The 121,896-nt window shown below is 35.1% G+C and overlaps 8 protein-coding genes and 2 long non-coding RNA genes across 14 annotated transcripts; 4 read left to right on the forward strand and 6 right to left on the reverse strand.

Moving 5' to 3' along the window:
• Positions 1 to 6,206: 6,206 nt before the first annotated feature.
• On the forward strand, positions 6,207 to 11,293 carry LOC132274835 (uncharacterized). Of its 2 annotated transcripts, XR_009470526.1 has the most exons (4): positions 6,207 to 6,542; positions 6,624 to 6,674; positions 7,201 to 7,336; positions 10,642 to 11,293. It is a non-coding gene; the product is annotated as an uncharacterized LOC132274835 (long non-coding RNA). The 2 variants fall into 2 exon arrangements; XR_009470525.1 differs by lacking the exon at positions 7,201 to 7,336 and having other exon boundaries at positions 10,642 to 11,289.
• A 1,544-nt stretch (positions 11,294 to 12,837) lies between these two features.
• On the forward strand, positions 12,838 to 15,449 carry LOC132274836 (putative F-box/LRR-repeat protein 23). The gene is made up of 4 exons (XM_059776178.1): positions 12,838 to 13,417; positions 13,523 to 13,573; positions 14,122 to 14,438; positions 14,760 to 15,449. The coding sequence occupies exons 3-4, from the start codon at positions 14,122 to 14,124 to the stop codon at positions 15,238 to 15,240; spliced, it is 798 nt and encodes a 265-aa protein (XP_059632161.1). The 5' UTR covers positions 12,838 to 13,417; positions 13,523 to 13,573; the 3' UTR covers positions 15,241 to 15,449.
• A 2,887-nt stretch (positions 15,450 to 18,336) lies between these two features.
• On the reverse strand, positions 18,337 to 20,069 carry LOC132274837 (uncharacterized). Its single transcript, XR_009470527.1, has 2 exons — positions 19,542 to 20,069; positions 18,337 to 18,582 (listed from the first exon to the last, which is right to left on the reverse strand). It is a non-coding gene; the product is annotated as an uncharacterized LOC132274837 (long non-coding RNA).
• Positions 20,070 to 41,440: 21,371 nt separating this feature from the next.
• LOC132273046 (major strawberry allergen Fra a 1.08-like) lies at positions 41,441 to 52,725 on the reverse strand. Its single transcript, XM_059774079.1, has 4 exons — positions 52,641 to 52,725; positions 43,972 to 44,070; positions 43,364 to 43,610; positions 41,441 to 41,660 (listed from the first exon to the last, which is right to left on the reverse strand). The coding sequence occupies exons 1-4, from the start codon at positions 52,723 to 52,725 to the stop codon at positions 41,441 to 41,443; spliced, it is 651 nt and encodes a 216-aa protein (XP_059630062.1).
• A 9,516-nt stretch (positions 52,726 to 62,241) lies between these two features.
• LOC132274838 (ER lumen protein-retaining receptor) lies at positions 62,242 to 78,991 on the reverse strand. Its single transcript, XM_059776179.1, has 6 exons — positions 78,624 to 78,991; positions 76,791 to 77,056; positions 76,489 to 76,604; positions 62,938 to 63,011; positions 62,767 to 62,830; positions 62,242 to 62,682 (listed from the first exon to the last, which is right to left on the reverse strand). The coding sequence occupies exons 1-6, from the start codon at positions 78,712 to 78,714 to the stop codon at positions 62,646 to 62,648; spliced, it is 648 nt and encodes a 215-aa protein (XP_059632162.1). The 5' UTR covers positions 78,715 to 78,991; the 3' UTR covers positions 62,242 to 62,645.
• Positions 78,992 to 80,049: 1,058 nt separating this feature from the next.
• On the reverse strand, positions 80,050 to 83,785 carry LOC132274841 (PLASMODESMATA CALLOSE-BINDING PROTEIN 3-like). The gene is made up of 3 exons (XM_059776182.1): positions 82,785 to 83,785; positions 82,582 to 82,615; positions 80,050 to 80,382 (listed from the first exon to the last, which is right to left on the reverse strand). The coding sequence occupies exons 1-3, from the start codon at positions 83,095 to 83,097 to the stop codon at positions 80,148 to 80,150; spliced, it is 582 nt and encodes a 193-aa protein (XP_059632165.1). The 5' UTR covers positions 83,098 to 83,785; the 3' UTR covers positions 80,050 to 80,147.
• A 63-nt stretch (positions 83,786 to 83,848) lies between these two features.
• LOC132274839 (ubiquitin carboxyl-terminal hydrolase 2) lies at positions 83,849 to 91,801 on the reverse strand. 4 transcript variants are annotated; one of them, XR_009470529.1, is made up of 4 exons: positions 91,416 to 91,798; positions 87,961 to 91,001; positions 84,638 to 85,391; positions 83,849 to 84,557 (listed from the first exon to the last, which is right to left on the reverse strand). XR_009470529.1 is itself a non-coding variant. In XM_059776180.1 (3 exons), exons 2-3 carry the CDS (start codon positions 90,993 to 90,995, stop codon positions 85,154 to 85,156), a joined length of 3,273 nt encoding a protein of 1,090 aa, XP_059632163.1. In that variant the 5' UTR covers positions 90,996 to 91,001; positions 91,416 to 91,798; the 3' UTR covers positions 83,849 to 85,153. The 4 variants fall into 4 exon arrangements, 2 of the variants coding, with proteins under 2 accessions (XP_059632163.1, XP_059632164.1); XR_009470528.1 differs by having other exon boundaries at positions 83,849 to 84,569; XM_059776180.1 differs by having other exon boundaries at positions 83,849 to 85,391.
• Positions 91,802 to 94,243: 2,442 nt separating this feature from the next.
• LOC132274842 (uncharacterized) lies at positions 94,244 to 95,214 on the forward strand. The gene is made up of 3 exons (XM_059776183.1): positions 94,244 to 94,390; positions 94,675 to 94,778; positions 94,917 to 95,214. The coding sequence occupies exons 1-3, from the start codon at positions 94,385 to 94,387 to the stop codon at positions 95,002 to 95,004; spliced, it is 198 nt and encodes a 65-aa protein (XP_059632166.1). The 5' UTR covers positions 94,244 to 94,384; the 3' UTR covers positions 95,005 to 95,214.
• Positions 95,215 to 110,044: 14,830 nt separating this feature from the next.
• On the forward strand, positions 110,045 to 111,683 carry LOC132274843 (ethylene-responsive transcription factor ERF062-like). The gene has a single exon (XM_059776184.1). The coding sequence runs from the start codon at positions 110,192 to 110,194 to the stop codon at positions 111,488 to 111,490; it is 1,299 nt and encodes a 432-aa protein (XP_059632167.1). The 5' UTR covers positions 110,045 to 110,191; the 3' UTR covers positions 111,491 to 111,683.
• A 3,094-nt stretch (positions 111,684 to 114,777) lies between these two features.
• On the reverse strand, positions 114,778 to 120,137 carry LOC132273047 (high mobility group B protein 15). Its single transcript, XM_059774081.1, has 7 exons — positions 119,463 to 120,137; positions 118,154 to 118,232; positions 116,945 to 117,107; positions 116,743 to 116,862; positions 116,269 to 116,293; positions 115,387 to 115,825; positions 114,778 to 115,272 (listed from the first exon to the last, which is right to left on the reverse strand). The coding sequence occupies exons 1-7, from the start codon at positions 119,690 to 119,692 to the stop codon at positions 114,778 to 114,780; spliced, it is 1,551 nt and encodes a 516-aa protein (XP_059630064.1). The 5' UTR covers positions 119,693 to 120,137.
• Positions 120,138 to 121,896: the final 1,759 nt, after the last annotated feature.

Here is a 121,896-nt window from a genome sequence, read left to right on the forward strand (position 1 = left end):
AAGTGGCATTCTAGCCGAGCGCCAGGCACTTAAGCAAGATAAGTGGCAGCTGGCACTATAAGCCGAACGCCAGACGCTTGCTAAAAACTTAAAGCCAAGTGGCAAGTGGCATTCTAGCCGAGCGCCAGGCACTTAAGCAAGATAAGTGGCAGCTGGCACTATAAGCCGAACGCCAGACACTTGCTAAAAACTTAAAGCCAAGTGGCAAGTGGCATTCTAGCCGAGCGCCAGGCACTTGCCATAAACAAACACACGGCAAAGCTAATATAAAAGAAAAAGAGAAAAGATATGTATGTATTGAAAATAAGTTGAATAGAGCACAACACATAGGGAAAAAGTGTTCTGTCGTTTCATTAATATTGAGCATTGAGTTTACAAAAGAGAGATGTCCATCATTACAAAAAGATATGGAATGGAAGAATCCAAAGGAGCCCTAGCTAGACGCCTCAGTACCAACAGCATCCTGGTCGTGCCGACTCGCCTCCTCGGCCCCATCAGCCGTCTCACCTTCACGAGGTGGGGAATCAAGGTGAATGACTGAATCGTTCGGCTGGGGCTCAGCGTCAGCAGTGGCTATGGAAGGAACCACGGTTGACGATTGAGGAGCGGTCAGTGGCAGAGCGGTAGGAGGAGCTGTGATGATCCTTGAGGAAGCAATGTCCTGGCACTCATCGAATATGCCCTCCGCTTCGGTGGGTTCTGGGTCGACATAGACCCCCAGAGGTTCGATCCCCAGATCCTTGTCTACCTCATCCGGAGTGGAGCTGGTCTGTCCCTCATCCGGAACCCGGTCGGCGAAACCTTCCCGGAATCCTTGAGCATACCTAAGAGCACCGACCCTTGAGAACCGAGCGTGAAGAGCCAGCATCCCACCACCCACTCTGCTGATCGCATCGATCAGAGCGGTACGCTCGTCCAGAGCTCTTTTCTCGAAAGCCATCCGAGCAGACTGTTCGTCAGCCAGAAGGCGCTGGAGTTCTGCCTTTTCTTCTCTAATTGATTCACGCTCAGTCTGCCAGACGCTCTTTTCAAGCTGGAGGGCGTCCTTCTCATCCTGAAGGGAATCATTCTCCTTCTTCAGGACATCTCTCTCTTATTCGGTTTTGTCAAGCCGAGCCAGTACCTCAGTATTCTTCATGGCGAGGAGGTCGTTTTCTTTATTAGCCACCTCCAGGCTGTCAGAAAACTTACGGGCCCTGGCGTTCCCCATCTCCACCTGCTTCTGCATGGCCATCATTCTGAACAATGTCTGCATAGGTGCACATTAAAAACGGTTAAGCCAATAATCAGGTCGGGCGAAGGCAAGACCAAATAATATGAGAGAATTCATGAGTTGGAAAATAAAAGTCACCTCCATAGCAGATTGGGGAAAGCGGCTGAACACATCCTTCTGGGAAAGGCCCTTTGCCGCCTCAAGGTCATTCGGAGTCCACATGCTCCTGTAATAGGCCATAGCGGTCTGGCCATCCTTCAGCATGGTCTCGTTCGGTTTCACGAACGTCCCATCCGTTCGGGTGTACCGAGGGGCCCATGGCGGTAAGGTGGGGATAGAAGGGGGGCCTGAAGCAGAAGCGGAGCCACCAGCTGCAGCAGGCCCAGAGGGAGCAGGAGCTCTGATCGCTCGGTGCAAAAGAGCACCCGGCCCGGAGACCCGGGTCCTTCTAATGAGAGGCTCCTCCTCAGGATCGACTTCACTGTCAGGATGAGGCCTTTTGCCTCGTTCTTTGTCCCGACCGCCCCCCGCAGCAGCAGGAGCTATGGTAGCTTGGGGGGACGCGCTCTGGTTGGCAGCAGGGGCGCTGGCAACAGGGTTAATAGCCACTGTGCTCGGGACAGTGTCAGAGATGGTGGCTGAGGAAGAAGCTGACGCTGGAGAGGAGGTCGCCCCAGCAGCAGGAGTGGCTGGGGGAGTATTTTTCTTCCTGCCAAAAGAAGGAATCTGAAGTCTGCTCATGTTGTAGCCGAGTGATGAGAGCGCTAAGAGGTTGTCTGAAGTGAGGAGATCTGAGCAGGAAGGAATATCGTTCAGAACGTATTTCTTTAAGTAGTTACTCCTATCCCTGCAAACACTATAGCTCAAGTCATCACAAGGTATTCCTAAGGAACGGCATAAGAAAGTGCAAAAACGAGGAACGCATGTTTCGCAGGGGCAGTCATGTTTATGAGATTTGAATTTCTTATAGGAGGAGACAGAACAGACACCAAAGGCGCTCGGGATTGGGTAATCCTCTGCAGCCGGCGAAGACCAAGCCCCACTAATGCCCACGACACTATCCCTCCAACCCTTCTCAGATTTTATTGTGTCCGTGCATATGGACATCTTCTCGAACGGGTAGAGGTGGTAGAAGGGTTCGTTAGTACGGATCTTACTGACCTTATAGCACAGAAGGAGGTCTATGAGGTCAAGGTCCAGATTTCTGTCACGCATCAACAAGAGCATAACAGATATGATTCTAAAGAAGTTGGGGTTGACCTGCAGAGGGGATATCCCCAATCTATTGAAGACATAACTAAAGAAAGGGTGCAGAGGGAACCTAACAACATTCAATTGAAGGTTCGTGAATAAGACTTCGCCGGGCAGGAGGCCGGCGCCGGTCATAATGTTAACGTCCTGGGGTCAAACCCTAACTTCGATGTTGTCAGGAAGTTTAAGTCTCATACGAAGAACATCCAGATCTACAACCATGGTGGAAGTGCTTGAAGAATCTAAAAGGGGGTAAATGGAAGCCTGCCGAAAGTAAAAAAGAACGAAACTAACCTCGGAGGACTGCAAGATCGCTGGAAGAATGACTCTTGAAGGATTTCACCAGAAAAAGCTTAGCACTGTTCTAGAAAGAGAGAGATTTGACTGATGATGGAGACGGTAAAAGGACGTGAAGTGGAATTCTAGAGCATTATAAAGGCGAGGGGGCCCGAGGGCCGAAGCGTCGGGAAGGCGAGAAATTCCTCGAGCCCCGGAACATTGATTCTAGATCTGACCTTCCGTTCCCCCACGTGGTTATCTCGAGCCATCAACATCATGATTAGACGCCATCAATAATTACCCCTTATTAAATAAGGGGCAATTATGGGGGCAGTTGAGGAGGCCCCGGATGACATGGGCCGGATCCGACTTGCAAACACTACATTCAGTCCGTACAGCTGGGTCGGCCCATATAAAGACACTGCCATATGGGCCGAACGCGAGTAAGCCCATCAAAGGTGACCAGGACTTATGGAGGAATAGGCCCAGATCCAGCAATCAGTAAATATCTTGTAAATATCTTGTAAATATCTATAAATAGGATAAGGAATGGAAAGGTGGGGGATCTTTTTGGGGTTGAGGTGTAAGAATTCTAGAGAGAGAAAGAGGGGAAGGAATTTCTTGCATCTTCAAGTACAGACTTGAATTTTCATGATGCTCCTTAATGTAGAAGCTTTGCGAGTCCATGCTTTAATGTTTGAAATATCATGTCCAACACGTTTGCCACTCTTTTTTTTTTTCCTTTTTTTTGTGGGGGGTGGGGTGTTCTTGCATGCCCATAAAAGCATGAAACATTATATTCCATATTGAGTAATGCTCTCTTGAGGTTTATCTCGTGATCGGGATCATGTAAAAATATTAAAGTAACATTTGAAAGAGGACTGTATGAGGATTATATAGTCTTTTGTACCAAAATTTATTTACACACACTTTCTTTTGATCAAATTACGCTCTTAACTTTGACTGTACTGTGTCTAATTGTTTAAAAGAAAATCACACTATGATCAAATTAAACCCTCAACTTTGATCGTCTCGCATAATTTTAATTTATGATAGTTTGAACTAATTTTTTATAATGAGTTCGTGACAATATAATTTGTTATTTTAAAAAATAAAAAATAAAAACTCTTAAGTTGACATCATAGAAGCATTATTCTTATCTATACTGGTTTGCTTGTGGATAAACCAATGTGGTAGAGGAATTTGAATATGCTCAATTGTGATAATTTCCAAAAGTGATAAGATTCCAGGTTACTAAATTATCTAGAAACCAACAAATCATCTAAGTCACTAAAAGAAATTAAATTTTTTTTCCCATATCAGATATCCTTCACGTGGAGTAAAACCTTTTAAGATGATATGTAATTATTACATTATCTCTTAAAAAATTACAAAGCTATCCTTGCAAATTTAACTATAAATATAATCAAGTTTGAAATTTTTTAAAATTTTAATGATCTTTTATGGAACGATGTGAAATATGTTTAAATTTGCTAAGTAAACAAGTATTTTAGAACAATCCAAAAAGAAAAGATGGACAATTATTGGACGGAGGGAGCATTAAAAAGCAATGCTACTACAAAATTGGTAAATACTTTTAGGCGGATTCTATATAATTTCATTTCATGAAACTATTATAGTTACTTTGATTTTGAACTAATAAGTTGGCTAATTTTTTATTTTAAAAATAATTTATAATTGAAAATAATCAATTTCATTGAGTCACACAAGCTAAGTCATATAAAGCGAGAATGTTTGTCTATTTACCCAAAAGCTTAGGTAGTGCTGCATCTTCCATTCGGATCCGATGTGTGACAAATCTCCCCTTGTGACATTCATCCTCACCCGAATTCACAATGCCCTCGTTGCAGTCGAGCCACTCTGCCTACCTGGGTCGTACATTGGGACACCTTTCGGATTGGGCGTTTGCCGTGACACTGAATCAAGAATTGGGTCTGACTCTGTAATGGGTGAACGCTTTTTCATTTACCAAAAAACTTAAACTATTGAATAGTATTACATACCCATTTATTTATACATCAATCAATCTCGCATGATGTGAGACAAATCTTATAACATTAGGCAAGTGCACAACATTTCTATTCCTTCTAAAATAAAAGATGGAGTCTCAATTCTCAACTAGCATTATGAGAGTTATTTTGTTTCTTTTTATATTCTTACCAACTTCAGGGGAAATGGAGGAGATTGAAGAAATAAGACCATGTAAGTTTCGCATAAACTCCCATATATTAGTCGCATTATTTAGTGGGCCTAAACTTTTGACTTTAATTAGATTGAGCAATGGATGATGAGACGAACCACAATACCAGATGGCGAGAGTCTCTCACCGAATTAATTTTTTTAAATTTTCTTTTCTTGAAATGTATTTATATTTGGTAACAGTACATAAATTCCTCTCCGAATTAATTTTTAATTTTTTTTCTGAAATGTATTTAAATTTGGTAACACAAATTCCTTCCAACGTGATGTGACCTTTGCTATAATATAAAATTTTAATGTATACAATCATGCTCAAATTACGTGTGTGTATTTTGTCATGTGAGAGTCCCCTAAACTTATTACTTCTTGGCCTGGTGAATGTAACTACCAGATGCCACGGCCTTTCAACACTGGACCTTAAAAGTGAAATAGGAAATGACCAAAAAGAACAATTAAAAGTAAAAATCCTGAGAGTCGGTTTGGTGCAATGAAAAAGGGTGGAAAGGGAAGAGAATGTGATGAAGGGGGATTAAAAATTTGTGTTTGGCAAAAATTGTTGGAAGGAAATGGAAGGGTTTGGAAGGTTATGTCAAAGCTTCAACAGTGTTTTTCTTATCCTCCAAAAAATGTGAGGAAATGAAAAGAAAGTGAAGGCAATGGCTAATGAAGGAGTTGTGATGAGTACACAAGTTTGCAAAACAATATATATACAAGTTAGCAGTTGCAGAAAGACAGCGGGCCAGTGATTGAAGCTTACGAACGGCGAACCCGAACTGGAACAACGGCCATGGAAACTGAAAGATATGGGTTTTGATTTTCTGAACAATCTGAAATGACATACGGATACGAGTTTTGAACTTTGATTCTTGGAAACAAATAAATAAACTGAAATATATGGGTTTTGAACTTCTTATTCTTGTAGTGTAGAGAGAGATAGGGGGCAAGTTTAGAGTTGAGAAAGAGAATAGAGATGGAGGCGGGATTCGGGAGGCTGAAATGATTTGTCCTAATTTTTTTTTTCTTTTCTTGTGAGTATAAGAGATCATATATATATATTTAAATATTATATATATATATTTAAATATAAAAGAGTATAATAATCAATTTACTAAAATAATTTCTTTTTTTTTTTTTTTTTAAACATAATTATTATTCTTAAATTTCTTTTCCTTTCGTTAATTAACCAAACATGTTATAATTATCCTTCACTTTTCCTCCCCTCCCCTCCCCTCCTCCTAATTAATGTTATCCTTCCCTTCAAACTCACCGTATGAACCATAGCCTTAACTTCTCCACCCGAAGATCACACAAGCAAAACCTTCTCTCCTCTCTATACGCGCAAACATATATCCATCTTAAAAAGCAATCTTCTAAATCACACAGCTAATCCCATGGCGAAGCAAAGCAATGGTAACAAGAAGAAGAAGAACGTTCCAAACGCCATGTTCGTGAAATCCAAAGCCCAAAAAGAAACCCTTTCGAAACCATTTGGTTCCCAAGAAAATCCTATTTTCTGGGCAAAAAGCGCAAGGGCGAAGAAAAGTGTATCGGCCAATATAGCTCTCTCGCATTCCAAAAGGTGAAAAATCTCCCCATTTTTGTTTTCCAATTTGATATATATATATGGAATTTGACCTGCTTTTATTGACATGAATTACAGAGGAAGAGGACGCTATTGAACGAGAATGAACAAAGGGGGAAATCATATCGGGTATGTTAATACAAAAATTGATTTTTTGTGAAAATTAATTTCTATTATATTCTATTTGGTTGATAATTAGGTATTGGAAATTAAGATGAGAAGATGAGAGTTCAGCTCTATGAACAATGGAACCAATTTGAGTAAATTGAGTAACAAATATAAGTAATAATAAATGGGTTATAAGGGTAGGTTGAATTTTGATACAATTGAACTCTCACTGTAGTTTAGGGTTAAGTCCTTCTTCACTGTTGTTTCAGCTCCGGCGATATTTGTGCATGATTCAATCAGTTCTAAAAGTAATTTGAATGAGGATTTTGCACAATTTTTTTTTTTTTTTAAATAAGGCTATGTTGACCTATTATACTTTTTAATGATGTGTACCATGAATTTTTTTTATAATAAGAGTATCATTTTCCATCATGTAGTCAATGCAAAATATCTTCCATCTTTTAGATTGGAGGAGAGATTGTCTGTGTTTTTGTTGTTATTATAATGCATACAGTTCAAAGTTAATCTTTGTTTCCAATTTAAACAGATGGAAGAGTGAAAATGGGAAGATTTAAACTTGGATTGCTTGTTGAATGTGTTTGAGAGATTGGGACTTGGATCTCTTGTATTGGACATTCCCTTTGTGTGCAAGTCATGGTACAAAGCAAATCTCAATCCACAATGTAGGTCGCCACATTGGATTGCTTGTTGAATGTGTTTTATACAATTGTCAGAAAAAAAAAAGAAAAAAATAGTTTTTTTTTATTTTTTTATTAAAATGGTTTTAGGCAGATTTTTTTAATTTTTATTTTATAGACAGAGAAGTGTCTTTTTTTTTTTTTTACAGGAAACTTATTTGTTATTACAAAGATGTTTCCATTTACATTAAAACTATTTCAAGTAGGAAGCAAGATTGTGTTGTGTACCGGCTAACCTAGCTATACAATTACTTTCTCATTAAGGATTTGTAACAGGCAAAAATAAATAGCCTAGAAAACATAACAAATTTTGTAAATTTAAAAATCAAAATTGATGGGCCTTAAAAGTCCCATTAAATTTTGTACCTTAAAAGTCCCATTAAATTTTGTAACCGACCAACTGTTAGGATTTTTAATTTTGAACCAATGTATTTCTCTAACATAAATAACACCCTTCAATTACTTTCTCATTAAAGATTCGTAACAGTTAAAATTAAATTAATTAATTAATTAATAGATTAGAAAACATAGCAAATTTTGTAAATTTAAAAATCAAAATTGATGGGCCTTAAAAGTCTTATTAAATTTTGTAACGAACCAACTGTTACAATATTTATAATTGGATCAAAGAAGTTTTAAAATCTTCTCTAACAGAAAAAACTTATGTCGTATTTAGAACACTCGCCCCCCCTTTTAGTTCAAACCGAATTTCATTCAAAGTGCTGATTTTGTAACAGAATAAATTTTACAAATTTTAAAAACAAAATCGATGGCCCTTTAAAGACCCATTAAATCTTGTAACTGACCAACGGTTACGATTTTTAAACCTTAGGTCAAAAAAGTTCTAAAAACTTCTCTAACACACCTAACTTATATATATTGCATTTGAAACACTCAGCTCTTTCGATTTGGAGTGGTAGAAAATCTAGTTCAAACTCTGAAATAAATTTCATTAAAAGTACTTATGTGTGTTCCCAAATACCCTTGATAATAGAAACTTGCCTTCACCAAAACTGATCAGCTTCATGGTTCTAACTCGTCCATTCCCTCGGATGATCTCAACACTCTGAATAGCTTGTGGCAAGATCGCGGTGATTAAATTGTAGGCATCACCAACAAAAGCCTTGAACATCCTGGCCGGAGGGATTGAGGAGGTAATCTCCATGTGACGTATTATCACATCCATGATAGATATATCTGTCTTGAGAGATTGGAAAAGTGCAAGGTAAGAGAATTAGTTTGTGAGGAAAATGTGCAAACTCAAAGTGGTATTTATAGAGTTAGCCTAAGATATGAGAAATAGAAGATAACAAATGTAATTCAATACGCACTTCATCTAGCGGATATGTATTCTTAACAACACCTCACACAATTATAGACCATATTAAGCCCTTAGTCACATAATTCGTCCAAAGAGGTCCCGCTCTCAAGCTCTAATCGCGAATTCACACAAAATCCGCGAATTCAATTTTTGCAATTCGCAAATTTGTTTTCCTAATTCGCAATTTTCACATGAATTCACTTTATACAACTAAATTTGTTAAGAGTCTCAGTGATATGGAACATCTATATTACCATATATGCATTTATTACTTACACTATTACTCAATATATACATTAATTACTTAAACTCCACGTGTGCTCCAGCTATATGGGATTCCTATACTACCATATATATATATTAATTATACATGTTTGAAAATATACCACTAAAAATAAATCACCCATCTATTAGCGAGAAAAGTTAGCTTATTTATTGCATATATCATTAATCATAAATGATCTCTTGCTCACCGGTGAGCAATAAATTCATCCGTGTGCATGATGATTGTTGGATCTGATTGCTATCTTATTTTGGTAACTACCTTTTTAACATTTAATGGTTACCGTGTATGGTACGGATGAATTTCTTACTCACCGGTGAAATGTCATGACCTAATATAATTTTATTTAAACCTAATATACAGACGCTCCTGTTTTCAAAAATTTTAGACTTTGACATTTTTCGCACTCGCTCCCACTCTGTGTGACTTGGATCCAGCCTGTTGCATGTTTGGAATCAAATTGTGATTATCTTGACTCCAATATTTTTATATTGCCATTTATGTTGTGGCCTATTTAGCAGCTATGTCAATTAACCTTTACTGTAGATTGAGAAGCAGATAGATAAAAAGATAATGAAGCACCCTGCTAAACATTTACCATGTGCTCCCATAGAAATCTGCATATCTGTCTGAATCAAGTTTGTCATGATACTTAATTGTGATTAGGTATACTTGCTAATCTAGAAACCTCTCAATCTATAATGAAGGTTAATTGGCATAGTTGTTAAATATGACACTACATAAATCGCAAGATAAAATATGGCAATGATTTGATTACAAAAGTGCAAAACGGTAGATATGGTGTGTAATTGTGTGAGATGCTGGTGAAATACACATCAAACACATTTGCTCTCTATAAATATCACTTTCTCACATTTTCCTCACAAGCAATTCTCCTTCTTCCTTGCACCTTTGCAATCTCTTAAACATATATCTATCATGAGTGTGATCAGGTGTCACACAAAGATTACCTCCTTAATGCCACCGTCCTGCAGGATATTCAAGGCATCTGTTGGTGATGCCGACAACCTCATCTCCACGATCTTGCCTAAAGGAACAAGCTCAATTGTCAACGAAGTTTGGCAACACCATGCCAGATTGGGGTCATGTTAAAGGTCAGAGGTACCCTTGAATATGTGGGGGTTGGAATGCTGTGAAGCAAAGAGAACTGCTGTTGATTGGGTAGGTTGAGTGAGTGTTCCACGTTGCAAAAACGATAATGTAGGTGTACATATGCATGTTGCTTAAACATTCGGGAAAAAAAAAAAAGAAAAAAGAAGAAGAAGCAATCATCTAATCTTTTCGTCTTAGGAACATATCTATCACTACTTGGGCCATGGCCTGACAAGTGAGGGCTCCTATGTATCTATAACAATCGTGTACATTTATGTGCAATATTAATTATTCAATTGCTTAAAATCTGGTAGAGTGATCAAAATTGGAGGATTGCACTAGTGTCCTCATCTACGTCCATAGATAGGTTTCGAAACTCAATTGCAAGAGTAACTTTAAGTAATTTTGTATTGCTTTTAATTTGTCATGATTCTGTGTGTAATTAAGTGCTTTACATCCCTGTTGATATATAGATTGTGCGAGTTTTCACTTTAGTATGTATGAGTTCTGTTTTTGTTATTATTATGATGCATATTGTTTAAAGTTTATTGTCCTTGTTTTCTATGTATGTAGATGGAAGAGCGAAAATGGGAAGAGTTGAACTTGGGTTGCTTGTTGAATGTGTTTGAGAGAGCGGGAGTTGATGCTCTGGTATATTAATCGCACATTCCCTTTGTCTGCAGTCATGGAGATTCTAGTGATGATTTTGCAAGGCTGCAAAAAAACTTCGGTGTTTTGATGTTAAGCATTGTGTAGGTTTCGAAGATGGTGATGAAATATTGAAGCTGCCTTTCATATTCGATTATTCCACCATGAGGGTTCAAGAGCATTTCTATGGTGGTACCTTTACTAAATTAAGATTAGCTGGTATTATGAAGTGAGAATTGCTATGTAGTGATATCCTACCATTTGAAACGGTGATGATGAAATATTTGTGTCATTGAATTTTATCTAATACATGGTATATTGTAAACATACCCTCTGTTTTAGCTCGATCTTAACCGCCTGGTTTTGTAATATGATTTAGTAACAGGTCTTTTATTTATTTTTTTCTTTCTTTTTCATATCATCTTGCTCCACCGAGGCCATAACTTTAGAAAAAACGGAATGAAAATATAAGATTTACGGAGCCGATCACAAATAATTGAGAAAAAAACTGTGGTGGTTGTTGAATGTTGTATATTTTTGTATCATCTTACTGCATATCTTCCATTTTTCAAGATAATCCATTATATGACAATGTTGGTATCAAAATAATTGTGGTATCCTTATACATTGAATAGTCAGGACTCACACTCGCAGACTTGGATTTGAAAGCAACCAACTTACCTCTAACCAACCGTGCAAATTGCAAAAGGTTGTTCGTACTTGCATAAATAAAAGTGGTACATGAAAATACTAATATTATGTTTGTTAGCACCGAATCGGTATATTAGATTTAGGATTGGAAGAATTTTTGTACCAAGTTTTCTCTAATTTTATATCCAAAGACACCAATTTGGTACTTCCAAACATAACATAAGGGTAGTTTGCGCAAACAATAGTGTTTTCTCCGATTTCACTGCCTAACCAAGTGGCTCATCTGGATGCCTTTAGGACCGGGCGCTTGGCGTGGCACCGGATCAATGATTGACTCTGATACCAACTATAACGGGTGGGTATTAATCTATTTACTCAAAAACTTAAATTGTTGAATAGTGCTGCATACCCACCCATTTATTCCCCAATCACTCACATGTGACAAAACTCCTCTCGTAACATTAGGCAAGTGCACAACATTTCTATTCCTTTAAAAACAAAAGGTGGAGTCTCAATTGTCAACTTCTCAAATGCATTATAAGAGTTATTTTGTTTCTTTTTATATTCTTATCAACTCTAAACGTTTGGTGTGCATAAATGGAATAAAATACAACTTGGAAGAGAATTAGAATAAGAATGGAATGAGTATTACCATTCTAATGTTTGGTGTGACACGGTGAATCGTTATGAAATCGAATAATTATTACCATTCTATTGTTCGGTTGACTATCATTAAATCTATAATGAAATGATTTTATTCAAAAATAGCTTTTCATTACTTTTTAAAAAAAATCTATTTAATTAATATTATGTCAATACAATTTTATTCAAAAACGAGTTGAATACTTAACCTGAGAAATTGATGTAAAGGCTAATATATATATATATATATATATATATATATATATATATATATATAATATGGTCGAAGGTCCTGCAACTTTTTGTCAATGGGAGCTCTAGGTATATTCAGAAAAGAGTAGGTATATTCAGAAAAGAGGGAAGGCGAAAGACCTTTACCACGTCTAATAAAGAAGCTCGAAAAACATGAAAAATGGAATGTGAAAGATTTTTGGTCTATACGAAATATTTTTGCCTTACTGGAATGTGATGAAGGGCTTATTGAGAATATTATAAAAATATTTAATCTTTCGATTTAGGAATGGAATGAATTTTCATTCCCTGAAATAGATTTTCATTCCATTAACAACAGTCATTCAATTCCATTCTTGCACACCAAACAAATGAATGATTAGAACGAGTATTTCATTCTATTTCATTCTTGCACATTAAACATGGGAAATGGAGGATATTGAAGAAATAAGACCATCCAAGCTCCACGTAAACTCCCTTATATTAGTCGCATTATTTAGTGGGCCTAAACTTTTAAGTTTTGACTTCAATTAGATTGAGCAATGGAGTATGAGACGAACCAGAATACCAGATGGCGAGAGTCTCACCGAATTAATATTTTAAACTTTTCTTTTCTTGAAATGTATTTATATTTGGTAACGGTACACAAATTCCTCTCCGAATTCATTTTTAATATTTTTTTTTTCTGCAATGTATTTATATTTGTGACATAAATTCCTTCCAACGTGATGCGACCTTTCAAGTTTATAATATTAATTTTGAATATATACAATCATGCGCAAATTACTGTGTGTCCTTCTTCTTCTTTTTTCTTTTGTTTATGTTCTTTTTTCTTTAGACCTAGTGAATGTAAATAAAGGTGACTTCTGTTAGGAACAAGTATCTCGCTACTTGGGCCACGGCCTTTCAACACTGGGCCTTAGGGCTCCTATGTAGCAAAACATATATTTTATCTTAAAAAGCAATCTTCTAAATCACAGCTAATCCCATGGCGAAGCAAAGCAATTGTAACAAGAAGAAGAAGAACGCTCCAAACGCCATGTTCGTGAAATCCAAAGCCCCAAAAAGAAACCTTTTCGAAACCATTTGGTTCCGACGAAAATCCTAGTTTCTGGGCAAGAAGCGCAAGGGCGAAGAAAAGCGTATCGGCCCAACTCGCTCTCTCGCGTTCCAAAAGGTGAAAATTCTCCCCTTTTTTGTTTTCCAATTTGATATATATATATATGTGTGTGTGTGTGTATGTATATGGAAGTTGACATGCTTTTATTGACATGAATTACAGAGGAAGAGGACGCTATTGAACGAGAATGAACAAAAGGGGAAATCATATCGGGTAAGTTATACAAAAATTGATTTTTTGTGAAAATTAAGTTCAATTATATTCTATTTAGTTGATGATTAGGTATTGGAAATTAAAATGAACCATAACTCTCTCGAGGTTGAAGAAGAAGAAGATGAGAGTTCAGCTCTCTGAACAATGGAACCAAAATGAGTAAATTGAGTAACAAATAGAAGAAATAAAAAATGGGTTATAAGGCTATGTTGAATTTTGATATTATTGAACTCTCACTGGAGTTTAGGGTTAAGTCCTTCTTCACCGTTGTTTCAGCTCCCGCGTAATTTGTGCATGATTCAATCACTTCTTAAAGTGATTTGAATGGGGCTTTTGCACAATTTTTTTAAAATTAAGGTTATGTTGACCTATTATACTTTTTAATGATGTGTACCATGAATTTTTTTTATAATAAGAGTGTCATTTTCCATCATATGGTCAATGCAAAATATCTTCCATCTTTTAGATTGGAGGAGAGATTGTCTGTGTTTTTGTTGTTATTATAATGCATACGGTTCAAAGTTAATGTTTGTTTCCCATTTAAATAGATGGAAGAGCGAAAATGGGAAGATTTAAACTTGGATTGCTTGTTGAATGTGTTTGAGAGATTGGGACTTGGATCTCTTGTATTGGACGTTCCCTTTGTGTGCAAGTCATGGTACAAAGCAACTCTCAATCCACAATGTTGGCGCCATATTGAGCTTCCTACAGATCGACTAAACGAGCCTGGTGTCCTAGGAATCATTAAGTTTGCCATCAAGCATAATGCTAGATATGTTGTTTCACTAAAGACGCCCCACAACTACAATCCTGCTAGAAAGTCCTGCAATTCTACTAAAGATCTCTTAGTGTATATTGCAAATGAGTAAGTTATCTTAACTACATCAAGATAATTCTTTTTCTCCTTCCATCTTTTAACCATTTTTGACAATTGTTTTGTCTTATTAGATGAAGTGCCAAGTGAAAAATATGTTGAATGAAACATTAAGTACATGTGATTCTGATGTTAGGAAATTTACTTTGTGATAGATCTAAACTTTGACATTTTTTCAATCAAAATGAGCACTCCTTGTCTTTTTGGAATCTGTCATATGTTAGCTTGTGACGTAATATAGCCTTAAAAAAGAATGTCATTCTTACATAGAAAAAGTCGGAATTTTTTTTCACATTGAATTTTTGTTCCCAGGTGTCCTTTCTTGAAAGGTTTCATGATGTCTCCTTGTCTCTCTCCTGATCAAATGTGCATCGTTCCCAGCCTTATAAGCAAATGGACAAATTTGGAATGGTTAACCCTACAATACAGCTCTTATATGCAAGAAATTCTTACACAAGTCAGCCTTCATTGCAAGAACTTTGTTGGGTTAGCTATTACAGAAGCCTACTTTTGTGATAAGGAAGCATCAGATATCGCCACATTACTGCCAAACATTAAGTATTTGTGTCTGAGTTATGCATACCTTCATGAAGACGATCTAGAGATTATTTTGCGAGGCTGCAAAGAACTTCTTTATCTTGATGTTCGGTATTGCGTAGGTTTTGAGGAGGAGGAGGATGAAATATTGAAGCTTGCCTCTCATATTCCTACATTCATGTGTGAGGGTTCAAGAGAAGCCATAGGTGGATGGTGGTCCCGGAAAAGGGAAATTTATCGTCCTATAGATGGATGAAAATTATGCAGGGACTTTTACCGTATTAAACTTTATCCTATAAATGTTTCAGCTCGCAAGTGATTGATCTTGTAATATATTTTGGTAACAAATCTTTTATTTTCTTTAGTTTGTCTTATCTTCTTGCTCGTTGTATATCATCCATTTTTAGACAATCTATTATATAACAATGGTTGTATTGTAGTACATTGAAAAGTTGTTGTCACAAACTCACATAGACTTGAATTTGAATCTAGGATATAGTTTAGTATGGTAAAACTTTATATGTGCGTGTGTATGATGCAATATTAATTATTCAATTGCTTAAAATTTGGTAGGAGTGATCAAAATTGGAGGATTACAAGAGTGGCCTCATCTGCGTCCATATACAGGTTTCGAAACTCAATTGCCTTTTGTATTGCTTTTAATCCGTCTTGATTCTGTGTGTAATTTAATTGATGAACTGTGTGTAAGATCCCTGTTGATATATAGATTGAGAGAGTTTTCGCTTTCGTTGGCGATTGACCCAATTTTTTGTTTTGAATTTTTTCCATGTTTTTTTTTTAGTGGCTGTGTTCTGCATTTAAGTGGTACTTAATATATTAAGTGATATTTAGTGTGTTATCAAACACTTAATTCATTCAGAATTAAATGTTAATTTTGGTTATCAAATTACACCTAAATTCTTATCTTTTTCGATCAATTATATTATTATTGTTGTTGTTAGATGGGAGGTTGGGTGACTTTGTTTATTTTACTTTTTTAACAATTCAAGTTTAATTCATATAATATTTATGGACTGATATTGTGAATTTTCTTTCTTCATCTCAAGGTAACTGCTCTGCTCTGATAATTAAATTCTAGCATTGTTATAAAAAGATGAATATTTAGGGAACTTTAATTACTGTCCTAGGTACTGGATTCATTGTAGCGATATTTTGAATTTCTACTTTTTAATCTGTTTTAAAAAATTACTTTTGAGTTTGTTCCCACTTTATCTATATTCCACGTAATGTACATGATCAAAAAATCACATTCTTGGATGGATTTGTTGTTTGTTACTGAATTTTAATGACCAGTTATGATATAAATCAGCTTGATTCATTATTAAGTTATTATTATATTGTTCAAATTAACTTTGACACAGATCTAATATTTGACATTTTTTCAATTAAGACCCACACTTCTTATCTTTTCAAAGTCCATCATATGTTAGATGGATGATTTTTCAATCAATTGATGTTATAGAACGGGAGAATCTAGTTATGATTTTGCAAGGCTGCAAAGAACTTCGATGTTAAGCATTGTGTCGGTTTCGAAGGTGACGATGAAATATTGAAGTTTACCTCTCTCATATTCGACTATTCCACCATGAGGGTTCAAGAGCATCTGTACGGTGGTACTTTCACTGACTACTAAATTAAGATTAGTTGGTATTGGGAAGTGAGAATTGCTATGTAGTGATATCTACCAAGTTTTAAGTAGTATTTTTGTAATTGTGTCTATATATATACATATATATATATATATCATTTATTTTAAGCTATGGAGTACTTGATTTTTATTTTTTAAATACTTTATGTACTTTTTAATCACGGGCAATGCCTGTGGTAATTTTATTATAATAGAAATGACAAGAAGCAGTGAAATCATTTTACAGCATCTTCACTTTGTAGGCATGAGGATTTGCCAAGAGTTATGCCTCAACAGCCCTGAACATTCCCAATGCCTTCTCTTTGCCACAGTTGATTTGATCCTATGTGATCCTGACATTACCTTTGGTGCGGTATTTACTACTGTTCTTGCATATGGATCCTACAGGGCATATGATTCTTTTCGCAACACCATTTTGTTATGGTGTGCTTGGCGCAGAAGTTTGGGATAGAACCTTACTCAACATGATAAGATCGATGATCAATTATTCAAGTCTACTAGTATTCTTTTGGGAACACGCTCTTAAGATGATTTATATTCTGAACTTAACTCCATCTAAAAGCAGTTCCAAAGACTTCCAAGGAATTGTATACCAGGTGTAAACCTAGTTTACAAAATTTATGTAAGTGAGAATGTCCTGCACTTGTGTGGAAGGGAAAGCTTGAGAAGATGGGACCAAGATTAGATGTTTATTTATTTGTAGGCTACCCAAATGGTACAAGGGATTATTCATTTTATAATCCTAAGGAAAAAAAAGTGTTCATTAGCATCAATGCTACTTTTCTCAAGAAGAATTATATAATGAATTACCATTCTCGAAGCATGGTTGTTTTAGAGAAGATAATAGATACACCAATCAATCCAAGAGTGGATATGACAGTTATGGATGATGAGACATCATAAACTACAAGTCCAGAATCTCTTATTCTATCGGAACCTTAACGTAGTATGAGGGTTATCAGGCCATTTGATAAGTTAATGCTTTTGGAAAAGTCTAACAAAGTGATTCCAGAAGAATAAGATCCTTCTATACTTTTAAAAAGGTTACCAATGATTGTGACTCGGAACATTCGTTTTAATCGTGGTCAAATCATTTAAACCAAAACTAAGGTTTCTCTACTATACCGTGACTGCCGATTACAATGACACTAATTACAATGACAAACTTATGTGTAACCAGTGTAATACCAAAACAATACATAACTCATTAATCAAATCCAGAGACACTACTGGTCAAGAAATAGTCTCCTATTAAACTCAAAAGATAAGTTTTACCATTTGATATATATATATATATATATATATAAACGTGAATCTGGTAATCAATAGATTACCTGTACAGCCGCCGGATAAAATCAATTTTTTTTTAGATATACTACCAAAATTCTAAAATTGGTAATCAATAGATTACCCTTTTTGTCGTGTGACACCCATCACATAGGTGTGCACAGATCAAAATCGGCTGCTACTGTGCATTAGTTGATACCACTGATACAATCATTACTTATATATATATTGCAACGACCCTAGCTGATGCCAAGAATTTTACAAAAAATTCGGCGTAACCTCCCCTAAAAATAAGCCTACCATACCCTGTTTAAATTCATTTTTGACCTATCATGGCTCAATTTCGGAATTCACGGCAACAGTATATGATCATACACAATCAAATAACACCGATAATTACTTTAACTAAAATTATCCTTCCCATTCATCAACAAGGTTTACATGTTAACAAATTCACATCCAAAATATCATCAAATACCTTAATTACATTACATGACAAAGTTTTTGCAAAATATACATATACACCTTCACACTTTTAGTGCTTTGCAAAAATAATGGGAGATATACAAAAGACACAAAAGTGAGCTTCTAGTATCGCTCAAGCTTGAGGTGGGTTGTCGTTCACCGGTTCTTTTCCAAGACCTGAAAAAAATGTATAAATAGTAGGGTGAGCTATATGCTCAGTAGGTGACACTTAAGACACAAATCTTGTGTCCTTGTGAATTCAAGCAAAGCATAGGCCAATAGGAGATAGGGATCATACAACGTAGGGGATCAAATACAACATACAAGTCAATTCCAAGTATAAACAATGCAATGCAATGAAATGAAATGCAATGCATGTCAATGACACTTCCCATTTTCATTCTCAAAATCATCACTTTCAAACGTTAATACAGCCCGCCCTTTGGTAACCCCGCCGCGACACGAAAGGAGGATTGGCTAGTGTCCCTGACCCTTGGTAACCCCGCGGCGTCATTATGGGGCCCAACTAGCTCAACCACGCTAGGGCGACTCCCTAGTCCCCTCTAGGCTATATTAACCTCCGGCCCGTTGGTAACCCCGCAACGACCGGGTTTCGCATAAAACCATTTTATCAAAAACACTTCCCTGAAATTCCCCATATTTATTTCAAGAACAATTTCTCCCATTTCATGCAAACCCAATGGTATGTGCATCTATATATGTTCCATACATTCAATGTCATGGCATTTAAAATTTTCCATCATAAAATTAAACATTCAACATGTTCAACATCTCCCAAGTAATTATTAACACATTAAGATACAACAAAATACATTTAAGCATGTGCATATATATATATATATATGAGCTCAACATCATGAATTGGGAAATTTGGCGCAATTTAAATAAGCATACTCTCATACATCAATTTCAGCATGCTAGCACATAGTAAATATAGTAAATCAACAACTAAATATAAATTGCACATGAACCAACCATATTCAAGATCGTGAAAACCCTCTAGACATCATTAATACCATCATAGATATAATTAACTCTAAATTAAGCATATTTAATACAACATGGAGGTAAAATTCACAATAGAACAAGACTAGAGTGGATTAAGATGCCCCTACCTCAAAATAGGCAAAACCCTATAAATGGGTTTAAATTTTCGAGTTCCAAAGAAGGCTCAAAACTGGAAATTGCTTGCATCAACGCGTAGAGCTCGTCACACTCGTCATTTTGCCTCAAACGGCACCTAAATCCGGTAAGTAATGAAGATGGAATCAAGGATTGAAGTTGAAAAAGAAAAAAGAAAAGAAAAAAAGCAGAAGCAGCGAGAGAGAGAGATATGAGCTGCCGAGAGAGAAAACAAATTGGAATTAAATGGGTCTGCAATGACCCTTATAACTCAAGTGGGCCCCACTGTTGGAAAGTCAAAAACTTTACATTCTCCCCAACTTTAAAAAAGATTTCGTCCCCGAAATCAAGACATACCTGGAGAAGAAAACAACGCTGGGTACTTGGACCGAACCTCCTGTTCGAGCTCCCAAGTAGCCTCCTCGACTCCGTGGTGTCTCCAAAGGACTTTCACCATTGGTATCGTCTTGTTCCTCAACACCTTCTGTTGTGTGTCAAGAATCTGAACTGGTCCTTCCTCGTAGGAAATATCCTCATCAATGTCCACATTTACCTAACTCAAAATGTGAGATGGATCCGGCTCGTACTTCTGTAACATCGATACATGGAAAACATTGTGGACCCTATCCAACTGTGGTGGCAAAGCAAGCCTGTAGGCAACCTCTCCTACTCAGTCCAAAATCTCAAACGGTCCATTAAATCGTGGCGACAACTTGCCACTTTTCCCGAATCTCATCAATCCCTTCCGTGGAGAAACCCGTAGAAAAACATGGTCTCCCACCTCAAAGGATAACGGTCGTCTCCGCTTATCCGCATAGCTCTTCTGTCGGCTCTGAGCTGTAAGTAACCTCTGTCTTATCAACTTAATCTTCTCAGTAGTCTCGAGTACAATGTCGGGTCTTAAGGCGACTGTCTCACCTACCTCAGTCCAACAAACAGGAGACCTACAAGGTCTACCATACAACGCCTCAAATGGAGCCATCTGGATGCTCGCCTGATAACTGTTGTTGTAGGCAAATTCAATAAGTGGAAGGTGATCCTCCCAACTACCTCCCAAATCAAGTACACATGCCCGAAACATATCCTCCAAAATCTGGATAGTATACTCCGACTGACCGTCCGTCTGTGGATGGAATGCCGTACTAAGATGCAACGCTGAACCAAACGTTACTTGAAATCCTTCCCAGAACTTCGAAGTGAACTTAGCATCCCTATCTGACACAATGGTTACAGGAACTCCATGCAACCTTATAATCTCCTTCACATAAAGAACACCAAGCTTCTCTGCATCATCTGTTGCCTTAATAGGCAAAAAGTGAGCCGTCTTGGTCAATCTGTCACTGATGACCTATACGGCCTCATTGCCCCTCCGTGACCTTGGAAAACCTGTCACAAAATCCATAGTAATATGCTCCCATTTGCATTGCGCTACAGGTAATGGTTGCAATAAACCAGCTGGCCTCTGATGCTCGGCCTTCACCTGCTGACAGGTAAGGCATCTAGCCACAAACTGTGCAACATCATTCTTCATCCCGCTTCACTAATACTGACGTCTCAAATTGTGATACATTTTAGTACCACCTGGATGAACTGCAAAGCGGGAAGTGTGAAACTCCCGTAGGACGTCCTCACGACAACATGTGGGAACCACCAACAAACCCCTGAACCGTAGACCCCCATCTGCATGCAAGGCCCAATCTTTCACTGTTTCACCACTAGAGATCAAAGCGTGGATGGCATCTAAGTCCGGGTCCTGTCTTTGTGACTCAATCACTCGTACAACAAGAGTAGGCTGAGCCACAAGACCAAATAAGAATGCCGACTCACTGCAACCATCATCATCACAACACTGTAATCCTATCTTTGCCAAATCTTCAAGCATCTTCCACTTCCGAATAGCTAAACTGGCCAAAGTTCCACAAGATTTTCGGCTTAAGGCATCAGCTACAACATTTGCCTTGCCCGGATGATACTGCAAATCAAAGTTGTAATCTTCCAAGTACTCAACCCATCGTCTCTGTCTGTTGTTCAAGTCCTTTTGGGAGAAAAGGTACTTGACACTTTTGTGATCTGAAAATACCTCGAATCTCTCACCATACAAGTAGTGTCTCCAACACTTCAAGGCAAACACAACTGCCGCTAACTCCAGATCATGAGTAGGGTAGTTAAGCTCGTGAGTCTTCAACTGTCGAGACCCATAAGCCACTACTCTACCATCCTGCATCAACACACATCCCAACCCATCACGTGAAGCATCACAATAGATCACATAACCCAAGCCACGCTCAGGTATCACCAACACTGGAGCTGTAGTCAATCTCGTCTTCAACTCCTGAAAAGATGAATCACAGGCCTCATTCCAGACAAACTTAACCCCTTTCCGGGTCAAACATGTCATAGGAGCTGCCAAACGGGAGAAATCCTTCACAAATCTCCGATAGTAACCTGCTAAACCAAGAAAACTGCGGATCTCAAACACATTCTTGGGTCGCTCCCAAGTCAAAACTGCTTCAACCTTTGATGGATCAATTGACCTTCTGAAACAACATGCCCCAAAAACTTCACCTCCTGTAGCCAAAACTCACATTTCTCGTATTTGGCATACAATCGGTGCTCCCGCAAAATTTGTAAAACAATACTCAAATGGACTTCGTGATCTTCCCGAGTCCGTGAGTACACAAGAATGTCATCCACGAAAACTACCACAAACTGGTCCAAGTAATCGTGAAAGACGCGGTTCATCAAGTCCATGAATGCCGCTGGCGTATTAGTCAAGCCAAAAGGCATAACAAGGAACTCATAGTGTCCATACCGTGTACGGAATGTTGTCTTCGGGATATCCTCATCCCTAACCCGCAACTGATAATAGCCAGACCTCAAGTCAATCTTCGAGAAACAACTGGCTCCCCTCAACTGATCAAATAAATCATCTATCCTTGGCAAAAGATACTTGTTCTTGATGGTGGCATGATTCAACTTCCGATAATCAATGCACAACCTCAACGAACCATCTTTCTTCTTAGCAAATAAGACCGGTGCGCCCCACGGTGACACACTCGGTCGGATGAAACCTTTCATCCTCAAATCACCAAGCTGCCTCTTCAATTTTTCCAATTCAACTAGTGTCATACGATACGGTGCCATAGAAATCGGCGCAGTACCATGCATCAAATCAATAGTGAACTCCACTTCTCGGTGTGGAGGCAACTCTGTCAAATCCTCTGGAAACACGTCCAGAAAATCACGAACAACCGCAAGATAATCCTCTTTCCCAACATCATCTTCTTCGGCTATAAGGCTAACCAAGAATTAATCACCACGACTCCGTCCACGAACTCCATAAAATGATGAAATGTGGGAATCACTCCGATCTCCCGCGAAAAAGAAACAGTCTCCCTCGGGAGTGCAAACCATAACTCTCCCTCTGAAACAGTCAATCGTAGAGTGGAAGAAAGCTAACCAATCCATCCCAAGAATGACATCAAAGCTAGTCATCTCTAGGAGGATAAGGTCAAACACAAAGGTCCGCTCGGCTATCACAATGGAGCAATCCCGCACAACTCGGCTCAATGACACTGAAATCCCAACTGGCGTATCAACACATAATGCCCGATCCCTGAAACTAACCTCTAACCCCGATGCAAGTGCAAATGATGATGAAATGAAAGAATGAGATGCACCAGAGTCAAACAAAACACGGGCCCAACAACCAAACACTGGAAATATACCTCGAAGAACTGACGGTCCAGAAGATGCATCGGTCTGTGCCAGTGCAAAAACACGTCCCTGTGGTACCTGTGCCTGAGGACTGCCAACCTGAACACCTGATTGTTGCACTGACATAGTAGGAGTATCCCTCCTAACTGATCGTGAACCCTGTGAAGACATAGCAGGCTGTGGTGGTGGTGGTCTGAAACCTGACTGAACTGTAGCCGATTGTGACGGCCTCTGCTGTGACCCTCTGCCACTAATGGTGCCTGCTCTCTAACTCAGACAATCACGAATCAAGTGACCCTGCTGGCCACACCCATAACAAGCCTTCGGAGCTGACGAAACTGAAGACGATCTCATCGGACAACTGGACTTGTAATGTCCGGGCTGCTGACACTGATAACAAACAACTGCACTCTTGTCAGACCCAGCTGGCATAGGAGTGGTAGGAGCAGATCTTGTAGACTGTTGCCCCTGAAACTGAGATGGACTGCCCCTGTTCCTTTTCCAAGAAGATCCCTCTGAGGATGGCCCTGCACCCCTCTTTTGCTTCAATTGCTCTCTTCTTGGATCCTTCTCTCTATTGTCAGCCTCCAGCATCAAAGCCCTTTCCACTGCTTCAGAGTAAACCTTAATAAACTGTGCCGTGATCAACGGCCTCATTCGATCATTAAGACCCGAGACACACTTCCGAGTCTTGTTAGCTTCATCTCTCACCACTTCTGGAGCAAAACGGGAGAGTGAGGTGAACTTGTTCTCATACTCCGCCACTGACATGTTCCTTTGAATAAGATTATGAAACTGGTCTTGTAACTCCCATCTTTTGGAAAGCGGAAAGTACTTTTCATAGAACAGTTCCTTGAACCTGTCCCAACTCATCTCTTCAATCTTGTACTGGTTAGTGATCGACTTCCACCAAACCTTGGCATCCATAGCAAACTTATACGTAGCTAGGATGATCTTTAGATGATCCTCTGTCACATCCATTGAAGTTAGTTGGGTTTCAACTTGATCCAAGTAGTCATCTGCTACCATTGGATCCGCACTGCCCTCAAACATAACCGGCATCAGCTGAGAAAACCCCTTAATGATCTTGAGACGCTTCTGAGCTGGAGTCTCCTCAACTCGAACTGTAGGTTGTGGTACCAACTGCGGCTGAGCAACAATAGTTGCTCTCACGGCATTTTGCAACAATCGATTCAACTCTAGTGCCACAGAACCTTCACCCACTTCTACGGGTACGGGTGTTTCAACATTCTCTCTTCTTGGGGGAATCAAGTCCCTAAGAAGCATGTTCTCATCAACTGGCTCCGCCGGATTGGAGCTAGAGCTCTCACCAACATCGCCCCTTGTTGGCCTAGGGCCAACTACTCTAGGTTCCTCAAGCCGTGACATCGTGCTATAAAACGAGAAAACGATTCAGAAACATGACACTAAGGTCCACTGTGGACGACTCAACAAGAATTAATACCGTACAACACTTAGCATGCAAGACTATGCAAGAAACCTTTTAACATAAACAAGTAAGCAAGTAAGCACATAGGCAGTTAAGCATGCTCATTTAAATAAGATACCACGTAGCAAGTAGTCAAGTAAGCAACACAAACAACATTCCATGCGACTCTATGTAGGCCTCTACCCGTCGTCCTAAAGGTTTTCGAACCTTGGCTCTGATACCAAATTTGCAACGACCCTAGCTGATGCCAAGAATTTTACAAAAAATTCGGCATAACCTCCCCTAAAAATAGGCCTACCATACCCTGTTTAAATTCATTTTTGACCTATCATGGCTCAATTTTCGAATTCACGGCAACAGTATATGATCATACACAATCAAATAACACCGATAATTACTTTAACTAAAATTATCCTTCCCATTCATCAACAAGGTTTACATGTTAACAAATTCACATCCAAAATATCATCAAATACCTTAATTACATTACATGACAAAGTTTTTACAAAATATACATATACACCTTCACACTTTTAGTGCTTTGCAAAAATAATGGGAGATATACAAAAAACACAAAAGTGAGCTTCTAGTATCGCTCAAACTTGAGGTGGGTTGTCGTTCACCGGTTCTTTTCCAAGACTTGAAAAAAATGTATAAATAGTAGGGTGAGCTATATGCTCAGTAGGTGACACTTAAGACACAAATCTTGTGTCCTTGTGAATTCAAGCAAAGCATAGGCCAATGGGAGATAGGGATCATACAACGTAGGGGATCAAATACAACATACAAGTCAATTCCAAGTATAAACAATGCAATGCAATGAAATGAAATGCAATGCATGTCAATGACACTCCCCATTTTCATTCTCAAAATCATCACTTTCAAACGTTAATACAGCCCGCCCTTTGGTAACCCCGCCGCGACACGAAAGGAGGATTGGCTAGTGTCCCTGACCCTTGGTAACCCCGCGGCGTCATTATGGGGCCCAACTAGCTCAACCACGTTAGGGCGACTCCCTAGTCCCCTCTAGGCTATATTAACCTCCGGCCGGTTGGTAACCCCGCAGCGACCGGGTTTCGCATAAAACCATTTTATCAAAAACACTTCCCTGAAATTTCCCATATTTATTTCAAGAACAATTTCTCCCATTTCATGCAAACCCAATGGTATGTGCATGTATATATGTTTCATACATTCAATGTCATGGCATTTAAAATTTTTCATCATAAAATTAAACATTCAACATGTTCAACATCTCCCAAGTAATTATTAACACATTAAGATACAACAAAATACATTTAAGCATGTGCATGTATATATATATATGAGCTCAACATCATGAATTGGGAAATTTGGCGCAATTTAAATAAGCATACTCTCATACATCAATTTCAGCATGCTAGCACATAGTAAACATAGTAAATCAACAACTAAATATAATTTGCACATGAACCAACCATATTCAAGATCGTGAAAACCCTCTAGACATCATTAATACCATCATAGATATAATTAACTCTAAATTAAGCATATTTAATACAACATGGAGGTAAAATTCACAATAGAACAAGACTAGAGTGGATTAAGATGCCCCTACCTCAAAATAGGCAAAACCCTATAAATGGGTTTAAATTTTCGAGTTCCAAAGAAGGCTCAAAACTGGAAATTGCTTGCATCAACGCGTAGAGCTCGTCACACTCGTCGTTTTGCCTCAAACGGCACCTAAATCCGGTAAGTAATGAAGATGGAATCAAGGATTGAAGTTGAAAAAGAAAAAAGAAAAGAAAAAAAGCAGAAGCAGCGAGAGAGAGAGATATGAGCTGCCGAGAGAGAAAACAAATTGGAATTAAATGGGTCTGCAATGACCCTTATAACTCAAGTGGGCCCCATTGTTGAAAAGTCAAAAACTTTACATATATATATATATATATATATCTATCAAATAAAAACAATCCATTCATGAAAAATATATATATATATCTATACATGCATGAATAGATAACAATTAAGTATTCAAATCATCACAATGATTTGATAAACAACACGTGGGTTGCTTTGATACCAATTGAAGGCACAACGGAAGCAAATAATAAAAATTTTGGATCGCAACCACGTGATTTTTCATCAAATCAAGAAGTATTATAAAGGGATCTTATACCTTTGGACGATTGAATAATCCTCGAATACGAGAACACTATCATTTGGCTTTGACCTTTGATGAACACTTTCTTCTTTGGCCTTGAATACCAATGAGTCTTCACCTCTATGACCCCAATGTAGGTTTGTGGACTTTCTGTATTTTGTATCGTGTATCAAATACTTTTGTATCGCAGCGTACATAATATATGACCTGAGAGAATCGGTTAAAACGTCTGGGGCTAGATATGAGGATCGAAGAGGCTTCCTTATCCTAGCTCCAATTGGATAGAGATAACTCAACTCTATCATTTCCAATTAATTATAATAAGTACCACAATAGTATTATAATTGCACTCTAGGATTTAGAAATTATGATAAGGCCCTGTTTATTAAATAATTATATATAAGCCCCTCCACTATCGAAAAAATTGAAATAAAAATCAAGTATCTTCTACTCTCTGATACATAAAGACAATCTTTAATAATAAACTCCTATCAATAGTAGCCGTTAATTCACACGTCATACCCATGTGATGGGCGTGTAGTAATAAATCAATAGGCAATGTATAGTTTATGTATAAGTAAACTTGAGTCAATATTATAATAAATAATAATGGGCTTCAAAGAGGCAATTGATGAATGCGTGATTCATCATGCTGGGTTTTAATATATATATGTGTGTGTGTGTGTGTGTGTGTGTGTGTGTGTGTATTAGTCCTTACTTGTCTAGTACAGTGGTACTTTGTTGAAGCACATACAAGTAAGGACTAATACACACACACATATATATATATAAAATAAATTTGAAGGTGTATGTGCTTCAACAAAGCAGCGCCCAGTGAGTATCACTGTACTAGACAAGTAAGGACTAATACACATATTTCTTCTTATTTTAAAAGCCATCTGTTAGGCGGGTATTTCCATCTTCAATAGGTAACGAGACTAAGGATGTGATACTAATTAATATAAAATTATTTTTTATAATAATCTTTATGTGATTAGTGAATATATGTATATCTATGACCTGCATTGCATATGGATTCTATTAGTGATCTATGCATGTGATGTGTAGAAGTTACTGTTGAAAAAAAAATTATGTATCATATACTATAGTATAATTTATTTAAATATTATTTGTAAATAATATAATAATCTATATATATATTTATATAGTTTAATATCAAGAAAATAAAACTATAAAAGAACCTGATAAAGTCGAGGCTAGAATTTAATTCTATAGCCTTAAGACAGATACGCCCCGCTACGGTGCTAACGGACTCTTCGGCGTCTATCTCCCAGGATACAACGACTTTTCTTCCTTTGGTAGTAGCACTTCAAACCAATGGAATAGGCGAACCGGCTCGGTGTAGTACTCTCTGTTGAACTCAGACTCGGAGACCAGGATTGAACCCTAACTCGGAGACCAAGATTGAATCGAAACTTGGAAACCAAGATTGAACCGAAACTTGGAAACCAAGGTTCGAACCCAATCCAAACCAGTTTAGGTTGAACCCAAACCAGTGGCTGAACCGAACAAAGAAGAATTAGAAGAAGAAATTCAGAAGAAGAGAAGAAGATTTCTGAACTTGGTGTGTTTTGAAATGAAGACAATGATGGGTATTTATAGGCTTGTTGGTGCCTATTCTGAATGGGTGCAACCATTGTTGACCAATCAGAATTAAAAAACTGTTGGTGGTTTTTTAATTTGTAAAGGGTGCAACTCTTGGTTCAAATTCTGATCCAGCCCAGCCCTTTAATTTCGTCCAGTCCAGCAAGCAAATAATCCAACTCGGCCATTAATTTAGCCCAGTAAACAGGCCCATTTTGATAAGTCCAGCATCAAAATAAAATTACAACCACACAGGCCCATTCCAACTTTGGGTAAAAAGTTAAACCCATTTCACAATCAAGCCCCGCCCCGCCCTAGCCCGGACCGGACCGGGTCGGGCGGGCGGCGCGCGCGTGTGGTAGTTGGTTTGGATCCAGGCTAGCCTAGGTCCTCCCCCTCTTAAAAACTTGGGTGCCCTTGGGCCCAAACCCAAATCCCATACTAGACATATATATTCCCAAGATTGCTTTGCTATTTTTTCGATGTGGGACAAGCATTTCCCACTTTATTCACACCCATTTAGGCTTTATAAATCACTTCTTTTGGAGCCAATTTCTCGTTCACCCGGAAACGGATTTGAGAAAATAAATATACCACGTTCATCTCCTCGCAGAGAGGAACGCGCTCATCAGTAGATTTACAAAAAATTCTTAGCGGAATCTTTTTAAAAATCCTTCCAAAGTTTGCGTTTTCTAATGCCGTTTCCAACAATCCCCCACATGAATGAAAATTTTCGCAGATTACAAAAGGAGAAGATACAGGCACTATAGAGAGTACTATTGGAAAGTTACTGCATCGGGATAGGTAACTTTTGGCCTTGAACCTTCCCTAGTGTATTACTATCGGATTTACTAGCTAACCAGTGAACATTATGTCTTGAACTGTTCAGCCGTTGATGTAAACCAAGACAATAGCAAACACACAATTCTTTCCCACACAAAGTCGGTTCTCACGGTTGTGTTCATATGGCCCTGAACAACGCCTGGTATTTCATGAGCGCTCCAGAAAACTTAGCCTTAGAAGTTCTCATAGAAGCGGCCCCACTTCACACTCATATAGGTGACTTCTTATTAAGAGTATCCTACCATACCCCACTTGAATTTTCAAGGTATAAGAGTCATTAAAAGCATAGCTTATCCTACTCATCGCTGTAGGTGACACTGTCTCATCATAGAAATGGGTAGAAGATTGAATCTTCCCAGTGCTTCTGGTGAGCCATTCAGTATTTCTGCTGTCCCTTTGAACCTAGATCTTGGGATCTCCAGTCAACTAGGTTGGGTTTCCATTAAGATGACTCGTTAGCTTTCGGCTTTAATCCCATTCCCCTCGATGAACTATATACTTGCTCTATTGTCAAACCTTTTGTAAACGGATCCGCTAAATTATCTTTTGACCTGATATAATCTATTGAGATTATCCCACTTGAGAGCAATTGTCTAACGGTATTATGTCGTCGACGTATATGTCGAGACTTACCGTTGTACATATTACTTTGTGCCCTTCCAATTGCTGATTGACTATCACAATGTATACATATCGCGGGCACCGGTTTAGGCCAATTTGGAATATCTTCTAAGAAATTACGAAGCCACTCAGCTTCTTCACCTGCTTAATCCAAAGCAATAAATTCAGATTCCATAGTGGATCTGGCAATACAAGTTTGTTTTGAAGATTTCCAAGATATGGCACCTCCTCCAATAGTAAAGACATAGCCACTTGTGGATTTAGAATCCTTAGTATCTGATATCCAATTAGCATCACTGTATCCTTCAAGTACTGCTGGATATCTAGAATAATGTAATCCATAACTTATAGTATATTTTAAATACCTTAGAACCCTAATTATTGCAGTCCAATGGTTCTTTCCTGGATTACTAGTATATCTACTCAATTTATTAACTGAGTATGCTATGTCTGGGCGTGTGCAATTCGTCAAATACATTAAACTTCCTATAATGCGAGAATACTCAAGTTGTGATATGCTAGGACCAGTATTTTTCGATAAATGAAGATTTACATCAACAGGAGTCTTTACAAGACTACTATCCCCTTTATTAAACTTTTCTAATATTTTCTCAATATAGTGAGATTGAGATAATACTAGACCATCTGATGTTCTAGAAATCTTAATTCCTAGTATGACATCAGCTATGCCTAAATCTTTCATATCAAAATTTTTGGTCAACATCTTTTTAGTAGTTTTGATTATAACATCATTACTACCCATTATTAGCATATCATCCACATATAGGCACACAATGACATATCCATTTTGAGTGTTTTTCACATACACACATTTATCACACTCATTAATTTTAAAACCATTTGACAACATCACTTTGTCAAATTTTTCATGCCATTATTTAGGTGCTTGTTTTAATCCATATAAGGATTTTACAAGTTTGCACACCTTCTTTTCTTTCCCTGGAACTATAAACCCTTCAGGTTGTTCCATATAGATTTCCTCCTCTAATTCACCATTTAAGAAGGCAGTTTTAACATCCATTTGATGTATTTCTAAGTTTTGCAGTGCTGCAATAGCTAGTAACAATCTAATGGATGTTATTCTTGTGACTGGTGAATATGTATCAAAATAATCCAGGCCTTCTTTTTGCCTATATCCCTTAGCAACAAGTCGGGCTTTATATTTTTCAATTGAACCATCAGGCTTCATCTTCCTCTTGAAAATCCACTTATACCCTAAAGGTTTAGTACCAGGAGGAAGATCCACCAGCTCCCAAGTATAATTTTGCATGATGGATTCAATTTCACTATTTATGGCTTCTTTCCATAAATTAGCTTCAGGAGAAGACATAGCTTCCTTGTAGCTTTGTGGCTCATTCTCCAATATATATGTCAGAAAGTCAGGACCGAATGACTTAGACGTTCTAGCTCTTTTGCTACATCTAGATTCTTCCTCATTTTCATCATTTATAGACTTTTGGTCTATATTCTCTTGTATATTGCTATTAGCAGTATCATAATTTCTTTTAAGAGGATTTTTGCATGGAAATATATCCTCAAAGAAATAAGCATTCCTTGACTCAATAATTGTATTGACATGGATATCAAGAATGTCTGATTTATGCACAAGAAAACGATATGCACTACTATTCTGTGCATAGCCTATGAAAATACCATCAAAGGTTTTTGGTCCTATCTTAACTTTCTTAGGAGTAGGAACCGCAACCTTAGCTAAACACCCCCACACTTTTAAGAATTTATAGGAAGGTTTTTGACCTTTCCATAATTCATAAGGTGTCACATTTGATTTCTTTTGAGGTACCTTGTTGAGAACATAATTAGCAGAGAGCAAAGCTTCCCCCCACAAATTCTGGGTTAAACCAGAACTTATCAACATAGCATTCATCATTTCTTTTAAGGTACGGTTTTTGCGTTCAGCAACACCGTTCTGTTGAGGTGAATAAGGAGCGGTAGTTTGGTGAATAATACCATGTTCTAAACAAATGTCAGCGAATGGTATTTCGTATTCACCACCTCTATCACTTCTAAACATCTTTATCTTTTTTCCAAGTTGATTCTCAACCTCATTCTTGTAATGTTTAAACATTTCCAAGGCTTCATCTTTACTTCTTAACAAGTATACATAACAATATCTTGTGCAGTCATCAATAAAAGTAACGAAATACTTTTTCCCACCTCTAGTTGGCATAGATTTAAAGTCACAGATATCACTGTGAATTAATGCTAGAGGTTCAGTACTTCGCTCTATGGAGTGAAATGAGGTTCTAGTTAATTTTGCTTCTACACATGTTTGGTATTTTTGATTTAAATCAATATTAAATTTAGGTATAGATTCCATGTTAATCAATCTACGAATAGTATCATAATTAACATGTCCTAACCTACCATGCCATACATCAGATGAGTCAATAATATAAGCAGAAGAAGCACTAGCTTTATTATTATCATTAATAGCTTTGGGTATAACAGTCATTACATTGAACTTAAATAGTCCATTACTTAGATACCCTTTGCCCACATACACCCCATTCTTAGTCAGCACAAACTTATCAGATACAAAGACCAGCTTGAACCCATTCTTGCTTAGTAGTGACCCAGAGACCAAGTTCTTCCTGATGTCTGGTACATGCAGCACATTATTAAGAGTGAGCTCTTTCCCTGAGGTCATTAGTAGCTTGATCTTTCCTTGTCCTTCAACCTTTGCAGTAGAAGAATTCCCCATGTAGAATTGTTCTTCATTATTTATAGTTTCATAGGTAGTGAACATCCTCTTTTCAGAGCAAACATGACGAGTAGCTCCTGTGTCCACCCACCATTCTCTGTTGTTGCTTACCAGGTTGATTTCAGAAACCACAGCTGAAAGATTTAACTCTGATACATCAGCTGTCAACTTATCTTCTTCAGCTATGTGCACCTCAGTGGTCTTCTTCTTGGGGTTATGATGTGTTTTGCGGCTACGACAATCTTTAGCTCGGTGTCCTAGCTTGCCGCATATGAAACACTTCCCAGTGAACTTCTTGTAGTTTCCTTGGCTAGGACCTTCTCCAGAGTGCTTCCTCTTCTTATTTTTCTGTCCTGCTTCCACTACATTTGCCTTTGACACTATTGAAGAATTTTCGGCTCTCTTTTCAGATGTACGGTTATCTTCTTCAATTCTCAGCCTGACAATTAAGTCTTTGAGTCCCATTTCCTTGCGCTTATGCTTCAAGTAATTTTTAAAATCTTTCCAAGTAGGTGGCAGCTTTTCAATGATTGAAGCTACTTGAAAGGATTCACTCAATGTCATCTTCTCAGCATGTATCTCATGTAGGATCAGCTGGAGCTCCTGCACTTGGCTCACGACTGTCTTGGAGTCTATCATTTTGAAGTCTAGAAATCGTCCAACCACGAATTTCTTCAATCCAGCATCCTCTGTTTTATACTTTTTGTCTAACGACTCCCAAAGCTCTTTAGCAGTATTTATTGGACTGTACACATTATATAAGGTGTTGTCTAATCCATTGAGGATGTAGTTCTTGCATAGGAAGTCTCCATACTTCCATGTATCAACAGCTCCAAGTTTGGTAATGTCTGTATCACCCTTATCTAACACTGGAGCAGTCTCAGTCAGATACTTGCTTAGATTCAGAGTTGTAAGGTAGAACATCATTTTCTGTTACCACCTTTTAAACTCTGTCCCGTTGAATTTTTCGGGCTTCTCCCCATGACTGACGGGAACATTAGGCACGGTAATACTCGTACTTGCCATTTGTCTGATAAATATTGATATACAGACCACGAGTCAAATTATAATTAATTATAACAAGAATAATAATTAAATAATTATTACTATAGTATAAAGATATCTGTCTTAAGATTGTTGAAAAAAAAATTATGTATCATATACTATAGTATAATTTATTTAAATATTATTTGTAAATAATATAATAATCTATATATATATTTATATAGTTTAATATCAAGAAAATAAAACTATAAAAGAACCTGATAAAGTCGAGGCTAGAATTTAATTCTATAGCCTTAAGACAGATACGCCTCGCTACGGTGCTAACGGACTCTTCGACGTCTATTTCCCAAGATACAACGACTTTTCTTCCTTTGGTAGTAGCACTTCAAACCAATGGAATAGGCGAACCGGCTCGGTGTAGTACTCTCTGTTGAACTCAGACTCAGAGACCAGGATTGAACCCTAACTCGGAGACCAAGATTGAATCGAAACTTGGAAACCAAGATTGAACCGAAACTTGGAAACCAAGGTTCGAACCCAATCCAAACCAGTTTAGGTTGAACCCAAACCAGTGGCTGAACCGAACAAAGAAGAATTAGAAGAAGAAATTCAGAAGAAGAGAAGAAGATTTCTGAACTTGGTGTGTTTTGAAATGAAGACAATGATGGGTATTTATAGGCTTGTTGGTGCCTATTCTGAATGGGTGCACCCATAATCCGAATGGGTGCAACCATTGTTGACCAATCAGAATTAAAAAACTGTTGGTGGTTTTTTAATTTGTAAAGGGTGCAACTCTTGGTTCAAATTCTGATCCAGCCCAGCCCTTTAATTTCGTCCAGTCCAGCAAGCAAATAATCCAACTCGGCCATTAATTTAGCCCAGTAAACAGGCCCATTTTGATAAGTCCAGCATCAAAATAAAATTACAACCACACAGGCCCATTCCAACTTTGGGTAAAAAGTTAAACCCATTTCATAATCAAGCCCCGCCCCGCCCTAGCCCCGACCGGACCGGGTCGGGTCGGGCGGGCGGCACGCGCGTGTGGTAGTTGGTTCGGATCCAGGTTAGCCTAGGTCCTCCCCCTCTTAAAAACTTGGGTGCCCTTGGGCCCAAACCCAAATCCCATACTAGACATATATATTCTCAAGATTGCTTTGCTATTTTTTCGATGTGGGACAAGCATTTCCCACTTTATTCACACCCATTTAGGCTTTATAAATCACTTACTTTGGAGCCAATTTCTCATTCACCCGGAAACGGATTTGAGAAAATAAATATACCACGTTCATCTCCTCGCAGAGAGGAACGCGCTCATCAGTAGATTTGCAAAAAATTCTTAGCGGAATCTTTTTAAAAATCCTTCCAAAGTTTGCGTTTTCTAATGCCGTTTCCAACAGTTACTCTTATGTTATCACTATTCAAATTGTCAAATGCACATGTTTATATGCACGGAATATTTAAGCTCACTTGTAAGTGCAGATTAATTAATTTAATCTCTCTCATGATTCGGTAAAATTTTAATTTATTATTTAATTATATGTGATGTAATTAATTAATAGAGGCGGCCTTTTAAAGGGCTAATCCAATAAAGGTTGGTTTTTCCCTAGCCGAAAAAGCTTATTTTATTTTATCTTGTTTAGAATTTTTGTAAGCTCTAAATCGGGTATAGGATAAAGCCTTGTACTATATTTTTAAAATTTAGGGTTGTAATTCTTAAAGAGTTCAAGAACAGACTGGGACAAGATAAGAGTCAAGACTTTCAATGGAGGACTTTGAAACACAAGATGATCATGAGATAACCGGCCAAACTATGTTGATTGGAAGAGAAATCTTCATATTGTGCTTACTGCACAGGAGTACAACTTTGTGTTCACTCGAGAGTGCCCTCCTATGCCTAGCCCTGATGATAGCCGAGAGTTAAAGGAAATGTACGAGAAGTGGCAAAAGGCTGATGAAATGGCCAAGTGCTATATTTTAGCTTCAATGTCAAATGTTTTATAACATCAGCATCAGTCTTTTGTCACTGCTCGTGACATTTTGTTGAACCTTAAGGAAATGTTTGGGAAACAAAGTAGAGCGGCACAACAAGTTGCAATGAAACAAATTATGAATGCTCGTATGCCCGAAGGAACTCCAGTTGGCGATCACCTTTTAAAAATGATTTCTTATTTAAATGAACTAGAGGTTCTTGGGGCAGACATAGATGGTGAGACCTAGGTTGATATCATTCTGCAATCATTGCCAGAGTCATTCAATCAGTTCAAACTCAATTATTCTATAAACAGCATGGCTTATTCTTTATCGGAACTGATGAATGCTCTGCAAGAGAAGGAATTTTTAAGGGTCAAGGGAGTGTTCACACAGTGAAAAAGGGTTCTTCTTTTCATGAAAAGCTGAAAGGCAAGAACCATAATAAGAAACAAGGTTCCGCTGTCCCCAAAAAGGTTGGTACTAGTGTTAGGATTGTCAAAGCTAAGGGCAAGGCTAAAATTAAAGGAAATTATTTCCATTGTGGTAAGGAAGGGCACTAAAAAAGGAATTATCGGGTGTATCTAGCAAAGAAGCATTCTGAAGGTATGCTTCAATCACTCATTATTAATACATGATATGTGGTTGGATCTACGGATATCTAGTTTGTAGATTCTGGAGCCACTAACCATGTTTGCAATTAATTGTAGGGTTCTAGGAAACCAGAAGACTGAATGAAGGGAAGATATCTATCTTCATCTTGCTTCACAAGCAAGGGTAGCAGCAGTATCAGTAGAAGTGGTTATTTTGAAATAAATGATAGGAGTTTATTATTAAAGATTCTCTTTATGTACCAGAGAGTAGAAGATACTTGATTTCTATTTCAGCTTTTTCAAAATCTGGGTTTTCAATATTTTTTATTTAGAAGTTTTAATAAATAAAAATAAAAGGTTTATTTATTATAGTACATTGATGGATGGTCTTTATTTAATTACTTCTACACCTCACTCCTTGTATGATACTGAAATAATTGATGTGTTTAATGTCTTACCATTAAAAGGAAAGATTCATTCAAATAACTCTATATATTTTTGGCATATGCAGTTAGGTCATATTAATCTAAATAGGATCCAAAGACTGTTTAAGTATGGGCTATTTGGTGGTTAAACCACTTACAATTTGTGAATCCTACTTAGAGGGTAAAATGACCAAAAAGCCTTTTAAGGCCAAGGGGCATAAAATTAAAAAAGGTAGTAGAGTTGGTGCGTACAGATGTATGTGTTCCTATAAATAGGATTATATCCCAAACTTCTGCACCAGGCACACCATAACAAAATGGAGTTGTGAAAATAATGAATAGAACCTTATTCGACATGGTATGAGTGATGATCAGTTATTTGAGTCTACTAATATTCTTTTGGGATCACGCTCTCAAGATGATTTATATTCTGAACTTGGAAAGCAGCAAGATTTTAGGAAGATTATATTTTATTTTATTTTCACTTCTGTAATTAGAATTTTCCCTTCCTGTTCCATTCTAAACTCTATAAACAGGGACATATGTAGAGGAGGTTAAATGTACATTGTTAGTGAGATAAAATATTAAAAGTTAGATAATTTTTGTCTTCAATTTATTTCTTATAATTTTTGTTATAAAGATTGTTTTTATTTCTTTATTTTGTTTTCTTATTATGATAGCTTAAACACCCCTTTCTCAAGGGAGTGATGAAGCCACCATCGCTGAAATATAATTAAATTTAGTTTAATTCGTTTATAAAATTTTCTTTTGAGAACATTACTCACTCTTTTATTCTGTATTCTTATTTTGATAAAAAAAAAATTAGAAAGATGATTCTTCGTGTTCGGCAATTAATGGTAATTCGGAGAATGCCTATTTCTATTTACCGAAGATATATCAGATTAAGTCAAATATGTACTCTAGCAATTGTTATTTCACGCTATTATTTTTCTTCATCTTTCCAAGTTGTAATTGGACTGGTGAAGTGATTTACTTACAATAGGAAAATTTACATAAAGAGAAATATACAAATTTATTTATAGTAAGCTGTGGTGATGGATTCTTTCCTTGAGATTTTTCTTATTATTTGATTAGAATTTATTTCATCTTATTTATTTATTTTATTTTTAATTCATTAGTAAAAATTATTAAATTGTTTAAAAGTTATTTTTCCTTAAATTTTGGTTTTAATTTTGATTCACGAGTTTAAATCTTGTATGGTTCGACCCTGCTTATTTTATACCATCTTTAATTTAATTTTTGCAGGTTTTTCTTATTTTTGCACGAAGTGTAGAAAAACAACGACAAAATTTGTAATTTTACATTCGTCAAATGGTACTTCATCTATAATTCCATGTATGTGTCTCCAAGCACTACTGATATTTTTAGGTCACTCTTGAATGTTTTAAAATTTTCAAAAACCTTATCCTTATTCTTTGTCAAATATACATAACAATACTTAAAATAACCATCAATAAAAATCACAAAGTATTTATTACCACCTCTAGGAAATATATTATAATCACACACATCACAATGTATAAGTTCTAGAATTTTTGTGTTTCTTTAGCTATTTTATGAGGTTTCGTGGGTTGTTTGATTTGTATGGCTTAGGTGCTGTTTGATAAAACTGAAAATTAAGCATTGAAAATTTCAAGTACTGAATTTTAAGCGCTGAAACTTTGAGCACTGAATGTATTAATTTGAAAACCTGTTTGATAACGTTTTAATTTTAAGCACTGAACCCATTAAGATTGTTTGTTATATACAAAAGCTGAAGTCTGAAAGTTATACATATTACATTTTTGCCCTTAATATCTGATACTCATAACAGTTTTATATTTATAATACAAAAATATTAATAAAACAACCACATTCACTCAATGAAATATATCAATTTAACAATGAATATTAATGTCAAATATATCATAAAAAAATATAAATTCAAACTTAAATAATTAACATTATTCAAGCAGTACTCATTAAAAATGTGAATGTCTCAAAAATGTTACATTAATCTAAACATATAAAATTTTAAACTCGAGAACTAAACAAGTCATTTGCAATTTGGTTACGCAAATTAACCATAAACACTTGATTGAATTGCCATTTTGTGGTGTGAATTTCAGAGGATGTCAAATTTTCAGCAATATTAGGTGGAGTCTCAAATTGCAAATCCTCAATCTCATACTATTAAAAAAGTTCATTCGTGACAATAGTTTTTCGAAGATAATTGTGAATAGCTGCACAAGCAATAAGAATATTCCTTTGCACTTCAAATGTATAAGGTGCCATCCTTTTCAAGATTGGAAAACGGGCCTTTAATACTCCAAATGTTCGTTCAATCACATTCCTTAGCTTGGCATGTGCATGGTTAAATAGCTCTTCTTTTGTTCTAGGACGACCACCATTTCAAAAGTCGGCTAACCAATATTGTACATTACGATAAGGTACCATAAAACTTCTTGAATAGAATTTTGTTATATAAATAATTATTTTCTATATATCGTGAATTAATATGAATCTGAATGGTAACCGTTTAAAATATAAATAATTACATAATATTTATGTAGGGTATAAAAATGGTGTTAACAATATTAAAGAAAGTACATGAAATTGAATAAAATTCTTAAAAATGGTATTAACAATATTAAAGAAAGTACGTGAAATTGAATAAAATTCTTATATAAATAATTATTTTCTATATATAGTGAATCAATATGAATGGTAATAGTTTTAAATATATTAAGTAGAATTATGTTTTTTATTTTTTTGGAATTTGTTCCATGTAATTCATTTTCATTACCAACAACAAGCAACTAAATATATATGAATCAATTTAAATATAACCAAAAGGCTATTTGTCATGTTTAAAATATTATAGGTAAAATATTTTTCACAAATTTGTTCTATCATGTAAAAGTAACAAAAACTAATAATAAAATACAACCAACGAAATATATATAGAAGAGTTTTTCAAATGGGAGAACTCACCTTACTTTCAGACGCAAAGAGAAATCACAGAGAGGAGTCTAAAGAAATTGTAAAGAGGCCCTAGAGAAATTGCAGACAGAAACCCTAAAAGAGATAATGCGATTATGAGGGTAGAGTAGTCATTAGAAATTTATTTTTTTAAACCCAATCACTTACTGTGTTATGCGATAAGCTATAAGCAATATTTCCAACGTTTAAAATTTTGGCTTCTTTTAAGCGGTAATTACCATATTAAGCGGTGGCCTAAAATTTTATCAAGGCCCTTAGATTTCAGGACTATATTAAGATCATCAATCTCTCATTTTATCCTAACTAACATTTCCAAATCTTTCATGCCTAACATCATAGGATACAACATTGAAAAACAGGAGGAGGAGAATTTTTATTCATACCAAAAATAACATTCAACTTAAAAAATCACTCATTAATATAACCTTTACCCACAAAAAATAAAATAAAATAAAATTATTATATGGGATTACAACTCTATTTTGACTTCATTACAACTTTGAACCCTTGTTTCAAAAGTGTTTTTATTCAACAACAGTTTAATATTTTCAGAACTGTTTTTTTTTTTTTTTCAAATACGATAAAGTTTTTTTTTAAGAAAAAAATTCAGAACAGTTAAAAAAAAAAAAAGTTTTAATAGTGGTGGAAAAATACTGTTTTACAACAAATTATTTTCTTTTAAAACAGAAACTGTTTTCAATTAACGAATATTAAAATCTGTTTTTCAAAAGCTGAAGTTTTTAACTAGGGGAAAAAAACCTCACGTTTTTTTACAGAATATATAGATATAGAAACGGGAAACTGGACTGTCAAAACAGATTTAATTAACTGTTTTATACAGTTGTCATCAGAAAAAAAAAAAAAAAAAAAAAAAAAAAAAAAAAAAAAAAAAACCAGTTTTATAGTGTTTTTTTATTAAAATGGTTTGAAGCAGATTTTTAAAATTTTTATTTTATTAATCGAAAGTGTCTTCTTCTTCTTCTTTTTTTTAAATTTTATAAAACAGGAAACTTTTTGTTATTACAAAGATGTTTCCATTTACGTTAAAACTATTTCAAGGTAGAAAGCAAGATTGTGTTGTCTCTTCTATTGGGCTAACCTAACCATACAATTACTTTCTCATTAAGGACTTGTAACACTAAAAAATAAATAAATAAATTGTCTAGAAAACATAACAAATTTTGTAAATTTAAAAATCAAAATTGATGAGCCTTAAAACCCCCATTAAATTTTGTAACCAACTAAGAAATTTTAAAAACTTCACTAACATTAATAACTTGTGTTGTATTTGAAAAACTTCGCCCCCTTGAATTACTTTTTCATTAAAGACTCGTAACAGTAAAAATTAAACAAATAATTAATATATTAGAAAACATAACAAATTTTGTAAATATAAAAATCAAAATTGATGGGCCTTAAAAGTCCCATTAAATTTTGTAACTTACCAACTGTTACAATTTTTATAAATGGATCAAAGAAGTTTTACAAATAACTTATGTTGTATTTAAAACACCGCCCGCTTTTAGTTCAAACCAAATTTCATTTTAAGTGCTGATTTTTGTAACACATTAAATTTTACAAATTTTAAAAACAAAATTGATGTTTTTTTAAAGACCCACTAAATCTTGTAACCGACCAACGGTTGCGATTTTTAAACCTTAGGTCAAAAAAGTTTTAAAAACTTCTCTAACACACATAACTTATATATATATATTGCATTTGTTCCTTCGATTTGGAGTGGCAGAAAATCTAGTTCAAACTTTGAATTAAATTTTATTAAAAGTGCTTATGTGTGTTCCTAAATATCCTTGATGATAGGAACTTGCCTTCACCAAAAGTGATCAACTTCACAGTTCCAACTCGTCCATTCCCTCGGATGATCTCAACATTCTGAATAGCTTGTGGCAAGATCTTGGGGATTAGGTTGTCGGCATCACCAACAAACGCCTTGAACATCCTGGCCGGCGGGATTGAGGAGGCAATCTCCATGTGGTAACTGATCACACCCATGATAGATATATATGTCTTGAGAGATTGGAGAAGTGCAAGGTAAGAGAATTAGCATGTGAGGAAAATGTGCAAACTTAAAGTAGTATTTATAGAGTTAGCCTAAGATATCAATAATAAAAAATAACAAATGTAATTCCATGCATACTTCATCTAGCATATATGTATTCTGAACAACATCTCACACAATTATACACCATATCAAGCCTGTTGCATGTTTGGAATCAAATTTTTGTGATTTTAATGAACGCAATTAAGCTGCATTGATATCTTGACTCCAATATTTTTATATTGCCATTTATGTTATGTCGTATTTAACAGTTATGTCAATTAATTACCTTTCACTTTTGATTTAGAGGCAGAGAGATAAAAAGATAATGAAGCACCGTGCTAAACATTTACCACGTGCTCCCCTAGAAATCTGCATATCTGTCTGAATCAAGTTTGTCATGATACTTAATTGTGATTAGGTATACTTGTTAAACTAGAAACCTCTCAATCTACAACAAAGGCTAATTCGCATAGTTGTTAAATACCACATTACATAAATATTGGAGTCATGATATCACTGCAGATTAATTGTGTTTATTAATATGGCAATGATTTGATTACAAATGTGCAACACGGTGTGTAGTTGTGTGAGATGCTGTTGAGATACACATCTTATGATGAAGTATGCATGGGTTTACATTTGTTATCTTCTATTACTGATATATGTATGACCTTGAGTTCTCACATTTTCCTCAAAAGCGAATTCTCCTTCTTCCATGCACCTTTTCAATCTCTTAAAACATATCTGTATCATGGGTGTGATCAGGTCTCACATGGAGATTACCTCCTTAATCTCACTGATCTGCAGGATGTTCAAGGCATAATGGTCCTTTGGTGATGCCGACAACCTCATCTCCACGATCTTGCCTCGAGGAACAAGTTCAATTGTCATACTTTAAGAAGTTGAAGCAACTTCCCAGGGAACAAGTTCAATTGTGAACTAAGTTTTGCATCACCATGCCTGATTGGGGTCATGTTAATGGTCAGAGGTACCCCTGAATATGTGGGGGTTGGAATGCTGTGAAGCAAAGAGAACTGCTAGTTGTTGATTGGGTAGGTTGAATGAGTGTTCCATGTTGCAAAATCGAGTGATAATGTAGGTGTACGTATGCATGTTTCCTTAAACATTAAAAAAATATATAACAATCATGTACGTCTTTTCATCTTTGGAACATATATATAGTGGCTTAACTGACTTGGGCTTATTCGGGTGGACTAATACTAATAATAATAATTATTATTATTATTATTATTATTATTTGGGACTGGGTTAAAATTACCCATAGTAAAAATATATATATATAGGTGGGTTGGAGTCCAGCCCAACCCTACCCTAGATACGCCATTGGCTTTGAGGGTGATGATGAAGTATTGAAGCTTGCCCCTCATATTCCAATATTCCACTACGAGGGTTCAAAAGCATCTGTATGGTGGTACCTTTACTGACTACTAAATTAAGATTAGTTGGTATTGTGAAGTGAGAATTGCTATGGAATGATATCTACCAAGTTTCAAGTAGTATTTTTGTAATTTTGTCTACATATATATTTTTATCATTTATTTTGTAAATACTTTATGTACTTTTTAATCAGTTGCGATGCATGTGGTAATTTTATTATAATAGAAATGATTTTCCTGAACATTCCCAACGCCTTCTCTTTGCCATAGTTGATTTGATCCTCTGTGATCCCGACATCACCTTTGGCGCGGTATTTAGTACTATTCTTGCATATGGATCCTCCATCAGGAGAAGCTTCGATCTTGATCTCGTAAGAGATTTTCTCGAGTACACCCATCAAAGCATCACCTTCCACTATGCTGCAACTGTAGAAAAATTTCTTCTTGTCCATCCCATCAACTTGGTGTTTCACACTACTGAATTGGCTGCCTGCTGCATATCAACAAAACATAGTAATTTCTTTTGGCACTTGCCTAAGAGATCATGATAAAGGGGATGTATTTTACATGTGTTCAATGTATCAACAAAACATAATCTTGATAATGTGTGAAATTGTTAAAATACATAAAAATTAAATTTAAATATACATGAACATTAAGGTTACGATTTTTAAACCTTAGGTCAAAAAAGTTTTAAAAACTTCTCCAACACACACAACTTATGCATATTGCATTTGAAACACTCAGCTCCTTCGATTCGGAGTGGTAGAAAATCTAGTTCAAACTTTGAACTAAATTTCATTAAAAGTGCTTATGTGTGTTCCCAAATATCCTTGATAATAGAAACTTACCTTCACCGAAAGCAATCAACTTCATAGTTCCCACTTGTCCATTTCCTTGGATGATCTCAACACTCTGAATAGCTTGTGGCAAGATCTTGGGGATTAGGTGTTGGGAAACGTGCAAGTTTTAAAAACTTTTTGAGGGATTTTGATTCATAGATCTTGATTCATCACATAGAGATAAGTTTTATGCAAAAATAAAAATAAAATATGATGTATTATTCAACTAAAAGATTGAATACTTACATCAAGGTTTGAGTAAACCTCAGATCTCTCCTCTAAAGTGAATGTTCTCACTTATTGTAGATCCCTTTTGCTAGACATCTTTTCCATGGATCTCCATCTTCTCGGTAATGGTCTTGCCTTTAGGAATCACTCATAAGCCTCCTTGAATGACCTTGGAAAACTAGGCTTGTGGGAGCCTCCATTAGATGAGAACATAAACCCTAATTTTCTAGAGAGAGAAAATTTATTCCTTATTCCTTCTCATAAAAATCACCCCCTAAAATATACATAGACCATGTATATTTATAGGCAACATAAAAATAAAGAAAAGGAAACAACAAATCCTTCTCCATCTCTAATTCATATGTCTCAAATCTAATATGATTCCAATATCAAGTTAGGCTATGAGTGAGAATCCATTGGGCCTATTATTTTATTGGCTACAATGAATTAATAATTGGCCCGGTCCATGGACCCAATTCAATTAATTCATAAATTAATTTCTACTCCACTAAAAGAAATTAATTGAACTCCAATTAAATAATAAATAACCTCTAAGTCAATATTGCACTTTGACCCCTCTATGCATAATTAGTTATCGGATAAATATAGCCATCAATCCGACTACTTAATTAATATATTTATTTTGGTACCTTTGATTATTTCTGACTCGATCACAATAAAACATTTGTTTGACAAAAATAATAATTTAAATAAATAAATATATAATAAATCATTTTGTCTAAAAACACACGAAGGCCTTCGAATTTACTTTGTGATCAACCATAATCAATACAAAATAAATACAAGTAGCAATGATGCAAATATTGAAAATATAACCCTCTAACTATTAATTACATAACTACCCAAAGTGTCGGTCTAAGGATCCCGAAGAATCCGCCGAACAAATCAAAGTAATTATTAATTAATAAAAGAGTCTATACTTTTCTCATGCTTAAGAGTCAAATGCCATGACGGTGATAGGGAGTAATTGCATACGACGGCTCTCGCAATATATCTCAACCTAACGCGGATCCAGTTCAAGTCTTAATTAATTATGAGTCCATCCATAATTACCGACTATGAACAATTTATAATTACTATTTATATATCATGCATTGATTGTCATCACATACATATATATAAATATTTCTTGTAATTAACTGGACACTATCAATTTCATAGTGAATTGAAACATAATACATTGAATTCACCAATTATATAAATCATAAATATTTCATATATGTCAGGAACATATGTCAATACAATCTAGATAGGAATTTGCTATGCCAGGGCATATAAATCCTAACAGCTCCCACTTGCCCTCATAGCCAATTCAAATTGCACCTAACTCCAATGTTATCCAGATGATGATCAAAATTATTGATCAATGACACCTTTGATAATGGATCAACAAAGTTGTGTTCCAATGCAATGTTTTAACTACAAGTGCATTTTCTTGCCGGACAATATCATGTCGAACATGATACTTCCTCTCAGTGTATCTTGTTCCTCTATGGAACCTTGGGTCATTGGTTTGGACTACTTCTGCACTATTGTCACAATATAGCTCGATAGGCAGGCTAGTATGCTCCACAACCTCTAAATCAGTGAGATCAAACCAATAGGCTTATATTGCCACCTTTAAGGTTGCAATATGTTCCACCTGCAGGTTTGAGTCAACAGTTGAAATCTGCTTGACAATCTACCAACTGATTTCCCTTCCATTAAGTGAACATACACTAAGTCATGAACCTTATAGTATCTACTTCTGATTGAAAATCAGAACTAGCATACCTGACTAGGACCATATCATCACATCCATAAATGAGTATGATATCATTGATTCTCCTTAGGTACTTAATGATATTTTTCACAATAGACCAGTTGTCAAGTCCAGTATTGGACTGATCTCTACTGACTATCCCTACCATGTAGCGGATGTCCTGTTTGGTATAGACCATGGCATATATGAGACTCTCATATGCCGAAACATATTGTTCCAGTCTCATTTGCTCAATCTCCTCTGCTAGTCTTGAAAAACTACTTACTAGAGAGAGCGATCCATATCAATAAAGCAAGAACTCATTCTTTGAGTTATGCATACCAAACCTGGTCAAAACTTTATCAATGTAGGATTATTAAGATAAGCCTATTTTCCTTTTAACCTGATCTTGCAAAAGCTTGATCCTAGGAATATAGCTTACATCTTGAAAATCCTTCATTTAAAAGTAATTGAACAACTACCTTATAATTGATGACAAAACTTCCACGTCATTATAAATGAGTAGGATGTCATCAATATATAGAATTAAGAAAAATAATGACATTCCCTTGTACACTCATGATTTATTCACTAAGAAATCTTCTGGTATCTTTTTGTAGATTAACTTGCCTTCCATAGGAATCACCCTACTAGAAAGTTCTACAAGATCCCAGAATTTATTAGAATACATAGATTCCAACTCTGATTTCATAGTAACTCACCAAAACGATCTGTATCCACATCGGTTCACGCTTCCGTGTAGCTTACTGGGTCCAACTCATGTTTAACAGGGATGTCCATAATGGTCTCACCTAAAAACATGATTCTGTCGAATTGGATGATAATCCTCCCACTACATCAATGTACCGATGCAAGAATCTGTGTAGTAGATGATGCTAACGCATCAATAGGGAATTCATATATTATTCTCAATCTCTATAATAAGTGTGTTCACATGTGGTACATCTGGTACTCATACCAAATTCTCTAACATTATGCTACTAGGTATGTGATTCATAATATGATTCTCCTATAGATAAACAGTGAGTGAAAACAATCAACTTTTATCTTTGAGATCATAAAATAATCCATCCTAGTGACATTTAGAGTAGCTATCAAATCTAGCATGCCTATGATCTGATTCCAACTTACTTGTCCATATCAAACGCACGTGTGCAAGACTACCCCATATGTGCATATGATTCAAACTAATATTTAGTCAAAAACACAGCTCAACGGTATCCTTGAGACAGACTAAGATGGAATGCAGTTCATAATGCGCATCGATGTCATTAACGCTAAACTCTTAAATGAAAGAGATAATGTGGCATTACTGATCATAGATCTAACCATGTTAAGTGGAATTCTGTTATTCCTATTTGACACCTAAATTAATTTAGCGTCAATTGCGGAAAACTGGTACACAACACCCTCATTGACCATATAGTCTTTGCACTATCCCAAGAAATACTCAAATACTCGATCAGATCGAAGTGTCTTGATAAGTTTACCTAATCTGAGCTCTACATCAGTCTTGACCCTCTCGGAATATACCAAAAGTATAAGACTTGTGTCGCAACAGGTAAATTTATCCAAAACGTGAGTAATCTTGATTGGATGTTCATAAGACTACACGTGTACGTGTGTACCGACTCCAATTGTTCTTTATGTCTATTTCATTTGGCTGATTAAGCCCTTAGAATTATCTATCCTTCAAAACAAGATTCACAAGTTTGGTTTAGGCTCCTCTGCCTCACTAGGTAATAAACCTTCTTTAACCAATCTTTAAATCTCATTTTGATTGATTACAACCTAAAAATAGACACCAAAAATACAATGAGTCAGGAATAACAAATTTTCTCTTAACATTCAATCTAGAAGATGCAACATTAGTTTCTACATCCTGCAAATCTTAAGAGCTTGTGATTATAGTATATTAACCATCTTTCAATACACCAGAAGCAATCACATATCTATTCAATTTTATAAAACCAGTTTTACAAAATAACGATCTAGTTTTTTATAAGCCAAAAGTGAAATAAGAATGAGATTGCGTTTCACTTCTGTGCATAAAGATAGTTCTCTAATACTAATATCCTCATACTCTCTAATTTCAGATGTAATACTCCCACTGACTTAGTTACAACCTTGGCATCAGGTCAAAAGATAAATATATACCCATATCATCAAGGCTTTTGGATTCCTGAAATCCTTACAATAAATTGCAAACATGTTTAGTGGCTCCAGAATCTATCCATCAGGAATCAATAGATACAACCACATAACATGGCTCAATGATTAAATATATATTTTCCTATGCCACGTCATTGCTTAGACAGTTTGTCCTTTAGTGTCTTAGTTAACGGCAAAAAGAAACAGTTTCATTCGCCCTCCACATACACTGCCTTATTCCCTTTAACCTTTTAGATACCTATGTTTTGTGCTAGCCTAGTCCTATTATCATCCTTCTTCTTTGCTTTGCCCATCCACTTGGGCCTAGAAGAAGATGGTATAGACTAGGTTAGATTGATAGGAACGCCCATACTCTTGATTATCCCTTCTTCTGTTACCAATTCTATAAGAATATCAGCGAGTGTGAACTCAAACTGATTCCTTATTTAGTTCACTCTAACAGAGTCGAATGAGTTTGGTAATAAGGCAATAATCATGTCAACTTGAAACTTACCACCCAAGTCAGCCTTATTGATCTCCAGCTAATTTTTAAATAATAAACAATCATTTTCCAAAATTTGATTTCAAACTGGAGTTTATCAGGCTATCTTGATGGTATTTAAATTTGACACAGTACTTAGGCATATGCTCTATCTAATCTCACCAAAATATCTCATTGACATTTAATATGATGCTTGAAGAAAATAAAATAATACAAATGTTAGCTTTGGAGTATATTCGAGCTAAACTCTAGAATATTGCACCAAGTCATATCATTTGCCTTATCTAATTTATTAAAAGCATTAATGTCAAATTTGGTATCTCAAAGTAAAAGAGATAGGTATAGGAGTAATAAACACATTTTGTACCCTTACGTTGTGAATAAAATATCTAAGTTCATTTTCCAGTCATTATAAATAAGGTCCAATATCATAGAATATGTAAGCAAGTAGATAAACTGGATTAGACATAATTAATCTGAATATAAATGCATTCATACAATATGCAAGGTGAATTATTAATTCTGTCATGCATATTTAAAATTAAAATGAGTTTGTTAACCACATAATATAATAAATCTCAATCGAACAAGAGATCATTATCATTATTGGTGAACAATCCCTTTTAATTAATGCGGGTCCCTCAACTCTGTAGCATAATAAATCAACCAATCAATATGTCAATAACTTATCCTGTTGGAGGAGTTCATTATTACTATTGTTGAGATTCATTTACTATTAGGTGAGCACTTCCATTAAAATAGTATGTGGGTCCCTTAACCACTGCATGAAAAATCGGATAAGCAATATACCAATAACTTATTCGGTTGACGAAGTTCATTATTGCTATTGGCGGGCAAATCCCATCATCTCCATATCTCTTAAGACAATGCCTTGTCTATCTATATGAAATGACTCCCGATTATGTTTAGCCTTTCTAAAATCACCTAGTGTATACCACTCCGTTGGGGAGCTAACACTATTGATTTTAGATTGAGTGTATAACATTATTAATGCTCTAATGAAAAATAAAACATTAAATATGTTGTCATTATAATCTAGACTCTTTAAATCATGCGTAAGGCCTTATTTTTAAAGATCTAATTACAATGAACATTTAATATTTTTATTTTCATGAGACAACCATTCTTGTAATATTAAGACTCTTCAAATCATGCGTGGGGCCTTATTTTTGAAGATCTAATTACAATGGTTTTAATAACGAAGGCCATGGGGCAATGTATAAAAAACCCCGCTCCCACTCAATTTTTAATCATTCATCATCAGGGTTTTCATTTTATTCATTTACATGATATAATGCATGCAAAACGTCTTGATTTTAATCCAATTAAATTTAGAAAATATTTGGACTTTAAACGATTCACTAATATTTAACTTGAGGCACACTTCAAAAATAATTTATAAAAATAATTTTTCGTTTCCCAATAAGTGCCCTCTAATTAATTAGTAATCAAATCCAATTAATTTTCATAATTTAACTAATATAAATCAAGCCATTTAAATAAATATCATGGATCCAATGCATGAACAATAATAATTAGCAATTAATTATTTCATGCATCACATACAACAATAAATGACAGATAAAGCAAATTAAATGGCCAATGGATTCAGCTTTTAACATTTAAAAACTATTCTTGCTGTACGGGCATCCTTCAACTGTCTGCAAACACCCATAGGAAGCTTGTACGCGTCAGGAGAAGCAAAACGCCGCTTGAAACGAGCCCGGAGGACCTCACATGCGCTGGCACGCGCCTAGGGCAAGTTGCACGTGCTCCCACGCGCTCCCACGCGCCGGCACGCGCCTGGGGCGCATGGAATGCACACTCATGCGCTCCCACGCGCCTGGGGCGCGTGGGACGCGCCTCCACGCGCCTTCACGCGCGTGGAGGTCAAGCTCCCTTGGCTGGCGCGTGCAATGCACGCGCCAGCATGTGCACTCTCCTGGCGCGTGTGGAACACGCGCCAGGCTCACCATCTTGATGCCACACCGGATTAGGGCCACCTCCGACGCCCCTTCTCGCCGCCGGCGAAGCTCCGGCCACCGGAAAAACGCCGAAAAAATTCCAAAAAATCCGGAAAAATGCCAGAAAATTAAATTAAGCCTCAAAAAATTCCAGAAAAATTCCAAAAAATTCGGAAAAAATTCCAGAAAATTACTGAAGCATAATTTAACCCTTTTGGACCTTCTTGAAGCTTCATAGCATCCTTTGACGAAGATTACATGGCTTTAAAAATATTTACAATTTGAAATACAATGAAAAAAAAATTAAATTACATCATTGAACTTTCAAACGGCTAAATCAAAACCTTAATTACATTAATCCAAAGATAAAATTACATGTAATATTCCTATAAGCTTCATCCATGGCCCAACCATACATCATCATTCATTCACAATTATTCATACATCATCATGTATCAATATATATCAACATATTAAATCATACATCAACATACATCAATAAAAATATATATGAATATAATTTTGGATCCATGAATGATGATTTTCATAAAATCATGATCTCTAGTAATGAATCAAACCATGCTCTGATACCACTGTTGGGAAACGTGCAAGTTTTAAAAACTTTTTGAGGGATTTTGATTCATAGATCTTGATTCATCACATAGAGACAAGTTTTATGCAAAAATAAAAATAAAATATGATGTATTATTCAACTAAAAGATTGAATACTTACATCAAGGTTTGAGTAAACCTCAGATCTCTCCTCTAAAGTGAATGTTCTCACTTATTGTAGATCCCTTTTGCTAGACATCTTTTCCATGGATCTCCATCTTCTTGGTAATGGTCTTGCCTTTAGGAATCACTCATAAGCCTCCTTGAATGACCTTGGAAAACTAGGCTTGTGGGAGCCTCCATTAGATGAGAACATAAACCCTAATTTTCTAGAGAGAGAAAATTTATTCCTTATTCCTTCTCATAAAAATCACCCCCTAAAATATACATAGACCATGTATATTTATAGGCAACATAAAAATAAAGAAAAGGAAACAACAAATCCTTCTCCATCTCTAATTCATATGTCTCAAATATAATATGATTCCAATATCAAGTTGGGCTATGAGTGAGAATCCATTGGGCCTATTATTTTATTGGCTACAATGAATTAATAATTGGCCCGGTCCATGGACCCAATTCAATTAATTCATAAATTAATTTCTACTCCACTAAAAGAAATTAATTGAACTCCAATTAAATAATAAATAACCTCTAAGTCAATATTGCACTTTGACCCCTCTATGCATAATTAGTTATCGGATAAATATAGCCATCAATCCGACTACTTAATTAATATATTTATTTTGGTACCTTTGATTATTTCTGGCTCGATCACAATAAAACATTTGTTTGACAAAAATAATAATTTAAATAAATAAATATATAATAAATCATTTTGTCTAAAAACACACGAAGGCCTTCGAATTTACTTTGTGATCAACCATAATCAATACAAAATAAATACAAGTAGCAATGATGCAAATATTGAAAATATAACCCTCTAACTATTAATTACATAACTACCCAAAGTGTCGGTCTAAGGATCCCGAAGAATCCGCCGAACAAATCAAAGTAATTATTAATTAATAAAAGAGTCTATACTTTTCTCATGCTTAAGAGTCAAATGCCATGACGGTGATAGGGAGTAATTGCATACGACGGCTCTCGCAATATATCTCAACCTAACGCGGATCCAGTTCAAGTCTTAATTAATTATGAGTCCATCCATAATTACCGACTATGAACAATTTATAATTACTATTTATATATCATGCATTGATTGTCATCACATACATATATATAAATATTTCTTGTAATTAACTGGACACTATCAATTTCATAGTGAATTGAAACATAATACATTGAATTCACCAATTATATAAATCATAAATATTTCAGATATGTCAGGAACATATGTCAATACAATCTAGATAGGAATTTGCTATGCCAGGGCATATAAATCCTAACATTAGGTTGTCGGCATCACCAACAAACGCCTTGAACATCCTGGCCGGAGGGATTGAGGAGGCAATCTCCATGTGGTAACTGATCACACCCATGATAGATATATATGTCTTGAAAGATTGGAGAAGTGCAAGGTAAGAGAATTAGCAAGTGAGGAAAATGTGCAAACTTAAAGTAGTATTTATAGAGTTAGCCTAAGATATCAATAATAAAAGATAATAAATGTAATTCCATGCATACTTCATCTTGCATATATGTATTCTGAACAACATCTCACACAATTATACACCATATCAAGCCTGTTGCATGTTTGGAATCAAATTTTTGTGATTTTAATGAACGCAATTAAGCTGCATTGATATCTTGACTCCAATATTTTTATATTGCCATTTATGTTATGTCGTATTTAACAGTTATGTCAATTAATTACCTTTCACTTTTGATTTAGAGGCAGAGAGATAAAAAGATAATGAAGCACCGTGCTAAACATTTACCACGTGCTCCCCTAGAAATCTGCATATCTGTCAGAATCAAGTTTGTCATGATACTTAATTGTGATTAGGTATACTTGTTAAACTAGAAGATAACAAATATAATTCAATGCATACTTCATCTAGGAGATATGTATTCTGAAATCAAGTGATTGCAGGGGGCTTATTGTCAAAATCTCATCAAGGATTGCTCACTGGACTTGCAGGTTCCTCTCTTTTGTAGGCAGGCTGCAGCTCATAAGGGTAGTGTTGTTCTCCACACAGATGTTTTGGAGCTCCAAGTTCATCCTCCCCATGAGTGTCATTTATGAGCTTGATACCATTCTGAGATCATTCCTTTGGTCTGGTCCTTCACTCAAAAAAACAGGCTTCAAAGTCACTTGGGAAACCTGCTGCCTTCCAAAAAGGGCAGGTGCTTGAGTCTTCCTAACCTCTTTCAATGGAATAGGGTTGCTATTATGAAGTACCTATGGCATATCATCAACTCCAAAGATATGTTATGGGTTCATTGGGTCAACATTCACCTTCTCAAAGGTAGAAGCATTTGGGAGGTGAAGATCCCAGGACAGTGTTCTTGGAATTGGAGGAAGCTACTTCAACTAAGGTCATCAATTAAGCCCTTTGTCAAGGTTGAAATTGGAGATGGAAGTTTGTCCAATTTTTGGTTTGACAGATGGTGTTATCTTGGTCCACTGCATTTGCTTATCTCCTCATAGCAGCTTAATCTCTCGGGTTATGATACTAAGACTAAACTATCTTCATTCCTTGTTGGTTCAAGCTGGTCATTCCCACCCACAATCACAGAATTACTGCCACAACTTTTGCCTTTCCCCAGCCTTCCTACCCCAATTCCACAAAAACAAGATAGATTCATTTGGACACCATCCCCAAATGGGAAATTTTCAATTGCAGCCACAATGAAACACCTTAACCAAAACCTACCCTCTCTTCCCTGGACTAACTTAGTTTGGTCTAAAACATTAATACCAAAGCATGCCTTCACCCTTTGGGTTGCAATACAACACAAGCTCCCAACCCTCAACAGGAGATGCACTGCCTACCTTAACACCACCACTTGCCTCCTTTGCAATAATGATCTTGAATCACATGACCACCTTTTTTTCAAGTGTGCCTTTGTCAGACCTTTGTGGACCTTTATACAAGCAAGATGTGGGTTCTACATCATGCCTTCTAACTGGACTGAGCTTGTCTCATGGGCTGCTTACCATTGGAGAGGAAACAGCCAGGATTGTAACACTGTATCCAAACTTGCCCTCTCATCGCTGGTTTATAATATATGGAATGAGCGCAACAGTAGGTTATTCAAGAAGAAGAGATTATCAGCCAATTCCCTCCTTCATATTACTCTAGAACCAGTACGCTTGAAGCTTTTCTCCTCACTTTTCAATGACTCAATTCATTCTAGGAGACTAATTGTGGAATGGGAGCTACCGTCTTCTATATTACGGCCTCCTCCAGAGCCACCGGGTTGATAACATTGTGGAATTTCTTCCATTATCATCTCTGTATGAATGTGGTGCTAGCAACAGCTTTTCCATCTTTTGCCTGGTTGGGTTGCTCCTTCCTGGGCCTATTGTTCTTTTGGGTTATGTTTATTTTGGTTAGCCTGGGCTAACTTTTGTAACCTCTCTCCTTTTAATATTATCTTATTTTTCAAAAAAAAAAAAGCATCTCACACAATTACACACCATATCAAGAGTGTTGCATATTTGGAATCAAATCATTGCGATTTTAATGAACGCAATTAATTAAGCTGCATTGATATCCTCCTATATATGGATGAAAATTATGCAGGAACTTTTACCACATTAAACTTTATCCTATTAATGTTTCAGCTCGCAAGTGCTTGATTTTGTAATATATTTTGGTAACAGATCTTTTATTTTCTTTAGTTTTTCTTATCTTCTTGCTCATTGTGTATCATCCATTTCTCAGACAATCTATTATATAACGTTGTATTTTAGTACATTGAAAAGTTGTTGTCACAAACTCAGAGACTTGAATTAGAAACTATAGGATAAAAATATGGTAAAACTTTATATGTGCATGTGTATGATGCAATATTAATTATTCAATTGCTTAAAATTTGGTAGGAGTGATCAAAATTGGAGGATTACACGAGTGTCCTCATCTGCGTCCATATACAGGTTTCGAAACTCAATTGCCTTCTGTATTGCTTTTAATCCGTCTTGATTCTGTGTGTAATTAATTGATGAACTGTGTGTAATTAATCCGTCTTGATTGAGAGAGTCTTCACTTTAGTTGGCGAATGACCCAATTTTTTGTTTTGAATTTTTTCCATGTTTGTTTTTATTTTAGTGGTTGTATTCTAGTTTTTGTGCCTGTCTTTGTATGTATAAATGCACGCACATTAGTATGCAATGGGTCAGACGAACAGATTTCCCTATTAATGATATTTGATAAAACTGAAAAATAAGTATTGAACATTTTAAGAGTTTTAAGTTGTAAGCGGTAATAGAAATTTTTTTTTTTAATAGTTTTTTTAAAATTTTAAGTGGTTTGACTAAGTTATGGCCTTAGAACTTTAAATAGCAGATCCCAAGTAGATGAGAATTGGCTTGATTGTTTTTACTTATTTTATTTTTTAAATTTTCCGTGGTACTTAACTTTTTAAGTGGTATTTAGTTTGTCATCAAACGCACTTACTTCCCTTTAGAATTAAATGCTAAATTTGGTTATCAAAATTACACCTAAATTCTTAATTTTAATTTTATTTTTTAAATACTTTATGTACTTTTTAATCATGGGCAATGCATTTGGTAATTTTATTATAATAGAAATGAGAGGAAGCTGTGAAATCAATTTTACAGTCAGTGACAGATCTAGAAAATTATGTCAGGGGAGCGTGTATGTGAGAGAGAGACATGGATTGTCGGATGGAAATAGGGTTGGTCGGTGATGGAAAGAACTGCCGAAGGCAGAAGGTCTGAAGGTCTGAAGCTACATTGTCTGATATATCAAATATGTTCGCGTACGAGACAGAGATGAGAGAACCAAAGTGTGAAAGAAATAAAATAACATTTTGGGAACTTATATAGTATGGGGCATTCCTGAAATTTCAGGGGGGCATGGTATAAAATTAAAAATAAAAAATAAAATTCTCCCCCCGGTCCCCTTATAGGTCCATGGTTGTTTACAGTATCTTCACTTTGTAGGCATGAGGATTTACCAAGAGGTATGCCTCAACAGCCCTGAACATTCCCAACCCTTCTCTTTGCCACAGTTGATTTGATCCTCTGTGATCCCGACATCACCTTTGGCGTGCTATTTACTACTGTTCTTGCATATGGATCCTCTATCAAGGGAAGCTTCGATCTTGATCTCGTAAGAGATTTTCTCGAGTACACCCATCAAAGCATCACCTTCCTGCTGCAACTATAGAAAAATTTCTCCTTCTCCATCCCATTAACTTGGTGCTTCACACTACTGAATTGGATGCCTGTTGCTTATCAACAAACAGGGACATCTCAATATAATTTGAGGCCTTAGGCTAAAAATATAAAATTGACTTTTTAATATCTAATATATATAGTCAATCTAATTAATATTTCTTGTCACATAATTGATCTTAGAGTTATACAACTTATACTTAATGAAAAATGAGAGAAAATATGTCAAAAAAATAAATAAAAAAATAAAAAACCAAAAAAAAAAAAAAAAAAAACAAAGAAAGTTAAATTAAGAATATGTAAAGTTTAACAAATTGTGGTAAAAAAAAAAAAAAAAAAAGTGAATGAGGAGCTAAGAGAGGAGATAAAAAAAGAGATAAGATAAAGATAAAAATCTTTTAGCTCACATTAAATTTCTATTCATTAGGTCTAACAATACAAATAAAATTTTTAGGAGATTATAATATAATGAAATAAAAAATAAAAATGGGGTCTTTCAATAGGGCAAAGTTTAATAATAAGAAGGAAATAACATTTTTACGATAGAAATAATATAAACAAATAAATTTTTTTGAAAGTTATAATTGAAGGAAATACAAATTTTGGGACATTTATATTGGTTGGAGTGATAATAGGAATGAAATAAAAAATTTGGAAGGATATAAGATGAAGAAATAAAAAATAAATAAATAAATAAGTGAGACCTTCCTATTAGTTGGGGCATAGGCGACTGTCTAAGGGTCCAGTCACTGCTGTCAACAAAACATAATTTCTTTTAGCACTAGCCTAAGAGATAATGATAAAGGGGATGTATTTTTCATGTGTTCTATTTATCAACAAAACATAATCTTGACGATGTGTGAAATTGTTAAAATACATAAAAATTAATTTTTCACATACATGAACATTGAGGTTTTTAAAAAAATGGGGGTGTGACACGGCCCCCCCTTGATAGACACAGTGGTCCACCCTTGATAAAGCTAAATTAAAATCTGTTTTTCAAAAGCTGAATTTTTTAACTAGGAAAAAAAAACCTGACATTTTTTACAGAATATATAGATATAGAATCGGGAAACTGGACTGTCAAAACAGATTTAATTAACTGTTTTATACAGTTGTCAGAAAAAAAAAAAAAAAAAAAAAAAAAAAAAAAAAAAAAAAAAAAACTGTTTTATAGTATTTTTTTATTATTAAAATGGTTTTAAGCAGATTTTTAAAAATTTTATTTTATTAATAGAAAGTGTCTTCTTCTTCTTCTTCTTCTTTTTTAAATTTTATAAAACAGGAAACTTTTTGTTATTACGAGGATGTTTCAATTTACGTTAAAACTATTCCAAGGTAGAAAGCAAGATTGTGTTGTGTGTCTCTTATTGGGCTAACCTAACCATACAATTACTTTCTCATTAACGACTTGTAACACTCAAAAATAAATAAATAAATAATTAAATATTTATGAGCCTTAAAAGTCCCATTAATTTTTGTAACCGACTAAGAAGTTTTAAAAACTTCACTAAAATAAATAACTTAAGTTGTATTTGAAACACCGCGCCCCCTTCAATTACTTTCCCATTAAACTCGTAACTGTAAAAAATAAATTAATTAATTAATATATTAGAAAACATGACAAATTTTTTAAATTTAAAAATCAAAATTGATGGGCCTTAAAAGTCCCATTAGATTTTGTAACCGACCAACTGTTACAATTTTTAAAATTGGATCAAATAAGTTTTAAAAACTTCTCTAAAAGGATATAACTTATGTTGTATTTAAAACCAAATTTAATTCGAGGTGCTGATTTTTAAAAACAAAATTAATGGCCCTTTAAAGTCCCATTAAATCTTGTAACCGACCAACGGTTACGATTTTTAAAACTTCTCTAACACACATAACCTATATATATTGCATTTGAAATACTCAGCTCCTTGGATTTGGAGTGGTAGAAAATCTAGTTCAAACTTTGAACTAAATTTATTAAAAATACGTGTGTTCCTAAATATACTTAATAATAGACTTGCCTTCACCAAAAGTGATCAACTTCACAGTGCATGTTTGGAACTGTGATGCAAGTTTCTTTTAAGCTTGCCTCTCATATTCAAATATTCCACCATGAGGGTTCAAGAGCATCTCTATGGTGGTACCTTTACTAAATTAAGGTTAGCTGGTATTACGAAGTGAGAATTGCTATGTAGTGATATCTACCATTCGAAATGGTGATGATGAAATATTTGTGTTATTGAATTTTATCTAATACAAAGTATATAGTAAACATACCCTCTGTTTTAGCTTGATCTTAACCTCCTGGTTTTGTAATATGATTTGGTAACAGGTCTTTTATTTGTTTTTTTCTTTTTCTTTCATATCATCTTGTTCCACTGAGGCCATAACTTTAGAAAAAGTGGAAAGGAAGTATAGGATTTATGTGGCCGACCACAAATAATTGGGAAAAAGCTGCGGTGGTTGTTGAATGTTGTATATTTTTATATCATCTTACTTGGTGCATATCTTCCATTTTTCAAGATAATCCATTATATGACAATGGTGATATCACCACTCGCAGACTTGGTTTTGAAAGCAAGCAATTTACCTCTAACCAATAGTGCAAATTGCAAAAGGCTGTTCGTATTTGCATAAATAAAAGTGGTACATGAAAATACTAATGTTATGTTTGTTAGCATCGAATCGGCATATTGGATTTAGGATTGGAAGAATTTTTGTACAAAGTTTGAACTAAATTTTCTCTAATTTTATATCCAAAGACGCCAATTCGGTACTACCAAACATAACATAAGGATAGTTTGCACAAATAATAGTGTTTTTCCATGTTCAAAATCCATATAAAATTATGAAAAATGATGACTTTGACTTAATAACTTTGTAAATTAACCTTCAAAAACTCTTATGTTTCTGTAATTATCCGCTTCTTTTACGTGTGTAACCACTGTTTGAGTAAACATTTCAGGTGAACTTTTCAACTGGCTTCTTTTCTTCCTGATGTAAAAACTTAGATACTTGATTTTTCATGGGTTAGAGATCCTTGTTCAAAATTTTTTTTTTTTTTTTTTTTTTTTTTTTTTTTTTTCAGCACATGAATAAAAAATACCTTAGGTTTAGAGATCCTCTTTTGTTCTAGTCAATGATAAAAATGAAAAACAGTGCCACAAATTCTGCACTGTTGAGCCTGATACCTTACATATAAAATGAAGGCCAATTAAGGCTCATAGGAACCAAGGGTTTAGTAATATCCTATTTATGTCTCAAAGCGACGGTGAAAGTTCGAATCTCCAGACGAGCAAAAGTGGGTGTGAAGGGTATGTGTAAGCCTCAAATGACAAAAAATTAATAATAATTAGACCCACATGGCCTCAATTTTTCATTTTTTTGCATTTTTGTAATATAAATTTTTTAATTTTTAAAATTGCCCCACCCATCAATTTTTTATTTATTAAATTGTGTCCCTGAACAAAATGTTCAGGTCGTTCCTTACTGTGAATGTCGCAACAAACAAAGATTGTCAAAGTGATCATAATTAAATTCCAAATTGGACATGATGAAAAAATACGAATACAGATATGTTGGTAAATGGTACTTTTTTTTGTTTAGAAGTTCGCCATTAAAAAATTGGTACTATTTTTTTGTTCTTATGCCTTTATATTTTAATTTTAATAATAAAAAGAATAGAAACAACAAGTGTTTGTAGAAATTGGTAAGAGTCTGAGGTGTTGCTGTATTCTAGAACATTGAACTTCTAGAAATTGCTGGATTAAAAAATAATAATAAGAATCCTAAAAATTCATAGACTAAAAACGATTCTATAGCTGACTAGTCGTAAAAACTAAATTTTAATTAAGAGATGCTTATATATAGATACGAGTCTCATTTAGAATTACAAATTACAAGTCAGGTGTGTACGAAGTATGAACCTAACCTTAGATGATAATAGTAAAATTGATATCCTATTTATCATGTAAGATAAGTGACTCATGAGTAGTTTATCCACCGAAGTGAAGTGATGAGTAATTTTTTACGGTGTGTTGTTATTTGCTTAAAAATTTGTGAGGTTAATAGTCATGCTTTTAGGCTGATGTTAATTTTCACACTTTTTTTCATATGCAAACCGTTATATATTTAATTCACCATCCATTTAGTTGATAAATGATAAGATTTCTTAATGTTAATTTGAAGGAATCATTTATTGTAAAATATTGTTGAGGGTTTTGAAACATTGGAGGAAACTAAAGACTGCTAACAATATTCATGTAGTACACTACACTCGATTAGAAAAACGATAATGAAAAATTCAGACATAACTTCCTATTGCCCCAATTTTATAATAATTTACAAGTTTGAGTTGCTTGTTCACTTAACTTCTTTCTGTGTGTATTTGTTTTCTTCCCATTAGCTTATATGGGAATCATTATACACTCTGCAAATACCTCTTCCCATTAGCTTATATGGGAATCATTATTCACTCTGCAAATACCACTTCATTTGGATATCTGTTTAGTTTCTATGATATAATATTTCATCATTGTATCATTTTAGCCTTTTTACACCATTTGGCCGGTGGACAGAACTTTCTTCTTTATCATCATACATATATATTGTTCAAAGTTGATAGTCTTTGTTTTTTATTAATGTAAATGGGAGAGCGAAAATGTGAAGAATTAAACTTGGATTGCTTGTTTAATGTAGTTGAGAGGGTGCTATTGTGGAAAATACATTGAATGAGACCTTACATGTGATTCTACTCAATTGTCGAGATTAATAAAGAGTGTGAGGAAATTAACTTTGAGACAGATCTAATCTTTGACATTCTTTCAATTTTTGACATTCTTTCAATCAAAGACAAGCACTACTTATCTTTTCGAAATCTATTTTATGACCTAACTTAAAAAAGAATTTCATTCTTACATAGAAAAACTTGGAATTTATTTGAAACTAAACTTTTGTTCCAAGGTATCCTTGCTTGAAATTTTTGACGCTGTCTCCCTGTCATGATCAAATGTCTGAAATTTTTAAAACTAGAATACAGCTCTAATTTGCCGGAAATCCTTACTCAGGTCAGCCTTCATTGCAAGAACTTTGCTGGGTTAAATATTACACGAGCCTGCAATTTGCGAAGTGGAGGAAGCATCAGCCATCATCACATTACTGCCAGACACTACGTATTTGCATCTGAGGGGTGCATTCCTTGAACGGGAGATTCTAGTGATGATTATGCACGGCTGCAAAGAACTTCGGTTTTTCGATGTTAAGCATTGCGTAGGTTTTGAGGCTGATGATGAAATTTTGAAGCTTGCCCCTCATATTCCAATATTCCACTATGAGGGTTCAGGAGCATCTGTATGGTGCTACCTTTACTGACTACTAAATTAGTATTCTGCAGCAGGGAGAGTCTTATTTTCATAACCAGCTTCACTGCAATGTCTATTGGAGTTCATTTTCCCATCGTTTTGTACATGGACACGAGCGTCTACACACACACACACACGTATTGTCGAGGTCTACACACACTGACACACATATTGTTGAGGTTGCACATGAACGCGAGTGTGCATATGTTATGCAATGTAGAAGCTCTGCCAAGTCCATGCAATTTAATGAGATGACAGTAAAATTCAACCAGTTTCAATCCCAATTGTCATGTCCCTGCAAGTAAGAAACATCACATTATGCATATCTCCAAGACTGCATTATCAATTTTCTTCCTTGCCAATACATTAACATGAAGAATTGTCCATACAAACAAATGAACTTCCAATACTGAACTCACACATAAAGAATATGCACTAAAATCCCTGTAGACTACGTGGTATATGGAACATCTTGCATGAGTCAGTCATAAATCGTAATGAATGCTCTTTTAACACTACATATGAACTGGTATTTGGGTTGTGAAGCCCCAATTACTAAAAATTAAATAACAAAAAACAAAAAAATAGAAAAAGTGAAGACTTGCTTAACGTGCCTACAACAGCACCCGAAAAGGGGAGAGAACAAGAGCCAAAATGCCAAGCACTATCAAACAAATGCATTGTCGTGTGTATGCTCTTCTGAGATTCTTGCCCTGCCAATAGCTTGTCAAATGCAAGCTCATGCTGGTAACTGGAGCTTTACGTTATTCTTCCAGCTGCAACCATTTCAACGGAGTGAGTCATGTTTTATGCAAATACCAACAAACGTATTCATTTAGTTTCCGAACATCAAAGCATACCTTTGGAAGTAATAGTAAAAGAAATCAGCATAAAGCAACGTCTGAACAAGCCCTGATATCCAAACTGCAATGGCAGGACCATGAGGTGTACCATTTAGATGCATGATACAAAACATGAAAGTGCATAGACACATAAAGCTCGTGCACAGAGAGAGAGAGAGAGAGACGTACTTATCCAATGCACAAAATGAGGCTCAGTGAAGTACCGATAAATCCAGTTCAAAATATACAATGCTCGGTATGCACTGCAGTAAGAGAGGAAACACACAGATTTCAAACCATATCTCAAATTCCAACATACAATCAACAATAACTAGAAAAAAGAACTGAACAAAAAAGCGAAAAAACAAAAAAAAAAACAGAGAGAGTGAGAAATAACTCCATTAATGTAGCAAATGGTGAGAGTAAATGGTTAACGAACACCCAGTACTAGATATATCTGTTATCCAAATAATCAAAATTATTTCAGCAAATAATATGAGAATATCTGGCCCATGAGAAGAAAGAATTTATCCAATTATTAGATTAAAGCAGGGGCGGACGTAGTGAGGACCAAGCGTAGGTCAGATTTTTGTATTTATTTCTTCTCTAGTTCTCTTCAACTGTCAAAGCACAACAGTGGGAACAAAAAATGGAACATTTCGGATTAGGTGAGTAATTACTACCTATAGTTTGTACTAAAATGGAGAAATAACATATATAATTTTTTTCTTGTTTTCTTTAACATACTTAGGGTCACTCACCCACTCTGCTCTCTCTAGCATAAATAATTTTTTTCTTGTTTTCCTTAACATACTTAGGGTCACTCACTCTATTTTCTTTAACATACTTAGGGTCATCAAGGGCTTCACTAGAAATAAGAAACTCCATAAGACCAAATGGATAGATTATATTCTTCTTCACCCTCAAGTCGTGTTATAGGCTACAACCTAGGAAGTACGGACACTCCAAAATGGGCGAAGAATCCGTGTCCGACACGTGTCGGACACGGACACGCCCCGACACGTGTCGGACACGCCAAAAAACGTGTCTGGAATTTTTTTATTTTTTTTAATTTTCGGACACGGCTCGGACACGGCTCAAACAGCTCGGACACGGCTCAAACAGCTCGGACACGACTCGGACACGGCTCGGACACACTTTTCTGGAATTTTTTTTTTTTTTTTTTAATTTTTAATGCTGATATGTTAATTTTTTTTTTTTTTTAATTTTTTTAATGCTGATATATTCTATTTTTTGTTTTGTACTACCCTAAAGATGCTGATATATATATATACTAACCTAAAGATGCCACAATTCGCCGTGTCCGTGTCCTAAAGATGCTGATATATATATATATACTAACATATCAGTGATATATATATATATATATATATATATATATATATATATATATTCCAACCTAAACATATCAGTGTTTTTTTTTTTAAATTATTAATGCTGATATATATATACTATTCGCCGTGTCCGTGTCGTGTCGTATCCGTGTCCCGTATCCGTGTCCATGCTTCTTAGGCTACAGCTGATGCTTGAGACCACAACTGGTTAATTAGTTTTGGCACTACTAGTCTACTACCCAGCATTCAACTTTCAAGGCAGTAGATTATACTTTATTGGATATATCGGATATATGATAGGGTTAATTTTTTTTTGTCCATTTTTTGTACGTCTATGTAAAATTGCTTAGATGTATTTTTAAATGCACTTGATGAATTGAACTGCTTTTAATTTATAAACAATCTTATCTCGCTTTTTAGATTTAAGACTTATGAAATCTATTGCGAAGAAAAAAAAATTATAACTTTTAATTTTTTAAAAATTTATATTCATACTATTAATTTTGGCCCCCCCAAACGGAACTTCCTGGGTCCACCCCTGAAGAAAAGCCAAGGAAGAAAGCGAGAAAACAGGGAAATAAAGAACAGAAAAAAAAAAAAAAAAAAAAAAAAAAAAAAGGAGATAAATTACACTGGGCATCCAAGAGCTCAACTAAGGAGTGGATACTCTTAAGAGGGCTCCAAAAGAGAGGTTCCTAATTTAAACTTTAGAAGTTCCCTACTCTGGAATATCCTTCTATCCTAGGCCTTTTAAATGCTACCTCCCAAACCAAGGTTCCAACCAAAAAGTAAATCAGAAAAGCAGTTTAGGCATTACCTAACAATTCCTACCTCCAATGCAAATGATCCACCTACCCCTCCGCAAGCAACATTTATTCAGCAAAAGAAGCCTAGGAGAGAGATTAAAAATTGTAAATCCATCTTGAGAGAGATTCAATCTTGTACTTCAACTACAATCTTTTCTACAAACTTGTAAGGGTTGGTGTGACCCAAAAGAAGCCTAGGAGAAAGGTGTTGTCCTAGCAAGAAAGGGAAGCAAAGGCTTGCTTCATGTGAAGGTTTGCTCTCCACCATTAAAGAGAAGCTCTAGTGGATTGAGAAGTCTCAAAAGGGATCTTGAGCCGAGAAGTAGGAACTTCCGAACCTCGCTAAATATTTCCGTGTCATTGTTTGCAAATTCGTATCCCTATCTCTCTTATATTTATGCTTTGAATTATTATCTATTTTAATTGACTATTGCATAATTGTTTATCTCTAGTGAAATTGTAAATTTTATTAATTGGCCATTGACTCTATTCACCCCCCCTCTAGAGTCAATTATTGTTCAACAATTAGTATTAGAGTCTAATCTCTAGTTAAAGATCTAATCATCTTAGAGAACGATCATGGCCAATTTTCATCAAGAAGGTCAATCTAACAATAGACCTCCTTGGTTTGATGGAAATTATTACAATTATTGGAAAATCAAAATGAGAGCATTTCTAAGAAGTTTAGACATCGATGCTTGGAAAGCCACCGAACAAGGTGATCACATTCCAACCAAAGTTGTTGATGGCCAAAGAGTTCCAAAAACCTGTGTTACCTGGACTCGTCAGAAAAGGCCAGAGTGTCCGTGTCGACACGACACGACACGGGCACGGACACGGGATATGTGTCCGACCCTCCATTTTTCAATCGGACACGGCTGATGACGAAAATACATAAAATGATGTGTACTTTGATGCTTGTGAAGGATTAGGAATTTTATTCGTGTTTTTTTGTTAAATCTGCAGGCATATGAAGCTTTCTGTTTCAACAATGGCCGTTCTGGTTCGGATCGGTGGTCTGAAGGTTGAAGACGACTTGTTGTTTATGAACCCACACGGGCTGCTTTTGTGCAATTTTTGTGCCATCTTGTGCGTGGTTTCACAAACTTAATATCTAACCTTTTAACGGTCAGGATCACAACACCTGTTTATTTGGATCTGGAAAGATAAGAGACATTGGGACACAGCTGTAAAAAGTCTTGCATCTCACGTGGAAAAAAGGACCTACTGTGGACTTTTGACTCGGCTTCCTTTTATGGTTACATCTATAACTTTGCTTTTATGGTACTGCTATATGAATCGGCTTCCTTTTTAATTGGGCTTTTGACTTGTACAGGCCCAAAACCCAAGCATCAATCCATGACTGAGATGCACATACAGAGACATATAAGCCCATATTGAATTAGTCATCCTTTTTTATTGTGCTTTGACTTGTACAGGCCCAAATGCCAGGAAACTGAGGCATATTAGCCCAAGCCCAAACTCGCCCTTGGTTAAACAAAAAGAGCCCTGCAGCTCAGAATTTCTTATTTACAGGTTCCATAAAAACAGCAGTAACAGGGGAATGCATAGCCATGACATGCCACCTATCAAATGAGGCAAACAAATGCAGTAATAATTATAAAATTCTTATAAAAGGGTACAATTGATATATATATTTTTAGTTTTAGGATTAATGTCTCAAACATAACTTACAAATTTTTCTCTTTTTAAAGTGTCCAAGTACCCGTGTCCAATATTTAGACACTTTTAATCCAAGTCCCCGTGTCCTGAAAATTGATAGATTGACGAATCCGACTCCTAGACACGCACCCGTGTCCGACACCCGTACCCGAGTCCGGGTAACTTAGCCAAAAACCGATGATGAGTGGACTCAAAATGAGCGTAAGCTTGTTCAATGTAATGTCATGGCTATCACAAATCTCTATTGTGCTCTAAGCAAAGACGAATTCAATAGAGTTTCGGATTGTGAAACGGCCAAAGAGATTTGGGATAAACTTGAAATTACATATGTTGGCACAAGTCATGTTAAGGAATCTAAAATGAACATGCTTGTCCATAAATATGAATTATTTACCATGAACAACAAAGAAACAATTAGTGAAATGTATTCTCGGTTTACTAACATTTTCAATCCCTTGAAGGCTCTTGGAAAGTCATATACATCATCCGAAAATGTGAGAAAAATTCTTAGATCCTTGCCTAAGAATTGGGAAACTAAGAAGACCACCATTCAAGAAGCGGAAAATCTCAACACACTCCCTATTGATGAGCTCATTGGTTCTTTGATGGCATATGAGCTAGAAATGAATGATGAAGATAACAACAAAGAAACTCACAAGAAAGATCTAGCTGTTCAAGCCACTACCAAGGAGGTTAAAGTTGAGAAAGCTCTCAATAATGAAGAAGAGGAAGAAATTGCGCTCATCACCAAAACCGTGAGAAGAGTTCTTCAAATGAAGAAATACCAAAAGAGCAACAATCTCAAAAGAAGTGGTTCCACAAGTGAGCATGGAAAAAGAGAAGCACCTACTTGTTTTCATTGTGGAAAACCAGAGCACTTCAAATCGGATTGCTATGCATACAAAAATGAAAAGGAACGGAAAAAGAAAGCCTAAGCCATGCGTGCTACATGGGAGGATGATGATTCAAATGGATCCGGAAGTGATAATGAACTCAATGAATTGGTCAATCTTTGCCTCATAGCCGATGAAGATGAGGTAAACTCTAACCACGACTCATTTGATTTAGAAACTACTTATAATGAATTAGTTGATGCTCACAATTACTTACTTGATGCTTTTAAAGAATTGCATGATGAATTAGGCAAGATGGTTCAAAAGTGTGCTAGTCTTAAAAGAAAAAACTACATTATCTCTCAAAAGCTTGAAAATCTCTTCTTGAAAATGAAGCATTGAAAAAGGTAAAAGAATGTGAATTAGCTAAAGAATTAGCGTCTATTGATTTGGTTTCCGAAAATAAGTCATTGAAAGTCATAATTGAAGATCAAATTGAGACTTTAGCTAAGTTCACAAAAGGGAGAGAGAATTCAAGTCTTATGCTTGGCAAGCAAAGAAATGTTTATGCTAAGGATGGACTTGGATATGATCCTCACAACAAAGACTCTTGTTTAATAAAGAAGAGAAAACCTTTAAAAGACTATTTTGTTAAAAATTCCTCTCAAAGTCCAAAATGTAATTATTGTAAAAGGCTGGGACATAAAATTAATCATTGTCCTATTAGGCCATGCAAAACAAAAGAAATTTGGGCTATTAAAGGAACATATATGTCTCTTCCTAACTCCAATGGACCCAAGAAAATGTGGGTACCAAAAGAAGATTACTTAAATTCCTTTTGTAGGTTTGCTTGAAGACTTCATCATCATCCAAGGACAAGTGGTTTCTTGATAGTGGATGCTCAAAACATATGACGGGAGATCGTTCAAAATTTCTCTCAATCAAGCCTCATAAAGGAGGAAGTGTCATTTTTGGAGACAACTCAAAAGGCAAGGTCATTGGCATTAGATCTATCGGTATCTCTTCTTCCCTATCTATTGATGACGTATTACTTGTCAAAGGCTTAAAACATAACTTGCTTAGCATTAGTCAACTATATGATAAAGGTTATGATGTGATTTTTAAATCGGATAAATGCATTGTTAAAAAGAATAACAATGAAGTGTTTTATGCTCTTAGAAATGGAAATGTGTATACTTTACTTTTATGTGAATTGCATGATCAAGATGTTAAGTGCCATGTATCTTCTAATGAAAATAGTTGGTTGTGGCATAGAAGATTAGGTCATGCTAGCATGGAATTAATTTCAAAATTATCTAAGCATGAGTTAGTCAAAGGCCTCCCAAAGACTAACTTTTCAAAAGATAAAACTTGTAGTGCATGCCAAATAGGCAAACAAATAAAGTCATCATCCAAAAGAAAAAAGGATATAACGTCTACAAGACCACTTGAACTAATTCATATGGACTTATTTTGTCCGGAGAGAGTAGCTAGTCTAGGTGGAAAACTCTATGCTTTTGTCATTGTTGATGACTACTCTAGATTCTCTTGGGTATTTTTCCTTTCACACAAAAATAAGACTTACACAATTTTCTCTAAATTTTGTAAAAGAGTCGAAAATGAAAAGGAGTATAGGATTAAAACCATTAAAAGTGATAGAGGTAGAGAATTTGACAATCAAGACGTTGAAAGGTTTTGTAATGAAAATGGATATAATCATAATCTTTCGGCTCCTAGAACTTCTCAACAAAATGGTGTTGTTGAAAGGAAAAATAGGTCTCTCCAAGAAATGGCTAGGACCATATTGAATGAACATAAGTTTCCTAGATCTCTATGGGCCGAAGCCGTTAGTACCTCGTGTTATGTCATAAATAGAGTCATCATTAGAAAACTTCTCAATAAAACTCCTTATGAACTTTGGAATAAAAGGAAGCCAAACATTGGCTATTTTAAAGTTTTCGGATGTAAATGCTTTGTATTGAATAATAAAGACAATCTAGAGAAATTTGAACCTAAATCGGATGAAGGAATTTTCCTAGGGTATTCTTCTCGTAGCAAAGCATTTAGAGTGTTCAACAAAAGAACACTTCTTGTTGTGGAATCCATACATGTGGTATTTGATGAGTCGCATTTCCCTCCTCCTACATGTTCATTGGATGATAATGAGGATGTAATTGAGATTGAAAAGAATTTTGAGAATCTTAATCCATACAATTCATCTCTTGAAGATCTTCCCAAAAATGATCCAAAAGAAAGTTATCCTCATAAAGACACACTTCCTAAGGATTGGAAGCAAGTGCCAAATCATCCAATAAATCAAATCATTGGCGATCCATCCAAAGGAGTAAGTACTAGGTCTCAAATTAATGATATATGCAATTATGTGGCCTTTGTCTCCCAACTTGAACCAAAAAATATTCATGAAGCCGAAAATGATGAGTCTTGGATCTTGGCCATGCAGAAGAACTTAACCAATTTGAAAGAAATAAAGTTTGGGAATTGGTTCCAAGACCCAAAGATAAGACTATCATTGGAACAAAATGGGTATTTAGGAACAAAAATGATGAATCGGGAACAATTGTGAGAAACAAGGCTAGACTTGTTGCTCAAGGGTATAACCAAGAAGAGGGAATTGACTATGATAAAACCTTTGCTCCCGTAGCTTGGCTTGAAGCCATTAGAATGCTCCTTGCATTTGCATCCCATAAAAATTTTAAGTTATATCAAATGGATGTAAAAAATGCTTTCTTAAATGGCTTCATTGAAGAAGAAGTGCATGTGAAACAACCACCGGGACTTGAAAGTTATGATTGTCCTAACCATGTTTACAAATTGCCAAAAGCATTGTATGGTTTGAAACAAGCTCCAAGAGCTTGGTATGAAAGACTAAGTGGATTTCTACTTGAAAATGGTTTTATTAGAGGAAAAATTGACAATACTCTTTTTACTAAAACCATTGATGGCAACCTATTGATTATTCAAATATACGTTGATGATATCATTTTTGGATCATCCAATAGTGTGCTTTGTGAAAAGTTCGCTTCTAGCATGCAAAATGAGTTTGAAATGAGCATGATGGGTGAACTAACCTTCTTTCTAGAATTGCAAATCAAGCAAACACTTGATGGCATTTTCATTTGTCAATCCAAGTATGTTAAAGATTTGCTAAAGAAATTTGGCTTGGAGAAAGTCAAACATGCCAAAACTCCCATGAGTTCATCTTTGAAACTTGATAAAGATGAGAAAGGCAAAGATGTAGATATCAAGAAGTATAGAGGCATGATTGGTAGTCTTTTATATTTAACTGCAAGTAGACCGGACATAATGTTTAGTGTTTGCTTATGTGCTAGATTCCAATCTTGTCCTAAAGAATCTCATTCGTGTGCCGTTAAACGTATTTTTCGTTACTTATGTGGTACAATAAATTTGGGGCTTTGGTTTCCTAGACATACTTCTTTCAATCTTGTTAGTTATTCGGATGCCGACTTCGCCGGATGTAGAGTTGATAGAAAAAGTACTAGTGGCACTTGTCACCTCCTTGGTCAATCACTAGTATCTTGGTCTTGCAAAAAGCAAAATTCCGTGGCTTTGTCAACGGCGGAAGCCGAATATGTGGCGGCCGGAAGTAGTTGTGCCCAAACACTCTACATTAAGCAACAACTTGAAGACTTCGGACTTAAATTTGACCACATTCTTATAAAATGTGATAATACGAGTGCTATTTGCATTTCAAAGAACCTTATTTTGCACTCAAGAACGAAGCACATTGAGATACGATATCACTTCATTAGACATCATGTTTCAAAGGGCGACATTGAATTAGTCTTTATAAGCACCGATAAGCAACTAGCAGATATTTTTACCAAACCCCTTCAAGAGGATATATTTTGTTTCATCAAAAGAGAGCTTGGAATGGCATATGAGGAGGATGTCCTTTCCAACAACTAAAATTGAGATCAAAGGCATTTCGGCCGGCCGAAAATCACTTATCAGCCAACCGAAAGTCACAGGTTCGGCCGATCGACATTGTCTTGTCAGCCGACCGAAAGTCAGATCTGCGACTTTTTATTTAGGGTTAACAAATCATTTTTTCATTTTTAGAACTAGGGTTTCTCTCCATCTTCGTCGCTGGTCACTCTCCCAAGTCTCTCAATTGCCATTGGTTCATCCCTTTCGCCAAATTCATCTTCTCCGGTAAGTGTATCTCACATCTCTATCAATTTATAATCTCCTCTTTCCATATACGTTTCAATCTCTGTTACATGCGCTCTCTGTCAAATCTTCCAAATTCATGCACGAATTCTATGTTGATTCTGTGGGTTGATGCTATAAAATCCTACTCTCATCCTATGTGTTTATCTTAGAATTTCCATTTATCTTAATCTCATGTTTGCAAAACCCTAATCTTGTTCTGTCAAAGTCACTTTTTTTTGTGCAATCTAGAAATCGAATTGGGGGTTCGTCATGTCTCCCTGAAATTATTCAGTTATGGGTATCATGTAGGTTTAAATCAACCTTGGGATTTCTGAAATGGTTGTATTTACATTCTGTCAAAATTTCTATTTGCGCAAACCTGAAATCAATCTGGGGATTTCCAAATCTCAGTATTCATTGTGTTATTCTTGAGTCTGATTTGTGCAAAACTTCGTGGGTTTGCATTGGATTTGTGTTTCCCGTTTTTTTTAAAACCCTAGAATTCTATTAAGACATGTTATTGAGGTTTTTATTCTATACAATTAAGGTCTTCATTCAAACTTTCTTTTAATTTTTTCTAAAAATCTCTGTGTTGACTGTATTTTCTTGTTAGTTCTATATCAAATTTTTTTCTGGGACATTTCAATCATTTTCAGAACAATTTGATGTAAAATCTCTGTCAAAATTGATTTGTGTTTGGGATTCTCTATTGATTTTCTGTCAAAAAGAATTTTCCAAAACCTCAAATCATGTCATCCTTTGAGCCTAGGAGAAACCCCCCTCGCCCATCTTCCAAACGAAAGAAAACAAGTCACACTGACCAAGCCAAGGCTAGCAATGTCGAGGCTAGCAATGTCGAGCCCCTGCCAGTTTCCAATCTTGCTCTTTTTAAGAATCCAGCCATGAAAAATCTCTATGACACTAAGTTCCTTCATAGAAAAGTTGCTTTCGGGAAAGTTTTGTCAAAATCTGAATGTGAGGCCCTTCATCTCAACACTTACGACCTCTTTGATGCCATAGGATTGGGAAAGTATGTAACTATGGATGTCCCATTCTATCCTCGTTTGGTTCAACTCTTCTACACCCATCTCGAAAATATTCCACAAACCTTGCAAGTGGAATCATTTGTTGCAGGTACTAGCTTTACCTTAGATATTCCTACCATTCGAACAATTCTTGACTTACCCGAGGGATCCATCAAGTATTTCACCACCTTCACATGGTACCAAGGGGAGGGATTCAATGAGCTTGAGGCCGTTCGGCAAATGAGCTACAATAAGCTGATCACAAATACTCACAAAGTTCAGGGCCAAACAGCTCACTTTGGAAGCTAGAATCATTTACAACATCATCATGTATGCCATCCTTCCCAAATCCGGAGGTCGCTCTGATGTCTCATATATGGAGGCATTCCTCATTTGGTGCATCCTTAATGGTAAGGATTTTGATCTTGCTTTTCTCATGTTTTATCATATTCTTGAGTGCCAACAGAGTGAAGACAAACACCTCTTTTATGCTATGCCATTGAGTCTCATCTTTCTAGCAAAGGGGGTATCCGTTGGACGGGAAGTGAAAAAGGATCAAGGGCCCCATAACAAACTCACATCCACCACTCTTGGATTAATGGGATTTAAAATGGATAATAGTGGGTTTTGGTTCAATCCAATTGAACGCGCTTGGAATGAGGCCCTAAAAAGGGGAGAACTTCGCGATGATGGGGAATTTCTCGTCCCTCCCAATATTCCAACTCCTGTTGGGCATAAGGATGATGACCATGACGATCCCCCTCCAGTTGATCCTTATGTTCCTCTGCCTCCTCCACAGACCGATCCGGCTATTCTCGAGCTCCTCACGCAGCAAAATGCTTTTCTACATGAGCATATCAGCATCTCTCGCCGGACTGAAGCTACAGTCAATGATATGGCTGGACGTCTAGACACTCTTGAGGGTGATGTCGACTCCATCAAGAAGAATCTCAAGGAATTGCGTATGGCTGCAGATCTTCCTCCTTATTGAGGATCTATTCTCTGGTTGTGGTTCTTATTTCTTAGTTTATTTTGGTACATTGGCTTACCTTCCTAGATTATATGTTCTTTTTGAGGATGGCAAAAGGGGGAGATGATGTGTTGTTTTTTGTTGACATTGGTTTATTCTGGTGGTATTTGGCTTATGCTATTGTTCTAATTGATAGACTGTTTTAAACTTGGATGGACTATTGCACTCATTTTTCTAAATATCAATGTCAGTCTCTATATAATTCTCTGGATATGTCTACTTGTCAATTTTACATACAATGCATAAAAATAGGGGGAGGCATATATGAAAAATGCCTAGTTCCAGTTGCAGCCTTAAATTATCTTTAATTACTTGCTATGAAGTACAAATGAGCATAATGATAGGGGGAGCATGTTTAAATGTAACTCCACTTATTTCTAAAACACATCAATGTTTTGTCATCATCAAAAAGGGGGAGATTGTTAACCCTAAAACCAATTTTGATAATCACAAAACATTAACTGTGTTTTAAAGACTAACGTTTGCCTTGAGAACACATAACAGGTTTGTTACTTGGGTCTAAAAGCGAAGTGGAAATCAAGGAAAGGTAAAGCCAAGCATATGCACTCCAAAGACAAAAGAAAACGAGTTATTCACTTCAAACTTCAAAGGTGAAACGCGGAGAAGAAAAGTAATCAAGTCTGACTTTTCAAATGGAGTAGACGGGTTTGGAGAGTGCCATAGATTCAAATGTTAATCTTTGAAGCCGAATAAAAAGAGGAGAATGGAGGTTCACAGTAAGTTTGGTTTGGCCAAAAAGTGTTTCGGCCGACCGAACATGAAGTTTCAGCTGACCGATGAGGGTTTTCACAAAATTATATATGTATCAGCCGACCGAAGGTTATCCATCAGCCGACCGATAAAATGAAGTCCCGAGAGCTGTAACTTTAAACAACCGTTTCGGCCGACCAACGATTGAAGATCAGCCGGCTGTCGAAAGGCTTTCAGCCAACCGATGATGCTCCATCAGCCGACTGATACAAGTCAATTTCAAATCAAACGGCTACCTACGAACTTGGATTATTGACACCACATCTCCAACAGCTATATTGACCTCCAACAGCTATATTGACTTCCTCTCTCTATAAATAGGAGCTACAGCTTGTGTTATTATACACACATCTATTGAGAGCAATTTGAAGATTAATCAAGAGCTTCATTCTAGAGCATTTAATGCAATCATTTGATCACTCATTCCAATCTAGAGATTTGAGCTTTATTTCATTCATTTACTTACTCTAGTTGTGAGCTTAAAAATTGTAAATCCATCTTGAGAGAGATTCAATCTTGTACTTCAACTATAATCTTTTCTACAAACTTGTAAGGGTTGGTGTGACCCAAAAGAAGCCTAGGAGAAAGGTGTTCTCCTAGCAAGAAAGGGAAGCAAAGGCTTGTTTCATATGAAGGTTTGCTCTCCAGTCTCCACCATTAAGGAGAAGCTCTAGTAGATTGAGAAATCTCAAGAAGGATCTTGAGCGGAGGAATAGGAGCTTCCGAACCTTGCTAAAAATCTCCGTGTCATTGTTTGCAAATTCTTATCCCTATCTCTCTTATATTTATGCTTTGAATTATTATCTACTTTAATTGACTATTGCATAATTGTTTATCTCTAGTGAAATTGTAAATTTTATTAATTGGCCATTGACCCTATTCTTCCCCCCCCCCCCCTTTTTTCTAGAGTCAATTATTGTTCAACAAAAATAACTGTTTTCACTTCCTTGAATCTCCTCTCAATGTCTTTGATATAACTTCATGGTAAGAAAATCTTGTTAAATAAAAAATTGAACAGTTACAACAACCAAATGTTGTAACATCAAATGAAAGTCAAGTTCCAGCGAATTATGGCTCCTCCAAACAATATGTCCATTACCCAAGCTTTTATATTCACCTTTTCAGAGTATCCCCATTAGAAGGCACTGCCTATACCAAACATCTTAACTTAATATCACCTGCTCACCATGCCGAAGTTTGAGCCTAATCACTTTTCTAGTGAATTCTTTCCCATCCCAAATTGATATGCCAATACTCGCCTCATAATCCACTTATATCCTCAGTCTACCTCCACCACTCTCCTCCTCTCCACCTGCCCCCACAACCACCCCCAAGCACCGTCTCCCACAGACAATTCTTCTCAACTGCAAACCTCTATAACCATAAAAGTTCTTGATCATCAAAGTTAAGGGAATTTATTCCCAACCCACCAACTTCGTTCAGGAAACAAATGAAATTCCAATAAACGATGGTACTTGAATTTGTATCCCACAACTGCCGAAACAAAATTCACTTTAGAGCTTCTACAACCTCATGACAGCCAAGATTAGCATTATTTTTTTAAAATATAAATATAAAACACAAAAACAAAAGCTTCAACAGAGTACTAGGTAAACGACGTCTGCTTTTTCCAAGTAGTTTTATTGAGGTAATTTCAAGAACAAGGAGTTCCATGTTGCATGATTAAAATCTCATTCTTAAGGTTCAATATAGAAGTAAACAGAGCACATAAAAATCTTTTGGATAAGTAATGCCTGTCACTACTGGTGAGAACAAAAATTAGTAGGTCCAGATTACAATATTAACTAAGTAAAAAATAAGGATGACCGAAAGATTTACACCATATGATTTAATCTTGTTCTCTTAGCTGATAAAAGTTTTGAGTTGCTAACAAAGACCTTCAAATGTATAACCCAAAAAGTTATTAAAAAAGGGATGGTCTCGATCTTTTTCTTCTAATTTACATCTACCTGCAACTTAATTTGTTACTTTTCTGCTGATTTTAGCAGTTAAGAAAACAATAATCAGGGAGTACTAGATTACCCAAGAAGAAGAACATATTGCCCCGTCAAATTGTCAATATTTCGTGTCCTTTGCAACAAGACCAGCTGAGGAAGTATTGCAACAGCTTCCAAATACAAGGAAAATGCCCACATTACCTGCAAATTTATATCCAGTAGAAGTACTTCAGAAAGTGAAGATATGATCAAAAGGATAGTACATGCAGTAGGTCAGATGCTTTAGGTCACATGCTTTAGGTGGAACAACCTTAACTTCCACAAAAATATGAGCTATATGATCCCAACATATACCCAAATAAATAATTAAATGGAAAGCATGCATACCTCTTTGAAGGTGAACTTCTCATGTATAAGTAGGGCAAAAAGGAAACAAGGCAACACAAGAAAAATATGGCGAAAGGTGTCTTGGTCTTTATCATAAGATCTGCGGACAATCCTGTGGTGCCGAATGTACCAGACAATTGAGAAAGAGCTGCCCAAGAAGATTAATTTCATTACAGTATTATAAAGTGAGATATAATCAGTAAATATATCCAAGTAGCGAGTCGCAAAAACAAGAGCATAGAGTTCTTGAGTCTTCAGCGATACCCCTGCATACAAAAATAAGTCAAAATTGAAAATCAACATGTAAGATTACTAAAAAAGAGCTTGTTATAATCATGACCCGTGATCAAATGAAATACATATAGCAAAGTCACCTTTAGATCATAACATATATGGAAACAAGATTAGCACCTAGATAAGAGAAAGCAAAAACTTTTACAATAAATTAGCTAAAAATAATATAAGTAAATTAAAATATATGGAATAATATATACACATTACCCTTTTTTTCTTTTCTTTTTTTTTTCTTTTTTTTTTGTAATTAATGAACGCATATAACAAGAAGGTTAGACAAGTTACTATTCTACAATGTAATATCATTAAATTACAAGAAAAATAGATGCTTTTTTCCCGCTTGGAAACTATTTCATTTCAAGTGTTCAAATTGAAATGCATTAACATCTAGGTTGGTAGATTAGAATCATCCAGTACATTTTTTACTAGTTTTGCGTCAGTCATTCTTAAGACTGTATACCTATATGTGAAATCAACTCAAGAGAACAATCCTGGTTATTTGGGGTCATTTATATGCTTTATTTTTCCTACTTTTCTCTGTCAGTACTCAACACCATAACTTCATTTGACATCTTGCCTTCTAGATTTAGTCAGAGCCTCATCCATCTTATCTTTTCTTGCCCTCGTCTAATCCTTGTAGGACTATTGCAATAAATTATTCCTTATAGAAGTAATCATGGAATTGGTATACAGTCACGTAATCTGGTTCTGTATCATATAATAGCAGCTCTTATAAGAATATTAATATAGGAGTTATCGCCTAGTTCAATGATAAAATAGGTTTAAGATCAATCACTTATGCCGAATGCTAAAGGTCATGTACTTAAGTTTGTCTCCAGTCTTGACTCTTGCCCGTCCAGCATCCCAACTAGGTAGAATAAACACTAGGTAATGTACTTCTCAAAAAAAATTACCAATGCTTGGGTACTTCCAATAAGCCCGTGTTCGCCTTTTTTAGAATTAACCCTGTCCATGACTCCATGCTCACATTACTAGAGTTCTTTGCATAGCGTAAGACTGACAAATTCGTAGTATGTTCCTTGTTCAAATCCAAAAAGACTCCACATAACAATAGCACATTGACATCTCATCCTCAGCCTCAAAAGGCCACATTCAAAATCTATAACGAAGAGGCTAATTAACAGCTTTCAGACTTGAAGGCATCTCAAATTCAAAGCTATACCTCTTCCTATCAAATCTAATATAGTAGATTTGGTATGCAATACTCAAATGATAAGCTTAAGACCACTACTGGCTTATTTCTAGGAATTACCCACAAAATTAACAAGTTAAGCAACCTCACACAAAACTAACTAAAACCCAGTTTCTGACCCACCCAAATCATCTTATAAAATTCCCCTAAAATTTTCATAATCTCAGTTATTCACATTGAAAAGAACATACATATATATATATAATAAATTAGAATAAATCATGATCCACCAAAAAAGAAAAAAATCCATAAATATAAAATTTATAAACATATATTTGTGTGTGTATATACATAGATTAAAGAGTAAGAAATGCAAGGGAATGTACCAGCACATGATTTAATGGTGTGGATCTTGAGGAGCAAAACGAGGACACTGGCGAGATGGGTCATGTCCCCTGCTAATCTGAATATATTCATCTTTCCTACTCGATATATGTGTTTGGATCAACGGAAAAAAAGTGTTGCCCCCAAACCCAGCAAGCAGATCTGCCCAGAAAATTTCCCCAACAGATTATTGATTCAAGGAAATTTGGGTTTCACGGGATAGAAGAGAATAATGTAACGGTAAAAAGGAAGGGTTCGTCAAACGGTGAAAGTGGGAACTACAATGGAAACCCCAGTTCCACTCATGAATCAGAATCTCGAAACCAATATAGAATAACGCTAAGATCTATTTTTCATTTTTTTTCTTTTCTTTTTCTTTTTGTTTAAATATAAATATAAAGATAGATAAATGGAAATTTTATTAGTTTAAAGCGAGTGAGGCCTGATTAGACTTAGAATTTACTTTTTAAAAATTAAAAAAAAAATTGTGAGTAATGATTACTATAGGACACCATATGTTCTTGTATAATTGGTTAGTGTGAAATATATGAGATTTGTAATATATTGTCTCGGTTTTATAATAAATGACTCTGTATTGAATTTCAAGTTATTTATTTATTTTTATTTTTTTTAAAAGAAATTTACACTATCACTTTTATTTTTTTTAAAAGAAATTTACACTATCACTTTTTTTTATAATGATTTGAACCATGATTTTTTACAGAATTTAACCATGACTTTTATAGATTTAACACCCTGGTGGTTTAAATTATATCAAAATTAGTGTACACGATGTATTAGAATTCGATGTTTATTCGTGATATTCTATGTGTTTCATTTAATATATCTAGCATTACAGAAAATGGGAAAAGTGATTTAATTCATTGCTTTTATTGATAAGAGTATTCTTTTACAATACTAATTGATCATTCATATCTATTTCTATTTTACATATAGTAAAAGAGTCTAGGACCTTAGTAAGTTCAAAGTGAAGACTTTAATCTCAATTTCATTCTCGATACACCTAAGATGAGAGTTCGAGTATCCATGCATATTGCTACGCGTAAGATGAAAGTTCGAGTATCCATATATAAAATCTATAATGGTCGAGATTATTGAAAAAGGTCAAAAACAAAAAATTGATTGATTTTGTGCTTGCAACATTTAGCACAATGAGATGACAAAGTCTTGAGAAATTTAGCTCTTTCAGCATTATAAATTATATAAAGACAACAAGAGAGACACATGAAGATCTTGAAAATTGATTGTTGGTTCCGAGCATTCATAAATACTTAAAAGATGGTAATTTCATGATATAGATCTGGAAAAAAGATTCATCAAAATAACCATTCTAAAATTGAATTGAATTTCATGTGAAAAGTACAATGTTCTGACAATATTGGAACATTAAATCATATGGTATTCTGAAAAAAAAAAAAAAAAAAAAAAAAGTCCTAACTTCTAACAAAAATGTACTAAATCAACCTAGTCCTCCTAACTAAATCAATGAAATGGAGCTTCAAAGACTACATGGGTTGAAATAAAAATGAGAGAACAACAAAGATACAGACAGAAACCAGAAATATTGTGTGTGAGGACCCCAGGGAAGCTTTGGAATTAGAATTATCTATGTTGGGTACAACAGATCCCACGCCGGGAGTGAGTCCTCCATTGCCATATGGTGAAGTGGTGGTTCCTGGCGGCATCGGTACACCTAGAGTTGGCGTCGTGGCCGGTATAGTTGTCCCTCCACCAGCCGCGCTGAAAACTTGCAGAATGCAAGTCAGTAAGCATTTGTTTAACAAAATCAAGTCATTATATCACAATTTGCATAGAAAAAACAACACTTTGTCATATAATTTTAAGACGAACATTATTCAGTGCAGGATAAAAAATTTGCTAAACTAATATATATATAACTCGTTTGGCTAGAAATTCCTTGTTACATGTTCTTTTTCAATCCAATAAAATTGCAGATCTTAGTTGAAATTGACTGAGAATAAAACACACTGTCCTTGTACATTTTTTTTTCCCCTCTTGATCTTGATATGAATTCTAGGACATCATAGTGTAGCTGGAAGTGACAAAATTATATCCATATAAGTTTGGATAAGAAAAACTTATCATACACAGTGAGTGGTTTAATTGAGATTATGGCTTTAGATGGACCACAGTGGTGAAAGGGGGGTCATGTAGCCAAATTTGATCGATATAAACATTATATATATATATATATAGTTTGCTATATAGGTCTGAGAACTTTATTACTTATATTTTTGTAAAATTTGATGAAACCCTTTCGTAGGAGACTACAAAATTATTTTTACGATAATTTTAATTAATATTATAAGTTTAATGGTAAGGGCGATATATTTTTACAAGTTGATTTTTATTATTCTTTCAACCAAACCCTTCCATATGGAGACTACAAAATTATTTTTAGGATAATTTTAATTAATATTATAAGTTTAATTGTAACCGCAATTTATTTTTACTAGTTTATTTTTATTATTCTTTCAACCTAAGACTTTTTTAAATTAATTAATATTATAAGTTTAATGGTAAGGGCGATATATTTTTACAAGTTTATTTTTATTATTCTTTCAACCAAACCCTTCCATATGGAGACTACAAAATTATTTTTAGGATAATTTTAATTAATATTATAAGTTTAATTGTAACCGCAATTTATTTTTACTAGTTTATTTTTATTATTCTTTCAACCTAAGACTTTTTTAAATATTTAACTGGGACGGTTACTTTTACTAATGTATGAACGCAATTAAACTTTCTTCTTTTTTTAATTTTTTATATACAAAAACGTGGGAGAAAATTTTCTCACATCACAAATACAGAAAGAAATAGAATTGGGTAAAAAATGAAATTTTCGAGAGGAATTTGTTCAGGAGAGTATACATTTTTATAATGAAGTTATATCTCATATATAATAAATTCTAGCAAAGATAAATATCGCCTCGTGAATTATTACACCCGTATTGACTCTCACTCACTCTCATAACTTCTTGTTTACAAATCACATCCTTTTTTATTTATAGACCTCATATTTCTACTTTAATCTCTTAAATTACTTGCATTCTACCAAATTTCCTAATATTTTAGAATCTTCTATCCTCTACAAATTTGTACAATCACTTAAATATTTTAAAAATTTTTAACACTCTATACTTCTCTAGGTAAAATATTCTAGAACTTCTCTCTTGCGTGTCGCATGCATATACAATTTTCATTTTTGTCCTTTAAATGGACAAGAAATTATATAATTTCTTGTCCATTTAAAGGGCAAAAATAAAAATGGTATATATTACTTGACAATAAAGAAAGAAAAGTGGTCTAAATAAAATAAGTAATAATAAATGTGAATTATTTTTGGTTGGAATTCTTAGATTATTGGTGCTTTTTAGAAAGGAAATCGAAGTGTAATTAAAGAATGTCGAAGTAACAGAAAAAACAATAGGCCAGAATTGTGTGTCAAGATTCTCATTTCAAGCTAGCAAAAATATTCCAATTAATAAATATATAAATAAATATTATTTTATTAGCGACAGTTTTATTCACATTTTTGTTATTATGATATTTAAGTATTTGTCTATATTTAAAAAAAAATTATAAAATTCATTTTAAATTTGTTTAAGTTTAAGTTGTGTTTTTTTAATAAAAAAAAATATATGAATACCAAATGCCTCGAACTTCTCCCAACTCTTATGCAACATATAGCGGTCTTAAAATACATATATACTGCTATTCGAAACCTAACGTGCTATAAATGGCATTCACCATATATATAAATTAACATAGGCGTGTAATTAAAAAGGGGAAATTGTACAAACGGCATTCTAAACCCAAAAAATTAGAAGACTGAGAGTATTCATGTATCAACAATTGAGATGAAAATAAAAAAAATTAAAAGAAAATGAAATAAAAGCAAGTGGCCACGCATACCTCTGAGACGATGGATAAACACATGACCCATAACCTGAAAAAAAATAAAATAATAATAATAAAAATAAAATAAATTCCTATATTAGCCTTGTCTTCGGAATAGAGATTTGGCCGGATCCTTTTATATATAATAAAAATAAAATCCAGCAAAGATATATAGAGAGAGAAAGTGTAGAGAGAGAGAGAGAGAGAGAGTGACAAACTGGGATCAGTTCCAGCAAGGGTGGAGGTGCCAGAGAAGTCACATGAGCCAGGTGCCATGGCCTTGCGCTGGTAGAAACTGTTGAAGGCATAGGAAGCATGTGCTTCAACGGTGTTCGGAAGGTAACACAACCCAGATGGTTGAATGGGTGCACAGTCCGCCCCTGCCCCACACGCATAGTCCAGAGAGGTCTGCAACGCCACCGCTCCCACTCCGCTTCTCGCCACGCACCAGGTTGCCGCCTCCACCGTGGTGATCATCATTGATAGCCCTACCACTGCCATCACAACCACCTTGGCCACCAATGCTGCCATGGCAGTAGTGATTGGTAAAGCAAAAACAAAAAAGAAGAAGAGAGGAGAGAGAGAGAGGGATGTCTAGAGAGAGAATCAAAAGGCCGGGGTACGTAGAGTTTTTTTTTTTTTTTCTTTTTCTTTTTCTTTTCTTCTTTCGGCTTTGAATGAATATTGCTGCTTGGACTTTGGAGTTACGCATGAGAAATTTTAGGATAGTATATATAAAAATATAATATTAGTGAAAGTACCAGCTTGCCTTGTTTTGTACTCTAAGATGATATGTTGTTAGAACCAACAGATATGCACTAGAATCCTAGATATGATACCCAAAAAATAAAATAAAAAAGCATATGGTAATTTAATTGTTTCAAAAGTAATTTAAAATAAAATAATACTAATCAGTGAATACGTAGTATAAAGTTTCAGTTTGAATATTGATCAAATTTGATCTGACGAGAGTATATAAAATTTGACTGAATCATGTGGTGCTTCCGTACTTTAAATTAATGTGTTGCAGAACTTTGACAGCATAATTCTTATACTGTTTTGGCCAGGTCCGAAATCTAACATAATCTGCAGAGTCCAAAAGCAGATAATCCATGATTGTTGTACCGAGATGAAGTTCGTTTTAGCTTTTCTCTTCACTTAATTTGCTTTGGAACAACTACACAGTTGTATCTATCACACCTCTCGCTCTCTCTCTCTCTCTCTCTCTCTCTCTCTCTCTATATATATATATATATATATATATATATATATATATAATGAATGTGTGAAAGGGACCAAAGTCCCTGTATTGATTGTAAAAATAGTATTCTTAAAGTAAAAGGCAACCACTAAAATACATAACCAGCAGTTGTAATATGGCTTTCTGGACCAACCTACATAACAAGTAATCTTAATAGGACTCTGTGACACTTTTTGTCTTCATAGGGATTCCACAGTGGAACGATGCAGTGATATTTTTTTTTTTTTTTTTTTCAAAACTTCAAGCAAACAGCATATTCCATCTAGACTAGAGCTTATTCGTGAGATGTAGTGAAAGTATAGTTCAAACATTTGATAGTCCACCGGAAATGTTCATACTGAAATTCATGGGTTGGACTTTGAGTGCATTCTCATCTCTTTGATGTAGATAGACATAATAAACCAGACCTCAGTATTTTCAATTTCTCCAACTCTTATCATCTTGACGACCAACAAAATTTCAGTATAAACCCTAGCCATCCAGATAGAGAATAATGTTTACCAATATAAATTGACTCCGCACAGGTGTAGTTAGCCCGCCTTTGACTGAGGCAGCTACTAGCTTCCACGACCAGACAAACATGCCACAGAGCTGTTGTCACGACAATGGTTGCATCAGGAACCGGTCATCTGATTGCTTCTCATCATCTCAAGCTTTTGGCAATGGACAAGGCTCATTGGCTGTAAATGCCCTAGTGAATCTGTCCAAGACCTGCAAGTTGTTTCTGGGACTGAACACATCCCTGCTTCAGATCATTTGCAGTATGTTAGATCATTGAGTATATCAGAAAAAAGTGCCTTCTATCTGTACCTTCGTTTAATAGCGCCAACAGCTTCACACTAGCTGAATTGCAGGACAGATCAATTTCCGGCTTCTATTTTCCGCCAGCTATAGGTTGGACAAATGCAGTTAAGAAAAATCATTCGCCTGACCTTCATCCGAAACACATATTTCCCACATCCTGATTTCTGAACAACTAAAAACTTGCTATACAGAGAATGACAAATCAAATGAACCTGGTGTTTCGGCACTAAGTAGTTGCAGAAACCATCCCACAAATGATTCGTGTGATGATAATATATATAGCAAAGATTCTTGGCAATTGTAACAAAAAAAAATGGGTATCAATATTTTTGTAATTGCTGTCGCTCTCTCTCTCTTCCAAGTCAAAACAATGGGTACAATAATTGTTGTACTCTCTCTCTCTCTCTTTTCTGAATCAAAAAAATGGGTACAATAATTGTTGTACCCTCCTGTGCGGGTGCTTGGATTAATTCCCAAATTCTATTCAAACATCACAAAAAGAATGCGAAGAGGAGCTGTTTCTCAAAAAAATTCATAGAATAAGATGTAGGCCTCACAGTGAAGAACTTCTTCCAAAGAAGCCTCTCGCACATAAGCATCACTGGCATGGTACCACGAGAAATTTCCATTTTCTCTCTCAGCCTTCCCCATGCCCTTTGCACCTCCTCTAACATATGCAACATAGTGACCTCCTCTCATTGTCCCCCGATGCTCCACCACCCCAACGAGACGGTATTTGTACCTCTCTCTCTCTGTGCACCTGTAAATATTATTTGAGATAACTTCAGAACTATTACCACTTAAAATCAAGAAATTCATATCAAGACACACAGCAAAGCTTTGAGCTTGCTGTAGAAACAGGCTACATCAACAGATTAGAAATCAGGAACCAGTTGCAAAATACCAACAAGAAGAAGCACATGTAACAAGTAGCTAGAGAGTGCAAAGCATGTAAAAAAAGTGTAGATGAGCACCAATGCATGCTATGCTCGAATAAATGTGATATTTGAATTGAATTAGCGCATTTATAAAAACTTCAATATGGTTGTGTGGATGTCCACTTTGTTAAGTGTGTGTAAAATTTGTCCCATTTAATGCATAAAAAATAAAAATAAAGATATCAAAGAGCATTTATATGATTCTACTCGTCTTCATTTCCAAATTAGTTCATCAGATAACTTAACAGACAGAAAAATTTATGGAGTACAGGAACACACACAATAAATCCAATTATGGAACTTAGAACATGCCTCCATAGCCTAAGTTACCAGGAACTGGGCGTATCGAATGTGGATTTATGTACATGTGTCGGACCTTCTCACATCCCAAATCTTAGGGCACTGGGGACATGCCCAAAAGACATATCATGTACCACCCATGTTGTATCGTGTCAAGACAGGTAGGTAAGAGAAATAGGAGAGACTATGCAACAGAGCCTGTAACAGACTCCCCTGACCAAACCAATGAGCCCTTGCAAAGGGAACCCACATATCTACATAAGAGCCGCTCAACAGTTACACGAGCCACGTGTAGTACCCCTAAGCTGGGTCTGACACCACTGCCACATAGCCGATTTCACACCCAAAAGGATCAGTCCCATACCTACATAAGAAGTCCAAGACCAATCTGTACACACCTGATATGGAACTTGACGATTTCACACCCAAAAGGATCGGTCACTTGTGGATCCTCTTTACCTTCATTAGAAGTACAACACCACTCTGTACACAACCGATATGGAACTTGTGATGATTTAGCAAGAAAGAAATGCTCTAAATTTTGAATATTTATGCAACCAATCACAATTAAAACTAAGGCATGGCACGCATAGTATCCTCAAAAGTGTCTTGAGATAATTCAAGATAAGAAACATTCTCCAGTCCTCTCAACCCACACCAAGCTTCAAATGTTCCATAGAAAAGACCATCATTGGTCTTCTCCCTCTATGTAAAAGTCAGTAAAGCCCTCTTTAATTTTAATGTTTTTGTTCACATATGGTTTAAATTTGGATTTTGTTTTCTCAATAAATATTGATAGTTGACTTTACCATAATTCTAGTAAAAACAAACCGACAGGTGCTGCTGTTCTCATCAAAAATCGTGAATAAGCTTGCCATCTCTTGAACAGGAAACAGACAAAAAAAGGTGGGCAGAGGGCAAAGAAGTTGAAGGTTCAGCTTCTTCTTCAGATGATAGAAGAAGTAGGAAGGTGAAGTCACAACGGATGCGTTAGAAAGGGAGGAAAAGATGCCTGTTCATTCAAGAAGCTGACTACTCAGATGAAAGATATGGAAAGGAAGGAGGCAGTCACCAGTTTCACCTCACTTGAAGCTCTTTAAGAGCATAAATAAGAAAAGAAAAAACTGAATAAATTTTAAAAAAATAGTAGGTTCGGCTATTTAATTCCAATCAGAAAAAGGGAGGGTACCTCCTCCACTATCAAGGAGTGTGTGTCATGATTAACTTACATCTGATTTAAGATAAATATTTAAAAGTCCCCCAACAACACTTCCATTACAGTCATATTACCATTGGACGGATCCAACTTTTTAAAAAAAAATTTGATAAGTTGGATTAAATCCACTTAACCCAAATATCAAGTTGCTAAGATACAGTAGGTGTCCGATTTAAAAATTTACATTTCAATTGACAAAGATTTAGAAGTAGACTCTAATTTGGAGTCTAAAGTTGATGAGGCAGCTCCGAATTTCCATCAACTTGATTTTCAGCATGCACAACATGCATGGGATGAACATCCAATCCGTTGGTTGGTTTGGCAACAGATACATCCTGCGAAAAGTTATTGAGGGTGGCAGGAACATTAATATTGACAGCAAGTCTGGTTTGATCATGTCATATACTATGTAAGTACTTGTGCGTGTGTCAGCGCGCACAAAGCTTAACTGATTAATTTCCAGATTAATGTTAAAAGCAGAATCATAGCTAATTCCTACATTAGCCTTGTTTTGATATTTTTAAAATCCTTTGGTACTTCACATTCAATTTTAGCAACATGGTATGACTTTTCTTTTTTCTAGGATAAATTGCAAACAGAGAATTCCTGAACTATTTGGATTTTACCATTAACTTCTTGAACTAAATATTGGGTTTGGGTTGAGTTCTTTGCCTACTCATGACTTCCATGATTTGGTGGAGTTTGTAATTTTGAAGTGTTATCTGGTTTGTGTGCAGTGGGAGAGATGGCACCATGATTAACTATATTTTAGAAGTTGTAAATGAGGGGAAAAAAATTAGAAAAAGAAAATGGGTTCTTGAGTAGATATAGCAAAGGGAAAAAGAAAATAAAGTCTCTGAATACTAGAAGCACACCTGGGATCCATATATGGACTGAGATCAATAGCATCTCTGAAATCCACATGGCCATTCAATTTACTCAAGCGACCACGAGAATCTTGGCTGAATCTCTTTAGATGAATGGTCAAAATAGGTGGGGCCCTATCAATGAGGATTGTTTTAGTTGCATCCCTCTTCACTTTCACGCTCTCAGAATCTGTCTTGTCATCTTCACTTCCTTCTGATTCACGTCCCCCAGCAAACAACCGGGTTTCCCTCTGCTGAACTTTATCAGCATTGCAACCAGAACTCCTTGGCTCATGAACACTACAAGAATCACTGGCTTGACCATTAAAACTCTCTTGACAACAAGTTTTATAGCTACTTGAAGACTCTGATAACTCTGGAAGTGCATTGTTCATTTCATCCGACTGGGAAGCTACACTGTTTATCTCAGCTTTCTGACCAGTTTCAAGTATGCAGTTCTCATTATTATCAACGCTCTCATTATGTGACACCAAGCTTTCATCAACAGCACCAAATCCATCACTCTTAATATTTCCATTACTAAGGTTACCGACCTCAGTATGAGAGGAGCACTCCTTGCCTGAACCCGATGGAGCACTTTGTATTCTATCCTCACCTCCAATTATTCCATTCTTTGACATCGGAATCTTCTCTTTTTTTCTTGATATCATCCTCTGCTCTAGAAGAGTTTTAGAACAGTTTTCACAAAGCCACGCATGTTCATTGGAGAGAAGCTCTGGTTTGGTGAAATAAGCCAGACAACTATCTATGGACACTGGAGAATCAGTATTATCAACTTCATTCGGATCAGACTCGCTACTATGTCCATCCATAAAACCAGTTTCTGCAACTTCATTAGCCTGAAATTTATTATCACTTGACAAAGGTTTCATACTAAGGGCTGCATCAATTTCAGGCTCATTAAACAAGCCTCCAAAACCATCAAACGAATCTTGTTCATAACCAATAGCTGATGAGGAGACCTCACCTTCTCCTCTTAACATCTCGTCAGGAGTAGAAGTCTCTTCTTTGTATGGGAGCAACAAGACTTCAGAACCTTGAACTTGTAATGGGAGCTCATCTTCCCGGGAATTACCCAATGTATCCACGTTTTGACTTGACTCCATATAAAATGAACAGACTTGACTACTACATTCTGAATCATTCCGTGAAAAGACATTATTCTGAACAGCATCCTCATTTCCAGTGTTTAGAATCACTGGCGTACCACTATTTTGTGAAGCCCTGTCATGGTTGTCTAAAGAAATATCTGGTTCAATGTAATCCAAAAACGTCAAATCAGCTGGTGAAGCAACAGTTTTCTCCATATAATGTGAGCAAACCTGACTACTAGATTCCAACTCATTATGCAATAAGACTTCATTCTGAATCTGAACAGCAACCTTGTTTCCAGACTCTTGAATTACTGAATCATCATTATTTTGTGAAGTCATAATGTGATCATTCGTCGCCCCCCCATGAACATCTATATTGCAGTCATTTGAGGCAATATCTGGTTCAAGGTAATCCAACCATGACAAATTGTCCAATGAATCCCCCGTTTCTTCAGTAACCTTTTCAAAAAATTGCTTGTTTTCAATTTCCCCAGTAGCTGAGAAATTATGAGAAATTGCACCCTTGTCATTGTCTGCAGTACTTGGGGCAATGGATTCTGGCGATTTAGATTCATCCGAAGAAGCCACCACTTTTCCCGCAACAGGAACACTACACTGTATTTGGCAAGAAGAATTACCAATATTTTGGGAGTTTGAAACAGCAGGAGCTGATACAGTAATATCTCTGTTAACTTTTGACCGAATCCTTTCACTTCTTTTTGGAGGCAGTTTTGATTTCTTGGGTCGGGAGATTGGTTGGGCCCTTTTAGATGGAGGTTTTTTAGTTGGAACAGGTAGTGAGAGATCTAGAAATGGCTCATACACTGTTGAGGAGTGTCCACATTCCAAACAACAAACAGTACTGGAGATTTGGCCCCCAAAGACAGCATCTACGTAAAGAAGACCCTGATTTGGAGATATCCCATCTTCCTGAGAAGAATTAGCTTGTTTTCTTGAACTCAACTCTTCCGAACACAACCCATCAAGTAAACAACGGAGTAACTCATGACTGTCATGCTGCTGATATCCCCTAAATTGGGGAGCCTTGGCACAAACACAACCCAAAAGGGATTGCGGATTTATTGCATTTCTCAAGCCTGCCTCCGGGCTAGTTTCATTATAAAGCTGCTTCAGAGCAACAGTAAGAGGCCCAGCAGAAACGTCCAGCTTCATGAAGTAATCTCGCAATCTATCCATCGCCAATAGATTCTGCATGATTGAGTTGAAGAAACAAGTGTTCCCCAAATTAACCAAGCCTCTCACAACATAAACACCTCTTCCATCTGAACTACTTGATACTGTGTAATCCTTTTCTAATTTTAATTCGCTTGTAACACTGCCAGTCCCAAACCAAACTTCCTCAACCTCCACTGAGCCTTCAGATGATCGCCCCTTTATCATTTTCACAATGCCAGATAACACATCTCTTCGTTCACCATTCTCTTCTGATTTTTCAACAGGAATGAGTGCTTCACACGAGAAGCACCATCGAAGATGAGGGTTTTCAAATTGCACAGCCAAGGGATGACGGGATTGTCTGGCATGCCGAACTGCATGGCTTTGAGGAGTGGTTGGCAGTCCAATCCCTCCACATGAAAAATATCCACATCCCAAGCAAACCCAAATGGCTTTAGAGTCTGCAGAACCACCTTCTTTCTTCTTCCCATGTTTACCCCTTCCTCGCCTATCGACCGCACTTCCCCTACAATCTTGACACTTAACAGGTTCCGCAGAACGAATTTTTGAAGAAAACTTGTCTAAATCAATACCCTTTTCAAGATGGGCACATATTTTCCTCTCTTTCGAAACTGAAACTTTATCATCAACACTCTCAATACTTGGAATGTTTGGTTCTGAAACAGTCCTCTGAGAACGGGTTGCACCCCGCTTATCATGTTGACCACTTCGGGGTTTCTTCTTTTGCCCCATTAATCCCTAGAACCAATTGAAAACAACAATTCACTCTAAACCCACATCGTAAAAAGAATCAACAACAAACACCAGAAAGAACAATCATCAATAAATCAACCCTGACAAAGAAAGAGAGCCTATACACACTGCAAACCAACATATTCAAACAATATGCACAAAACATACATGTATGATTTGGTTGTTTGTGTTTGTGTATATTTCAACAAGAATACAACAAAATGTCAAGAAGATGGGCACAGCGCGAAACAAATACACGGATTGCGAAAAAAGTAAAAGAACCCATTACAGAATTTGTGTTCCTGAGAGATCCCTAGATGTTATTTTGGTTGAAAAACATTTATAATTTCTTCAGAGCAATCATACATGTGAAGAAAAACACAAACATTCAAACTAATATAGTAAGAACCGGAAATTTACCTGAAATCTGTAGAGACAACCAGAGACTGAGTCGAAGTCGTCAATGGATATGGGGAGAGAGAAAGAGGACTGATGTTGGAAGATTAGGATCTGATGATAAGGGTTTCAAGGTATTTTAGAGAGAGAGAGAGAGGTGAGTGGCGTGAATATTGTGAGGTGTTTGGCGCACCTGCTACCCTCTCTCTTCCCCCCTCAATGAAAGGAGCAAGAAACAGTGGCGGTGGTAGTGGTGGTGAAAAAACTGTAGTGACGGAGATGAAGGGTTTATCTTTGGGGTTAAATCTGTAATGAAATAGGAAATGCAGAGTAAGGAAAAGGAAAATACCCAATCATATCTCACCTATTGCTTAGATTCTCTCAACTTTCAGTTTTCTATATATAGTTGTCATAAAATTGGGGTGTGTAAAAAACAAGTTAGGGTTTTGTTGTTCATTGTAAGAATTAAGTACTAATGTCATATAGCAATGTTCTTTACCGGAATATTTAATAATAGTATGATATAAAAGAAAGGATAAAATAAATTTTCATTCAAAAATTTAAGTGAGCTAAACTTAAATTTCAACCATTTAAGAGAGGGTTTTTTTCTTCTGTTTTTTCCTAAACATATTTGAAAGTAAAAATTTAAAATAAAAGCCTTGTAGTTCAACAATAATTTTAAATTGATATTTTATTAATTTTTAAAATGGAAGGACAAATGTTCAAGTTGTCTCTCAAGTAAATAATGAATATGCGAGTTAGGATAAAAGTGTTTTGAACCATTGTAATAAGATAAATTATTTATTGCAACCTATCGTTGTAACGTGGTGTAACCGATCAATAGACTTATAATAAAGTAAAAAAAATGATATATGTGCTTGGGTCCATTACACCATGTAATAGTTATAATGAATAATTTCTTTATAATGATATATTATATTCCATTTTTTCACAAAAAAAAATGCTATACTTGTGAATTAATCTAATAAAATAAAAAAAAATCTTTATTTTTTATGGTAAATAATTGGAAGGATGGAGCTGGTGATTGTTCGTCAGGAGTTTCAAAAATATTTAGATAAAATCGAAGAAAAAAAAAAAAACATGAAGAAATAGGCAGAGAAGAAATACCAAGGTCAAATTATAGATTGGAAGATTGAAGAAGTACACTCTGATCTCTTGTTTAATGGCTCTTTCACAATTCTATAATTTAATGAGTTATTGGAACTTGAACAATAAAAAAAGAATAGTCCGCAACAATAATTTTCTTCAATTTTTTTCTCTGATTGAATACTTGATAGATCGTTCTTGTGAGCGTGAAGAGAAATATTGCCACATAACACTGATGTGAGTTTTTTTTTTAATACAAATGCAGAAAGTTCGATACCTTCCCCTCCTCATCTTGTCTTTTCACTTTCAAATTGGACTCAATAAATTGCATCTATAATGATGAGTTGTGGATTTCTTAAACATTAAAGAGAAGCCTGGTCTTCTACCACAAATAGAGACCAAAAAGAAAAAGTGCAAGCTGACAGCAGACGCAGGCAGAGAGGCCTTGGAGAAGATGGCAAGAGCTGTCTACTAATCCATTCTGATTAGGGTTTGGAAATAAAATTCAGTGATTTTTTTTTTTTTTTAGGGATACTGTTAGAATTATATTTTTTATCAGATAATACAAAGGGTACGCTTGTCATTTAAAAAGTTTTCTTAATACACCCAAAGCTCTTCCCGTATATTTAAGAAGAACGTTTTGGAGAGTTGAACGTTCTTTTAAGCACTCTTTTTAAAGTTAGTCAAACACTACCCAAAACAATTTTCAAATCCAAAAAAACCGAAAACAGTATTTGAAAAGCCAAAAGCAACGTTCACATTACCCTTGATAAAGATGTTATATACATTTTTTTTTGGCATAATGCTGAACTCCATGCAACATAATTGATCTAACTATGGCCATTTAGAAATTTTCTTTAAAACATATATTATTCTCTTATCACATAAATACTTTTAAAAGTAACATGATATTAAAATGGATAGGTATAAAGGAATAGTCCAATTTTAAAAATTCATGAATATATATATAGGTATGAAGGAATATATATTTGAAATTAGGTTTCATAGAATGTTCTTTTTTATTTTCCGGATCTGTTTTACATTTTCAAAACTATTGAAAAATGTTTTTAGAAAATTAAGCCTACACTATATTTTCAGGTTGTTTAAAACTCTTTATGTTTTTATTTCTTAAAAAATGTTTTCAAAATATTAACAATTTATTCTTTTTACAAAAATTATAAATTTTAAAACTTTATATTTGTACTTTTTTGGGTCAAATTTCACAAAACTGTAGTCCATTTTATAAATAGTTTGGCTTAATTTCACATCAAATTGTGCTAAATTGGAGGAAAGCAACACCCATTCAAAGAAAAATGTTTGGTAAATGATAAAAGATTCGAGCCTTTTCTAACATTATAAATAAATAAAAGGAAATTTATAAAATATGCTTTAGTCTGTATGCAAAAACATAAAATAATTCTGGTTAAAAAAAAAAATTAAAGTGAGTTTTTGATAAACAATTCTCACCAATATATTATTGGTACTTAGGTGTGAGACCGTCAATAACACTTTTAGATTTGTAGCTTAGAGTTGGTCGCAAAGGATCTGTCCAGGTGAGTTGTTGGTGCCAATAAGAAAAAAAAAAAAATTCTCACTAGTATGGTCAGCCAAGTATTGAAACACCTTACAAACTTACATTTACATTACCATGCACCACTATACACCCAATAATGTCCTCCAATCATATTTCTGAGCTGTCATGGTCCTAATCGCCGATTTTTTTTTTTTCCCTATTAATCAACGGTTCCTATTATTACCCTTACTCAGCCCTGAACCGTAAATAGCAATAATTGCCTCTCTCTCTCTCTCCTCTCTCTGTGTCAGAACCCCAAAGTTCACCGACTTCTCTTTCTCTCAGCAAGATTTCCTAATCAGGTCGAGACGCAATGACTCATATCCTTGATCTTTCTGTTCCTTCTTTTCCCAATTTTGGATGTTTTATTATTTTATTCTATGTTTAGAATCAATTTCAATGTTTCCAATTGATTCTGTTCGATGCAGGAATTCATGATTTCACTTCATAAAATTTAGGTTTAATTCAGGATTTTGATGTTTCCCATTCACAATTCACTGCTTTACATATGTATATGATAAATTGTGTGTCTATATATATATATATCTGTGTATGTATGTGCATGTATAGATTCTATGTGTGTTTTTTCCTTAATTTGACCAACGCGGTAATCAGAGGGATCGTGATCGCGAAAGAGCTGCGGCTCGAACCGGTGGTAAGGGCAAGAACAAAGACGATGGGTTGACCCCTGAACAACGCCGTGAAAGGTTCTATTTATTTATTTATTTATTTTATAATATTGCCTTAGTTTTTTCTTCTTCTTTTTTCCCCCAAGATTCAGTTTTTTTATTTATTTTTTGTTTTTTTAAAAAATTAGTATTTAATTTAGTGTATTATGTATATAGAGATGCGAAAGCGCTTCAAGAAAAGAATGCGAAGAAGGCACAGGGGGCATCTGGGGGCGATGCTGGAGGTAAAAGCAACAAGAAATAACGAAATTAATGGTTTTTTTAATTTGTGTTTAGTTTGAATTCTATCTTTCATATCGAGGCTTTGTGGGTCTTTGTGAATCTGTATCGTAAATGTCTTTCTGCGATTTGTATCTTCTGATGCAAAGGAACAGTCCATGTTTTGTATAAGATGCCATGTTGGCTGTCATTTGAATAGATATTTGATATATGAATTTGTTCTTTTCTTGCTAAATGGTGTTTACAATTATTTAATTTGAATTGCTATCTAAGAATAATTGTTCGAGATGTGAATGTTATTAAGTTGCAACCATAATGATGGGTACTTGTAAAGGGGACAGGACACATTCGTTGAATGTCGACCCAGGCAATTAGCAATATTTTAAGTTATTGTTGAAAATTGGTTTACGGTTAGTGGATTTTTTGTGGGTTTAGTGATGGCTTAGGAGAGGTGAAGATGGATTGCAAAATGCCATGATTTCTTCCGGTAAATGACACATTTTGAATTGCTGAATTGGAGTCACCCTACTCTTATGTTCTGCAAGAACAGCAGCCCATTTTTGTTTTCTTAGGTAGTCATAGGCAGAAAAGTGCTTGCTGACTCTCAAATGGTGTTTTAAGTGGCTGTGTTTAACCTTTAAAGTTTAAATGCTGCCCATATTAGTATTTCAAACTTGATATCTGATATCTCTGGCTTTTGTTACTGCTATGTACTTTCATTATGCCGTGGAATTGAATGTGTACCTACTCTACTGTCTTGTAATTTCCTAAGATGGAAGAATCATATAGGGACTATTAAAAAAAAAAAAAAAAAACTCAAAGATCTCTAGGAACGACTGAAAAGGAATGTCTTATAAATGTCTAAAAAGGATGCAAATCATGCAAGATGGCATTATAGACCTTGAGCATAGGGGCTGTCTTAAAAAGAGTGGTGGTTTGGAAGAAAGAATATTTGAGAAAGAGAGGAAATGAAACACTTGAAGGAAAAAATAGGACAAATAGGAGGGAAGGGGGAGGAGAAGAACAAAGAGAGGTTTGTCTAGGTACCCGGACGTAATCCACTTGGTACCTCTCGAGGACACGCAATACTTATTCATTCATCCATTTCGCAACATGAAAAGGTTAGCTATACCCCTATGTATATAATATGGAGGTCACTTGAGTTTTAAGTGCTTAGTAAAATACATGAGGTTAATTACTGAGGACATAATTAACTTAACAAGCAAGCTGCTTAAGGAGGTTGTATTAAAACTGACCTTATTACCTCTAGAAGTAGGTACTTGAACCTATAAGTTTATCCCCATGAATTCTAGAATAATAGCGACCCGAAGTACTTTTAGGTTCCATTTGATTCTAGGGATTTAAAATGATTGGATTTAGGCTCAATTATTTAAGGAATATATCTTAGATTTAGATATGATAGTTTAGATTTAGGTCTGAAGAAGCTGTATAAATTGATTTAGATTTAGGTATCAAGAAGCTGTATGAATTGATTTAGATTTAGATATCAAGAAGCTGTATAAATTGATTTAGATTTAGGTATCAAGAAGCTGTATAAATTGATTTAAAGATCTAATAAGTATAAATTGATTTAAAGGTCTTATAAGTATGGATTCCAAATAACAATTAAAAGGTATTATTTGAAATCCATGCCAATAAGGATACGAGTTGCACTATTGTCTTAATAAGGTACATCTCTCACACCTCTACTCTAACATCCTCTTGGGCTTGACAATCTAAGTCTTAAGTTTTTAATCAACATTTAGATCTCTTCATTTCAATCCATTGATTCATCCAAATGTATCATTATTTCCACATGTTGGCAATAGGGTAGATTAATGGAGGGAGTAAGAAAGAAATAAAAGTTTCCCAAGCCTTTGAACACGTAATTTTGTATTGAAGAATAATGCAGCGGCAGTCCATTAGGCAAATAAAGTTTTCATTATAGACTATATTTATAGCTTTGTAATTAGACATCCATCCAAAACCAATCATGTTGCGGACCTTAGTTTTGACAGGTTCTCTTATTGTAACTGCTGAGTTCACATGGACTGCCGTGGACTTCTTCCCCAATTTTTCTCCCCATTCATTGACTCTAAGAATTTGTGGGAACTTTGTTGCTGCTGTCGTCTTACGTACCCTCCTTTTGATTTGCCAGCATCTATGACTCTATTACGACTTTGACAGTATTATCCATTATTAAAGCTACGAAGAAAAATAAATTGTTTGCTCAAATAAAAAATCAACTACATATATTTCTATAATATTTGGTAGAGTTTCCCATCGTCTTTGGATGAAATGGTGTTGTTAAGTGTCATATCTGTCCATCCGATGAAATGGTGTTGTCAACTGTCATCATCTGTCCCTCCATCTATCTATTGGTCAGTCTTTCCAACCAATCATCGTCCATTCCATCCTCTTATCCATCTAACTCTGCTTTATGTCCGTCTACCTATTTAACTATCAACATGCACGTGCGTTATGCCAAAATGTTTTGAAAGCACATTTTTTTCCATCTGTAATCATGTTTCTTCCCCCAAAAAAACCATTTCATGAGTGTAGATGACTCTCTAGTTGCATCCAAGTGTTTGTTGTTTCCTTGGGATTGCTATAGTTCTAAATTTTGTTCACATGGTCAGCTCTAAGGAGACTGGATATTGTAAGGTCAATCCTGTTTTAAAAGTTGTGATTAGAGTTTCCTAAAGTTTAAAACCAGTATGTAAGGGAAATTAGTACCCTACTAAATTTCTGTTGCTTCAATGTCAGACGTATATATTTTTTTTTTAATGTTTTTTCAAATAATATATATATATATATATAGAACAAAAGAAGCTGATAACTAGTTCATTACAATATCCAGTCTCTTTAGAGCTGACCATGTGAACAAAATTTAGAACTATAGCAATTCCAAGGGAACAGCAAACACATAGGGCCTTTGGTGCTCTTAGGGCCAAGAGAGTGAGTTTTTTACCTTTCATGAGATGGTCAAAAAGGTAAGTTTGAACATCAAAGATAAGAAACTTGGTTGATTCTGCGGAGTAAGAGGTGCCATTCAAATATGCTGGAACAATCAATGTCAGGTTAATGACAGCGGACGATAAAGCCAAGAAAATTTATAATAGTGACAGATCTTTTGTTCTCTGATTATTTGATTTTCTTTTCTTTTAATGCCTCTTATCTTAAATATATACTATATATATATATATATATATATAATATATGACTAATTAACAAATCTTTTGTTCTCTGATTATTTGATTTTCTTTTCTTTTAATGCCTCTTATCTTAATGTCAACTCCATTCTTTTGAGAATGTGATGCAAAGAAGTGGGGAAGGATAGACTTCAAATAACTTGATCTGAATTTTTTTTTTTTTTTTGTTCTCTAAAAAAAAAATGTTTATGTCAAAAGATCATGTTAGTCATTGAAAATGATTATAATAATTATTAAGTGTGAATTAAGAAACCTCTTATCTTAATGTCAACTCCATTCTTTTGAGAATGTTATGCAAAAAAGTGGGGAAGGATAGACTTCACATAACTTCATCTGATTTTTTTTTTTTCTCTCTTAAAAAAAAATGTTTATGTCAAAAGATCGTGTTAGTCATTGAAAATGATTATAATAATAATTTAAGTGTGAATTAAGAAACATATATATATATATATATATATGAAAATTATAAATTTATGAAACATGATACCATGGTTTGCCGTATCAACCGATATGTGATCCTTTTTTAAGGGTCTCATATCGGTCGTTTCGATCAATTTATATTGATTTTGTTCGAGTCCGTTACATTGTGACTAGGTCCGCTACTGTGAACCATGCATGATACCCAACGTTACTATATTATAGAGATTGGTAAATTTAATGTTCATATGATATATCAATATTCTCCATATGTAAAAAATCATAAAACAAGTACACAAAATCTAAGTTATGCAAAGCGGGAGTCTGTGCTAGAACAGAAATACGAAACTAACAAAATTTAAATCATAAAAAATGAGAATGAGGGTTGAAACGTTGATGCAAGAATGTGAGAACGACACCCCTGTAAACAAAAAAAATGACTTGGCACAAAATACATTAGGTTGAGGTTTTGTAACCCTTTGTTTACAAGCTTTTAGCTCAAGCTTATCCTTGGTCGGTGTACGCTCACTGTTTCAATAATAAAACATGAGAATGATGTAAATGATCGGGAGTGAAATAAAACATGAGAATGATGTAAATGATCGGGAGTGAAATGACAACGGACGTGTAACTCTAAAGCAAGTAAAGCAGAGGCTAACTCCTACAGGTTTGTAGTTGTTGGGGGGAATACTATAGCTTATCTTTCAGTTATATGTATTAGTATTAAATACTTGTCAGGAATCATCAATCCGTTTATATTCGTTCGTTTTTTAATAATTATGGGTGAACTATATTTAATTGAGGGTCAAGATGGGTTGGGTAATTTTTGACCACTTAATTTGAGGGTCAAGATGGGATGGGTTAACCATATTCAACCCATATTTCATCCATCACATAATAAACACACATTTATTCTATATTGCATTCAACTCGTTTCTCTCTCTAAATTTGTCTCTCATCAATCCCCTTTATAAGTTTCTCTCTTTAGAAATTTTTTGTAAATTTTTTTTAAAAAATTTAAATTATAATTAAAAATAAAAAAGTGCAAAAAATTTTAAATAAAAAAAATTAAATTATAAGTTTCTCTCTTTAGAAATTTTTTCTAAATTTTTTTTTAAAAATTTAAATTATAATTAAAAATTTTAAATTTAAAAAATTTTAAATTTTAAAAATAAATAAATAATTTTTATAATTAATTAATTAAAAAATAAATAATTAATTAAAAACATTAAAAAAATTAAAATAAAATAACATAAAACAGAGTAAAAAGAATGGTCCTAAATTATATTGAACGAAAAAAAAAAAAAAACCACAGAATAACTGCCTATAATTCTCTATAGAGTAAAATGAAAGCAGTATAATAGAATCAAAGCTTTCCCACAGTAAAAATATGTTTGAGTTTAATATGAAAACTCTAATAGCAAAAGACATTTTATCAGCAGCAACTCGTGAAAAGATAATGCATATTACGGCAATTGAATACTCTGGTTTGAGCTGCATATATATCAATCTTACATAATAGAATGTACATAATATACTAAAAATAATAATTAATGAGAGATCTGATTATTTAGATTTTGAAACTCTGAATGGGATGTAACTAACTCTTGGAGCAAGAAAATGATTTGAGAGGGGAGACCACCTTAAACATATATAAAATTTAAAAAAATTCAAACTACCGTTCAACTTTAAATTAATAGATATTTTCATTTAAAATTGCTCATACTCCAATTTTAAGTATTATCGTGCTAACATATTAAAATTAATTTAAATTAAATAAATTCTAGCTAGAATTACGTACACTTATAAAACTTCTAATTTAGAAAGAAAAATATAAATTGGGAATCTATAAAATTAATATAAATCTTTTTTTTTTTTTTTTGGTAAACTAAAATGATAATTAAAGACAATCTTAGAAAATTTGTTGTCAATCGATGTTAAAGAAGTCAGGCATATTGTGAAGTTTAAAGAGGTGTAATTATGGTTGGTTTTGAGATGAGTAATAAAAATTTAGTAGTGACATTATTCAGATTTTAACAAAAATTTCGGAATGTAATAGAAATAAAAAAAAAATAATGAAAAATCAATAAACTGTAAAGTACTTGTTTGGTTCACTTTTTGACAACGAAGATCAAGCCAACGAAGTCACTCTTGGATGTCACTGTTCGATGAAAGTAATCTAGTTGAAGAAGACATCAATTTCTTTGCACAAATTGGTAGATAAAAAATAGGATGGTGAGGAATTTTGGTGCCATGATGAGGTTAATAGAAAATTAAAAAATAAAAATTAATAAATAATGGGTTCACAGGTCATAATAGATTGAACCTGTTCATTTTTAACTCACCCATTTTTAACTCATTCTAAATGGGTTGAATGTGAGTTTTGACCCATGTTACCCGTCCACTTATAACCCAACTCAAACCCGACCCAACTCGCCCATTTACCATCCTTAATCAATATATATATTAATAGTAATGATCGTACTTGTAGAATTAAATTGATTTCCTCAGTCTCATGCTAGAATTGTATAATACAATATAAATTAACAATGGCCATTTTCAGAATTAGAGGGGGCAATTTAAGTCTAAACATATTAAACTATTCAAAATTGGCCTACTAAAATTAAATTATTTGGATATCCAAATTTAAGTGAGTGGGTAAATTGTGAGCAAAAAGTAAGTACGAATCCAATTCAAAGGTGAATAATGAATTAAGAGTGGATACTCATTTTTAACATGTTCAAACAAAATTCTATTTTTTTTCTCTCTTTTCGCTTTTTCTTTCTCTTATGTTTGCTGTCCTCTTTCTGTCATAAAAAAACAAAAAGAAAATTGTAACTCTTGAAATAAAAAAATTAATGTAAAAAGTAAAACAAATTTTCTTTTGTTATTCAACAATCGTAATGCTAATAATGTTACTTGAAGTATACCATATTATAATAATATTAATATTTTCTGTTTTTATCTCTCTCTATTCTTGTTTCTCTCTCCGCCCTTTTTTTTCTCTCTCCTCGTAATCTCTTTTCCCCCTGTTCTCTCTCTTTATCTAAGTTTATCTTTCCTCCGGTTTCTCTCCTTTATTTTTGTTTCTTTGTGATAACTTTCCCATTCTATCTCCACTCCCTTTTTTTCTCTCTCCTCCGATTCTCTGTTCCCCCCTTTCTCTCTCCTCCGTTTTCTCTACCTTTTTTTTTTTTTTTAAGTAAGTTGTATAGTGATTCTTTCTCCAAAAAATATATAATAATAATAATAATAAAATAAAAGAAAAAAAACTTGTAACGAGTGAGACCAAAAATTTAATAAATTTAAAATAAAAATAATTTATTTAATTAATTATTTATTTTACATTCAATAATTAAAATAATTTGACAATTTGCATTTAAAAATATTTAGATAATTGAGTTGGGTGTGTGTTAATTAGCCCATTTAACACACAACCCTTTTATGGCCCATCATAAATAGATTGATAATATATTATTGACCCACTATTGATTCGTCATTCATAATTAGTCCAAAATCCGTTTAAACCTACCCAATTGCCACCCTTATTCAGAATCAATGATCTTTCCTCATTAGAAAGAAGGACGAGGGTTTAACCCTTGCTAAAGTCAATATTGTAGGTGTGAGTGTTTTACTTGAACTTCAAAAAATAAAATAAAATATGCAATATAAATCATATTTCTTTAATTTTCATTTATAGAAAACTATAACATTTGAAATATATTTACCTTATGTTTGAGAATACCGAATGGACACATTAATTTGGAATTTGAAAAAAAAAATTAGTTTAAAATATAGACCGAAAACTTCTTCTAATTTCAAATATAAGGTGCCGATTCTGTGTACCGATTTAAGGACAAAGATCATTTCTTTTATATATTTTTCTTTTCGATGTTTCGTGATGCTTAATTTTGTGGTTGACATTATGCGGTTAATTAAGTTTTGTTTTGAAATTTTCAAAAGAAGATGGTGTTACAAAAAATGAACTGATGTGGTGCATTCTAAACAATAGAATCAAGCATGGAGGAATTTCGGAGAGAATAAATGAATGAAAAAATCCATGCTATATATACTAGTAAAGAGAGAGGAGAGCTCTAACTTGTGAAGGCGGCAAGCGAAACTGGTTCAGTCTTGGTGAAATCGAGTAATATGAATTGTATACAATTTGTTATATTACTATAAAGCGTAAACCATTAGTAATAGAAGATTTGTTCAAAATGTGTTGACCCTAAAATCGGCCGGTTAGAGCCGATTTTAATTTGATGTAAAATGGGCATGCCAGAACCACTTGTGTGGTTCAATGTGTGAATTGTCAACTTTAGTCTCTTTGAGCGAGTTGACTTTCAGACGATTGCGAGGAAAAAGGGAACAGAAAAATTCCTTTTTGGGTTCAAAATTGCCTTAGTTAAAAGGATTTTCCAGTGAACAATTTATAACAACGTATCAAGAGAATAGAAAGGGGAAGAAATAGATATAGAAAGTGATAGGGAGAAGAGATATGGGGAGAGAAATAGAACAAGACTGAAATAAAGAGAGAAATAAAGATAGCAAGGATGCTATTTGAGGAAAGTACTTAAGAAAGCAAATAAAATAATAAATTGATTCTGAGAGTGCTGGACCCCTTACAAAGCATGCCTATAGCATTATTTATAGAAAACTATATAAAACAAACTCCTATATGCAAGTATTTTACTTGCATTACAACTCTATCACTTAATCAACTATTAATTCAAAATAAACTAATCATATAGATAACATAATTATGCAACTAAAACTAACTAAAAGATAAGTCTTAAAACAATTATCTTTATCCACAACTTATTCAAAATACTCTTCCCATCTTTGCATGCAATTTTAACTTCAATCTACGTGGAATATCACCCTTCTCTATTGCCACGTCATATATTCAAAATTTACCAAAATGGGTGTCAACAATGCCCCCCATTTTAAATGTCTTATCGGCTGTCGGCCGCCCAAGTCGATAAGATATTTGAAATTTTAAAATACATTGGAAGGAAATTTTGAGTTAATCAATTGGAATAAGATTGCAAATCAGCGAGTTCCAAAACTTTATTTCTTCTGAAGCACCCCTAAGATGATCTTTATTTAGCAAAATCTGCTGATTTAGGCTTCTTCCTAGATTCTCAGAAAGTTTGCCGATATCATTTGCCCAGAAACCCAGGAAGGACTTGCCCACCATGCGTTTTCTAACTCCGCTAGCAAATCATGATCATGATCGGCATGAATTAAATTATTGTGAAGCGTCATTCTAGCCGATCTACCTATTATCTTTACTAGATGAATGACATTGTGCCAACAAGGAGTTGTCTTAGCTAATTTCCTTCCAGCCGATTGTCTTTCAGCCGATTTTGTCTTCAGCTCAATCGGCAGGACTGCCATGCCCAAAAGTCCATTGATCTGCAAACATGACCTTACTATAATCGGCAGGCTGAAGTAGAGAGTATGAATCAACTAACTTTTGTTGGGGTTTTGCAATCACATGCCCCCCGGCAGCCGCTGGTTTTTTAGCCGATTTTCTTTCAGCTGATTTTGCCTCAACCGATTTTCTCAACTAAGCTCTAAGTAACCTTTTGAAATTAACATCGGCTAGTCTTTTTTTTCTTTTCTTAAAATGGGGCTGATGACAGCGAGTTAAAACAATTCTTTTAGCTAATGATTGTTTTTGCCGATTTTTAGATGTCACAATCGGCAAAGAATTCTGGTACATCGGTCGCTTTACTTTCAGCTGATTTATACCCTTCCATTCATTGCAACCATGTTGAATGGGAGCAAGTTGGGATTGTTTTATCTTTCCGTCTTGATTTATAGGAGCAACCGACTGATTTACCACTTGCTGATACTCGACTGTTGGAACTTGCCGATAATCGGCAATCGGTGACTGATAATATTCTGGCAAACTTTACTGCCGATTTTTTGATAAATTTTTTTGCCGAGATAGGCAAGGTTGGCCAATTTCGGTACTGGTTATCGGCAACCCCTCATGTAACGGAGGTTGTGATACAGGGGTGACATGCTGAGTTACCACCTGGTCAGGATGAGGTTTCCTATATACAGGCCGAGCACGTCTACGCCCTTGAGCTACCTCAGCTTGGATAAGCTGAGCCATCAATTCTTTAATCTCCTGATCAATCTCACCCATTTCTTGATGTTCTTTTTGAGGGGGAATCGGCATAACTGGTAGGCGTTGTAGAATAACCCTTGCCGATTTTACATTCTGTTCAATCGGCATCAATGGTATTTCTGTTATTATCGGCGGATTTCAGATGGGCATACCAAGAGTTGTGTTCGGCGGGATAATTCTTGCCATAGTTGTTTGTGGCCCTTGAGAAATGTTTGTCAATGGTAAAGAAAGACGTTGAAAAATTGATTCAAGAGATGCTGAGTTTTCAGCTTGATAACAACTTTGGATAGTCGATATATGAGCCTTCATTGCTTTCAAATCCTAAATAATCTCCTGCCAATCGGCTGCTGGTGACTGGTTTGCCACTTGCTGATAATCGACTGCTGGTCGCTGATAACTTTCAGTCCAACCATTCGATTGATTGGCCATCGGCTGCACCCCGAGTATTGAAGATTGTGATACGGGAGTGACATGCTGATTTACCACTTGCCGATAATCGGTTGCTGGCATTTGCTGATAATCGGCTGCTGAAACTTGCCGATAATCAGCGATTGTTGGCATTTGCCGATAATCGAATGTTGGCGTCTGCTGATAATCGACTATTGGTACTTGCCGATAATCGACTGTTGGAATATGTCGATAATCAACGACTTCTGGAACATGCCGATAATCAGCGACTTCTGGAGCATGTCGATAATCATTGCTAGAACATGCCGATTATCGGCGATTGATTGCTGATAATTGTCTGGCCAACCATATGGCTGATTAGAATATTGGTACATCGGCTGATTTGACTGTTCAGAATATTTGTATGTCGGTTGAGAAATCGACTGTATATTTTTATTATAAATCACTCACCTAGTGGGGTCCCACCGGGCGTGCCAAAAATGTTGACCCTAAAATCGGCCGATTAGAGCCGATCTTAATTTGATGTAAAACGGGAGTGCTAGAACCACTTGTGTGGTTCGATTGTAAATAGTCAACGTTAGTCTCTTTGAGTAAGTTGACTTTCAGGCGATTGTGAGGAAAAAATGGAACAGAAAAACTCCTCTTTGGGTTCAAAATTGCCTTAGTTAAAAGGACTTTCCAGTGAATAATTTATAGTAACGTATCAAGAGAATAGAAATGGGAGAAAAACAGATATAGAAGGTGATAGGGAGAAGAGATAGGGAGAAAGAGATATAGGGAGAGAAATAGAATGAGACTGAAATAGAGATGGGAGAGATAGAGATAGCAAGGATGCTATTTGGGGAAAGTGCTTGAGAAAACAAACAAATACATTAAAGGATTCTGAGGGTACTGGACCTCTATCTCAGCATGCCTATAGCATTATTTATAAAAAACTATATAAAACAAACTCCTATATGCAAGTATTTTACTTGCATTACAACTCCATCACTTAATCAACTATTAATTCAAAATAAACTAATCCTATAGATAACATAATTATGCAACTAAAACTAACTAAAAGATAAGTCTTAAAACAATTATCTTTATCCACAACTTATTCAAAATACTCTTCCCATCTTTGCATGCAATTTCAACTTCAATCTACGTGGAATATCACCCTTCTCTATTGCCACGTCATCAATTCAAAATTTACCAAAATGGGTGTCAACAAAATGTATATGTGTTTATATACATATGTATATGTATGTATAAGGGAGAGAGAACGAGGTGTGTAATAGTCCAAATGTTTAGCTTGGACTATTGGGACAATTTAACGTGCCATCCACGCCACTTACCAAGCAAAGTTATAAATGAATAAACATTAATCCCCTCCTTTTTGCCATACCCTAGCTATAAGCTCCTCCCCCCCAAACCCTAAAAAAATTGTAATTTCAAAAAATAAAAACATAAATTAGTAAATAAATAAATAATTAAAAACCAATGTATATATTCATCAAAGATCCATTTAGAGCCCTAAAACTTTCAATAAAAAAGTTTCATTTGGGAAAATCTAATTAAAAAAATTATTGTAATTTATAGTTTTGTCTGCTTTGTGGTCATCATTAGCAATTTAGCGTGCAAGACAAAATAAAAATTTGGAAACCAAGTCAATGCCATAAACAAGTGCTTAAACACCCTGTGGTGGAGTTGTTGTGGTGTATTATATATATGCTATCTTAAACATGTAACTTTTTGTCATTTGCAGAGACATGGTTGAACTAAACTAACTTATCCCAATTTTAATAAACATTGTCTGGGGAATGAATATGACCACATAAAACAGCTAGATATATAAGCAAAGCTTATTGGCCATTAGTTTATGGCCCACGAACATTCCGACACGTGGAACCGCGTCATTCGTCAGCCGACTCCCCCCAGCTTATAATATGCTATATTTTGCTTTCTTACAACTAACTCATGTCTAATTAGATTCCAATGACTTGGCCCACATTTTTTTAATTGGTTTAGCTCTAATCTGCTTGTGATTAATTTAATCAAATGATGATGATAACCTCAACAAAATTGTTAATTAATACTAATGTTTTGATAAAATAAGCATAAAGTGCATTGGGTCATAGTCTATAATTATAATTAAGTCATATTGGTGGAGGTCATGATATATGGTGTGTGCTTACGAAGAGATGGGCTAGTACAACTTAGTTTTCACATGTCAGGATAAGATTTTCTAATCAATCTTTAAAATCAGTTCGCTTATTTTTCGTTGTGTGTATGCATATATGACAATTCCTTGTGACTTATGGTTTACTTATGATTTTATGTTTTTCACAATGTTGTGTTGACGATAATGGTGGTGGTGGTGGTGGTGGTGGTGGTGGTGGTGATGATGATGATGATGATGATGTGTGCTAATGGATGGATATGACATATATATATATACTCCGTATATCCAAATTCAAATGTAGATTCTCTTAATACTAAAACTCAGATTTGAGCTACAAAGAAGGGAGAGTAAGTGGTATATATGAAGTACAAGTAAAATAATTGGAAGTTGAAAGTATCTACTTTTGATGATGCATGCAGTTCCTTTCATCTTTCACATTTTTCTTTATATTCTTCTTTTTTGTTTTTTCTTATCTAGCTTTACTTGAGTCATGTCAGAATATCATGCATCTTTGGGAATTGGGATGTTCTAATTTGATTTAGAGATAGGGATAGAGATAGAGATAGAGATAGAGATAAAAGAAAGAGAGGGTTGGGATGAAGAAACTAGCTTCCAAGTGAGAAAGCTAAAGAAATCTTTAAAAGGAATATGGTGGTAATTAAAAATGGATGAAGAGGAAGTTGTATACTCAAAAGCTAGAGGTGGTTGTACCAGGCAAAATTAAAAGTTAACTTAGGACAATCCGACCCTTGTTACGAATGGGTGACACCATATAAGTTTAGATTGTTCGATAATTAAGCCTATCTGTTCTTTAAAGTCTAAGACCCTCTCCATTCATATCCGATATGAAACAAGACTCTTGTGACACTAGTCATTTAATAAGTTATTGTTTAACCATTGATGGTAATCTTATTCACTACTTGAAAGGATAGTCTTGATGGAGTGGTTATGGAAGCTTGAATGACACACGTACAGGAGGGAGGGAGGGAGGGGGGGAGAGACAGAGAGAGAGAGAGAGAGGGGGAGGTATGAGATTGGTGAAAAAGCTGAACACCCAGGCAAAATACTTATCTTCACAGTTGAGAAACTAGGAGAGAAGAAAGAAAGAATATTAAAAGCCATACATGCCTCAAAGCTCATCATCATCATCATTTTGCATTCAAACACCATATATGATTTGTCATCTACTGCTTGGTCAAGCAAGGTTTCCACATGTCCAATCCTTCTTTTTAATACTAGAAATTTGTGGGTGATGTGTTACAAGAGGAGAATTTCAATTATGATCTGTCTTCTTGTGGCTTTGAGGCCCAGAACACAACAAGGAATAAAGCATTGTGTTTGCTAAGGAAAGAAAAAGTAGGAAAAGGCAAAAGCAATAACTTTGAGAAACATGGCCTCATGTTATGTTTCATCACTAATAGTAATCAATTATTCAGGTAAATAGAGGTGGATTGCTAAGATTAGCCACAACCATGTGCTGACCCTTTAAAATAACAATGCAAAACAACTGCACCATTGGCAGAACCTGGTCGTATAATGGACAAAATGAGAAAAGTAAACAAAGTAACTTCTGGAATCTCTCTCTCATGGTGTGTGTATATATATAAAAAGCAATCTTACCCCACGAGACTTCCTCCATTGCGGTGTCTGGGGGCCGTTTAGATGTGTGCAATCATACCTCTACAGGGGTGTATATATATATATATATATATATATATATATATTTATGTTCATGTTCATGTCGATCATGACAAAGTTTTACGCTGACTGATCAAGCTACCTGCACAGGCGGAGTTATGGTGTGTGTGTGTGTGTGTATTCAAACCTCCCTGGAAGGAGAAATATAAAATGATGCTGAAGTAATAGAGATAGCTTAAGATGGCTGCAAACAAGCACCGCCTAATAATAGGATACTAACATCTTGAGGCTTAAATTTAATTGGAGGTGAAACTGGCCCATAGGATTGCCCTCACTTTTTAGCATTTCTTTAATGCTAGATTTGGAAAAGAAAGTCATGATTTGCTCAAACTTGTGAAACAAAATTCATCTATTTAAATAAATAAATAAATAATTGTTCCAAGGCCTGTTCAAAGCCAATAATGATGTTTATGATAATGTTGATAATTATGCTTTCCTAATTTTAGTTCTAATATATGGTTTTCATCTGATTACCTGTAAATCAGGATCAATCATTAGGTGACCAACAAGTCTTATTACATGGGAATGTGTGTACAATTAGCATATATTTACTCTGCAACTAGTGTGTTAGCATAAGTAAAGATATTAGTGATACAAAGATAGTTAAAAGTATCTTGTGCTAACAATCTAATCATCATATTAAACTCAATTAGGAAAGTGAAAAGTTCAAAAGAGCATGTGGCCGGTGTTTGAGAAAATCACATGACTATTGATAAAAAAATAAAAATAAATAAAAAAACACCATCATATAATGCCATCAAAGTAATGCTAGGCTTGAGGTTAATTATTGCAGTCACTGTCATGGAAGAATATTCACCCCCATCTTATAAACCCTAGAAGGCAGGGGAGCCAAGAAACATGAGCTGTCAGCTTTTGATTGGTGGTGACAGCATTGAGAATGGCAAGCACGAAAGAGTGGAATAGTTGAAGGTGGTGAGCTTTTCCTATTGAACAAGCAGATCTGACTTGGAGCACAACTTTTCTTTGTAAGCATAATGTTAGGTCCTTTTCATTTTTTTAATGAGGCTTGAAAGAAACCTTTCATCACATAATTATATGTTCTTAAGCATATAAATACACACACACAGTCACATACTATATTAACAATACTTGTTCCACCTCTCATTTTAATTCATATTAATTAGCTAGCATGGAGAATCAATTTCTTTAGATGGAAACCTTCTTGCAAAAGGACTTTCCATCTTATTTTCTTGGAATGGAAAATGGATCAAGAATATTTTCAGCCGATCCAATCATCTGGGGTGCTCTAGCTGATGAGAATACTTGTGGCGAAGGTGATTATTGTAGCAGTGTAAGATCATCTTCATCATCCCCTGATAGTTTTTTTTCGAGTTCAAACTCAAGTTGTTCCATGGATGAGGCTTCTGCAGCCACCACCATGACTACTAAAGTCCCTGAATTCACCATAGCACAAGACATGTTCGAACCGCCTACTCCATTTGTTTCTAGATTGAATTTTGGCAACCTTTCTGATCATGTCAAAAACGGCTATGTTCCATTAAATTTTCTGAAATCCTTCCCAGAACTCAACCATGTTCAAGTGCCTGAACCGTCTACGCCACCTTCACAATCAAGCCCTTCAAAGTTCCCAAACCTAGGCTTGTGTTTGCAGGAACCAAACATCTTAAATATACCAACAGGAGCTGTTGATTCTCTTGGGAAAACCCTAAAGAGTGAGCCCATGTCATCCTCATTGAACCCTTTGTTTCACATGTCTCAGCATGGCCAGAGCCAGCTTCAACCGGGCGTGGAGTGGCTCAAAATCAATCAAACCTTGACAGACTATCCCTCAAGAGGCTTTGGTGACTACTGGCTGAGTACTACCAAGACACAGCCGATGAAGTACACCGGAAAACGAATGCAGTCTCACAGCCAGAAAACCTCTTTGTCATCAGTATCATCGTCCCCGGGAAAGCTGTTCAGAGGAGTGAGGCAAAGGCACTGGGGGAAATGGGTGGCAGAGATTAGGTTACCGCGAAACCGGACAAGGGTTTGGCTGGGGACTTTTGACACAGCAGAAGATGCTGCTTTTGCTTATGACACAGCAGCTTACATGTTGAGGGGAGACTATGCGCAATTGAACTTTCCAGATATCAAGCATAAACTTAAGGCCAATCCTGCAAATGGAACAACAGCAGCACTTCTCAAAGCGAAGTTACAGGCAATATCTCAGGGAGTTTCCAAGAACAAGAAGCCAGTTGATCCTCCACCAATGTCACCAAATGAGCACTTGACAGAGGATTCGAAAGGACTCGGAGGTTTGAGCCAAAACCCATCAAGAAAAGAGTGGCAGTTTGAGTTGGAGAGCAAAGTTGGATCAGATCAGACGGTTGAGAATAAGACGACTACACAAGAAGTGTCATCAGAGTTTGATGGTGTTCAGCTAAGTAGAATGCCATCCTTGGACATGGACATGATCTGGGATGCACTTCTAGTCTCTGATTCATGAATCATAATGTTGAATTCCTTAGGTTTAATAGATCTTCCTGTGGTTGATTTTCTGTTCTTTAAGGTACAAGCTTGACTTTGTGTTTGTTTTCAATAGGAAGCCAATTAGTTTGCTCTTTATTGGTGGCCACAGTTAAGATCTCTTGTTTGATTATAAGTACTTTATGCAGTTCTCTCCTCTTCTTTTTTTGTTACTTCTTTGCTGAATTTGAGATTCTTTGAGTTTTTGTTGATCTACAAAATTTCTATGTCATGAGAAGAAGGATGAATTTTTATTAGCATTCAAACTTGTCAAGCTAAATGGGAAGATCCAGATTTAAAATGTGCTTCATGGCCCTCTTATATTGAGTCAAAGGGCGGCATAAAGAATGTTAGAGGTCACCGTGGGCCCAAATTTAGAGGTATAAATAACGTGTCCTGATACATCCTGTTATACAACAAGGGACGGCTTAGATAAAACCATATTATTTTTTAAAAATACAATAGTGTGTGTTTGATCTAGATGCAGAGGTACTTCCTTCTATTACTTTTATTTTTCATTATTTATTTGGTTGCATTCCATTAGTCAGCTAAATGAGAACATGGACCAGGTGCCAAGTCAAAAATCAAGGTTCACTTACTGATGCAATAACTTAAACAAGATTAGTAGAAAAAATGAATTTTTATTTGACAATCTAGAGTCCAACAGTACCAAAGTGACACAAATATCGATTTCAAATCTTAATTACCGAATATATATATATATATATATATATATCGAATTCAAATCTACCCACAGTTAAGCATCAATATACTTCAAATAAACCTGCTGAAACCATTTAAAGCCTTTTGATCAATAATTTTCATTTATAAAGTCAAAATGAGAAAAATTACATAGTGGCGGTAGATAAAAGGAACTGAACAGTGTTATCAAATTTTTACTATTTCATGATGAAAGTAAGTAAATTACGAGTTGAAATTATTGTTGCACTGCATCCAATAATTCATATCACACATATATACACTTCGTGTAATTAATGAGGACCGTCGAATAATACAACACGAGTATATATATATATATATAACCCAAAGTCTTATCATCATTCATTATAGTAACACGTATGAAACAGCATTTGACATTTTCCTTGGTTTTCATTATCGATGACATATAGTAAACTAGAGTTTACACCTTGTTTTTCTCTCTCACTTGTACTATTTAATTGTGGAATACATTTTTTCTTAGGAATTCGTCAAAGATACATTTGATTCACGCATGTAATGAAGAATGCGTGTCCAAGCAGCTAGCGGTGGGTTAATTCTAATGTCTACATTGCCAAAAAATAATAATAATAATAATAACAACAACACCGACGTATTCTATGTAATTTTTTTTTATGGTGCGCGAGTGTAAGATTAATGACAATAATGATGAAATGTGAAAGATATTTGTAACAACACTTACCTTAGTCAGGCAATTCTGGTTAATTTACAGTCATCACGACTTTAAAATGCGAAGAATGCTGAATTTACCTATAACACTTGCCCCATTCACACCCAAACAATGTGAGATTGTGCACCTGTAACTTATCTAATATGATAGCCCGCCAATGTCTCTTACACCCGCCGACAACACACCCGCCTACACCCAAACCTATGAATCCATTAGCTACACAATGAGCCTGCTTTTAAACATCATTTCTGGTGCCTTCAGGTCAGATGTTGTTTCAAATCACTTTCAGGGATCAAAAAACGTTTGGTTTCTCTCGTGTACACTTACTGCAAGTGCAAGTTTGTGAAATGGTCCAGTCCGCTGCTGATTGGTCCAGCAAATAGCAATGTTGTGCAAAGGTATAATACAGCAAATAAATTATGCTAGTCCCATTAGCAATGGTGTCAAAGAAAAAATGGTCTTGTCAATTGTCAACTCTAATTTGATAATGTACAAGTGTCTCTCTGATATGATCATGGACAAGTCTAGTTCTGTTTTAAGGGTTTAACCAAAAGTAAGCCTGTGAGGATATGATTGACATGTTTGTCTTTACGCTGAAACTCTATCCCTTGTATCTTTTCATTTCATACTCTATAAGCGGTACTTGAAACAGGGGAAAAATTTTCAGATCACTTGGTCAATCATAAATTGGGTGAATTTGTCGGTAATTTTATTTATTTATTTATTTTAATAATTTCTAGAAACTGAAGACTATAAATAATATAAACTAAAAAATAGTAAACCATAAAGATTAGTAGTTAGCCTAATATTGGACACTTTTAATTTCTTCCCATGGTGAGTTCACAAAATCAACCACCAAAAAATGGTTGTTAATACCTAATATTTAGAAAATAAATGGGAAATAGTCAAGATGAGTGTTTTCCAACTTCTGACATGAAAGCAGTAGAAGCCTAACCCTGAACTTCAAAACTACATATCAACTAGGGAAAGAACAAATGATTTCAAACATTTGAAATTCATATTCTAACATTCAATTAAAACTTCAGATATGGGAATTCAAACGCAGCCAATAATATATCCAACTCAACAACTATCATTAATCTTTAGAATCCATGACTAAACATACACTAGTAAATGAATAACATACATAGTCTATGAGGTGTTCAATGCCTCTATGAAACTCAATGCATTCTACTAATTTTTGTTTTTTTGATAAATGAATGTATTATAAACAAAGTACCAAAGAGGCCACAAGCAGTGAACAAACAGAGGGGCACCAAACTAAGCTTTTCTTAATCAAGTCAACTCACCTATAAGATCAACAAATGTGTATCAACATTCCAAAAAGAGTGGTGATGCATCATCCAAAATTCGGATGTATCCAACTGCATTTATGTGAGTGGTGATCACGATGATCCACACTCAGCTTTCGGACGCTTTATCATTTTCCTTCAAGAAAACTTCTAAAATTCCAAAAAACTAGAGAGGAAGGAGGGGAACAATAATAAATTTTCAATGCAGCAGCAGCAGCAGCAGCAGCATTGGAAATCATTCATTAATGGTTTAAAGATAGGGACAGCAGTGCAACACAAAATGTTAATTTAGCCTAAGCATCAAAATTTCTACACTACAAAACTGTTCAACTATGACCTGAACCCTGCTCCCAAACAAAACAAGAAACATCTCTACCAGCATGTCACTTTTACCAAAAGAACATAATTAAAGAGATGAACAAAGATATCTAGAAAAAAGATAAATTAACATATCTAAAAGCATCTATGCTCAAGTAAGCTACAGACCACAGACAAAATTAATGATCTTCAATAGGGCACTAAATTCATTTGCTTCGCTAGTTACTACTAATTCTCTCTATACTCACTTGGTACTGATTCTTTGTCATTGCCATCCACTGATTCTTTCTCTGTCCTAGATACTGGTTCGTTCTCCGTCTCCATCAAAACATCATCCAGGTTTTCTTCAATCTTATCGCCAACCTTGTCAACTTTTTCCCGCAATTCAAAAGCCTCTTTGTCAGTCAAAATATCCATAGCCACATTTTCAACACCAATTTCCGCTCCTGGAGATGTCTCCATATCTAGGTTCTCGTCTGCAGTTTTATCATCTTCCATGTCACTCTTGTCAGAGCTAATCTCATTTTCCAGAGAGTGAGGAGAGTGCTCACCAACAATTTCAGTTCTCACATTTGCTTCTACCATATTGACATCTGACTCAGGAGGACGCTGCTGTATTGGTATTGCGTCACTAATAAATTGCTCCAACCTCAATCTCTCCCTGTAATCTTCCATTTCTATCTTGTATCGTTCTTTATCCTTCATAGCTTTATCCTGATAAACCTAAATTCAACAAAAACCAAACATGATAAAAAAGTTGGTTATAATTGAAGTAAAAAAGAAATAAATAAATAATAGCATTGCTATACATGACAGACATGGTATTTTTGTTTATACCACTTTTTCAGATTCTTCCATTTTGGTCCACAGTTCACCTATCATCCTACTGATCTCTCTGTCTTTCCCTGGATGAAGTGGTTTCAGCCTCGCATGCTGCTCTGCGAAGAAGAAATTGTACCCGCTTCTGTTAGGTTTTGGATGAGCAGGGTCCCTTTTCCTCATCTCAGATTTCTTCCTACGCCTGCGACGGAGCACACCTGATGATGCAGTCTTGTTTTCAGTATCATTGGCAGACACATTTTGATGTTGTGGCACTTCAAGTGCTGGGTTCTGCAGAGCCTGATAAAGGACACCTTTTAGCTTCTCTGAGCCAATTGTGACAGTAACAAGATATCCACTTTCGAATTTCCCATCGATGACCCCAATCACTGGAGAACCTGTCAGTGGTACTGGTCCTGCTGGAGTATCTGCTACCTTAAACGGCGGAAGTGCATTGCTTAGTTACCCATAGGACATAGTTATAAATTGAACAGTAGAAGCATAAACCAGAAATGCAATCAAAATACATATATGGGAATAAAACATATAAGAAGGAACGTGGTTAGTAAACAAATGAAATTCTGATGGGCGAACAAACAGAATCACAAGGTTGTAGAAACCTATGTATTAGGATTTAGGAAGCATCGCCTGAAGTACCATTTTGTTGGAACAAGTATAAGAACAGAAAAGAAAACTTGGAGAATTTAATAACATGTTATAAATTCAAAAGGTTTCTACTTCTCTTTTTTCTTCACCTTCAAAAGGGCATAATTCAGTGAATTCCTACCTTATCTTGCAAACATTTCAAAACTTTTTAACGCAAAATTCATGAACAGAAAAGTTTTTGTTTCCCGTGCTATACTCGGATATTTTAAGAAGTTTCATCCAACTCCTAAGCACCTGAAAGGCTTTCCCATGTAACTATCTTATAAAGCATTACAAGTAAAATAATTCCAGCTGCAAATTTCTAGAAGACACAAGGGATCAAACAATCATGTATTAAAACTAATGTTACACAGACTTGAATCAAGGTATGTTGGCTGAGAATGTGTGTCCACCAAATTTCCAAACCCAGGGACAAGGACACGGCTAAAAATCTTTTTAGTATTGTTTTTTCTAAAGTAGCATGATATTTTTTTTTGTCAAATATAAGTGTTCACTTAAAACTTGTTCCGACACAATAACGTGACAAACACAGAATGATAAGAGTTTTACGTAGAATTATCATAAAGCTTTTCAATGGTGCGTGTCCAACCAGACACCTACTCCACACCCATACCTGTGTGACACTAGATTTAAACTTCATTTTTCACAAGGGAGTACAATGCATGACTACACCAAGCAAATGTTTTTATCTTAGAAGAAGAAGAAGACCTCCAGGCAAGGATTCTGGTGTTTGATGCGTTCCACCTGTTTGAGTATCTGGTAATTGCAGCATAGGTTCACCCGAACCATGAGCTGGAACTGGTGCTACGGATGGACTTTGCAAAGCATCTGCAAAAGATTTTTCTTGATTATTTGTGAATATATCCATCAAATTATAAGTGGAAGAGTTAAAAAAGTTCTCTGCACGTACCAGCAGATACTGGAGTCCAACCCTTGGCCTTAAAAAAGTAAATCTGCTCATAGTGGTGAAGCAATGAAATATAGTACTTGCGCAGCACAAAAGAAGCATTTGTAGCTGTGGAGGGGAAGCTGAAAACATTAGTTACTTCTTTCCATCTTCTCTCTCTAACAGTCTGTGAATTCAAATTAGAAAGCAACTGGTTACTAGGCAACCCCCTGTTAGGTAAATGTTAACAAAAATTACTACATACTTTATTTAAGTCTTCCATCTTTACTGTGTCATTGAACCATTTCTCCCACTAACAACCAGAAGAAAATAATAAAAGGACAAGAAAGAAATGAGAAAAATAGCATCTACATACTTTATCGGATTGAATTTCCACAATAAAATAATATTACAGAATTTAATAATCTGTTTTGGTTGCAAAGAAATTAAGAAAACAAGAAAATTATATGCAGTCTTACTCCCACCATTGCAACACGGATTGGAAATAAATTCAGGAATCTTCAAGTCCACTTCAAAAAATTAAATTACTGATACTGTCACTTTCTTTTTATTATTATTATTATTATTTTTTAAAAAAAATAAAAATAAAATTTCACTTGATTTGCAACTCATAGGAATGGTTTACTTTTTTTTTCCCTTGCAATCTCCTTAGCTTTTTGCAACTTCATCATTGTAAGTTCTGCTCGTAAACTTTGCAAGCAACTTTGATTTCTAGAGTTACTAGCAATTTGTCATGAATGCAACACGAAATAAATTTCTTCCAGGAACGGTGATGATAACTTTGCTACGAAGCACATTAAAATGAAAATTTCTTCAAGAAAATGTCTCAAAAGATTATGATGTACAACACTTTAATGGCAAAAGCATAAGGCATTATTCCTCCTGTGAGCCAAGGCTAAGCCTCAAGGAAAAACTGCATAAAGCATTTTCAACTTATTGTTTTTGAAAGAGTGCTTTCGGTTTCAAGTAAAAAAGAAGTGTCAAAAGGAAATCATAAAACACACAATAAAATTCTCTAAACAAACACAGCTCAGTGTTTCAATCCTTTTGATGCTAATATTAGCTAGTCTCTCAAATCAAGAATATTATGAAAACTGTAAGTGTAGAATTTCTAATGTTTGAAATAGAGATGCACAGATATAAAATGACCAGAATAGAGCAAACTCAAAAGATATTAACTTGAAGATTCCAATAAACCAATCAACAATATACCTTTTCAATACCACCACGAGAAGTTACCTCCACAAAAAGCCGATGCAAGTCCAGGTCCTTCCCTCCTATAATGGGAATCCTTCGTAGGCATATGACATAAAACAATATAAGTGTCACCCGCAAGGAGAAATTCCAGGAAAAGTGTGCATAAATTGCAAAGAGAAATAAGATGCATGTTCTTATTGATAATAGCAATATAGCATAGTTTACTGGAAGTTATATATGAAATACACAAGCATTTTCAAGCTTCATCAGGGCAACAACTCAGTACCTTGCCACATAATTTTTTTTTTTTTTTTTGAGGAGGTAACCGAAGAATCAACCCACCCCCTAGCCACTTTGGACTCTTGAAGCCCGCAAACCACAGGCATCATTTAAGTCCAGGCCTCACCTGACTTGAACCAGGCGACCTAAAAGAAGTATCCCAAAGCCTTACCAGTCGAGCTGCCCGTGTGGGACAAACCACTCAGATATTATTATTGCTGAAACTTTTTAATTTTCTTGGTAAATGCCTAACCCCATGTTAAGCATGGATTTGAAAATACCCTATAGGATAGCCTATCCTGATCCAGGCAAGCCAAAGAATTGAGGCCAAACAGGATATGTTACACTTCCAAAAGAGGTGATAAATCAAGTTATTTAGCATTCCAGGCACATATAAACGAATTTAAAATTTGTTTTTCTTTGTCTTCTTCGGAGTTTAACAATGAGCTCTCCATCAGCATCTCAAGCCCGAGAAATAATAAATTTATATTTAGAAGACAATGATAGAGACGAAATGATTCATGTGTTCAAAATGCTAGACTCTGCCCCATACCTTCTGAATCCTGAAAGACATTTGGAAAATAAGCATCTTTGAGAAGCTTTGACGAATTCAAAAATTCCAGACCATGGTGAATGAATATGAAAGAAAAACACAGGCCACAAACCACAAACAACATGCAAACACACACTAAGCGCACGTGCGCACACACACATTACTCATTTTTCACTTAGAGGTGCCATTAGTAAAAAAATGTTTGCTAAAGTCCCTTCAATAAGATTTTAAAATACTTGAATATATTCATTCAGTCCAAACATTAAAGAATAAATGTAAAATGGCCACCAAGAAAACAAGTGAACAAAATTTCCAAAAATAATTTTAAAAAAGTGCATACCAAAGGTACTATTCATGGATTTTCACAACTGAAAAGTAATCCATTTCTCAGTATATAAACCTTGATTTTCAAAGTTCTGAAATTCCATATATTTGATGAGAGGAAGGTTCATATAAAACCAAAAAAAAATTACGTTATTAGATTAATCTTACATGAACTTGGTCCCCATAGCAGCATGAAGCTTCTCCAAAGTAGTCATGAAGAGTTTGGGAGAGGCTACAACATCTTCATACTTGGCCATAGGTGCTTGGTATGGTTGATAGTTTGAGGGTGCTTCTCTCATGGTCAATGGGCTCTGGTTAGCAGCAGAAGATGATGCCATTCCTGACTTCGCAGCAGCAGCAGCACCACCACCACCACCACCTCCCTCTGTCTCAACCATCACCCACTCTACTATTTACCTGCCCTTCACTGCACACACACACACAAACAAACAAAAACCAGAAAGAAAAAAAAAAAAAAAAAAAAATTATATATATAGATAAATCACAAGAGGAAGAATGGTTGAAAATCATCAAAAATAAAGCACTTTATAGGTGGATTTAATTAAATGCAGGTGAAGGAAAGAGCAAATAAGACAAATTCATAAAACTCATCAAAGAAAACTGCCATGGAAATGATGAGAGGAACCAAACAGTCAATGGATGCAGACAGAACAGAAAGTGGAAAGGAAAGTAATGAAAAAGTAGAAAAAGAAAAGCAATGAACAAAAATATATCACCATGCATGAGCAAGAAAGGACAAGGATCATCAGAATCACCTTGATATGATGAAAATTATTGAAGATAAATCTAAAAATACAACCACCCTTCTTGTTGAACTATAACTCCTGCTACAACCAAAGGGATATACATCCAAACCCCAAGAAAAAGCAGGCAATAGTACAACATAGCTGTCTTAGCCATGAATTCCATCACAGTAACAAAGATGGAACAGATAGAAACCCTTCAGGTAATGTGAATAAAGGGAGCCCCAGATGTACAATGTGAACTGGTGTTTACAGGTCTATAAGAGCTATATAATCTTTCCCTGACATTCTAAAGATTGACCCCTAATAGGTATCATATTATATTACAGTACTATATACATATTAATAACAAAGTTCCAAGACTCCTTTTTCCCCTTCTCTGTTTCAGGGTACAAGATTTAGAAGATACCATGGTGGGTCCTGTGAGAGGCCATTCTCATCAATCAAGAAAAGTCCTCTCAAAACAAATTAAATACACAAATTAAAAATTAAAAATTAAAATAAATAAAATATGAAACAAATCACAACACAATGCATCGATGAATGTTTCTTATATTGTTATTATTTTAATTGCATTTCTGAGTGTGTGTTTGTATATATATATATATATATGTATGTATATATTGTTATTTGTTATTTATCTCAGATATATATGAATTTATGTATAAAAGATAATATAATGATATATAATGACTTTTTGGAGCATATAATACAAAACCCAGATAAAGAAATGACAGTAGCAGTGTTTAAAATAAAGACATATACTTACCAACGGAGAGAGTTGTATACAAAACAAATATGAAATGACATCAAAAGATGAAGCTTAAGACTAACCCTTAAAAGGGTTGATTTTTTTCTTTTACTATTGTTTATAAGGTTGGGTTTTATTTTTATGTTGCAGAAATGAAAAGTAAACCTAAAAATTACATACCCATCATGGAAAGATAATTATGCCCTCTCTCTGTTACACCCCAATTTCAGAAACTCAGGGGTAGAGATGGGTTTATACATACTATTGGCATGTATGATGAAAATGGTGAAGAAATGAAAAGCCATATTGGAATGACAATTATGCCCTCTCTCGGTTTTACTACAATTTCACCTGATCAAGGGTAGATATGGGTTTCTACATTCTATTGGCATAACTCAAGAGTCCCCCATTTGTCACAAAGAAGATTTGAGAGGTGCCCAAATCATCAGCCTATATAAAGATCTATATTTATATTAAGATGTATTATATATGGACACACAATTTAGCAAAATCTAAAATTGTAACGCTTCATTCTCTCTCTGTATATATATATATATATTATATATATATATATAGACTGTTGGGATGAGAACCAAAAGTGGTTTGAGAGATGGGTGCCGTAACAGATGCTCTTTTTATTTAATACACATTTAAACCTTAGAACAAGTCTCAACCCCTCTCTCTCTCTCTCTCTCTCTCTCTCTAAACGTATTAACTCCTTCTCTCTCTAAACGTATTAACTCCTTATTAAGTTTATTTAGTTACACCTCTTTTTATATCGTCACCGACCTTTTTGTCTGCTAATTAATTAAGGGCATGTACATGAAGTTATTTTTTGAAGGCAAGTATAATAAGTTTTTTTTTTTTATGAAGAGTTAACCTAATTAATTAAGAGAGACACTATTCGCACTCCACTTTTCTATGTTTACACTATAATTTTATATAGAATGACAATTATATCATTCACTTTACAAATAAATAATTATTACTGTCCTTTCAGATTTTGTCTCCTTATCTCTAATATTTAATATTTTAAGTTTCTTTTGGCAAGATTAAAAAAAAAAAAATCAAATAATATTTTGTTTCG

The sequence above is a fragment of the Cornus florida genome, unplaced genomic scaffold (assembly GCF_030987335.1).
Source record: "Cornus florida cultivar Cherokee Brave unplaced genomic scaffold, ASM3098733v1 CherokeeBrave_3.0.0_Hap2_Chr09, whole genome shotgun sequence".
NCBI classification, from domain to species: Eukaryota; Viridiplantae; Streptophyta; class Magnoliopsida; order Cornales; family Cornaceae; genus Cornus; species Cornus florida.

Bases quoted from the DNA above. Each gene is read 5' to 3' on its own strand.
- LOC132274843 (XM_059776184.1), top strand. From the start codon at position 110,192: ATGGAAACCTTCTTGCAAAAGGACTTTCCATCTTATTTTCTTGGAATG.
- LOC132274836 (XM_059776178.1), top strand. From the start codon at position 14,122: ATGGAAGAGCGAAAATGGGAAGATTTAAACTTGGATTGCTTGTTGAAT. The intron at 14,439-14,759 runs GTAAGTTATCTT...TTTTGTTCCCAG, and splicing joins TTAGTGTATATTGCAAATGA to GTGTCCTTTCTTGAAAGGTT.
- LOC132273047 (XM_059774081.1), bottom strand. From the start codon at position 119,692: ATGGTTGAGACAGAGGGAGGTGGTGGTGGTGGTGGTGCTGCTGCTGCT. The intron at 117,108-118,153 runs GTATATTGTTGA...TTGAATTCACAG, and splicing joins CTCGTGGTGGTATTGAAAAG to ACTGTTAGAGAGAGAAGATG. The intron at 116,294-116,742 runs GTCTTCTTCTTC...ATGCTTTATAAG, and splicing joins ACCAGAATCCTTGCCTGGAG to ATAGTTACATGGGAAAGCCT.
- LOC132274842 (XM_059776183.1), top strand. The intron at 94,779-94,916 runs GTTCTATTTATT...TTATGTATATAG, and splicing joins CCTGAACAACGCCGTGAAAG to AGATGCGAAAGCGCTTCAAG.
- LOC132274839 (XM_059776180.1), bottom strand. From the start codon at position 90,995: ATGGGGCAAAAGAAGAAACCCCGAAGTGGTCAACATGATAAGCGGGGT. The intron at 85,392-87,960 runs GTGTGCTTCTAG...TAATATTTACAG, and splicing joins AGTCCATATATGGATCCCAG to GTGCACAGAGAGAGAGAGGT.
- LOC132273046 (XM_059774079.1), bottom strand. From the start codon at position 52,725: ATGGGTGTGATCAGTTACCACATGGAGATTGCCTCCTCAATCCCTCCG. The intron at 44,071-52,640 runs ACCTAATGTTAG...ACGTTTCCCAAC, and splicing joins GTTTGTTGGTGATGCCGACA to ACCTAATCCCCAAGATCTTG. The intron at 43,611-43,971 runs GTAAGTTTCTAT...GATATGCAGCAG, and splicing joins GTTGATTGCTTTCGGTGAAG to GCAGCCAATTCAGTAGTGTG.
- LOC132274841 (XM_059776182.1), bottom strand. From the start codon at position 83,097: ATGGCAGCATTGGTGGCCAAGGTGGTTGTGATGGCAGTGGTAGGGCTA. The intron at 82,616-82,784 runs GTTTGTCACTCT...ATTTTTTTTCAG, and splicing joins CCTTGCTGGAACTGATCCCA to GTTATGGGTCATGTGTTTAT. The intron at 80,383-82,581 runs GTATGCGTGGCC...GCAAGTTTTCAG, and splicing joins GTTTATCCATCGTCTCAGAG to CGCGGCTGGTGGAGGGACAA.
- LOC132274838 (XM_059776179.1), bottom strand. From the start codon at position 78,714: ATGAATATATTCAGATTAGCAGGGGACATGACCCATCTCGCCAGTGTC. The intron at 62,831-62,937 runs GTACGTCTCTCT...CTGCCATTGCAG, and splicing joins TCATTTTGTGCATTGGATAA to TTTGGATATCAGGGCTTGTT. The intron at 62,683-62,766 runs GTATGCTTTGAT...AAATGGTTGCAG, and splicing joins TTTTACTATTACTTCCAAAG to CTGGAAGAATAACGTAAAGC.